At 48.5% G+C, this 102,459-nt stretch overlaps 21 protein-coding genes, 2 long non-coding RNA genes and 1 other non-coding gene across 33 annotated transcripts; 13 read left to right on the top strand and 11 right to left on the bottom strand.

The window, feature by feature from the left end:
• Positions 1-54,013: 54,013 nt before the first annotated feature.
• Positions 54,014-54,086, bottom strand: TRNAV-UAC. Its single transcript has one exon. It is a non-coding gene; the product is annotated as a tRNA-Val (tRNA).
• A 19-nt stretch (positions 54,087-54,105) lies between these two features.
• Positions 54,106-56,728, bottom strand: LOC9633091 (serine carboxypeptidase-like 42). Its single transcript, XM_002967610.2, has 10 exons — positions 55,953-56,728; positions 55,721-55,828; positions 55,573-55,668; positions 55,433-55,525; positions 55,280-55,365; positions 54,938-55,219; positions 54,754-54,887; positions 54,590-54,682; positions 54,392-54,509; positions 54,106-54,322 (listed from the first exon to the last, which is right to left on the bottom strand). Exons 1-10 carry the CDS (start codon positions 56,185-56,187, stop codon positions 54,173-54,175), a joined length of 1,395 nt encoding a protein of 464 aa, XP_002967656.1. The 5' UTR covers positions 56,188-56,728; the 3' UTR covers positions 54,106-54,172.
• On the top strand, positions 55,422-56,025 carry LOC112345653. Its single transcript, XR_002992113.1, has 4 exons — positions 55,422-55,538; positions 55,623-55,712; positions 55,763-55,839; positions 55,916-56,025. It is a non-coding gene; the product is annotated as an uncharacterized LOC112345653 (long non-coding RNA).
• A 108-nt stretch (positions 56,729-56,836) lies between the features above and the next one.
• Positions 56,837-57,047, top strand: LOC112345654. Its single transcript, XR_002992114.1, has 2 exons — positions 56,837-56,921; positions 56,978-57,047. It is a non-coding gene; the product is annotated as an uncharacterized LOC112345654 (long non-coding RNA).
• A 112-nt stretch (positions 57,048-57,159) lies between these two features.
• On the top strand, positions 57,160-58,320 carry LOC112345689. 2 transcript variants are annotated; one of them, XM_024672974.1, is made up of 5 exons: positions 57,160-57,198; positions 57,274-57,533; positions 57,602-57,713; positions 57,964-58,064; positions 58,162-58,320. In XM_024672974.1, the coding sequence occupies exons 2-5, from the start codon at positions 57,447-57,449 to the stop codon at positions 58,219-58,221; spliced, it is 360 nt and encodes a 119-aa protein (XP_024528742.1). In that variant the 5' UTR covers positions 57,160-57,198; positions 57,274-57,446; the 3' UTR covers positions 58,222-58,320. The 2 variants fall into 2 exon arrangements, with proteins under 2 accessions (XP_024528742.1, XP_024528743.1); XM_024672975.1 differs by lacking the exon at positions 57,160-57,198 and having other exon boundaries at positions 57,244-57,533.
• A 50-nt stretch (positions 58,321-58,370) lies between these two features.
• On the bottom strand, positions 58,371-59,220 carry LOC9633090. The gene is made up of 2 exons (XM_002967609.2): positions 59,122-59,220; positions 58,371-59,066 (listed from the first exon to the last, which is right to left on the bottom strand). Exons 1-2 carry the CDS (start codon positions 59,177-59,179, stop codon positions 58,495-58,497), a joined length of 630 nt encoding a protein of 209 aa, XP_002967655.1. The 5' UTR covers positions 59,180-59,220; the 3' UTR covers positions 58,371-58,494.
• A 117-nt stretch (positions 59,221-59,337) lies between these two features.
• On the bottom strand, positions 59,338-60,693 carry LOC112345657. The gene is made up of 5 exons (XM_024672888.1): positions 60,370-60,693; positions 60,019-60,224; positions 59,862-59,960; positions 59,740-59,813; positions 59,338-59,683 (listed from the first exon to the last, which is right to left on the bottom strand). Exons 1-5 carry the CDS (start codon positions 60,665-60,667, stop codon positions 59,467-59,469), a joined length of 894 nt encoding a protein of 297 aa, XP_024528656.1. The 5' UTR covers positions 60,668-60,693; the 3' UTR covers positions 59,338-59,466.
• A 21-nt stretch (positions 60,694-60,714) lies between these two features.
• LOC9630948 (protein SAWADEE HOMEODOMAIN HOMOLOG 2) lies at positions 60,715-62,109 on the bottom strand. Its single transcript, XM_024672889.1, has 9 exons — positions 62,031-62,109; positions 61,886-61,971; positions 61,763-61,808; positions 61,493-61,652; positions 61,389-61,440; positions 61,293-61,341; positions 61,084-61,227; positions 60,909-61,028; positions 60,715-60,846 (listed from the first exon to the last, which is right to left on the bottom strand). Exons 1-9 carry the CDS (start codon positions 62,085-62,087, stop codon positions 60,772-60,774), a joined length of 789 nt encoding a protein of 262 aa, XP_024528657.1. The 5' UTR covers positions 62,088-62,109; the 3' UTR covers positions 60,715-60,771.
• A 105-nt stretch (positions 62,110-62,214) lies between these two features.
• LOC112345656 (mitogen-activated protein kinase kinase kinase kinase 4-like) lies at positions 62,215-64,961 on the top strand. 3 transcript variants are annotated; one of them, XM_024672886.1, is made up of 5 exons: positions 62,215-62,422; positions 62,583-63,884; positions 63,933-64,543; positions 64,605-64,739; positions 64,797-64,954. In XM_024672886.1, exons 2-5 carry the CDS (start codon positions 62,649-62,651, stop codon positions 64,843-64,845), a joined length of 2,031 nt encoding a protein of 676 aa, XP_024528654.1. In that variant the 5' UTR covers positions 62,215-62,422; positions 62,583-62,648; the 3' UTR covers positions 64,846-64,954. The 3 variants fall into 3 exon arrangements, with proteins under 3 accessions (XP_024528654.1, XP_024528652.1, XP_024528653.1); XM_024672884.1 differs by having other exon boundaries at positions 62,217-62,422; positions 64,817-64,961; XM_024672885.1 differs by having other exon boundaries at positions 62,217-62,422; positions 62,580-63,884; positions 64,817-64,961.
• Positions 64,962-69,465, top strand: LOC9633089 (eukaryotic translation initiation factor 5B). Of its 2 annotated transcripts, none has more exons than XM_024672883.1 (11): positions 64,962-67,309; positions 67,365-67,472; positions 67,536-67,636; positions 67,696-67,897; positions 67,953-68,018; positions 68,066-68,125; positions 68,180-68,737; positions 68,794-68,919; positions 68,973-69,083; positions 69,141-69,231; positions 69,303-69,465. In XM_024672883.1, exons 1-10 carry the CDS (start codon positions 65,024-65,026, stop codon positions 69,204-69,206), a joined length of 3,684 nt encoding a protein of 1,227 aa, XP_024528651.1. In that variant the 5' UTR covers positions 64,962-65,023; the 3' UTR covers positions 69,207-69,231; positions 69,303-69,465. The 2 variants fall into 2 exon arrangements, with proteins under 2 accessions (XP_024528651.1, XP_024528650.1); XM_024672882.1 differs by having other exon boundaries at positions 69,279-69,465.
• Positions 69,466-69,760: 295 nt separating this feature from the next.
• Positions 69,761-70,717, bottom strand: LOC9630947 (stellacyanin). The gene is made up of 2 exons (XM_002967607.2): positions 70,362-70,717; positions 69,761-70,231 (listed from the first exon to the last, which is right to left on the bottom strand). Exons 1-2 carry the CDS (start codon positions 70,558-70,560, stop codon positions 69,858-69,860), a joined length of 573 nt encoding a protein of 190 aa, XP_002967653.2. The 5' UTR covers positions 70,561-70,717; the 3' UTR covers positions 69,761-69,857.
• A 320-nt stretch (positions 70,718-71,037) lies between these two features.
• On the top strand, positions 71,038-71,941 carry LOC9630946 (macrophage migration inhibitory factor homolog). The gene is made up of 4 exons (XM_002967871.2): positions 71,038-71,117; positions 71,174-71,468; positions 71,537-71,737; positions 71,844-71,941. The coding sequence occupies exons 2-4, from the start codon at positions 71,358-71,360 to the stop codon at positions 71,877-71,879; spliced, it is 348 nt and encodes a 115-aa protein (XP_002967917.1). The 5' UTR covers positions 71,038-71,117; positions 71,174-71,357; the 3' UTR covers positions 71,880-71,941.
• A 35-nt stretch (positions 71,942-71,976) lies between these two features.
• On the top strand, positions 71,977-73,854 carry LOC9630945 (L-2-hydroxyglutarate dehydrogenase, mitochondrial). Of its 2 annotated transcripts, none has more exons than XM_002967870.2 (5): positions 71,977-72,252; positions 72,317-72,685; positions 72,765-73,007; positions 73,059-73,298; positions 73,348-73,854. In XM_002967870.2, the coding sequence occupies exons 1-5, from the start codon at positions 72,026-72,028 to the stop codon at positions 73,625-73,627; spliced, it is 1,359 nt and encodes a 452-aa protein (XP_002967916.2). In that variant the 5' UTR covers positions 71,977-72,025; the 3' UTR covers positions 73,628-73,854. The 2 variants fall into 2 exon arrangements, with proteins under 2 accessions (XP_002967916.2, XP_024528655.1); XM_024672887.1 differs by having other exon boundaries at positions 72,187-72,252; positions 72,310-72,685.
• An 84-nt stretch (positions 73,855-73,938) lies between these two features.
• On the top strand, positions 73,939-74,771 carry LOC9633088 (blue copper protein). The gene is made up of 2 exons (XM_002967869.2): positions 73,939-74,156; positions 74,219-74,771. Exons 1-2 carry the CDS (start codon positions 73,964-73,966, stop codon positions 74,659-74,661), a joined length of 636 nt encoding a protein of 211 aa, XP_002967915.1. The 5' UTR covers positions 73,939-73,963; the 3' UTR covers positions 74,662-74,771.
• On the bottom strand, positions 74,717-76,000 carry LOC9630944 (vesicle-associated protein 1-2). The gene is made up of 8 exons (XM_002967606.2): positions 75,891-76,000; positions 75,747-75,817; positions 75,507-75,588; positions 75,334-75,449; positions 75,183-75,287; positions 75,099-75,128; positions 74,967-75,044; positions 74,717-74,914 (listed from the first exon to the last, which is right to left on the bottom strand). Exons 1-8 carry the CDS (start codon positions 75,961-75,963, stop codon positions 74,798-74,800), a joined length of 672 nt encoding a protein of 223 aa, XP_002967652.2. The 5' UTR covers positions 75,964-76,000; the 3' UTR covers positions 74,717-74,797.
• Positions 76,001-76,484: 484 nt separating this feature from the next.
• On the top strand, positions 76,485-78,683 carry LOC9633087 (PAN domain-containing protein At5g03700). The gene has a single exon (XM_002967868.2). It carries the CDS (start codon positions 76,485-76,487, stop codon positions 78,681-78,683), a length of 2,199 nt encoding a protein of 732 aa, XP_002967914.1.
• Positions 78,684-78,803: 120 nt separating this feature from the next.
• On the bottom strand, positions 78,804-80,270 carry LOC112345630 (uncharacterized oxidoreductase At4g09670-like). Its single transcript, XM_024672789.1, has 2 exons — positions 79,776-80,270; positions 78,804-79,583 (listed from the first exon to the last, which is right to left on the bottom strand). Exons 1-2 carry the CDS (start codon positions 80,238-80,240, stop codon positions 78,915-78,917), a joined length of 1,134 nt encoding a protein of 377 aa, XP_024528557.1. The 5' UTR covers positions 80,241-80,270; the 3' UTR covers positions 78,804-78,914.
• A 71-nt stretch (positions 80,271-80,341) lies between these two features.
• LOC9630943 (protein FAM91A1) lies at positions 80,342-83,747 on the bottom strand. Of its 2 annotated transcripts, XM_024672787.1 has the most exons (11): positions 83,652-83,747; positions 83,467-83,600; positions 83,297-83,414; positions 83,129-83,225; positions 82,961-83,067; positions 82,776-82,898; positions 82,571-82,724; positions 82,457-82,517; positions 82,057-82,406; positions 80,638-82,003; positions 80,342-80,582 (listed from the first exon to the last, which is right to left on the bottom strand). In XM_024672787.1, the coding sequence occupies exons 2-11, from the start codon at positions 83,592-83,594 to the stop codon at positions 80,357-80,359; spliced, it is 2,730 nt and encodes a 909-aa protein (XP_024528555.1). In that variant the 5' UTR covers positions 83,595-83,600; positions 83,652-83,747; the 3' UTR covers positions 80,342-80,356. The 2 variants fall into 2 exon arrangements, with proteins under 2 accessions (XP_024528555.1, XP_024528556.1); XM_024672788.1 differs by lacking the exons at positions 83,467-83,600; positions 83,652-83,747 and having other exon boundaries at positions 83,311-83,414.
• A 169-nt stretch (positions 83,748-83,916) lies between these two features.
• On the top strand, positions 83,917-84,686 carry LOC112345677. The gene is made up of 2 exons (XM_024672944.1): positions 83,917-84,195; positions 84,281-84,686. Exons 1-2 carry the CDS (start codon positions 84,147-84,149, stop codon positions 84,655-84,657), a joined length of 426 nt encoding a protein of 141 aa, XP_024528712.1. The 5' UTR covers positions 83,917-84,146; the 3' UTR covers positions 84,658-84,686.
• Positions 84,687-87,283: 2,597 nt separating this feature from the next.
• LOC9633086 (probable small nuclear ribonucleoprotein G) lies at positions 87,284-87,901 on the top strand. Its single transcript, XM_002967867.2, has 4 exons — positions 87,284-87,400; positions 87,463-87,485; positions 87,549-87,670; positions 87,734-87,901. The coding sequence occupies exons 1-4, from the start codon at positions 87,366-87,368 to the stop codon at positions 87,797-87,799; spliced, it is 246 nt and encodes an 81-aa protein (XP_002967913.1). The 5' UTR covers positions 87,284-87,365; the 3' UTR covers positions 87,800-87,901.
• On the bottom strand, positions 87,799-89,434 carry LOC9630942 (protein TRIGALACTOSYLDIACYLGLYCEROL 2, chloroplastic). Its single transcript, XM_002967604.2, has 5 exons — positions 88,823-89,434; positions 88,430-88,759; positions 88,243-88,358; positions 88,085-88,175; positions 87,799-88,010 (listed from the first exon to the last, which is right to left on the bottom strand). Exons 1-5 carry the CDS (start codon positions 89,348-89,350, stop codon positions 87,912-87,914), a joined length of 1,164 nt encoding a protein of 387 aa, XP_002967650.1. The 5' UTR covers positions 89,351-89,434; the 3' UTR covers positions 87,799-87,911.
• Positions 89,435-89,478: 44 nt separating this feature from the next.
• On the top strand, positions 89,479-93,533 carry LOC9633085. Of its 4 annotated transcripts, XM_024672518.1 has the most exons (9): positions 89,479-89,787; positions 89,845-90,546; positions 90,627-90,728; positions 90,781-90,920; positions 90,975-91,396; positions 91,464-91,508; positions 91,549-91,597; positions 91,659-92,137; positions 92,220-92,334. In XM_024672518.1, exons 1-5 carry the CDS (start codon positions 89,569-89,571, stop codon positions 91,339-91,341), a joined length of 1,530 nt encoding a protein of 509 aa, XP_024528286.1. In that variant the 5' UTR covers positions 89,479-89,568; the 3' UTR covers positions 91,342-91,396; positions 91,464-91,508; positions 91,549-91,597; positions 91,659-92,137; positions 92,220-92,334. The 4 variants fall into 4 exon arrangements, with proteins under 4 accessions (XP_024528286.1, XP_024528285.1, XP_024528287.1 ...); XM_024672517.1 differs by having other exon boundaries at positions 91,464-91,597; XM_024672519.1 differs by lacking the exons at positions 89,479-89,787; positions 89,845-90,546; positions 90,627-90,728; positions 90,781-90,920; positions 90,975-91,396 and adding exons at positions 92,568-92,783; positions 92,840-93,533 and having other exon boundaries at positions 91,472-91,597; positions 92,220-92,515.
• A 42-nt stretch (positions 93,534-93,575) lies between these two features.
• On the bottom strand, positions 93,576-94,792 carry LOC9630941 (uncharacterized protein At4g22758). Its single transcript, XM_002967603.2, has 3 exons — positions 94,211-94,792; positions 93,922-94,129; positions 93,576-93,850 (listed from the first exon to the last, which is right to left on the bottom strand). Exons 1-3 carry the CDS (start codon positions 94,574-94,576, stop codon positions 93,696-93,698), a joined length of 729 nt encoding a protein of 242 aa, XP_002967649.2. The 5' UTR covers positions 94,577-94,792; the 3' UTR covers positions 93,576-93,695.
• A 551-nt stretch (positions 94,793-95,343) lies between these two features.
• On the top strand, positions 95,344-97,101 carry LOC9633084 (succinate--CoA ligase [ADP-forming] subunit alpha, mitochondrial). Its single transcript, XM_024672521.1, has 7 exons — positions 95,344-95,633; positions 95,723-95,932; positions 96,181-96,351; positions 96,428-96,551; positions 96,611-96,672; positions 96,737-96,818; positions 96,868-97,101. Exons 1-7 carry the CDS (start codon positions 95,436-95,438, stop codon positions 97,002-97,004), a joined length of 984 nt encoding a protein of 327 aa, XP_024528289.1. The 5' UTR covers positions 95,344-95,435; the 3' UTR covers positions 97,005-97,101.
• Positions 97,102-102,459: the final 5,358 nt, after the last annotated feature.

Below are 102,459 nucleotides of genomic sequence, written 5' to 3'. Positions count from 1 at the left end.
ATATTAAATTTTTTTTGGAGTATCTAATATCCAAATGTGAAGATTAGTATGTAAAATAGAGTCAAAGTTTAGTGCTATTTCAATATATCAATTACTCTACCAATTAATATCATATAAAATTTGGGCTTAAACCCAAATCAAATACTCAACAAAGATAGAAGATAAGAGTTAAGAATAGTGTTGGTGGTTTTAATTGTTTAATCATGGCAAATGCATATTTTTTTAATGCTTCTAAATTATCTGGTGATGTTCTTAGATTTTTCAAATCTCTAAAGCCTATGTTTACCTTTAATATTTTATCTATATTTCCATTTTTATGCACATCTTTTAATGTGATTTTCCTTCCTTAATAAGTAAATTTTCTTCATCTTACCAATTAACCATATTTACAGAATATAATTTGACTCCTCACTAGGTAGATTTAAAACATTCTGTAGATATGCTTTAATGGTAGATTTAAACACTTTCCATAAATAGCTTATGGGACTAATATGCCATAATATCAAGGATATCTGACAAACATAGTAAATTATCATACAGCAATATTAAAGGATTAATGCTCAATACATAAAAGTTCTTGTCACTAGCTAATACAAGATACAATAAGATGAGAACTCTTTATTGGGTTAAGAATGTTTAATTAATATCATGTAGGAATTCCATCCTTATGCCCATATAGTTTAAAAACTCCACGAGTATAAAAATGATTGATAAAGTGTTTAGTAATAGCCATTATGGTAGTAACTCAAGAATATCTAAAAATGATTTATTAATTGATAATTTTAGATACCTAAACATTTTCACAACTTTTTAGAAAGTGTAAATAAATGTTTTATTACACAAAATCATACAAAATTCTAAAGATACCACCTCTCTAAAGATTTATCATGTGATATGCCACCACACACTTACTACCTCTTCAAGGGTTTGTGATACGGCTTACTACCTTATACATACTACCGTTCCAAGAATTTGTTATATAGCATACCAACTCAAAAATACCACCTCTCCAAAAGTATGTCACATTGCATTAATAGTGGTTTTGGAGGATTATTAACATAGGATATATTATTTGCCACAATGGTGCTTTAAAGTTCTTTATTTTGGCTCAAAACTATAACTTTAAGGTTAGTTTAAGCATTTAATAGTTGGAATTACAATTAATTCATCATAATTATGTAGTAAATTGTTGCTTATGCCATGGTTTTGGGTTTTATTTTGGTCATGGTTATAGCAACTATATTAGTGATTCCATGGGAGCAATTTTTGTGGTAAATTATAATTACCTATCAAAAATTTTAAATGTTCCACTTGATTTATCATCACCTTCTCATCTTATAGAGGAGAGAATAGTGTAAGGTATGTAAATATATATATATATATATATTTGTGTGTGTGTGTGTGTCTATGCCTGTGTTTGTGCTTGGAATATGGAAAGGGAATACAAAAAATGTGCATATCAATTAGCCCAAAAACCCTAGTTTATATATAGGAGCGAGTGGTTCAGATTGAAACCAATCCAACAGCTACCAAAACCCCACTATGCTAATATTAGTATATGGCATCGTAGCCGTACACTTGGCCCTTACATCATCCCCTCTCGGAATAATGGAAGACCATCAGGGTTATTTTGTAGATGGGCCGGGATCTAAAGGAACGTCAGGAGGAGGCATCGGTAGATCTGTAGGTGGTGTTAATTGCTCCTAATCCCTTTGTATGAAGTGTTTTAACCATTGCACATGCACAATCTCTAGAGGATTGGCTTGTTGGACGTCATGCTGAACTTCATAAGCTTGTGGTCCAACTTGCCACAACACCCGATATAGTCCTTTCCACTACGCAAGGAGCCTCTTAGATAAACCACGTACCGTAAGATGGGGAAAACGGATTAACACCAAATCATCCATTTTGTACTCTGCAGGTGGACGATGATAGGAGTTGTACCACCGTTGTTGTCCCACTTGTACACAGCCTAAGTGTTCGGCAGACTCCACTCGGACAAGTGGAAGGATGCTCGTCAAATATTGATCCCACAACTTAGCATCTGCAGCTCGTGGCAATCGCGAAGGTAAACCCAGCTCCGTTGGTAATATTGTGTAAGGAACCAACTCCCCGAAGTGTCGTAGGCTAAAGGATCCCCAAAAGCATGACTGAAATGACAAAGAGTTTATCGGATGGGATCGAGTCAAAGATCAAGTCCAAGACCGACTCGGAGACTGAATTCGAGATAGAGTCCGGGATTGAGTCCGAGGCCAAATCGGAGACCGAGTTTGAGACTGAGTTTGGGACTGAGTTCGAGACAGAGTCCGAGATCCAAATCGGGTCCGAAACCGAGTCCGAGGTCGAGTCCAAGATCAGGTCCGAGATCAAGTCCAAGATCGAGTCCGAGATTGAGTCCGAAGTCGGATTCGAGATCGAGTCCGAGACCAAGTCCGAGTATTGATACGGGTCAAGGGGTGAAAGCCCAAAGCGTGCGTCTCCCAGGCGGGGGGGGCATCTACAGGGGGTTCCAAAAGTATAGTAGGGATAGTGAGGTCCAAGAACCAGTCTTGAAGGAACTCTCCAGTGGTGCTTCCAAACTGAACTGACTTGAGGTTGAGATTGGGGCTGAGGGCCTTGGGTGGGAGTGAGCATGGACTCGGGTGGTGCCAGAGGGGCCACCTAAGGAAGTGCTCAAGAGCAGCTCCCACTCTCAAAAGGGAAATTGACTGCGGTGCTCCCAACTCATATGGAGTGGTGCCCCACTTGAGTACCTTGTGGCTCATTGGTCCTCGCCACGGTGTTTCACCCCGGCGTCCTGAAGCAAGTGTTGCACCTAAGGCTTGTGATTTAGAGGGTCCCATGATCAAGTTTTGTTGTACCAAGGGGTGTTAGGAATCTGGAGGCTTGGTGTGCTATACTGTTTATGCCTACTTCACCATATAAACTCTTATATGGTCATGATCCAATATTAAGCCATAAATTTTTCCTTTCCAATTTGCCAACTTACCTCGCCTATCTGACCAACACTACCTTGGCTTTTGTTAAGTTCCCACGCCAAGATTCCTGCCTATTGTACCAGCTCCTACTTGGTCCTACTTGGTTTCAACTACTCACTGCACGAGCCAACAGAACTCTACACCCCAGTGACATATGCATGCCAAAGAGACGGCAAATAACCATCCCAATCTGAATGCTGAAAGATCATATACTTCACAATCATCCCCTTGAATGTCCAAACAAGCCATTCCACTAGACTGTCTAATTAAGCTCTATTTCGTTAAAGTGGGAATTGTCATTATCCCACTTGTAAAATAAGGTTTCCAAACCTTTATATAGTATATAAATATAACAAAATTCAACTGCATTGAGGCACATGCCATTTTATTTTAAACAAGGAAATGTCTACTCAATCACTTCTCCTCCCCCTGCCACTGCTTCACCTCTCTCTTCTCCTTGTCATCGTCGTCCAATTTCTTTCCATCCTTTTAATATTGGCTCAGTTGCTCCGAGTCTAGGTGGAGCCCAAGTCCCCATTCAATCTTTACTTTCCCATTATTAATAAAACAACTTCGTAGACTTCCAATAACATGCTGTAACACTTCTAGTATAATGCAAATCCTCTCAAAGAATTGTCTTTTAATATTAATACAATGGCATGGAACCCCATGCCATAATAAGTTACATTTTTAAATAAATACATGCCATCTCAGACTGTTATTTTTTGCCTCCAACGCCTATACAATAATCTTGGAATTTCATCACTCTCCACACTATCAGGATTTAAACCCAATAGTAATGCCATCTCTTCTCTAATACGTCCACGCTCATGTTCAGTGGTCGAAGAACCCATCCGGTTGAGCAGATTATGGAGATGTGGATAGTGCTTGGCTAGACAATATACATGCCATAAATGATGACTGGTGTCTGTCCGATTAAATGGCTTCTGATATACCGTTCCATCTGCCATTTGGTTGATTTCTGCAGCCACCTCCTGGACTAGCCGGTTCTCTATCACCATCGCTCCAAGCCGTTTTGCAAGGTCCCCCAGAACATAGGGTTTCTTCTCCCTAGTTTCCATACTGCAAGAGATGGGGTGCACTGCATATGTGTGCGTGTTCGCTGCAGTTTTAATCGGCGAGTCATCGATGATGAGGATTTCACTTGAGCTAGCAGTCTGGTTCATCACTACAGCCTCTGGCTTGACGAAGATGGGCTTGCTACCCCTCACATGGACCATAGTCAAGCAATCCTCCTGCGTTAGGAGAAAGTCAAATGGTAATATTACTCGCGTCTGATCGTGCATCATCTGTAGTAACGTTAATGCATTGTGGCGCATCATGGATGTCCAAACTCCCAATTGCAAATTGAACCCGGCCCTCTGTTTTAAGTGTTGCACAGTCATTATTAGATCCCGCAGTTTCTCCCGTGTGATTAATGTGAATCTGTCTCTTTTGACCAACTTGCGACCGCAGGCTTTGGAGGGTGCAATGACATTCGAGGACGAGCCACGCTCATGGGAGAAAAGGACACCGTTCAGATCAAAAACGATACAGTACCTTCGCCGTGACTCTGAAATGAAATGTGTCAGCATAAAAAATGGTACAAGTCAATTTTACCATCTACAATATTAGCGAATGTTGCTCCCGATGGTCGTTGAGAGGGTTTTGGTTGAGGAAACGTGAAGGGCGGAAATACTCTCCTCTGCAATGTGGGGTCAATCGCATCCGATGGCGTGTGGGCACATGCCATTTCAGCTGTAGACTCTGGTACAACTGGCTCAACAGTGGCATGGGGTGGTTCCGATGGCGTGTGATCACACGCCATTTCAGCTGGTGCCTCCGTTGGCAAAGTGGACATGACCGAACAGGCAGCAGGGGCGGTGTAGGGAGGTTCCAACGGCGCGTAGTCAGACGATTGGGCACATGTTGAGTCCGTTGGAAATGAGGATACGACCGGCTCGGCGGCTGGGGCGGCCTCATGTGGGTCCAATGGCGCCTGGTCACCGTCAGTTGGATACGTGGACAAGATTGACTCAGTGGTATGGGCAGCATCAAATGGAGCGTGGTCAGCTTGCTTGGCGTTGATATGGATAGTAGCCTCCACCAGCTCTGATGACTCTTGCAGCCAAGTAGAGTCCACTGGCGGATCCATATGCATGTCCAAATATCTCCCTTCGATTGAGATGGTATCCTCCCGTGCTACTAAAAACAAACTCATTAGCACATTGAATCGACTATACTGTATTTACCATCAACTGCTATTGAGGAACTAGGACCGATATCACTTGGGCGCACTGCTGATTCTAAAGGATTGGACATACGTTTCGACCCTTGCTTGGCACTATCCTTCCTCGACACTAAAGGCTAGAGTTTGTATCTTAATTCAACTGAATAATCTCTACTTACCATTTGCTCTACGACCTACATGGACAATGTTAGAAATGGTAAAAGGTTAGGAATGGATGTATTATTATTTACCTGATGGTTTGTCTTGTATGACCTTCCTTCGCTGCTCTTTGGCCACCTCAGGCTGGCCATCGTCGTCATCATCGTTGTCGTCGTTATTGTGATCGTCACCATTGTGAGGACCATCCAAGTCCTCTTCGTCCTCCTCTTCTTCGTCCTCCTCTTCTTTGTCCTCCTCTTCGTCCTTCTGCTCTTCCTGCTCATTATCTTTCTCTGGCTCCTCATCCCCCTCCTGCATTTCTTCCATAGGCTGCTCAGGCTGGATGGCTTGTTCTTCCAGGACCATCTTGGGAAAATCATCTGGCCGAGTCTCCATCTCAAAATACAAGACATCCATAGCCTGTTTTAGTGCGTGACCTAGGACCGTATCCTCACCCGACTGTCTTAACATGGTTTCTGCACGTTCTTGCACCCTTCGAAGACGAGGAGATGAGAAAAACATGGCCCTGACTTGAAAAGCTTCCCTCATCCATTGTACCTCTCCATTGAGATTGGGGAAGGGGAGTCCGCCATAGGAATCTGAGTCATGAGGTGGTGACTGCCTGCTTTCACTCAGCCCTTGATCTACAATGAATGGCATGAGCACACACGCCATAACCGCGAGGCATTACCTATCATCTTTTCGTTGCCCTTCTTCCTTTTCGAATCAAACGCCTCTGATCTCGACGACTGTCCAACGTGCTTTCGCTTTTTATGACCACTGTCAGTTTGAGCTTGGCTGGTGCTTGCCTGTTTTGCCTTTGAAGAAGTTTCTCCTGCAAGGAATGGCATGAGACCACACGCCATTGCAAATATAATTTGTACCTCCTTTTTTCCTATTGCTTGTCTGTTTGTCCTTCTTCGATGCGCCACCAGTGCGCTTTTCAGTCCTCGTGTTTGAATATTCACAACGATCTATAATCAAAATGGCGTGAGGCCTCACGTGACCTTACCTTGTGCAGGTTGTGAGCTCGGCCCAACATGGGTATCTTCAACAGTAGCTGTTAACGCCGTTTCAGCATCTGGGGGTGGCCACACTCCTGCATACAGAGCTTGTGAGATAACATTTAAACTTAAAGTGCGTACTCACCAGGTTCGCAGAGAAGATACTGTTTTTCTTTGGCAACTGTAATTATATGCTCCATTGAAGTCACCTCTTCAATGGAGTTTGTCACCGCAACACACGGGACACCCTTGAGTAGTGCGGCTCGAAAGAATAGTCCGCCGCAGTTGTACTCGACAACGCATTTGCCCTTGGAGTCGGAAGCAAGTGACCCACCCGCTATTGCGTTGAAGACCCAGCTGAGCATTTCCCATGCTGCACCTGGAGCTTTCTTTGGATTCGAAAGCTCCATAGCCGTCTTCAGTTTCTCAGGCACGGGTAAATTGACCTCCCTCAGATCAATTCGATTGGCCTTGTCGAACGAAGCTGGGAAGTCACTCCAGTCCCACTCTGCTGCAGGACCAATAACAAGGGCGAGTGTGAAGATGCGGACATTCGTCGGTATCTTCTTCTTTGCAATTATCCCATGGATCTCCCGCATCTCCTTGCCTTTCAACCGAGCCTTCACCTCGTTCAAGGCCTTCCAGAACTTGTGATAGGATTCGGAGTCGTAGATCATATAGTGGACTGAAGATTCCACCTCCGCAAGTCCCACCATTAAGTCAATGATGGAGCTGACTTCGTCTGCATGAGTGATCTCCTCGTTTGTGAAGTCCATCACACAAAAGATGTTCTTGACCTGCTCATCTCCGCGGGAAACGATGCTCCTCCACCTTTGATCCTCATCCGAATTCAAGTATACCCGGTAAGGTTCTCGATAGGCCTCTGCTGCGGGGTCGAGCTGTTTCTGAAGCCGGCGGTCGACATCAATCTTAATGAAATTTGGATACTGATCCAACTTCTCAGCTTTACTTTTCGTGGCATCCCGCAGCAGATCGATGAACTTGGGGGCCCCCTTCACGTACTCGTCGATGTCTTCATTTGACAACTCCAGCGCTTCCATCATCTCTTGCGTGGTGTCGATGCTCACCCTCTCCACGGCCACTTGCTCGAAGATCCAATCCTTCAATAGCGCACGAGCTCTCAGAGTCGTGCACAAGTCCTCGTATGTCACAATATGGCCGGGAGTCATTTTGGTCTTGTTGAAGACTACCTCACCACGTAGAAGAGCATTAGCCACTGTCAGAAGGTCGTCGTCGTCTAGAGACCGCGAGAAACGCAAGGCGTTGAGCTTCAAATCATTGGGCTTCCGGCCGTCCTCCACACCCATTGAGTTTGGCAACTCCCCGTCATGGTACCTCCTCAGCACATCTACCCATTTGTCAAAAACAACTTTTGTCGCGAGTAGAATGTTATGGATGCTGAGTGTGTCATTGACCCCCAGTGTTTTCGAGAGAAGACTCGAGAATTCCTGCAATGGAAATGGCGTGAGGCCACATGCTATGCCACATACAACGAGGCTTACCTGCCAGGCGCTAGTTGCTAGTGCACGTCCTTGTCCTGGTTTTTGTGGCTTCTTCAGTTGAACCCAGAGCTTCCGTGTTCGTGCCAATGTCTCGTGCAGACCCGATTTCTAGCACGTTTCTTGCTTGACATTCTGCGCGTGGGAGATGTATATGATAGATCGGAGGGGCGAGTTGCCTTTTATCAGGCGGACAACTCTTGTCTTGAAGACTTTCTTCACCTCCTCGCCCACCATAATATCCACAACTATCTCTTGCATCGCCAAGCTAGAATGCTGCCCGGAGACGGCATAGAACCGGATGTTCTGATCGTCCAACACCTTCCTATTGATCAAGTCTGGAAACCTCATCTCGCCCTTCATTTTTTGGTAGTAGGGGATCACGTCTGCGATGTCGGGTGTTACTGGACTTGCCAGCATCTTCTGCTTCAATTTCTCCACCCACTCATCAGATACTAGCCTGTGGTTGTATTTGCTTTGGATGTCGATACGGCTCACGTCGATTGTATATACTTTGTTGGAATAGTAACAAGTACTATTATCCGCGACGATTTTTGCTGCCTCTTCTTGCTCTTTCTGCTCTTTGCGGCTCTTCTTTTTGGTGGGTGTAGTGTTCGAACCCGAGGCAATAGCATCACTGAGTAGCTTCTTTTTTGGAGCAGGAGAGTCAGACGTCGGCTTGAGCTTGACCACCCTTTTCTGCTTCGAGGTAGTTTCCAGATCGACCCCCTTCCCCTTTGCTTCGCGAACTGGAGTCACTCTCAACGGCTCAATGTTGGAATATAGTTTTTGAACATCGCCGTAGGTGAAGTCCGTGGATTCCATGTGATCTTCATAGACCCGCAGCGTCTTTGAAATTGTGGGCCTCCTGGACAACCTCTCCCTAGCTCCCTCTAGGAATTCCTCATAGCCGCTGCCCCCCTCCCGGAAGCCGCTAGGATGTGCAAGGTGGATCTTGAAGGCAGACGCTGTCTCTACCACAAGTGCCAGTCCATATTCTTGCATGGAACTGCATGGAGTGTCTGTCACTTGGATGAGGATCCCCATGCATTCTTTTCTCCCACCATCTGTGTTGTACAGGCTCAGATCCTCGCCTTCCATCCCGAAAGTCCAACTGGTGAGCTCCTCCCCCTTCTCTGCATCCACATTGACAGTGGCTGGAAGAAGAACGCAATTCCTCGCCTGTTCAGAAATGCACAACAACTAGAGCTGACAGATGAAAAGCTAGTAGCTGGAAATAACGTGAGGCCACACGCCATTCACCACTGCATCAGATGTCTTGAGGCTGCATCCTAAGATGGCGTGAGGCTACATGCCATCTGTAACCGGACTGCACTCGAGAGCCCAATCGGTGCATGCCAATGTTGCTACTGAATGGCATGTGGCCTCATGCCATTTTCTACTTGGCCTAAAAGACTTACCATTTGAAGCCGAATGGAGGCGTGACAACCGGACTCGCTGGCGAATGTGCACTGTGTGTGCAGCGGATCGTAGCAGCAAGGCTACTCTGCCACTTACAGTTGGAGAGTGGCGCTGAAATCTCCCGGGACGCCAAGTGGGCTGCGTGTGGGTGGCGGAGTGGGCGGCGGAGTTGGCGGCGAAGTTACAAACTGGGTGTGTCTTGAAGTGGACGCCGATGCACACGAGCGCGATGCGAGCGCGATGCGAGCGCGAGTGTGATGCAAGCGCGAGTGTGATGCAAGCGCGAGTGGACGCCGATGCACACGAGAAACCTGTAGAGAAGTGGGAGCGCGAGTGGGAGCGCGATGCGAGCGCGAGTACGAAGCAAAATGCAAAACCTAACCTCACACGCGCGAAATGTCACGACGGTTGGTAATCCCGCCACGTCATCATTTCTCGGACTTGGGCGCCACCATTAATTTCTGGATCGGCGCGCGCATGCGTGAAATCCAAAAGAAATCCGCAACGTCATCATTCCTCGGACTGCATGCACGCGAAATCCAAAAGAAAGATCATGATTGGGATATCATTTAATACCCTCACTATATTTATACCATGCATGATTGGATATTCCAAAGCATCTTGTATTTCCAAAAATGCCAGATGTTCAGCTAAATAAATTGTCAGAGGATTTGATGTGACGTTCAAGCGTGTGGGCTCATGCAATTTTGATCCCAAAAAATGCACCAAAAAATGCTCGGCGTCATCTGGCGTTATCTCTTGAATGGCGTGGGGCCACATGCCATTTTCAGGAGCACATAGGAGTATATTCCTAGAATATTCTGATACGCGTGAGATTGTTTTGAGTTTCCTGGAGATCCAACCGTTAGATCGCAACTAGATTTTACAGAATGGTATACAATGTCCTTCTTGATGACCCTGCAAAGAAGCATCTCGATCAGACACCATATGAGACCACACGAGCCTTACAATGTTTCAAGGGCATTTGCCATAGATCCGACCGTTATTTTGCTCCAAGATTCTATAGTTTGGTGTGCATTGACCTTTCCATCGACACTGCAAAGGGACATCACAATCAGATGCGGGATCACAAGAAACCAACTTCACTAACTCTAGTTTCACCAAGATCTACGTAAGGAGTTATGAAATGAAAGGACCCTCTCTATTGAAATGTGTTTATGGTCCTAGGGGCATTGTGACATATCAAAGGATTTTGCATCAAGTTCTGTATTTGCATGTTTATCAAGCTATTGAATTGCTAAACCCTAAACCCTAAACCCTAACCCTAAACATGTGGCAAATGTTGCGTGAAGAAAGATGCCCTTTCTGGGCAAATGCTGTAAGAGGCAGATTCCGAGCAGATGTATCTCAGGCCAGCGAAGGGGACAAACGAAAGCTAGCTATAAACATGACGGGATGCAAATAGATTACTAGGCTGGTCCTGCGAAAATCAAAGCCATAATTGAAAACATTGAAAATGCAAAAAGAAAGGTTTATAATATTTTTGAATTTTAAGCAACCAAATGAATGTAAGTAGGGCATGTGTTTGTAAGTTTAAAAATGCCTCAACCACTTAAATTCCCAAGTAAATAAAGCTGTTTCTATTTTTGGTACAGGTAAACTTTATAGCGTGTGGGCTCATGCAATTTTGAACCCAAAAATGCACCAAAAAATGCTCGACTAGCATTATTCTTTGAATGGCGTGTGGCCTTATATTGCCATAAATGGACGTACACACACAGCATAATTATTCCTTTACACGGCGAATAATCTTGGCGCGGATCGCTGACATGGCATGGCAAAGTTCGAATCACTGACATGGCACAGCTGGATTGAGGCAAGGACATGATGTGACAAAGTTCAACCTCCGACAGCAAAGTCTAGAAGCTACTCAGTTTGAAATTTGTCAGAGGAATCATAAGATCTGGTTTGTCAGAGGATTTGATGTGACGTTCAAGCGTGTGTTATTTTTGAATTCTCGAACTCATTCCTAGGTCTATCATTTTTGTGCGCCGTGTTCTTGGTTCCGCTGAGCGCAGTGAGCGCTGCTTGTGTAAGCGGCGTTGTGAGCTGTGGTTTATGCGTCTACAAGCGGTTGCGGCATTGCGAGCGCCATTGCAAGCGGCAGTTTATGCGAGTGGCAGTTTGTGCGAGCGGCGCTACGAGCAGTTGCGGTGTTGCGAGCGGCGCTACGAGTAGTTGCGGTGTTGCGAGCGGCACTGTCTTTGGTGTGGCTACCGCTTCCTCTTGATATTCGGCACTTGTGCTTCCTGGTATGTTCACCATGGAATGGTTTAGGACCACATTTAGAAATGGCATGAGGCCACATGCCATCTTGGGCCCTTGCAATTTCATGGCTAGCGTATTGTCATGTATGTTTTTACTTGCCTGCAGCTGTGTGTATATCAAGATGGCATGAGGCCTCATGCCAATTTTGTGAATGCGAAATTTCACGTGGGTGTCAATAGCATGTTTGAATAATGGCATGTGGCCTCATGCTATTTGGTATGTTATGATTTAGGCCATTCTCCAATCATTTTTTGTATGGTGTTAACTTCTTTTCTGCACTTTCAAAATGGCCTTCAGGGTTGGGGAAAAGGTTTACATTTTGAATGGTGGGAAGAGAGTTGCAAAAGGGACCCTTGTGTCTATGGATTGGAACTTTGTTATACACTGTCAAAGGCTTGGGGAAGGCAATGCTGCTGTATCAGTAGAGACTGTCTTCGATGGGAATGTGGTCGCTATTGAACGAGGAGAGATGGTCGTCGGGATAAATGTTGTTGTTGCCTTGAAAAATCTGCAGAAGAAAGCAGATGTTGGGGACAGCGCAAGTGCGACGCATGTTCCCTCCATGGATCTTAAGAACCGTGCTACATGGATTCAGGCAAAGGTGTTTCTAAACAACCCCGAGGGGGAGGTGGTAGCTGAGGGCTTAGCCACAGTTGTCGATCCAAGAGATGCGGTTGCTAATCAAGAATTGGGCTGGGATGATATTGGAGTTGCGATTTTAGAGGTTGTTGACACAGAAGAAAATAGTCTGACTATTGGAAGCATTGTGCGGTGGAAATTGAGGCATTTAGTGTTTGAGAATGTGAAGGATTCACAATCAACCACCACTACAACTGATGACAGAACATCTCTTCATGGGAAAAGAAAGTACACCTTCCTACAGCGCAGCCAAAGGGATCTGAGCAACGAACCGAAAAGGCAGAAAATGGCGATGGAGGTTCGAATGGTCTCGACAGTTGCTTGTTGCAAGAGGAGGTGCTGTCAACATGCTGATTGGGATGCTATTGAAGAGGAGAGAGCAAGATACAAGACATTGTCCTGGAAGGCAGCTCGCAATTTTGTGTATGAGGCATTACGGTCATCTGTTGATACTTCAGAACATCAGGTGGGGGGCATGGTCTTCCAGAGGGGTTTGGTCTGCATGAAGGCATGGAGAATCATTTATGGAGTCCCTCGAACCACATTCTACAGAATCAAAACTGAGTTCGAGGAACAAAGGGTTCAACAGGCAGTCCATGGGAACGACGGTACGCACAAAACCAGGGGTCATGTTGTATATGGAGAGGCAATCTTCAAGAGGTTTGTCGAGACATGTAGCGAGCAGCAACCACATAAAACCCGCCTCTTGGAAGATGGAACATGAGACACCCAACGAGTTCTCCCTTCCATGTATACCAAGGGGGCCATATTGGAAGATGTGAATCGGGAACTCCAGAGTAATGGCTACAGGAAGCTGAGCCAATTTAGATTTAGTAGATTGTGGAGCAACAGGTTCAGGGATGTGAGTATAGGAAAGTACTCCAGCTTTTCAAAGTGTGACGAGTGCACTGCTATCAAAATGGCTTTGTCGAAGAATTCTTGCAGCGCTCAAGAGCGAGAGACGTTGGTTAGAAGGCGGCTCGACCACAACATCAAGCAGAGAAGCTGCAGGACTGCATATTATCATAACAGGATTCTCTCCATGGAGAGACCTGACTCTTACCTCTGCATCATCCACGACAAAATGGACCAGAAAAAGACGTGCTTACCTCGACTCAATCCTGCCCCCAAGGCAATCTCTTCATCCATGCAGCTGCCTGTGTCTCTGTTTGGCATAATTGCTCATGGGCATGGTGCCCAGAACTATGGGAACTTCTTTGTACCTCTATGGGGTGGCGGGGGTGCAAACATGATGATTGCGTCCTTAGCAAAACACTTAAGGTCTTTGCAAAGTGCGCAGACTGAGCTGAACGGCCAACCCTTGCATAAGGCCCTTGTCGATCGAACCCCATACAGGGTTCAGCTGGAGGAGGAGCAAAGGCTTGCAGTATCGCGTGGGGCCCCATTCCATCCCAGTGAATATGTTGGCCGTCAGATTGTAGGGTTATCACGTGAGGCCTCATGCCATTCCGACGAGGCTGGTCGCCCGGTGAATGCACAGCCTCATCCAAACGAAGCAGAATCTCAAGGAAGTTCTTGCGGCCGATGTGGCCTTCCACCCCATCTTCTGCTCCAAACAGACAATGTTGGCAGTGAGAACAAAAACATGTACGTCTTCGCGTACTTGGCGATGCTTGTTGCCAAAGGCATATTTGAAACGGTTACACTTGGCTTTCTCATGGTTGGGCACACTCATGAAGACGTCGATGCCATGTTCAGTCACCTGGCAGAGTCCCTCCGGCGATCTAATGTCCTCACCCTCCCACAACTCTACGATGAATTCCAAAATTGCATCAAAGGCACTGTTGAAGCTGCACTTGTGACAGAGGTTCCAGACTTTAAGGGGTTTGTAAGAGGCTACATCAGGGACGGATCCGAAACGCTGATTGGCCACTCCAAGCCTCTTCAGTTTCATTTCAGCATGCGTGACGGTGCTCCAGTGATGAGGTACAAGATGAGAGAATGGGACACAGTGTGGCTGCCAGTGGACAGCATTGAACTCTTCAAGAGAGATCCCATAACTGGGGAGCCTATGATTCCTCAGGGTTCCCCACGGCCGATGCACCCGGATGGACTCAAAGACCAGGAAAGTATAGTGGCCGGGATTAGACAGCATATTGCCTTCTGGAAGAGGGGGTTGGTGTTTGGTGGAGAATCCTATTTTAAGAGGTGCAAGCCTTTGCTCGAATACTGGGAGAAGATTATATCTGCTATCCAAAATGGGCCGGTTGTATATGAAGAATTGGAAGAGTCCTTTTGGCCAGAACCCAGAGCACCAGATAGTAGCGGAACAATGTCCTCTGGAAATGTAGTGACAGATAACGATGTTGAGGATCACTATTGTGGGCCAAGGAACAAGAAGCCGGATTCAGCATTCAATCCAGTACAGGTCTGCAAAGGAATGGTCGTGCTTGTCAGACCCAGTAATAAAAAACAAATGATATGGGTGGGGCGCTGCATCACTGATGCAGAGGAGGACGCGGAAACTAACTCCTTCAATGTAACTGTGGAGTGGTTCAAGCCAAGTTCCGGATATACGAAGGATTGCCTAGAAAAGAGATGGGTGCTGAATCCAAGGGATCCCAGCATGAGCATATCGGTGGATAATGTTGTGCATGGTTGGATGCGGAAGCAGAGTGCCACCATCACCTTGCCAGACCATGCAAGAGATGCAGCAAGAGCATTCATAACCCGGGTTCAAGGTGAGATTCATTAATATTCCTTTACTAAGTTTCTAATGTATTTTATTTCAAGGTGAACAATCCGAATCTGAATCAGAGGAGGCGTGATGGCATGTGGCCCTTTGCACTAGTATATCTTAATACCGGTCTGAGAAATAGAATGGCATGTGCCCTCTGTCAGGAATCCCCCAATTCTTGCCACATTCCTGACTCTCGCCGGATTCCTGACCTGCAGACCACATTCCTGACTCTCGAGACACTTCTCTATTCCTGACTCTCGAGACACTTCCCTATTCCTGACTCTCGAGACACTTCCCGATTCCTGAGTCTCGAGCCACATTCCTGATGATGATGTGGCGCCTCCTCGACCTCAGCTGTATTTAGGCTGTCCTCGATCCAAGAGTGGTGGAGCTTCATCAACCTATAGTATATATAGGTTAGCCTTGTTCCATTTCTCCACAATCTGAATCAACACCAGTCTAAGGCCTCTTCTTTGTTTTCACTAGCTTTTTCTCTTTGTCTTTAGCATTTTCTAGTCTTGATCTTGTTGGGGGTCTTGACAGTTTGATTCAGATTGTGTTTTTTGCTTTTCTTTTAACTTGTTTTGATTATTTGATTGCCTTTGTCTTTTCCCCCCTTTCTTTTCTTTCTTCTTGCCAATGGAGTCTCCAAGCCATCCTGATTTCTTTGCCGAAGTCCTTGCAAAAATCCAGTCTGAGAATACCGAGCTGAAGGCGACCCTTCTTCGCATGCAGCAGGAGCTTGCTTCACTTTCGGCTCAAGGATCCAGCAAAGTTCCTGAACCGAAGGTGAGTTTCCCGGCGAAATTTTCAGGCAAGCGTTCGGAGCTTCGTGGATTTTTGAATCAAATGGAGCTGATCTTTGCACTTCAACATCGGCGGTACCCCACTCCCGAGTCTCAAATCGGCGCGATTGGGACGTTGCTCGAGGGTGCAGCTTTGTCATGGTTTTCTCCTCTTCTGGAGAAGAGCATGAAAGGGGTCGTGGTTCCGGAGCTGATGGATCTTCAATTGTTCAAAGAGAAGCTCGAAGCATGTTTTGGCGAGACGGATCGGGTTCGGGCTGCTACCACAAAGATGAGACGTCTCTCTCAGGGGTCTCGTCCTGCCTCAATCTACACTGCAGAGTTCCAACTCCTTGCCTTGGACACTCAGTGGGATGAGCGGGCCCTGATTGACCAATTTCGTTTCGGCCTCAACAACGGTGTCAAGGATTTGTTGCTCACCATGGAGGATCCCAAGGACCTGTCGGACGCCATCAACAAAGCTGTTCGATGTGACAATCGTCTCTTTGAACGTCGTCAGGAAAGTTGCCGCGCCGCTGTTTTTCCGTCCCAGACTCAGGAATCCCAACTTGAGTCTTCGGGGCATAGTCCTGAACCTACTGCTCCGGTCCCGATGGATATTTCTGGTACTCCCCGACTCATTAGAGGGAAGTTGAGTCCTGCTGAGAGGCAACGTCGAATATCTCATAATCTTTGCCTCTACTGTGCTGATCCTAATCACAAAGCAGCTGTGTGTCCCAGGAAGCCTCCTCGATTGCTCGAGTTCACTCTGCCTCAAAGTCCACCACTGTTGCAATCGGGAAACGACCCTGTCCAAACAGAGTAGGAGCTGTCTGTTTGGACTCCCCAAATAAAAATCACTTTTCTTCCTTATCAAGCTCCTCACCACCTTTCATCAAAGCCACCACCAATTCCCGCAACTTCCGCGTCCTATGTCTCCTTTCTTTCACCGGACAATCAGGACTCAAGGCTTTGGCGCTACTGGACTCGGGTGCAACTTCCTGCTTCATGGACACGGACTTTGCTGCCCGACATCACGTTCCTCTTTCTCCTACCATACGGGATCTGAGGGTTGAAGGCATCGGCGGGCATTTTGTGTCTCCATCTTCTAGACTTAGGGAAACGTTGCCCGTTCGAGTACACATCGGGTCCACCGTCACCGATATCGCCTTCAACATCATCAACAGCAAGTCTTCCTCTGTGGTGCTCGGTCTTCCTTGGTTCCAACTACATCAGCCTCAGATTTGTTGGAAGGACTTACAGCTCATCTCTCCCACATCACCATCTCCCACGGCTTCCCCTGGTGTTCATCGAGTCCGAATCAGGAAAAGTTCCCTAAACTCAAGTCGGGGTTCTGTTCCTGACTCTACGCAGTTTTCATCCTCTTCTTTTTTCTCTCTTCCATATTACACTGGACAGTATCCTCGTCTCATCATTCCATTTAGTCGTACTCCTCCTCCTATCTCCACAATCACTATGAAAGAACTCCTTCATGAAGAACCTCTTTTTCTTTTTGCTTTGCATGTTTCTCCTGTCAGTCTTCCTGAGAAGTATCATGATTTTGGGGATGTGTTTGACAAGAAAAAAGCTAGTGTACTGCCTGTTCATCGGCCTTATGATTGTCCCATTGATTTACAGGAAGGAGCGTCACCTCCGTGGGGGCCTATCTACGGGTTATCCCCGTCCGAGCTTAAGGCCCTCAAAGAGTACGTGGATGAGAACCTTGCCTCGGGCTACATTCAGCATTCGCAGTCCCCGGCTGGAGCGCCTGTCTTCTTTGTCAAGAAGAAGGATGGGAGCTTGCGGCTAGTCATCGACTACCGAGGTTTGAACAAGGTGACTGTTCGGAACCGTTATCCACTGCCCCTGATCTCGGACCTGTTGGAACGCCTCGGCGGTGCCCGCTTCTTCACCAAGATCGACCTCCGTGGAGCATACAACCTGATCCGCATCCGGCCTGGTGATGAATGGAAGACTGCGTTCCGAACCCGCTATGGCCACTTCGAGTACACTGTCATGCCATTTGGCTTGACAAATGCTCCAGCGGTTTTCCAACACATGGCGAACGACGTTTTTCGGGAGTTTCTTGATCAGATGGTGATCGTCTACCTCGATGACATCCTCATCTACTCAAAAACTCAGGAGGAGCATGACGAACATGTTCGCAAGGTGCTAGCGAAGCTGCGAGAACACGGCTTATACGCGAAGCTTGAGAAATGTTCCTTTGATCAGCAGTCTGTGGAGTTCCTTGGGTACATTGTCACTCCTGAGGGTATCACGATGGATCCTGCAAAAGTCAAGACTATTCTCGAATGGGAGCCTCCACAATCAATGTCAGACGTTCAAGTTTTCCTTGGCTTCGCCAACTTCTACCGCAAATTCATTGATCACTACTCTGACATTGTCCTTCCTCTCACACATCTCACTCGCAAGGATGTTCCCTTCTCTTGGTCTACTGCTGCCCAGCAGGCTTTCGACACACTCAAGGCGGCCTTCAGTTCTGCTCCTGTCTTGATCCATGCTGATTCCTCACAACCTTTCTTCATCGAGGCTGACGCCTCCGACTTTGCCATTGGTGCTGTGCTATCTCAACTCGGAGCGGATCACGAACTTCATCCGGTCGCTTTCCATTCTCGGAAATTCCAGCCTGCGGAGATCAATTACGAAATCCACGACAAGGAGCTTCTTGCCATCGTGGATTCCTTTGGAGAGTGGCGCCGTTTCTTGGAGGGGGCGAGCCATCAAACAACAGTCTGGACGGATCACAAAAATCTCGAGTACTTTGCCACTTCCCGAGTTTTAAGCCGTCGTCAAGCAAGGTGGGCACAATTCCTGAGTCGGTTTGACTTTGTTATCAAGTACAGACCTGGAAAGTTTCAAGGCCTTCCTGATGCTCTTTCAAGGCGCTCCTATCTCAGTCTCAGGCCTGGTAATCCTGCCTTCGATCAACAGGATCAAGTTATCCTCGGTCCTGATCGGCTTCAAGTTATGGCAATTTCCCTGGCCCCTCAGGACTCCTCCTTGATGGATGCAATCAGAAACGATCTTCAATCCGATGATCTCGCTAGCGACATTTTTCCCCATCTTCAGGCTGGACACCCAGTGACTCCCGACTGCCGGCAATTTGACGAGTTCGAGTTCTTAGATGGCTTATTGTACCGTGGGGAGCAGCTTTACGTTCCTGAAGGTGATGCTCGAAGGTTGATCCTGATGGCGTGCCACGATAGCCCGACTGCTGGTCACTTCGGCATTGCGAAAACCTATGAGCTAGTTGCACGGGACTTTTGGTGGCCTCACATGGACGACTACATCAAAGCTTTTGTTACCTCCTGTGACACTTGTGCCCGGAATAAGGTACCTCGCCACCTTCCTTCAGGTTTGCTTCGTTCCCTTCCGGTCCCTTCAGGTCCTTGGGAATCCATCTCCATGGATTTCTTGAGTGATCTTCCGAGTTCTGGAGGCTTCAACAGCATTTTAGTCGTGGTGGATCGCTTCACAAAGATGGCGCACTTCTTGCCATGTACCAAGGAGTTTTCGGGCGAGGACATGGCAAAACTGGTATTCAGGGAAATTTTCCGACTTCATGGGATTCCTACAGATGTGGTTTCGGATCGGGGGCCTCAGTTCATCTCTCATTTCTGGCAACGGTTTTTGCAGTTGCTTGGAGTGAAGGCCAACCTCTCTTCGGCATATCATCCTCAAACTGATGGGCAGTCCGAGCGAACGATTCAGACATTGGAACAATTCTTGAGGTGCTTCATCAACTATCATCAGGATAACTAGTTCGATATCCTTCCCCTTGCTGAGTTCTCCTATAACAACTCTGTTCACTCCTCTCTTCGAGTTTCCCCCTTCTTTGCGAACTCTGGCCGAAATCCCCGATTCAATCTCTCACTTCCTTCTCCATCTGAATCCTCTCGTTCAAATCCCCGCTCTGAATCATTTCTCTCCAACCTTCAGGAAATCCACAACTCCATCTCCTTCCACCTCCATCGTGCTCAGGAATCTCATAAAACATTTGCCAATGTCCATCGTCAGGATTGTCCCCCTTACAATATCGGGGATAAAGTCTGGCTCCTCAGGCGAAATATCTCCACCACCAGGCCCTGTCCAAAACTCGATTTCAAACGCCTTGGTCCTTTCCCTATCACTGCCATCATTAATCCTGTCAGTTATCGCCTTGCACTTCCCTCCTCATATCAAATTCACCCCGTTTTTCACTCCTCTCTCCTTGAGCCTTATATTCCCAGTCCTATTCCAAATCGGGTCATTCCTCCGCCTCCACCAGTGCAGCTCGAGGATGGGTCTGAGTACGAGGTTCAGGACATCCTTGATTCCAAGATTTCACGATCTAAACTCTACTATTTGGTGGACTGGAAGGGTTACGGACCTGAGGAACGCACTTGGGAACCTGCGGACAACCTGATTCATTCTCCTAACCTTGTTTAGGACTTCCACCGCCGCTATCCTTCTCGTCCCAGTCCTCATTCTTTTTCTCCATCTCCCATCCCTCGCCGCTCATCTCATCCTCCTCTTCGTTCTCGTTCACATCCTCGTTCCACTCGTTCTTGAGGAGGGGGTGCTGTCAGGAATCCCCCAATTCTTGCCACATTCCTGACTCTCGCCGGATTCCTGACCTGCAGACCACATTCCTGACTCTCGAGACACTTCTCTATTCCTGACTCTCGAGACACTTCCCTATTCCTGACTCTCGAGACACTTCCCGATTCCTAAGTCTCGAGCCACATTCCTGATGATGATGTGGCACCTCCTCGACCTCAGCTGTATTTAGGCTGTCCTCGATCCAAGAGTGGTGGAGCTTCATCAACCTATAGTATATATAGGTTAGCCTTGTTCCATTTCTCCACAATCTGAATCAACACCAGTCTAAGGCCTCTTCTTTGTTTTCACTAGCTTTTTCTCTTTGTCTTTAGCATTTTCCAGTCTTGATCTTGTTGGGGGTCTTGACACCCTCAGGCCTTTTACTAAATCACCTTTGAAAGAAATGCAAGCCTCTATGTCGTAAAAAAAAGGTACTAGAGAAATTCCTTAATAATATGAATGTTATTTAGTTTCATGAAAATACACTAAGGGTCAAATGAGTTAAATGACTTCTCCAGACTAGCAATGCCTCTTGCTACACCTTCACAATTAGATTCGTTAGAAAAAGATAACATTGAATAATATCTAAATGTTCTCACCATTAAGTTATATGTCTGGCTAATAGGAATGACGTTTATCATGGAAAGCTCACCACACGCTCAATGAACAAACAAATAGTGTGTGCGCGCATGCCATTGCTCTTCTTTAGCTTCAGATTCGGCTTGTTCACCTTGACAATGAGATTTATTATACAACCAGATGGACTCAGTCTGGACACAAAGTCACCGCGCTAGTCACCATGCCCCAGATATGTCTAGCCCCTGGACAAAAAACATATAATTTCACGTCATTTTCAAATACTTGAAAATTTGTACCTAGTCCCATTTTACTGAATAAATCCCACTTTAACGAAATAGAGCTTAATTGTGGATGATAAGCACTCATGAAAGTGTGGCATATCCCCAACCGAGACGTCAAAACATGAAATGCCTTAGCCATAAATGCGGGACCATTATTCGAAAGAATCCGCTCTGGACAAGAATGTTGAAACACCAATCGATTGAGGAGGAAGTATCCAACAGCAGTTGCAGAAGCGCTAGCAAGAGCACCAACTTCCACCCAACGAGTTAAGTAGTCAAAAGCAATAATGACATACTCATTGCCAGCAGTCGACCATGGAAAAGGTCCCATAAGATCAAATGCCACCAACTCAAATGGACGGGAAACTGAAATTGACTCCAACCTCCTTTTACAACCCGAGGGGGAGTATTATGAGCTTGGCACCAAATGTAGCTATGCACATACCGGATAATATCACGTTGCATCTCCGGCCAATAGAAAGATCTGCGCAACTTCTCGGTTACACAACGATGTCCCATATGCCCACCTAGAACAGGAGAATCATAGTAGGCATGGAGAAACCGCGGAATAAAGATAAAAGGCACCACCAGTCGTAAATGATCATCAGGATCTGTCCCTACAAAATAAAGAAGGCCATCTTTAAGGCGATATTAAGAATATAAATGCCGGAAAGGCAAGTCATCAGTAAGTGATGCAAGATTCTCAAACCCATCTCGAAACCTTTGAATCCACGGCTCAATCTTTTGAGCCTTGCGAACTTCATCAAGAGAAGGTAGATCTTGCTCTGCGCCTTGTGGACACTGAACATTAAGTACAGCAACCGTCGACAGCACAGAATCCTCATCTAAAAAATCTACAAAGGTTAGAACAATAGGCTCATCAGAAACATGAGAAGAGAATGGAGAAGGAAGAGGAGCTCAAGAAAGGGCATCAGCATCAGCCATAGAACTCTCTAGGCGATGAACATCAAAATCATATATCTTAAGCTTCAAAGCCCATCAAGCAGTACGACCAACCAGGTTCTTCTGCTTCAATAATGAAGTAACAGCATGATCACCTTCAAGTAACATTCGAGAACCGTGTAGATATGCATGAAGTTTCTCAAAACCCCAAACTGCTGCTAAACACTCCTTCTCTGTTGTGGAGTAGTTCATTTAGGTTGGTTGTAATGTACGGCTTATATATGCAATGGGATGGCGCTGACCAGGCACACTCGAGCTCTCTTGCATCAACACACCTCCAAGTCCAATGTCAAAAGCATCCACGTATAAAATAAAAGGTCAAGTGTAGTTAGGATATGCCAAAACCGGAGGAGTCGTCAATAGCTCTTTGAGATCCATGAACGCCTACTCACAATCCGGAGACCAGATGAAAAATGACGTTGATAACTTCAGCAACGCTTGCAATGGTGTAGTGTGATCAGAAAGATGATCCATAAAATGACCGAGATACTGCACTTGCCCAAGAAGCACTGCACATCATTCACACACTTCGGAGTAAGGAACTTTAGAATAGCCACAAGTTTGTTAGGATCAACTTGCAAACCCTTATGAGAAATACGGTACCCAAGATAAGTTGTATCCTTAGACCCAAACACGCACTTCAACCGCTTTAGCTTTAAACCAACATCGCGTAGCCAATCTAACACTTTACAAACATCACAAATGTGCTCCTCCCACATCCCCTTCGAGTGGATCAAAACATCATCAATAAAGTCAGCAATCACCTTCGGCATATTGCAAAGAACCTCGTCCATCATCTGTTGAAAAGTTGCTGAAGCATTGTTCAAACCAAACGGCATCACCAAGAACTCGTACAAACCAAATGGTGTACAAAAAGCAATCTTAGGAATATTTTCTTCGGCTATCGGTACTTGCCAGTACCCAAAAGCAAGATCCAGCTTGGTGAACCAACGACTTCACCCAAGACGATCCAAGAGATCAGCAGTGTGAGGAAGAGGGTACACATTTGGGATCGTCACTTCGTTTAACGGATGATAATCAATGCAGAAACGAATACTCCCATCAGGCTTTGTCACAAGATGAGGTTCACATGCCTAAGGACTCTACGACTTCCGAATAACACCCTTCTCCAACATCTCCTTTACGTTTACACGCAAAATCTTGATCTCCTTGGGTGACCGATGACGAACAGGAACCTTGATTGGACGAGCATCCCCGGTTGGAATCAGATGACATGTGGCAATCTTGGCCTCGGATGATAGGTCAAATTCAAAGAGATCAGAATATTCCTTCATGAGCTGGTCAACCGCTACAACACAAAGATTGTTAGAAGCATCGAAAAAGGGAAGAGTAGAACAAGACAGAAACATAGGTAAAAGTAGAGGGACGAAAAAGGCCAGAAGTGAAAGGAATGTATAAAACAGAAGGAAGTATGAGACAAGGGGGAGAAGCTTCAAAGTCACACTTGGCATGATTGCGCTGTAACCAATCTATACCAAGAATGAGGTCAAAAGCTTGACTCGGCACCACCCGCAATGACTGCAACTCATGCTCGAGATCGCCCACATGCACAACCAGGTCCACCTCATCCCGTGCACATACATGTGTACGGCCATTGCCATAAAGAATGAAAACTAGTTTCACCGCATGACGCAAGTGTATACAGCAATGTGTGGCAATAGGTCGAGCAATAGAAGATAAACTGGAACCTGTATCAACCAACACGGAGAGAATAATAGGAGACCTCTTGTTATAAAAACAAGCTTGCAAAGTAAACACTGGATGAACTGGTGCCAAGTGAACCCCTTGATGATACTCCCAAAAGAAAGATGGAGGGGTCATTGACTTATTCGCACAAGGTCCCTCCGTTACTCATGCGACTCCTCATTTCCCGGATGCATCTCGGTGTCCAAACCTTCCACTACAGCAGCACCAACAGGACGTTGCTAACGCCAAGGTCTCCACCCAGCAAATGGAGGTCGCCAATCCGGAAAACGTCGACAACGCCGATAAGTATGACCAACTTTGTCACACGTCCAGCAGTGAACATCACAGCCATGACCACGTCCTCGCCCTTGTCCTTGGACTCGAGCAGCAGCAGCATCAACCTCCATTGGAACAGGACCATCACCTATAGGAAGAGGAGCTGAAAGACATGCAGCGAGAAGTGGAAGAGGCGAGGTCTCATAACGTTGTGCCAAGCGAAGAGCATTGTCAAGGGTGGCGGGAGCTGTAGCGCACGTGGTTTTGACCCTTTATCCTATGGTGATTTACCATAGGATAACACCACGAAGCAGAACCTAAACCCCTCTTTGTGCCATGTGACAGATGCCACGTGTCACATGCCACGTGTCCACAGGAACCCGAGGTTCAGGGCCTTGGGCCACTGAACGAAGGAACGGTGCCAAACTCCCAAGCGTGACGCCAAGGAGTGATGGAACCGGACCACGGAGCAACTCCCGAGCATATTGCCCAAGGAGCGAAAGGACAGGAGCCCGGAGCGACTTGGAACAGTCCTAGAGCAACCAGCATCCCAATGCCAGGACCAGCACGCAAAACGGAGCCAAACGGAGTTTGGCGCTATTTCGGCATACCAGTGGCCTAACGTGAGAGTATGGGTACTCCACCAGCTAGCATGGAATGGAACTTGGGCTTAGACCCAAGCCGGACGCAGAACAAGGACAGGCACGCAAGCGGAAGCTAGACTATGCCTCAGGTTGGTCGGCCATGCCCGACCTACCCACTATCCCTACTATACATTTGGAACCCCCCATAGCCCCCCCCCCTTGAGGAACACACGCTTTGGGCTTTCACCCCAAGCCTCCCTTAGTATCTGGAGTTAGTCTCTGAGACAAGCTCAAAACTTACTAAATATGGAATGTCCCTAGATTGCGAATTTGGACATGGGATGAACACCATTGTGTTCAGGCCGATCTCTACATTCCGTAGATATGCCAAATGAGCAAATCTGGACACTTTCCATAAATAGCATTTGGGACCGAAATGAGACTAACACAAAGGGCATGATAGCGAGGGTGTTTGGCAGACACGGTAAACTATCATCCAGCGATATTGAGGGACCAATCTCAATACGCGAGGGTTCTTGTCACTAGCAAGTGCAAGACAAAACGAGACAGGAACTCCTTACCAGGCTAAGTATTCTTAGCTAATAACACGCAGGAATTCCATCCTTATGCTCGTCCGGTCTAAGTACACTCGAAATGCCTAGTTAACTCCACTAGCACAAGAGGGACTGATAAAGGGTCTAGCAATACCGACCTCCTGCCGTCGTGGCAGTAAGGTAAGAATATCCGAAAGGACTAGCCGACAGGTAACTTTCGATACCTGAAGTCACATTCGCGACACTCTCCCCCCCTTGGGAAGATCGACGTCCTCGTCGATGCACACGCGAGTCTAGAATACCGCCAAGGAAACAACTCCAGAAAAAGTTCACGGTACTCACACTATGTGAGAAATGCACCAACTGAAATGAGTTAGGGGGCAACCTCTTTGTCTAACGCGGATGCGCTACCAGCTCAGACACCTTCCGGCCGTCACCGACAAGGAAATGACCAATGGAGTCAGCCACCCTTGCTGCTCTGGGTGTCACCCAGCTACAAAAGTGTGATATGCCCTGCCCGCAGAGACATAGAGAGAGAAGCCAGAGGCCCCAACCCTCCTGAGCAAAGAAACCAAACCCGTCGATAAGGTTTAGATAGACTACTGTCAACAGGCAGTTTAGAGTTGTTTACACGGTCACGCCCTTTCAACGGAATAAGGAACATCGACAGAGAGGCGGGTTATGTGACCAGTCGACAGTAGCTACCCCATGACTAGAGATTTCAACATGCACACGAAGTGCCGAAGCCAGTCTGCCTATACTGGCCCAAACTCAAAGATCAATAGATGGACAATATCAAAGTCAGAGACAATGATATCTGAGAAGCTTAATTACTAGTGATTATATCTTAGAGTAGAACACAAAAGTATTCTAAGCAAGTTATCATCCAATAAACCAGTAGTATTGTAGATAGGAACCACCAAGATCATCACAATTTGTAAACATAGGAATCACCATCCAACAAAATTCAATAGCAAGTATATCATCAAGTAAACTCAATGAGAAAACTTAACTACTGAAGATTGTAGACAGTATGCTAAACAATTTACAAAAGATAACTCAAAGAACACAAAGCATCATTGACTGACAAGCACAATGCTCGCGAATGTATAACCCAAAGGAAATAACCTCCCAACCTACCAGAACTAACTTGAGCAACAATCAACAGAACAGAATGAATGTGGTAGAACCAACAAACACTTAGTCATGCTAACCATCACACCAGCCAATCTGAATAGATCCCGGTCAATAATACAAAGGAACTCAAGTTACTTGAGCAAGTGTCAGCAATATCCTATCGATATCTCAAACCCAAGAGACCAATCTAGAGCAAACCACAAAGAACATGTGGTATTGCGAAAAGCCAAAAGCCATCAAAGAGAACAACCAACTATCATGAAAAATCGTCAATTATCCCATCATTAGAGAAATGCATAATCATCGTCTAAGAAAGGATCCACCATCCCGAAGAATGACAAATCATTCTATATCAACAATAATCAAGCAAAACCTTTTGACAAGGATAATCAACTATCCTAAATGATATTCAATCATCACCAATGATTGCTAGATGCAAAAGCTAACTTCAACATTGAAGCTAATGAGCCAAAATGCCCTCCCCAACAACTTCTAACAAATGGAACAATGAGCATAAAACTCAAAGAACCAAAGCTCGAAGAAGCCTATAGCCAAGTCTTGCCTAATAATGATCACAAGTTTCATAAAAGCTAACTTCAATGTGAAAGAAGAAATCGTGATGCAACTCACAATATCTTCCTCAACACATCCATAAGCCAAACTTCATAATGCCAAAGCTAATGAAGAGCATATTTGCATCAATCCAAAAGCTAACTATAACGAAGCTATGCTCAACAAGTGATCATCAAACGATCCTCCATGAATCCATCTATAGCAAGACATAACTCACTTCATAACAAGCTCAAAAAGAATCATTAATGATCGCTATATCCCGAACTCAAATCCAGCAAGGACTCAATCTTCTAATATCGATCACTAACTCTTCCTCTCGTAGAGTTAGCATAGTCCATGACTAAATCACTTTTCAAGGAAAAGCTAAAGCTCAACCCTCTATTAAATAATCTCGTCTAGAACACAACTAACTCAACTTGCCACTCAGTTCGTTTGAACGTCAACACAGTTGCTAACTAGCAAATGCACGAATGCCAACAACACAAAGCTATAGCCAAATCATCAACACTATATTCATCAAGACTAATGAAACTTAATATCAATCCTTGGAAGGATATCTCATTTCACTCAGATCTCAATATCAACAATGTCAATGACAAAGCATCACTTCAATGCCATCAACACCAAAACAAAGTTAGCAGAAAGCAAAAATGAATCACCACTCAAAACTCTCTAGCAACCAAGCTAACCAAAGTCAGAGATACTTTACTCAGTATCCAAGACCAATTTCTCAACAATACTCAGTCATAGATAACACTTCCTCAAGGAGTGAATCACCACGTCCAAGACTCAATGAAATCCAACACCACGAACTAAACGCAACCAAATGATATCAACAAAGATAGAGTCGACATGCCAACATGGAAAACCCATGTAAGTCTAACGACACAATCCTCTGCAATACTATCCGGTAAAGCAAGCCCATCACTGCTAAATCATCATCGAGCAAAGCAAGTGTCAACGGTCCTTAATGAAGTCTATAAGTAATCACTAATTGCAAAGCAACTAACAATCACTCCTCAACTTTGCGTTCACAAGACCCAAACACCAACTCTTGTCATCAAGTCACATACTTATCCAACATAACATAATACCCCAGGTATGAGATAAAAGTTCATAGACAAGCACAAAAAAAATGACCACTCAAATCCAACTCAACTGCGATAAGCTCACCAACACACCTAGTCAATAGCTCTGAGTATGCCTTGAAGAGGCTAGCTATGCATGATCAACACTCAGTCGAAACTAAAGTGAAGACCATGAGATGGACTCATATTGGTACACAACCTCCTCATAGACAAAGCTATAGTACGAGTACCAACATCTCAACCTCAAACAACTAAGTTGGACATCACTATCTTCAGCCAAGGCGCAGGGCCACCAAGACCAAGTCAAGATCAGTGAGAGCTCACTACTCTCATAGAGTCTAATGAAATGCAAGGTGCAACCTACCACCAAGCAGAACACTATAGAAGACAGGCACAAGGGTCACCTTTCTTAGAAAAGCGCAACAGCCACTTTTCTACACCAACTCTAGACTCTATCCAACTCAATTGCCTTAGCCCCAAAAGTCAGCATCCCTTTCGGGTTGCATCATACAAACTACCTACCAAAGTCTAAGTTAACCGAAGTCAATTCCAACCCCTTCACTAGGTTGTACTGGCCTTCGAAAACGGAATGGTTTTCGGCAAAGTGATCAACAGATCAGCCATTGGAAAAGCCTAAGAAAATTTGTGGAAAATTTCCATCCTAGAGAAAGAATGACTCTCAGTCCAAGAATACAAACTTTCAAGACTCAACCAACTTCTTTCTACTAACAACTTCACATAGATTCCCCTCAACACAGATTCTTATGATCCATAATATGCTTAAGCATCGAACATCTTTTTGCCCATATTTTCGATATCCAACTCCGACATCTGCAAAATGCAAAATGAACATCCAAGGCTTGATCACGAAGACCACATCTTCGGATATCCATATTGCACTAACACTCTTCTTCAATCACCTTCAAGATCCAATGTGAAGCCAAAACACTAATAAGAAAAATGACATAGAAAAATCAAGGTCCAAGGAAAATTCCTCATCACTTGAAATAACAATGCCACTTCCACTAACATAAGTGCTAGTGATGTCAATGCCCCAACTACACATCTTCTCCATCCAACAATCTACTCCAAGTGCTAATGGATCAACTGACAAGCTATAGCAAATGAATGCTACAACCCTTTCCAACACCTTATGGGCAAACTCAAGGAAATAAGGTACCAACTTAAGCTTAGCATAATGGACCACTATAAAGCTCTATTTCGTTAAAGTGGGAATTGTCATTATCCCACTTGTAAAATAAGGTTTCCAAACCTTTATATAGTATATAAATATAACAAAATTCAACTGCATTGAGGCACATGCCATTTTATTTTAAACAAGGAAATGTCTACTCAATCACTTTTCCTCCCCCTGCCACTGCTTCACCTCTCTCTTCTCCTTGTCATCGTCGTCCAATTTCTTTCCATCCTTTTAATATTGGCTCAGTTGCTCCGAGTCTAGGTGGAGCCCAAGTCCCCATTCAATCTTTACTTTCCCATTATTAATAAAACAACTTCGTAGACTTCCAATAACATGCTGTAACACTTCTAGTATAATGCAAATCCTCTCAAAGAATTGTCTTTTAATATTAATACAATAGCATGGAACCCCATGCCATAATAAGTTACATTTTTAAATAAATACATGCCATCTCAGACTGTTATTTTTTGCCTCCAACGCCTATACAATAATCTTGGAATTTCATCACTCTCCACACTATCAGGATTTAAACCCAATAGTAATGCCATCTCTTCTCTAATACATCCACGCTCATGTTCAGTGGTCGAAGAACCCATCCGGTTGAGCAGATTATGGAGATGCGGATAGTGCTTGGCTAGACAATATACATGCCATAAATGATGACTGGTGTCTGTCCGATCAAATGGCTTCTGATATACCGTTCCATCTGCCATTTGGTTGATTTCTGCAGCCACCTCCTGGACTGGCCGGTTCTCTATCACCATCGCTCCAAGCCGTTTTGCAAGGTCCCCCAGAACATACGGTTTCTTCTCCCTAGTTTCCATACTGCAAGAGATGGGGTGCACTGCATATGTGTGCGTGTTCGCTGCAGTTTTAATCGGCGAGTCATCGATGATGAGGATTTCACTTGAGCTAGCAGTCCGGTTCATCACTACAGCCTCTGGCTTGACGAAGATGGGCTTGCTACCCCTCACATGGACCATAGTCAAGCAATCCTCCTACGTTAGGAGAAAGTCAAATGGTAATATTACTCGCGTCTGATCGTGCATCATCTGTAGCAACGTTAATGCATTGTGGCGCATCATGGATGTCCAAACTCCCAATTGCAAATTGAACCCGGCCCTCTGTTTTAAGTGTTGCATGGTCATTATTAGATCCCGCAGTTTCTCCCGTGTGATTAATGTGAATCTGTCTCTTTTGACCAACTTGCGACCGCAGGCTTTGGAGGGTGCAATGACATTCGAGGACGAGCCACGCTCATGGGAGAAAAGGACACCGTTCAGATCAAAAACGATACAGTACCTTCACCGTGACTCTGAAATGAAATGCGCCAGCATAAAAAATGGTACAAGTCAATTTTACCATCTACAATATTAGCGAATGTTGCTCCCGATGGTCGTTGAGAGGGTTTTGGTTGAGGAAATGTGAAGGGCGGAAATACTCTCCTCTGCAATGTGGGGTCAATTGCATCCGATGGCGTGTGGGCACATGCCATTTCAGCTGTAGACTCTGGTACAACTGGCTCAATAGTGGCATGGGGTGGTTCCGATGGCGTGTGATCACACGCCATTTCAGCTGGTGCCTCCGTTGGCAAAGTGGACATGACCGAACAGGCAGCAGGGGCGGTGTAGGGAGGTTCCAATGGCACGTAGTCAGACGATTGGGCACACGTTGAGTCCGTTGGAAATGAGGATACGACCGGCTCGGCGGCTGGGGCAGCCTCATGTGGGTCCAATGGCGCCTGGTCACCGTCAGTTGGATACGTGGACAAGATTGACTCAGTGGTATGGGCAGCATCAAGTGGAGCGTGGTCAGCTTGCTTGGCGTTGATATGGATAGTAGCCTCCACCAGCTCTGATGACTCTTGTAGCCAAGTAGAGTCCACTGGCGGATCCATATGCATGTCCAAATATCTCCCTTCGATTGAGATGGTATCCTCCCGTGCTACTAAAAACAAACTCATTAGCACATTGAATCGACTATACTGTATTTACCATCAACTGCTATTGAGGAACTAGGACCGATATCACTTGGGCGCACTGCTGATTCTGAAGGATTGGACATACGTTTCGACCCTTGCTTGGCACTATCCTTCCTCGACACTAAAGGCTAGAGTTTGTAAATTCAACTGAATAATCTCTACTTACCATTTGCTCTGCGACCTACATGGACAATGTTAGAAATGGTAAAAGGTTAGGAATGGATGTACTATTATTTACCTGATGGTTTGTCTTGTATGACCTTCCTCTGCTGCTCTTTGGCCACCTTAGGCTGGCCATCGTCGTCATTATCGTCGTCGTCGTTATTGTGATCGTCACCATTGTGAGGACCATCCAAGTCCTCTTCGTCCTCCTCTTCTTCGTCCTCCTCTTCTTTGTCCTCCTCTTCGTCCTTCTGCTCTTCCTGCTCATTATCTTTCTCTGGCTCCTCATCCCCCTCCTGCATTTCTTCCATAGGCTGCTCAGGCTGGATGGCTTGTTCTTCCAGGACCATCTTGGGAAAATCATCTGGCCGAGTCTCCATCTCAAAATACAAGACATCCATAGCCTGTTTTAGTGCGTGACCTAGGACCGTATCCTCACCCGACTGTCTTAACATGGTTTCTGCACGTTCTTGCACCCTTCGAAGACGAGGAGATGAGAAAAACGTGGCCCTGACTTGAAAAGCTTCCCTCATCCATTGTACCTTTCCATTGAGATTGGGGAAGGGGAGTCCGCCATAGGAATCTGAGTCATGAGGTGGTGACTGCCTGCTTTCACTCAGCCCTTGATCTGCAATGAATGGCATGAGCACACACGCCATAACCGCGAGGCATTACCTATCATCTTTTCGTTGCCCTTCTTCCTTTTCGAATCAAACGCCTCTGATCTCGACGACTGTCCAACGTGCTTTCGCTTTTTATGACCACTGTCAGTTTGAGCTTGGCTGGTGCTTGCCTGTTTTGCCTTTGAAGAAGTTTCTCCTGCAAGGAATGGCATGAGACCACACGCCATTGCAAATATAATTTGTACCTCCTTTTTTCCTATTGCTTGTCTGTTTGTCCTTCTTCGATGCGCCACCAGTGCGCTTTTCAGTCCTCGTGTCTGAATATTCACAACGATCCATAATCAAAATGGCGTGAGGCCTCACGTGACCTTACCTTGTGCAGGTTGTGAGCTCGGCCCAACATGGGTATCTTCAACAGTAGCTGTTAACGCCGTTTCAGCATCTGGGGGTGGCCACGCTCCTGCATATAGAGCTTGTGAGATAACATTTAAACTTAAAGTGTGTACTCACCAGGTTCGCAGAGAAGATACTGTTTTTCTTTGGCAACTGTAATTATATGCTCCATTGAATCTTAATGAAATTTGGATACTGATCCAACTTCTCAGCTTTACTTTTCGTGGCATCCCGCAGCAGATCGATGAACTTGGGGGCCCCCTTCACGTACTCGTCGATGTCTTCATTTGACAACTCCAGTGCTTCCATCATCTCTTGCGTGGTGTCGATGCTCACCCTCTCCACGGCCACTTGCTCGAAGATCCAATCCTTCAATAGCGCACGAGCTCTCAGAGTCGTGCACAAGTCCTCGTATGTCACAATATGGCCGGGAGTCATTTTGGTCTTGTTGAAGACTACCTCACCACGTAGAAGAGCATTAGCCACTGTCAGAAGGTCGTCGTCGTCTAGAGACCGCGAGAAACGCAAGGCGTTGAGCTTCAAATCATTGGGCTTCCGGCCGTCCTCCACACCCATTGAGTTTGGCAACTCCCCGTCATGGTACCTCCTCAGCACATCTACCCATTTGTCAAAAACAACTTTTGTCGCGAGTAGAATGTTATGGATGCTGAGTGTGTCATTGACCCCCAGTGTTTTCGAGAGAAGACTCGAGAATTCCTGCAATGGAAATGGCGTGAGACCACATGCTATGCCACATGCAACGAGGCTTACCTGCCAGGCGCTAGTTGCTAGTGCACGTCCTTGTCCTGGTTTTTGTGGCTTCTTCAGTTGAACCCAGAGCTTCCGTGTTCGTGCCAATGTCTCGTGCAGACCCGATTTGTAGTATGTTTCTTGCTTGACATTCTGCGCGTGGGAGATGTATATAATAGATCGGAGGGGCGAGTTGCCTTTTATCAGGCGGACAACTCTTGTCTTGAAGACTTTCTTCACCTCCTCGCCCACCATAATATCCACAACTATCTCTTGCATCGCCAAGCTAGAATGCTGCCCGGAGACGGCATAGAACCGGATGTTCTGATCGTCCAACACCTTCCTATTGATCAAGTCTGGAAACCTCGTCTCGCCCTTCATTGTTCGGTAGTAGGGGATCACGTCTGCGATGTCGGGTGTTACTGGACTTGCCAGCATCTTCTGCTTCAGTTTCTCCACCCACTCATCAGATACTAGCCTGTGGTTGTATTTGCTTTGGATGTCGATACGGCTCACGTCGATTGTATATACTTTGTTGGAATAGTAACAAGTACTATTATCTGCGACGATTTTTGCTGCCTCTTCTTGTGATTTCTGCTCTTTGCGGCTCTTCTTTTTGGTGGGTGTAGTGTTCGAACCCGAGGCAATGGCATCACTGAGTAGCTTCTTTTTTGGAGCAGGAGAGTCAGACGTCGGCTTGAGCTTGACCACCGCTAGGATGTGCAAGGTGGATCTTGAAGGCAGACGCTGTCTCTACCACAAGTGCCAGTCCATATTCTTGCATGGAACTGCATGGAGTGTCTGTCACTTGGATGAGGATCCCCATGCATTCTTTTCTCCCACCATCTGTGTTGTACAGGCTCAGATCCTCGCCTTCCATCCCGAAAGTCCAACTGGTGAGCTCCTCCCCCTTCTCTGCATCCACATTGACAGTGGCTGGAAGAAGAACGCAATTCCTCGCCTATTTAGAAATGCACAACAATTAGAGCTGACAGATGAAAAGCTAGTAGCTGGAAATAACGTGAGGCCACACGCCATTCACCACTGCATCAGATGTCTTGAGGCTGCATCCTAAGATGGCGTGAGGCTACACGCCATCTGTAACCGGACTGCACTCGAAAGCCCAATCGGTGCATACCAATGTTGCTACTGAATGGCATGTGGCCTCATGCCATTTTCTACTTGGCCTAAAAGACTTACCATTTGAAGCTGAATGGAGGCGTGACAACCGGACTCGCTGGCGAATGTGCATTGTGTGTGTAGCGGATCGTAGCAGCAAGGCTACTCTGCCACTTACAGTTGGAGAGTGGCACTGAAATCTCCCGGGACGCCAAGTGGGCTGCGTGTGGGTGGCGGAGTGGGCGGCGGAGTTGGCGGCGAAGTTACAAACTAGGTGTGTCTTGAAGTGGACGCCGATGCACACGAGCGCGATGCGAGCGCGAGTGTGATGCAAGCGTGAGTGGACGCCAATGCACACGAGAAACCTATAGAGAAGTGGGAGCGCGAGTGGGAGCGCGATGCGAGCGCGAGTACGAAGCAAAATGCAAAACCTAACCTTACACGCGCGAAATGTCACGACGGTTGGTAATCCCGCCACGTCATCATTCCTCGGACTTGGGTGCCACCATTAATTTCTGGATCGGCGCGCGCATGCGTGAAATCCAAAAGAAATCCGCAACGTCATCATTCCTCGGACTGCATGCACGTGAAATCCAAAAGAAAGATCATGATTGGGATATCATTTAATACCCTCACTATATTTATACCATGCATGATTGGATATTCCAAAGCATCTTGTATTTCCAAAAATGCCAGATGTTCAGCTAAATAAATTGTCAGAGGATTTGATGTGACGTTCAAGCGTGTGGGCTCATGCAATTTTGATCCCAAAAAATGCACCAAAAAATGCTCGGCGTCATCTAGCATTATCTCTTGAATGGCGTGGGGCCGCATGCCATTTTCAGGAGCACATAAGAGTATATTCCTAGAATATTCTGACACGCGCGAGATTGTTTTGAGTTTCCTGGAGATCCAACCGTTAGATCGCAACTAGATTTTACAGAATGGTATACAATGTCCTTCTTGATGACCCTGCAAAGAAGCATCTCGATCGGACACCACATGAGACCACACGAGCCTTACAATGTTTCAGGGGCATTTGCCATAGATCCGACCGTTATTTTGCTCCAAGATTCTACAGTTTGGTGTGCATTGACCTTTCCATCGACACTGCAAAGGGACATCACAATCAGATGCAAGATCACAAGAAACCAACTTCACTAACTCTGGTTTCACCAAGATCTACGTAAGGAGTTATGAAATGAAAGGACCCTCTCTATTGAAATGTGTTTATGGTCCTAGGGGCATTGTGACATATCAAAGGATTTTGCATCAAGTTCTGTATTTGCATGTTTATCAAGCTATTGAATTGCTAAACCCTAAACCCTAAACCCTAACCCTAAATATGTGGCAAATGCTGCGTGAAGAAAGATGCCCTTTCTGGGCAAATGCTGTAAGAGGCAGATTCTGAGCAGATGTATCTCAGGCCAGCGAAGGGGACAAACGAAAGCTAGCTATAAACATGACGGGATGCAAATAGATTACTAGGCTGGTCCTGCGAAAATCAAAAACCATAATTGAAAACATTGAAAATGCAAAAAGAAAGGTTTATAATATTTTTGAATTTTAAGCAACCAAATGAATGTAAGTAGGGCATGTGTTTGTAAGTTTAAAAATGCCTCAACCACTTAAATTCCCAAGTAAATAAAGCTGTTTCTATTTTTGGTACAGGTAAACTTTATAGTGTGTGGGCTCATGCAATTTTGAACCCAAAAATGCACCAAAAAATGCTCGACTAGCATTATTCTTTGAATGGCGTGTGGCCTTATATTGCCATAAATGGACGTACACACACAACATAATTATTCCTTTACACGGCGAATAATCTTGGCGCGGATCGCTGACATGGCATGGCAAAGTTCGAATCACTGACATGGCACAGCTGGATCGAGGCAAGGACATGATGTGACAAAGTTCAACCTCCGACAGCAAAGTCTAGAAGCTACTCAGTTTGAAATTTGTCAGAGGAATCATAAGATCTGGTTTGTCAGAGGATTTGATGTGACGTTCAAGCGTGTGTTATTTTTGAATTCTCGAACTCATTCCTAGGTCTATCATTTTTGTGCGCCGTGTTCTTGGTTCCGCTGAGCGCAGTGAGCGCTGCTTGTGTAAGCGGCGTTGTGAGCTGTGGTTTATGCGTCTACAAGCGGTTGCGGCATTGCGAGCGCCATTGCGAGCGGCAGTTTATGTGAGTGGCAGTTTGTGCGAGCGGCGCTACGAGCAGTTGCGGTGTTGCGAGCGGCACTACGAGTAGTTGCGGTGTTGCGAGCGGCACTGTCTTTGGTGTGGCTACCGCTTCCTCTTGATATTCGGCACTTGTGCTTCCTGGTATGTTCACCATGGAATGGTTTAGGACCACATTTAGAAATGGCATGAGGCCACATGCCATCTTGGGCCCTTGCAATTTCATGGCTAGCAGGGGCCAAAGATAGCGTGAGGCCTCATGCCATTAGTGGTACCACTAATGGCATGAGGGCTCATGCCAATTTTGTGAATGCAAAATTTCACGTGGGTGTCAATAGCATGTTTGAATAATGGCATGTGGCCTCATGTTATTTGGTATGTTATGATTTAGGCCATTCTCCAATCATTTTTTGTATGATCTTAACTTCTTTTCTGCACTTTCAGAATGGCCTTTAGGGTTGGGGAAAAGGTTTACATTTTGAATGGTGGGAAGAGAGTTGCAAAAGGGACCCTTGTGTCTATGGATCGGAACTTTGTTATACACTGTCAAAGGCTTGGGGAAGGCAATGCTGCTGTATCAGTAGAGACTGTCTTCGATGGGAATGTGGTCGCTATTGAACGAGGAGAGATGGTCGTCGGGGTAAATGTTGTTGTTGCCTTGAAAAATCTGCAGAAGAAAGCAGATGTTGGGGACAGCGCAAGTGCGACGCATGTTCCCTCCGTGGATCTTAAGAACCGTGCTACATGGATTCAGGCAAAGGTGTTTCTAAACAACCCCGAGGGGGAGGTGGTAGCTGAGGGCTTAGCCACCGTTGTCGATCCAAGAGATGTGGTTGCTAATCAAGAATTGGGCTGGGATGATATTGGAGTTGCAATTTTAGAGGTTGTTGACACAGAAGAAAACAGTCTGACTATTGGAAGCATTGTGCGGTGGAAATTGAGGCATTTAGTGTTTGAGAATGTGAAGGATTCACAATCAAACACCACTACAATTGATGACAGAACATCTCTTCATGGGAAAAGAAAGTACACCTTCCTACAGCGCAGCCAAAGGGATCTGAGCAACGAACCGAAAAGGCAGAAAATGGCGATGGAGGTTCGAATGGTCTCGACAGTTGCTTGTTGCAAGAGGAGGTGCTGTCAACATGCTGATTGGGATGCTATTGAAGAGGAGAGAGCAAGATACAAGACATTGCCCTGGAAGGTAACTCGCAATTTTGTGTATGAGGCATTACGGTCATCTGTTGATGCTTCAGAACATCAGGTGGGGGGCATGGTCTTCCAGAGGGGTGAAGGCATGGAGAATCATTTATGGAGTCCCTCGAAGCACATTCTACAGAATCAAAACTGAGTTCGAGGAACAAAGGGTTCAACAGGCAGTCCATGGGAACGACGGTACGCACAAAACCAGGGGTCATGTTGTATATGGAGAGGCAATCTTCAAGAGGTTTGTGTAAGTGACTAAATTTTCCATTCTACTTTAGTCACTTAACCACACCTCTGACCACTTGGAGGAGTCTCATTCACAACCTCCATAAGTCCAATCCAGGACTTGGGACTTGCTAGCCCCGAGAATGGCATCCATGCCACTCAACATTTGCACTTGGTCCAAGTGCTCCACGTGTCCAATCCCATGACCGACACTCAAAGGTACCACCGACATAGCAGCCCGTTACGCTAAGGCCATGCCCAATCAGCTTTGCCACACTGGTAGTCCAATACCACTTGCATCACAGTCTTGGCTCTCCAAGACTAGGCAAACCATCCATGAGTGGTCATCTCAGATCCACTCCTTAGCATCCTTAGGATGCCCACCGACAAGGGGATAGCCTTCCCCAATATCCCTCTGTCAGTCCCCACTAAGTCCCTTTCTGCCCCTGGTCGTGTTTGCCAACACAGCCACTGGATCGAGACCCACAGGCCCGACCATTAAGTCCCACAGTCCTCTGGGACTTCCTCACCACACAACTATGTCCTTGGTCACTACCCCAGAGGACTGCTCCTCTTCCTTTCCACAGTCTGGGTCTTTGGGACAACATTTCGGAACACCGTGGCCTTACGCGAGCCACCTGGGTACTCTCCTCGCCTTCTGCCCTTGGGTGCTCTAGCCATGGGCTTAGAGCGGGTTCCGTTGAGCCACACCAGGTATCCAAGTAGGTAGTGCCACCCACACTTGGACTGGGAGCATCGGCCAGTCGATCTCCCGGGGGAACTAGAGCCGGCTCTTGAACACTTCACCAAGCTACCCCGCTTGTCGGTCCGTGATCACTCTAGTCTTGGACTTCCCAGTGGGCAGCTCATCATCCAACACTGGGTCCGGCCTTTCTGGGCCAAACTGGCCTTTCCTGGCCAAACTGGCCTTTCCTGGCCAAACTGGCCTTTCCTGGCCAAACTGGCTCCACTGCAGTCCTCCCCCTACTATACTTTTGGGGCTCACCAAACCCCCCAGGGTCTGGGAGACGAACGCTTTGGGCTTTCACCCTCTCAGGCTCCGGACTCGGACTCGGACTCGGACTCGGACTCGGACTCGGACTCGGACTCGGATTCGGACTCGGACTCGGGCTCGGGCTCGGTCTCGGCCTCGGCCTCGGTCTCGGTCTCGGTCCCGATCTCGGTCTCTGTTAGGCACCAGGTCAGGATAATAGGATAAGGAAAGGGCCCTACAATCAAGTGATCACCCCTTTAGCCAGTTGGCTTAGGGTGTAAGGGATAGGATCCTAACATTGGTATCGGAGCCCAGTTCGATTCTCGTGGCTGACGAGTGGGGCAGGAATATTCTGAAGGAATATTCAACATGGTGGATCTAGAGGGAGAACCAAGGTTTGGTAGACCCTAAGAGAAGGACCATGGTGACCGGATGGTTGCCTAAGTATGATCGAGGACGATCATTCCCTGACGAGGGGGAGGATTGTTAGGCACTAGGTCAGGATAATAGGATAAGGAAAGGGCCCTACAATCAAGTGATCACCCCTTTAGCCAGTTGGTTTAGGGTGTAAGGGATAGGATCCTAACAGTCTCGGTCTCGGTCCCGGTCTCGGTCCCGGTCTCGGTCTCGACTTCGGACTCCATCTCGGACTCCATCTCGGACTCCATCTCGGACTCCATCTCGGACTCCATCTCGGACTCCAACTCGGGTCCATCTCGGGTCCACCTCGAACTCCAACTCGGACTCCATCTCGGACTCCACCTCGGACTCCATCTCGGACTCCACTTCGGACTCCCACTCAGGTCCATCTCGGACTCCACTTCGGACTCCAACTCGAGTCCATCTCGGACTCCACTTTGGACTCCAAGTCGAGTCCATCTCGGACACTCCCACGTGTCATGTGTTGGTCCTTTTGGGTCCCTTTTTGGAGCCTCGCCTTTTGCTCGCTTCGTGCTCGTTCCTCGAGCACTTCGTTGGGAGTTCCACTCCCGCTCTTGACTTTTCAAGTCGGAGCTTTTGGTCCAAACGTGTTACGCTCGTTTGGCTCTCGCTTCGGCCACTACCATGTGGCGCCCTTCCAGCTCCACTTTGGGGCCTAGGGATTTTGTGTGTCACAGTTTGTCGACACATGTAGCGAGCAGCAACCATATAAAACCCGCCTCTTGGAAGATGGAACACGAGACACCCAACGAGTTCTCCCTTCCATGTATACCAAAGGGGCCATATTGGAAGATGTGAATCGGGAACTCCAGAGTAATGGCTACAGGAAGCTGAGCCAATCTAGATTTAGTAGATTGTGGAGCAACAGGTTCAGGGATGTGAGTATAGGAAAGTACTCCAGCTTTTCAAAGTGTGACGAGTGCACTGCTATCAAAATGGCTTTGTCGAAGAATTCTTGCAGCGCTCAAGAGCGAGAGACGTTGGTTAGAAGGCGGCTCGACCACAACATCAAGCAGAGAAGCTGCAGGACTGCATATTATCATAACAGGATTCTCTCCATGGAGAGACCTGACTCTTACCTCTGCATCATCCACGACAAAATGGACCAGAAAAAGACGTGCTTACCTCGACTCAATCCTGCCCCCAAGGCAATCTCTTCATCCATGCAGCTGCCTGTGTCTTTGTTTGGCATAATCGCTCATGGGCATGGTGCCCAGAACTATGGGAACTTCTTTGTACCTCTATGGGGTGGCGGGGGTGCAAACATGATGATTGCGTCCCTAGCAAAACACTTAAGGTCTCTGCAAAATGCGCAGACTGAGCTGAACGGCCAACCCTTGCATAAGGCCCTTGTCGATCGAACCCCATACAGGGTTCAGCTGGAGGAGGAGCAAAGGCTTGCAGTATCGCGTGGGGCCCCATGCCATCCCAGTGAATATGTTGGCCGTCAGATTGTAGGGTTATCACGTGAGGCCTCATGCCATTCCGACGAGGCTAGTTGCCCGGTGAATGCACAGCCTCATCCAAACGAAGCAGAATCTCAAGGAAGTTCTTGCAGCCAATGTGGCCTTCCACCCCATCTTCTGCTCCAAACAGACAATGCTGGCAGTGAGAACAAAAACATGTACGTCTTCGCGTACTTGGCGATGCTTGTTGCCAAAGGCATATTTGAAACGGTTACACTTGGCTTTCTCATGGTTGGGCACACTCATGAAGACGTCGATGCCATGTTCAGTCACCTGGCAGAGTCCCTCCGACGATCCAATGTCCTCACCCTCCCACAACTCTACAATGAATTCCAAAATTGCATCAAAGGCACTGTTGAAGCTGCACTTGTGACAGAGGTTCCAGACTTTAAGGGGTTTGTAAGAGGCTACATTAGGGACGGATCCGAAACGCTGATTGGCCACTCCAAGCCTCTTCAGTTTCATTTCAGCATGCGTGACGGTGCTCCAGTGATGAGGTACAAGATGAGAGAATGGGACACAGTGTGGCTGCCAGTGGATGGCATTGAACTCTTCAAGAGAGATCCCATAACTGGGGAACCTATGATTCCTCAGGGTTCCCCACGGCCGATGCACCCGGATGGACTCAAAGACCAGGAAAGTATAGTGGCCGGGATTAGACAGCATATTGCCTTCTGGAAGAGGGGGTTGGTGTTTGGTGGAGAATCCTATTTTAAGAGGTGCAAGCCTTTGCTCGAATACTGGGAGAAGATTATATCTGCTATCCAAAATGGGCCGGTTGTATATGAAGAATTGGAAGAGTCCTTTTGGCCAGAACCCAGAGCACCAGATAGTAGCGGAACAATGTCCTCTGGAAATGCAGTGATAGATAACGATGTTGAGGATCACTATTGTGGGCCGAGGAACAAGAAGCCGGATTCAGCATTCAATCTAGTACAGGTCTGCAAAGGAATGGTCGTGCTTGTCAGACCCAGTAATAAAAAACAAATGATATGGGTGGGGTGCTGCATCACTGATGCAGAGGAGGACGCGGAAACTAACTCCTTCAATGTAACTGTGGAGTGGTTCAAGCCAAGTTCCGAATATACGAAGGATTGCCTAGAAAAGAGATGGGTGCTGAATCCAAGGGATCCCAGCATGAGCATATCGGTGGATAATGTTGTGCATGGTTGGATGCGGAAGCAGAGTGCCACCATCACCTTGCCAGACCATGCAAGAGATGCAGCAAGAGCATTCATAACCCGGGTTCAAGGTGAGATTCATTAATATTCCTTTACTAAGTTTCTAATGTATTTTATTTCAAGGTGAACAATCCGAATCTGAATCAGAGGAGGCGTGATGGCATGTGGCCCTTTGCACTAGTATATCTTAATACCGGTCTGAGAAATAGAATGGCATGTGCCCTCAGGCCTTTTACTAAATCACCTTTGAAAGAAATGCAAGCCTCTATGTCGTAAAAAAAAGGTACTAGAGAAATTCCTTAATAATATGAATGTTATTTAGTTTCATGAAAATACACTAAGGGTCAAATGAGTTAAATGACTTCTCCAGACTAGCAATGCCTCTTGCTACACCTTCACAATTAGATTTGTTAGAAAAAGATAACATTGAATAATATCTAAATGTTCTCACCATTAAGTTATATGTCTGGCTAATAGGAATGACGTTCATCTTGGAAAGCTCACCACACGCTCAATGAACAAACAAATAGTGTGTGCGCGCATGCCATCACTCTTCTTTAGCTTCAGATTCGGCTTGTTCACCTTGACAATGAGATTTATTATACAACCAGATGGACTCAGTCTGGACACAAAGTCACCGCGCTAGTCACCATGCCCCAGATATGTCTAGCCCCTGGACAAAAAACATATAATTTCACGTCATTTTCAAATACTTGAAAATTTGTACCTAGTCCCATTTTACTGAATAAATCCCACTTTAACGAAATAGAGCTTTATAAAGAATCCAGTCAAAGCTACTACAATGCTACTACATGCAAGTAGACTAGCTTCTCCATCAACCACTTTGGGGTTGATCATCATTTACCCAAGCAACTTCGTAAACACATTGCTTATTATCACATGAATATGATATAAATCACAATGACTTGATCATCAATCAAGCAACACTATGAGAAATGCCCATGTCACTACTACAAAGGTTTATGTGAATATCAAGTGCTAACTCAATTCGACAAAATGCAACATAAATGCCACACCCTATCAATAGAGATTTACAACACCCAACACCACTAACTTTTGTTCACAACATGGACAAGCTTATGCCACTCTCTTTCCAACCAAACTCAAAACTAATCCAACACCAAGCTACTCAAGGAGCAATAGCAAGGTTCCTCGAAAAAGAATTGAGCATTGCAACCCAAGTCTTCCAATAGCAAGCTTAGACAAAATGGTTTAGCACTTCACCGCTATCCATCCCACAACTCACCATTGTAAGACCACCATCTCCAACATGCATCAAGATAGGGACTCTTGATTGCATGATGTGAACACGAGTAATGAGTTAACACTTCGTTGCAAATCATCTCTCCAAGAAGAGAAAATGATTTACGTGTTTGATCCTTCATCCCTGACAACTCTCTTTTCGGTCTCATCTTTGACTAAACCTTAAGCTTGCTTTCGCACTGCCTTCAGTTCAATCGAAGAAAAGTTTATGAGAGAGCACGGCAATGATTACTTGAACCAATAGACTATTCCCTACAGTCTTAATTGATCCACTTATAATCATGCCTAGGAAGGATCCACTAGTGCCGTGCTAAACAGCTACGGACCAGCCTATTTGCCACTCATAACAAACCTAGGTAGGTTTGCTTTCACCCATGGTACAAGGAATAACTCACGGAACCACTAATAGGCTAACATTAATCCTGCCAACTCAAAGTGCAACCTTGAGTTGCTAATGTGCCTCACTCACGAGCCCAAGCGCAAACTCGTGCTACTGGAACAACTCAAATCCATCTTATGAGCCCAAGAGCAAGCTCACATAATTACGGTACAAGAAGGTAACCAAATCCATACCCAAGGAACGATTGCGAAGTCTTTGCACCCAAACGTGTACCCACTCGGATCATCGTTTTCATCTCTACGTATGTAACAAGACTAGTTGCCCAATCTCATTGAATAGTACTCGCTGAGACTCATCCTCTGATACCAAATGTAGCGCACATGGTTTTGACCCTTTATCCTATGGTGATTTACCATAGGATAACACCACGAAGCGGAACCTAAACCCTCTTTGTGCCACATGTCCATGCCACGTGTTCACAGGAACCCGAGGTTCAGGGCCTTGGGCCACTGAACAAAGGAACGGTGCCAAACTCCCAAGCGTGACGCCAAGGAGTGATGGAACCGGACCACGGAGCAACTCCCGAGCATATTGCCCAAGGAGCGAAGGACAGGAGCCCGGAGCGACTTGGAACAGTCCTAGAGCAACCAGCATCCCAATGCCAGGACTAGCACTCAAAACGGAGCCAAACGGAGTTTGGCGCTATTTCGGCATACCGGTGGCCTAACGTGAGAGTATGGGTATTCCACCAGCTAGCATGGAATGGAACTTGGGCTTAGACCCAAGCCGGACGCAGAACAAGGACAGGCACGCAAGCGGAAGCTAGACTATGCCTCAGGTTGGTCGGCCATGCCCGACCTACCCACTATCCCTACTATACATTTGGAACCCCCCATAGCCCCCCCCCCCCCCTTGAGGAACTGTAAGCGACTAAATTTTCCATTCTACTTTAGTCACTTAACCACACCTCTGACCACTTGGAGGAGTCTCATTTGCAACCTCCATAAGTCCAATCCAGGACTTGGGACTTGCTAGCCCCGAGAATGGCATCCATGCCACTCAACATTTGCACTTGGTCCAAGTGCTCCACGTGTCCGATCCCATGACCGACACTCAAAGGTACCACTGACATAGCAGCCCGTTACGCTAAGGCCATGCCCGATCACCTTTGCCACACTGGTAGTCCAATACCACTTGCATCACCATCTTGGCTCTCCAAGACTAGGCAAACCATCCGTGAGTGGTCATCTCAGATCCACTCCTTAGCATCCTTAGGATGCCCACCGACAAGGGGAATAGCCTTCCCCAATATCCCTCTATCAGTCCCCACTAAGTCCCTTTCTGCCCCTGGCCGTGTTTGCCAACACTGCCACTGGATCGAGACTCACAGGCCCGACCACTAAGTCCCACGGTCCTCTGGGACTTCCTCACCACACGACTGTGTCCTTGGTCACTACCCCAGAGGACTGCTCCTCTTCCTTTCCACAGTCTGGGCCTTTGGGACAACATTTCGGAACACTGTGGCCTTACGCGAGCCACCTGGGTACTCTCCTCGCCTTCTGCCCTTGGGTGCTCTAGCCAGGGGCTTAGAGTGGGTTCCGTTGAGCCACACCAGGTATCCAAGTAGGTAGTGCCACCCACACTTGGACTGGGAGCATCGGCCAGTCGATCTCCCGGGGGAACTAGAGCCGGCTCTTGAACACTTCACCAAGCTACCCCGCTTGTCGGTCTGTGTTCACTCTAGTCTTGGACTTCCCAGTGGACAGCTCATCACCCAACACTGGGTCTGGCCTTCCTGGGCCAAACTGGCCTTTCCTGGCCAAACTAGCTCCACTGCAGTCCTCCCCCTACTATACTTTTGGAGCTCACCAAACCCCCCAGGGTCTGGGAGATGAACGCTTTGGGCTTTCACCCTCTCAGACTCGAACTCGGACTCGGACTCGGACTCGGACTCAGACTCGGACTCGGGCTCGGGCTCGGTCTCGGCCTCGGCCTAGGTCTCGTTCTCGGTCCCGATCTCGGTCTCGGTCTCGGTCCCGGTCTCGGTCTCGACTTCGGACTCCATCTCGGACTCCATCTCGGACTCCATCTCGGACTCCATCTCGGGTCCATCTCGGACTCCATCTTGGGTCCATCTCGGACTCCATTTCGGGTCCATCTCGGACTCCATCTCGGGTCCATCTCGGACTCCATCTCGGACTCCATTTCGGGTCCATCTCAGACTCCATCTCGGACTCCATTTCGGTTCCATCTCGGGTCCACCTCGGACTCCATCTCGGACTCCATCTCGGACTCCATTTCGGGTCCATCTTGTGTCCATCTCGGACTCCGTTTCGGGTCCATCTCGGGTCCACCTCGGACTCCACTTCGGACTCCAACTCGGGTCCATCTCGGACTCCACTTCGGACTCCAACTCGGGTCCATCTCGGACACTTCCACGTGTCATGTGTTGGTCCTTTTGGGTCCCTTTTTGGAGCCTCGCTTTTTGCTCGCTTCGTGCTCGTTCCTCGAGCACTTTGTTGGGAGTTCCACTCCCGCTCTTGACTTTTCAAGTCGGAGCTTTTGGTCCAAACGTGTTACGCTCGTTTGGCTCTCACTTCAGCCACTACCACGTGGCACCCTTTCTGGCTCCACTTTGGGGCCTAGGGATTTTGTGTCTCACAACTCCACCACCCATAGACGAAGTTCGATGTCCTCATCGAACGGTAAACCATTTTGTAAAGTAACCCTCGCATGTGTTACCATTTCCATCCTTGGCACCTAGCCAATATTTGTCAATGGTTTGACATTGAAGGCTCACCATGCCTTTTGCATATGCCTCAATGGTTTGACACCAAAGGCTCACCATGCCTTGCCTATCCTCTAAGGAGGGTAGTCTCTCCAACTTAGAGACTTATTGGACCACATGTAGTGGTTCTCTTCTTTTATTGGTTTAATTCTTGCTAAACCTCTTAGAGACCCTTCTCTAAGTCAATCCCACTACTCCTTCTCGAGTAGTCTCAATTTCCATCTATTGAATGTTTGCACCTTGGAACTTTTACTCTTTTGACTTTTGGAAGTCAATTTCCTAGGTGTCTCCAACACCTTGCATTGCACAAATTGTGCAACTCCACTTCCCTATCCTAGGAAGTTCATTACTTGAGGGCACTATCATCCTCTCTTCTATTTCGTGCCACCTTGGGCACTAAGTTCCATTTATCACACCTTGTGCTAGGGTTGTCCATCGCCCTATCATTTGGCTACCTTACCGCTCCCTCCCTTGGAGCTTCCACTTTTGCCAAATCGGAGCAATTCGGAATCCATTCTTGGAAACACACTTCCTTTCCCGCAATTTGTTAGCGTCCAACACATTAGTGTTCCTCGCCTAACTTTGTCACTTGGATTCCTTCCAAGGGATTCCACGGCCCTATCTTGGCCACTCATCTTTTGCTCCTATCTGTTGATTGTTGCACCAAGCAACATCGAATCTCTACCTCCCTCCTTGAGGTATTCTTTTGATTCCATAGCAAAGGCTCTGCTTTGCCAAGACTAGGGTGTTCACCCCTAGTAAGTCTCTTTTAGCATCTTCTGCTGTGGGCTCTATCCTCGGCCCACTTTTGTGACCCTCTCATGGGTCTCTTTAGAGACTACTTTCCTTGGACACATTATGCCATCGCAATGACATAGCTCATTTCCCTAAGGTGCTTTTCCCACTTGGTCACCTTGACCAAGCCACACTATAATCAATAGTTCAAATCAACACTTTGAACTAGGAATCTTATTCCTTAACCCAAACAAGGACCTTGTCCTTATTTAGCCACAAGATCACCTAGTGATCTCACCTCGGCACCTTAACAGGTTTGCCAATAGGTACTAGGTCTTCCAGACCTTTAACTTGTTAACTACGACCCCGGGGGCATCCCCCACACTTGGCGGTGCGCCCAAGCCAGCCCTTTCGGCCAAGGGTCCATAGCAACTGAGATTAGGTGTCCCCATCTCACTCACCACGTCCTTGGTGCCACTTGCACCAAAGCGTTCAAGTTAAATATGCCGAGCTTTCACACTAAGCAATCTAACCGTGCATCACGACTCCGAGGCATCCCTCGCTTGGCAGTGTGCCCAAACCAGTCTCCCCACTGAGAGTCCATGACCACCGAAATATGAGTGTCCTCATATTCCAAACCATCACCACGCCCTAGTGATTTGGGACTCGAACCCAAGCACTAGGGGGTCGGGACTCGAACCCAACCTTCGTATATGCATCTACGGACGGCATCACACAAGATGCCTGGCATGACTCCCCACGTCGGTGCACCAACTTATTTTTAAAGCACGCTACAGATCATAGCTTAGGAACCTAGTTCCTCCACACTGCCAAGTCCTCTCACTTGACATGTCTGTGATCATGCATGGACTCCTCCACGCTCAGCCCCATGGCCCACCCTTTTTGAAGTTATCACCTTCAACTAGGGTATTTGTTCCCCCGACGTGCCAATCTCGCTTGGCAAGTCCTCCGACCACTGTAACATAGTTCCTGCATAAGCGTGAAAGTCCTTGACCATCGACTTTCGTTCAAAGCCCTCTCTTTGAACACTCGGGAACTACTTCCCTAACCTTGATAGCCTTGCCTCATGGCAAGCTTCAAGACCACGCTTCTGCTGCGCTACTCTGATTTCGCGCGTTCCATGAACCATTTACACTTGGCCTTTCTAGGTACTAAGCTACCTAAAATCGTCTTTGGGAACCTTGAAGGAACTCTGTCCCTCAGCTTGCTAAGGCCTCCCTTTTTGCAAGCCTTCCAAATGCCACCTAGTCTAACATGGACAATTCCATATTTTAGACTCTCCATGGCATCACAGTTGCTAGCGACAACACCCTTGAGCCCCCACTTGATTCTCCACTCCTAGCTGGCATAACCAACCTTGGTTATGCCCTTCGATTCCTATGGTTCAGTTCTATCCCCTTACTTCTTGCTTTTGGCTTCACACCTTTCCTTTGGTCATTCTCCTCCAGACTAGGAGGATAGCGTTGCACTTTCTATCATGCTTTAGCAAGTATTCTTAGGGATGAACCTACCCAATAGCCCAGGGAGTGGTTCCTCAATCCGGGTATGCTCACCTTATAATCCCACACACTGGGATTACATTGTTGCTTATGGGCCTTTACATGCCCATCACTAGCCTTGCCAAAATTCCATTTTTGGATTTGTCCAACTCGGGTAGACAGTCCTCTCCTGTCTCCGCAACCTTGGACATTTGGATAGCACCTTCTATCCATCATTCGCTAGGGACTTAGTCCCTTGGGCTTTATCCATTGCCCTTGCGATATCAAACACCACCTTCTGGTGTTCTAGAGTGTTCGGGTGTCCCAATGATGGCTTTCTTAACAATGAGTATTTCCTTTTATGACATTGACTTACTATATCGCAACACAAGCAACTTATCCCCCGTAAGGGTATATCCGACTTCCCTATGCTATTAAGAAGTCCTCGGTAGCTACCTTCTACCTGTTTAACTAGTTATTTTGCACCCTTGCTTAGTTGCCTCATAGTTGTCAAGTCCTACAACTCATTGCTTGGTGCTTTCACACCTCCATCATTATCTGGGTCACCACACTCCAACTGCATGCTCTGCAGCTTAGGCTATGCCATTCCCATTTCCATTGGGATTCCTTTGGCAAGGGGTTCTCATGAACCCACCAACATAGCCTCAAGGTATCACACCTTGGCACATTTGGTGTCTCCACACCATCGGCTCCACGAGCCTACCTCTATGACACTTTCCATTTGTGTCTAAGTCTTTGCCAAGACCAACACCGCCCTTTCTCATGCCAACCATCTGTTAGCACTGCACCATAGAGGTCACACACAACTTTGTGTCAAAGTTGTTTTCTTCTGGGAACACCTTTCCCATAACTTTAGCATGGCACATTTTGCCATCGATGAGATACCCTCTATTCTCATCCTTGGATCCTATGATCCCCCCCCATCCTTTGTGGGGTATAACACACCTCAGTCCAAATGCTTCCATCAGTACTTTTAGGACCATCCCTGGACTCTACTTGAGTCATCCAACAGTTTTGGACTTGGTTAATCCACAGACCCGTAAGGTCTTACTTGTGAGGCACTAGCTCACTGGAATACACTTCTTGCATTCCTGTCCTACTCAAAAGGACTATTTTCACAAGTGTTACTCCGACACTTGATTTTGTTCTCTGGGGGCAACTTTTGCCCCTTAGGACTACTTGTCCATGCGATGAGAATACCACTCATCTCTAAGTACACCCCCCAACTCCTTGGGTTGTTCCAACATTTATTAAAGGTAGCCCCGGCTACCATTTCAAGGACTTGAGTCCTCTTCCGTATTTGACCTCCCATGGTCATTACCTCTGGTCTCACATTCATGAGCACCAACCTCAACTATATGAGGATAATCTTGTGACTCCTTTATTGTTTTGGAGTCTCTATCTTTCCCGTGATCCCAACTTTAGTTGTTTACCACAACAACCTTAGCCAATTTGCTGAGACAAATGCTCATCCGGATCACATCCTCAACTCAATGAGGAAAACCTTGCATTGTTCCCAAGATCCCAAAGTCATTCCATTATTGGCCCTTTTCTATCCACCACCTCGTCTACAAGTTTACACATGAACTGTAATGGAGAGCCATGTCTTCCCGACTTGCTACTCCTCAAGGATAGGCCCACTCCTTGGACCTTCCAATGCCAACACTAGAGGTGATATACTTGAGCACTAATAAAAGTCGGACTAAGGAACAGCTCCGATACCAAATTGTAAACGACTAAATTTTCCATTCTACTTTAGTCACTTAACCACACCTCTGACCACTTGGAGGAGTCTCATTCGCAACCTCTATAAGTCCAATCCAGGACTTGGGACTTGCTAGCCCCGAGAATGGCATCCATGCCACTCAACATTTGCACTTGGTCCAAGTGCTCCACGTGTCCGATCCCATGACCGACACTCAAAGGTACCACTGACATAGCAGCCCGTTACGCTAAGGCCATGCCCGATCACCTTTGCCACACTGGTAGTCCAATACCACTTGCATCACCATTTTGGCTCTCCAAGACTAGGCAAACCATCCGTGAGTGGTCATCTCAGATCCACTCCTTAGCATCCTTAGGATGCCCACCGACAAGGGGAATAGCCTTCCCCAATATCCCTCTGTCAGTCCCCATTAAGTCCCTTTCTGCCCCTGGCCGTGTTTGCCAACACTGCCACTGGATCGAGACCCACAGGCCCGACCACTAAGTCCCACGGTCCTCTGGGACTTCTTCACCACACGACTGTGTCCTTGGTCACTACCCCAGAGGACTGCTCCTCTTCCTTTCCACAGTCTGGGCCTTTGGGACAACATTTCGGAACACCGTGGCCTTACGCGAGCCACCTGGGTACTCTCCTCACCTTCTGCCCTTGGGTGCTCTAGCCAGGGGCTTAGAGCGGGTTCCGTTGAGCCACACCAGGTATCCAAGTAGGTAGTGCCACCCACACTTGGACTGGGAGCATCGGCCAGTCGATCTCCCGGGGGAACTAGAGCCGGCTCTTGAACACTTCACCAAGCTACCCCGCTTGTCGGTCTGTGTTCACTCTAGTCTTGGACTTCCCAGTGGACAGCTCATCACCCAACACTGGGTCCGGCCTTCCTGGGCCAAACTGGCCTTTCCTGGCCAAACTGGCTCCACTGCAGTCCTCCCCCTACTATACTTTTGGAGCTCACCAAACCCCCCAGGGTCTGGGAGATGAACGCTTTGGGCTTTCACCCTCTCAGACTCGAACTCGGACTCGGACTCGGACTCGGACTTGGACTCGGGCTCGGGCTCGGTCTCGGCCTCGGCCTCAGTCTCGTTCTCGGTCCCGATCTCGGTCTCGGTCTCGGTCCCGGTCTCGGACTCCATCTCGGACTCCATCTCGGACTCCATCTCGGGTCCATCTCGGACTCCATCTCGGGTCCATCTCGGACTCCATTTCGGGTCCATCTCGGACTCCATCTCGGGTCCATCTCGGACTCCATCTCGGACTCCATTTCGGGTCCATCTCGGACTCCATCTCGGACTCCATTTCGGGTCCATCTCGGGTCCACCTCGGACTCCATCTCGGACTCCATCTCGGACTCCATTTCGGGTCCATCTTGTGTCCATCTCGGACTCCATTTCGGGTCCATCTCGGACTCCATCTCGGACCCCGTTTCGGGTCCATCTCGGGTCCACCTCGGACTCCACTTCGGACTCCAACTCAGGTCCATCTCGGACTCCACTTCAGACTCCAACTCGGGTCCATCTCGGACTCCACTTCGGACTCCAACTCGAGTCCATCTCGGACTCCACTTCGGACTCCAACTCGAGTCCATCTCAGACACTTCCACGTGTCATGTGTTGGTCCTTTTGGGTCCCTTTTTGGAGCCTCGCTTTTTGCTCGCTTCGTGCTCGTTCCTCGAGCACTTCGTTGGGAGTTCCACTCCCGCTCTTGACTTTTCAAGTCGGAGCTTTTGGTCCAAACGTGTTACGCTCGTTTGGCTCTCGCTTCAGCCACTACCACGTGGCACCCTTTCTGGCTCCACTTTGGGGCCTAGGGATTTTGTGTCTCACAGGAACACACGCTTTGGGCTTTCACCCCAAGCCTCCCTTAGTATCTGGAGTTAGTCTCTGGGACAAGCTCAAAACTTACTAAATATGGAATGTCCCTAGATTGCGAATTTGGACACGGGACGAACACCATTGTGTTCAGGCCGATCTCTACATTCCGTAAATATGCCAAATGAGAAATCTGGACACTTTCCATAAATAGCATTTGGGACCGAAATGAGAGTAACACAAAGGGCATGATAGCGAGGGTGTTTGGCAAACACGGTAAGCTATCATCCAGCGATATTGAGGGACCAATCTCAATACTCGAGAGTTCTTGTCACTAGCAAGTGCAAGACAAAACGAGACGGGAACTCCTTACCGGGCTAAGTATGCTTAGCTAATAACACGTAGGAATTCCATCCTTATGCTCGTCCGGTCTAAGTATACTCGAAATGCCCAGTTAACTCCACTAGCACAAGAGGGATTGATAAAGGGTCCAGCAATACCGACCTCCTGCCGTCGTGGCAGTAAGGTAAGAATATCCGAAAGGACTAGCTGACAGGTAACTTTCGATACCTGAAGTCACATTCGCGACAGGAGCAAATGCATGCACAAGTCCGACAAGATCTTGACGAAGTGCTGGCCACAACATTCCTAGCTTGATCCGCTCCAACATATTTGGCTCCGCATAAAGCAAAAGACTTCGAAAACGAACGCCAAATTGCATCACCGACTCGGATGGCCCTTGGCGAAGACAATGCATTTGTTGGAAGGCATCATCACAATCATCGGCATGTCTGAAGGCGTGTTTGAAGACATCTGGAAGAACACTCCAATCCCCACGAGTGGCTGCGCCCAAACTATTGTACCATTGCAACATTATCCCTTAGAGACACGTGGGAAATTCATGCAAATGTTGAGCATCATCCCAAGAATGATATGTGGCAATTACCGTGAAGTGATCGAACCAATGGTACACATCATCTCTAGGATTCCCACGAAAGAACTTTAGCTGAACACGAGGATTGGCACCAAAAGCAGGAGGAGTTATACCATATGCCGTAAATGCCACTATCAACTAAGTTTGGTTGTTCAATTGCAAGCACATAGCATCAAACAATTGTACCAACTGCTGCTTTAGAGGTCAAAGGAGGAGATTGCTAATCTGCCATGGAGACGAATGAAAAAGAAAAAGCAAAAAAAGTGAAATGACAAAAAGCTAGAAAGATCTAGACAATGGAAAAAACTAGATCTAAACAAAAATCCTGAAAGAAAAGAACAAAAGAAAGGAAATAGAAAAAGCTAGATCTAAACAATGCAAAAGTTAAATTTAAACCAAAATCCTAAATCCAAGCACTCCTCAGGGACAATCAAAAGTGCCCCTCATCTCCATCAATGTGAGTGCTTGGAATATGAAAAGGGAATATAAAAAATATGCATATTAATTAGCCCAAAAACCCTAGCTTATATACAGGAGCGAATGGTCCAGATTGAAACCAATCCGACGGCTACTAAAATCCCACTATGCTAATATTAGTATATGGCATCGTAGTCGTACACTTAGCCCTCACATATATATATATACAAGTTAAACAAGTACAAAATTGCAAAAATAAAAATTTGCTATGTTAGCTTGGTTTGCTTTGAATTTATCATGCATATATGAATTAATAAGAAGCTAGTTATAGTGTCACTGATATTCTTGTGGAAAGATGCCAAGTTGTTGTTTAGTATATCATTTAGATAAACAAGTACAAAATTGCAAAAATCAAAATAAAATGTGCTGTGTCAGTAATTTATCTATTATCATCTCAAGTAAATAAAAAATGGCCCCAGCGAGGTTCGAACTCGCGGCCTTCTGCGTGTAAAGCAGACGTGATAACCACTACACCATGGGACCAGCTCGCTTAAAATTTGGGTTCTGGTAGGTCTTTTTCTGTATTCTCTTTAGGTACATTTTGGAAAGAATGCGGTGTGTGTGTGATTCTAGGCGCTCTTGATCGGCAGCGCATTTCCCCGGATGAAGGACCGAAAGAGCAGCAAGGCGCGCTCCGGCTGGGCATAGGGAACCATATGGGCCGCTCCTCGTATTGTCGCGTATGTCAAGTTGCCATAGCTTTGAGTCCATCCAGCTACCTGCAAGGGAATTTTTCAGTTTCTGCTCCTCTTTCCTTTTCTTTCATCGATCTCTACGGTTTTGTATACCTGACCACCTTGGTACCATGCCGTGTATGGTTGTGTGGTTTGCATTCCCAGCGATTTTGCCAGGCCTCCAATGAGTGATCTCGTCCCTGTCAAAGGGACTACTGAGTCCTGGTCTCCACTGTCACAAAGGACACGCGGTAAGCTTCAAACTCTTTCGTTTTCTGAATGGGAAGAACTTTTTTAGCTCCACTTACGTACCTGAAGATCCAAACGCGGAGTCCCGCTTTGAGGATGTCTCCAAGAAGAGGTACCATGTTTGTGCTTCCGTCTTGCATTGCGTAGTCCACAGGCCTGTTTCACGGGAAATGGCAAAAGTCTTTTCGTTAAGTTTCGAAACTTTGGTGCGTTGTTCTTTTGATTACCCTGTGCACATACTCCACGAGTATGGAAGTCCAGTTGTGTTCGCGTGGAGTTCTCTTTGCACCTCTGGAAGGTTGAAGTAGACGTCCCTCTCCTTGTCGATGCATATGTCCACTCCATAGCTTTTCTGAGCCATCTGTTTCCACGGTTCTTTCATCGTTTTAGAAGGAACAGAGAGGCTTTTACCTGTTGCTTGAGCCTCACTTCCTGCAAGAAGATTGATGGAAGGCAGACGTCGAGTATGACGTCGTAATTGTTGATGAATCTTCCAACTTCAGTGTTGGACTGGAGGATGCCGTCGTTGCATGCGTTGGAAACGTTGTGGTCCGCGAGCCCGAGCTCATAGTCTTCGAATTTGCAGGAGTTGGAAAGCGCCTGGAATGTTTCGTCCGAGATGAGCCCGTGTGACCAAAAGTACTCGTACATCGCTGATGTATCCACGGCCAAGTTGAGGAGCGGATTGCCAATCTGCTCCAGTCGACTCAACCGTCAAGGTCAGCTCGTACCTATCTAGATTCACTAACTTACGGCCACTCCTTTCAATCTGAAAGCGTAGTTTCCGGGGACTTGGCTGTGCTTGATGATCAACTCGGCCAGCTGAGGAACGTAGTGCCCTGTATCAACCAGGAAACTGAGAGCTCTTGTAAGAACGCTCGTCGGAAATGGGCGAAAGCTTTGGACCTGCGTAGCTCTCGCCGGTGATGTAGAAATCTCTCGTCTGGTACTCGGGAAACTTGTCCATCCAACCGAGAAGAAAATTTAGCGTGTCCACGGCTGCAACCACGAGGTAAGCTTCTGATGTTCTAAGTAGCTCTAGTTACCTGTTATCCTGTCCGTGACTTGCTCATAGTCGGAACTTTTGTTGGAATAGGACCAGCCGACTCCAGCAGGCGCTTCGAGGAAGAGCATATTGGACACTGGATCGAAGAAAGAGGGGTTAAAGCACCGATCGAAAATGCAGGTTTGCACCTTTGTTCCACGCTCGTCGATTTACTAACAGCCCTTGTCCAGAAGCATTGGGATAGAAGGGTCCAAGCTCCGTAAATGCTCCTCCACCAATCGAGGAACAACCAGGACCTGCCGATCGAGTAAGAACCAAGTTAAACTTCTCTCAGTCGAGACTTGAGACAAGACAATGCTGTTTTGCTTTCTTTTTTGTTCCAGAAACGATGCAGAAGAAACTCTAGACAGGCATGGTTACCTCCATTTAGCCAGAGGGTCAAAGGCTGCGAGCTGGCTCTCGTTTCGGCCTCTGCGAAGTAGTAGAACAAGGCACGGCCGGCGTTCTTGTCAACAGTCACGTAACCGGCGTACTGCTTAAACGAAACGTGCGGCTGCCCGGGCAATCTCGACACTAATTCACTCTCGGGTGCGCCTTTCACCTGGACAAGCACAAGCAGCGCTATCACGAGCAGGAGCAGCACAAGGCGGCTCATCACAAAGATCCTTCTCGTGCTCGGCCGCCACTCATTCACTCACTGCTGCTGGTGGCTCTTTCAGGAGAGAGAGAGAGAGAGAGAGAGAGAGAGAGAGAGAGAGCAGAAACTGGGGGAAGAAGAAGCACGAGTTTTAGCAGGGAACAGTGGTGGTGACATGGAGGGGTGGTGCTGGCTTGATCATGCTCGGAATTGCGTGCTGGCTGTCAAGACATGTGATGCAGCGACAGACCCGGAGACGAAGTTGGATCGCCGGGAGGTGAGATGCGAACAAGACGACGATGGCGAAGACGAGGAGAGGACGTTCCATCTTGACATGATATGCGAAGAACGAGGTAGGGAGCAGGATCGAACAAGTCAAGACGAGCAGCAACTTCTGGAAAACAAAATGGAGGGGAATAACAAGGCAGAGGTCAAGGAGGTGCGACTTGCGCACACACACATATATTGTCTTGTCGTCCCGTCCCGACGAGCGAGAGCAGTAATGCAAATATCAGAGCAAAAAGAAGAAAAAGAGTGGGAGCTCCACTGTGGATTGAAAGCGCGGTCCAGGCTGAAAAGACACACTCTCTCTCTCTCTCTAGCTGGTGAGTGAGATCTCAATACATCCTCTCTTTTTTCCTTTGCTGCTCGTAATTGTCATGGTTGTTTTTTTTTTTTTTTGTTTTCCCTTGTGTGCGCGCGTCTAACTTGCGCTTCATTCGAGCTGTGCGACGATCCAATCCATGGACCAGGTAAGCGGGGCTCTGTTTTCTAATCGCATTCTCTTGTTGAGCTTTCTTTTTGTAAGGCATCACGGCACACAGCGCATGGGACGTAATTTAATAGCGCACAGAAGTGCAAGCAGTGGCTCGCGGGATTAAAATATGTGTAGGCGAAGCTGTTACGGGAGCAGCAGACACGCACACAGAGGTTTGCTCAGTTTTATTAAACCAGCGTTGGTACTTAGTTTTTGTTTGCGAGGTAAGCTGTCTTGCTCGTTCGTGAACGCTAACTGGAGAGACGCTTACAGTAAGTAGCTCTGCATCTTTCTTCGATCGATTGCAGCGCAGCACGCAACACCAAACATGATATGTTTCGTCCCAGGGTGGACAAAGCCAAGCGTCCTGGAATCGGAATTCAATAGCACCTGAGGAATTATGGCCTTTGTCACTGGAAGAAGCAGCACTCGTTACCAGGAGGCAAGCCAGCCAGATACAGCGGAGAGCACCGACTGATAAAATCTTTTGGCCTGCACAGTGCACACAACTCAGCTACTTATGGCCACTAAAGTGCTCAACTCAACCCGAAAGAGAAAAAAAGGGGAAAAAGAGACGACGAAAAGAAAACATATCTCCTCGCTCGGGGTGAGTTTTTCATGATATATATATATGCTCTTTTCTTCCTCGTTGTTTATTCGGCCTCTGTCTTGTAGCTCGCCTGCCTGATCCTGCTCGTCGTCTCGTTCGGCTGTCAAATTTGGTTTTCAGATCCGTGGGCCTTCCCTGTTCCTCCAGGAGTGGAAGTACTCCCTCCTCCTTGTCAAGGTATGGCACCTTAGATTTCTGCTATCATTCCAGGCATACAGGTTCTGATATGCCAAATCATCGTACCGCTTTGCCTGGCGTTCTATATTCTCTCCTCCGACCTTTTGGTCTCATAATAAGTGCTTGGAAACAAAGCTTGCATGGGTGACTGCTCCTTGCTGGCTCCTTCTAGAGAGAACAAAAAAGCCTTAGAAAAACAAAAGGAAAAAAGCAATGGCTTCTAACTCTACCTTTGTGTTTGCATTCGCAGGCGGAGATGCTCTGGTTCCCCCCCCCAGTGATTATTCTAAGCGACTCTCCTCGGCTTTCGAGGAGGTGGACGTATTCGCTTGGCATGCGTGTAAGGGGTGGGTGAGTGAGCAATTATCTTTTAACGCTTGCTAGAGCTTTGCGCGAAGGCATGCGTACTTTGGGCTTTTCTAATAAGTGTGCCACATCCATCTTCTAGCAAAATCTATCGCTGCGAAGTGACCCCTTGGGTGATGCAAGCAATGCGAGGGGGGACTAAACTACTTTGGGTTTGCCCGGCTCGCATTGTCAATCGCCCAGGAATATTTGGTTCTCGAGCTTTTGCTCCAAGTCAAAGGTGCGCTGTGCGTTTTATATCTTTTGTTTCGCGTTACTAGAGACCCGTGGTCAGATCGATGCCAGACTCTCTTTCGTTTACTTGGAAGAAGTCCTCTATTTCTTTGCAAAGATGAGAAGATGGCCAGATTACTTCCAAGATGAGACTGTGATCTCAAGTATATGGGGGAACAGTGGAAAAAAGTTGGCGAGCTTGCTAGTCTTGCGAGCTCTGGGGCCAATCCCGCGACGGAGCGCCAGGGAAATGGTGTGGCGTCAAGAAAGGATGCTCGGCCAGGTCGCCGGACAAGCTCTGGTGGTGGCGATGGCGAAGAGCGTGAGGATGATCCTCGTGGTGGGTGTCGAAGTGATGGACGCGCCGGGGATGATGATCGCTCGTGGATCCCGGATAGATCTCAAACTGCTGCTGCGCATAGCTGCCGCTATCCAGATTCAATCGCAGCCCAAATTCGTCCTCGTAAGGAGCGCGAGGCGCCAAAGATTGCTGCCTGGAGCGCTTGAGGCGAGACGAGGATGGAGGAGGCGATGGCGATGACCTCTCGGGGATCTTCTCCTCCTCGGGAGGGAGATCGTGGTCCTGGCCGCTGCTGTTGTTGTCAGCGGCGAGGCAGGCAACGATCTCGTCCTGCCACATTGTCGACAGCAGCGCGACCGTCATGTCGTCGTCCTCGTCCTCCTGCCGCCGCAGCGCCGCCAGCCGGCTATGGAGGAAGGAGCTCGAATCGCTGCCCAGGGGCGCTTGATCGTCCTCGTAAGGAAACAAGAGCTCTGGATCCAAGAAATGTAGGCGCTAAGGCAATCCAAATGTGGGCGAGCGACTCACCTTTGCAGAGCCCCACCGACGCCGATGCCATCACCGCGTACGCCGCCAGGTTCTCCATCGCTCCTCTCCCCTGTTTTTAGGGTTCTTGAGATAGCTAAATCTGTCTAGGGCAAGCTTTACACTTGCCCTTTTATTTAAATAGTGTAGAGATTAATTGAGTATGCATTCGAAGTATGAGTTATACTCCAACCCAATAAGGTTTATAAAAACGTTTTCTAGATTTTACTAATTCGTTTTTATTTTTATGTTTTTTTAAAACCTGACAAAAGATTTGATCGTTGTTTCCCAGCCCAGACTCCTCGGGTGTTACGCACAATTTTACACGAATGGCTTGAGCATCGATGCTTAGCTATCTACAAGGCTTAGCATCTTCTCCGCTAGCGATTTGAGCGACCTCTTTTTCCTCTCTGGATCGGCAAAGGCAGGCTCGAGGTTGGAGTAAACGTCCCAGAGAATGACGCAGCATTCGGTGCCCATGCACTCCTTGAGTTGATCTTGCAGCGCCTCCGTCTTGGGGAGTATGTCTCCCACGAGCAGCAGCAAGAACTCGGCGCATTTCGTCCTGGAACAGCCAAGAAATTGTTGCGTTTTAGGAAGGAGAGGAAGCTTTTGGATCACCTGAGTGCGACGTCGACATGGCGATTCTTTAGCGAGTCGCAGATCTTTGAAACACCTCGGTAGTACTCGAATTCCTGCGACACAAGAGATTGTTTGCGTGCCAATCTTAGAGAAGAACGTACTTTTTGATTGGCAGGAGAATCCAGCAACAGTGCCAAGAGCGCGTCCAGGCAAGCCGTGCGCTCGGGGATCCCAGTCGCTGATAGCAGATCAAGCAGCTCCTGGAACAAGAAAAGGAGCTCTTCTTAACAGGTAAAGTTGGTGTTTTTCATCGCTCACCTTGACGGCCATGTGGTGAGCCGCGGCCGCTTTGCTCGAGTTGTCGACGAGGCAGCATCCCTCAAGAACGCGAAGTGCGAGGACGATCTCCGCAGGGGTGGGAGGATTCGAGACTTCTGCCGCTTCTTCCGAGGAGTTAAACACCGGTGGCGCGCTCGCTGGTGATTTTTGCTGTGCCAATGTGTGCTTGAACAACGCCGGTATCACTACACCAAAGATCACAAAAGAATCTTAGAACCTTCGCTCATGAGAAAGTTGATCCACGCAAGCAAACAACGATTCTAGGAAAGGAAAGAAATTCATAGCATCCACCAACCAGAGCCATCGAATTTACTCCAAACACATTCTCACCTTGGAGTTCTTGATAGCTCTGGCTCTCCCGGAAGAGCTCCACACCCCTCTCGGACGCAGCGGCGAGCACCAGGAATGCGAGCAGACGGCGAAGGCCCTTGACCCTGGCGAAGGAGAAATTGGCCCTCACATCACGCAGCGCCTCGCGCAGCCGCAGCGCAACCTCGCGCCGCTGCCGCTGCGCCACCAGCGATTCCACCAGCTCCGCCACCACATTGCACGCCGATTGCTGCGGCGAGGAGGTGGATGCCGACGCAGCAGCAAACTCCTCGGCCCAGCCTGGGCGACGGAGAAACATCAAAGAACCCTAATCTCGTCATTTGGGAAAAAAGAGGAAAAAGGAGGTAAAACCCAAGAACCCTAATCTCATTGTCATCCGTACAAAAATATTCACACGCTTCTTTAGTGCTGTTTGTTCCTGGGGATTCGTAAATCCGTCTCTGGCCGCCTGCAAATCTTTTTAAGTGGCACAACTTCCTGCGAGAAAAAAAGAAAAGAAAAATACAATGATTGTAAATGAGAGCTTAGATTGATGTTACCTCTGATTGATCGTGATCATAGCGGACCCAAAATCGACACCGGCAGCCTCTTAAGTCGTGCCTCCGTCTCTGGATGTCCAGAACCGTGGCATCGTAGTACAAGGCTTGCTCGTTTCCCTCCTGCTAAGAAACGAAGAAGTTAACAAAGAAAACAAAGTTTTTGCATTTCCTCTACCTGGAAGCATAAGATGAGATCTCCCGGAAGGACAACCATGCACTCCACAACGTCACACGGCATAGAGCGCTGCCGGACTGATGTCTTCACGTCCACCCATTCGTCTTCCTCGGATCCAAACCCAACAAAACGAACACGGACCTCCTGAGAAGTTGGATCAATCAGTACAGACAAAATGTGGAGCAAAAGAGTAAAACTTTCTGCCTTACGTGCTCAGAGGCTTCTATACGATGTGCCAGAAACAATGATACATCATACCTGGAAGAGGTCTTAGTAACGGAGTTTATAAACTCATACATTCTTACCAGGCACCGTCACGAGAAGATTTGGCTTCGAAGTCCATCTCTTTCTCGACTTCTGTGAGATCCCGACGTGTAAGAAGCGGGATGGAAGAGAACTTGAAACAAACCTGGCGGCGGAGCGTACATGTATTGCATGGGACTTGCGGCGTTCGCCAAAGGCGAGGGAGTAAAGCCTCTACCGCTGTCTTGGTGCTGCTGTTGCTGCTGCATTTGGAGGATTTTCTTCGCCTTTTGCGAGTGCCTCCTGTTCTGGAACCAATTCAAGACCTGGAAAAGAAGCACAAATAAGGTGAGGAGAATTATCAGAAGAGGCCAAACTTTCAGGACTATTTGTATACACGAGAAGAGAAACAGGAAAAGCGTCTAGCCGGACGAACCTGTTTCCCTGTTATTGGAAGTTGCCCAGCCCGTTCTGGAGTATTGCTGAGAGAAAAAACGAAAGAAAAGAACGAAGAATTCAGTGAAGGCAAAACGATGTCAAACTTTGAGGAAATACGTACGTGAAAGCCTCCGCGAGGTCGTCACATTCCGGCCTTGGCAACGCTATGTTGTTGTTAGCTTCCAGCGCCCTCTCCATTTGAGCGACCTACAAAGAATTCACACGCCATAGAATGCAGCGCAGGAATCCTTTCCATCGATCCATACCTCCTGTGGAAGAAATCGAAACACCGGCACGCCGGCGGCTTGAGGCGGGCGACCCATCGGTAGCTCCTCCTCGTTTCACTCTTTTTGCCCTAGAAACAGAGGAAAATTACCCCTATTTGATTTTAACGGCCTGATGGCATACACGTGTCAGCCATGGCAGCCGTCCATTTTAACAAGTTTTTTTTTTTCGGCTTTGGGGAGAAATGATGCTTGTTGTCCACGACCAAGACCTAATGAAGGCGCCGCGGCATTGGAGCTTGGCGATGGGCGTTTCCTCCGGCGCGCGCTAGACGAGGGCGAGGATTTGGCCCTCTTGGGGCTGCCATAGGAAATGCCGGTGTCGATTCCAGGGCGCGGTAGCATCAGCAGCAGCAATAGCGCCAGGGATTAGGGTAAGGATTCCATGGGCGCCCTCCAAGATTTGCTACTGTGTTGAACTGCTTGAACCGGCATTGCCTCCCTTGCAAGTTTGCTTCTTTTCTTCTCAATTTCTTTTTGTGCGCCTCTTCTCTTTGCCAGATCGGCTGATTGGTTCTTTGGTTGCTATAGCAGGTTGTAGCTGGAAAAGAAAGATTAGAGCATAGAGAAGGGCTTCAGCAGGTCGCATTGGGCTGAAGAATGTGCATACTGTGCGCTGGAGCAAAGTTTTCGCGACGCATCGTCGCCATGCTACCATGGTTGATCATCCCTTTCGTCATCGTTTGGGCCTTCTCGCAGTTCCTGCCACCCGGCTACCGCTTCGAGATCACGTCCACGAGGCTGGCATGCGTGGGAGTGCTTCTGAGCAGCCTCTTTTGGTACGAGTTCGTCGTCCCCAATCTCTCGCAGTGGCGGGATAGGAGAGCGATCCTTCTCCGCGAGAGGCAGCGTATAGAGGCACAGAAGGCCGCAAGGTGGCGAAAGGAGGCGACCAAGCACTGCCGGAATTGCCACAGTCCTTACCGCGACCAGACTCCACAGGCGAGTGGCAAGTATATGTGCACCAACTGTGGCCACGCCTCGAAGAAGCCCGAGCTACACGTCCCCGGGGATCCTCGGCCCAGGGACTTAAAGTTGATCGACCACTCGACGTGTTGGAGATCGCTCTGGGAGGAGCTGGACAAGCAGAGGTTTTTCCATCTGGTGCATAGGTGGGTGGAGCTGGCAGGGAAGCTTTTGGCCTGGTTGTGGAAGAAGTTTTGCCGGCAGGATGGCTCCAGGGATGGCTCGCAGGGTCGACAGCAGAACGCGAAGGAGATAGACGAGACGGAGGAGAAGAGAGGAAGGGCGAGGAGGAAGGCGGAGGAGAAGCGTCTAGCGAGACTAGAGAGGGAGAAGAAGGAGGAGGAGGAAAGGAGGGACAGGGAGGAGTTTAAGAGACTCGTAGACGAGAGGAGCAAACTTCGTGCTGAGCTACTTGAGGCCGAGAATGCGAGTAAGAGAGAAGCCGCTGCCGAGAGGGAACGCGAGTTGAGGAGGGATAGAGAGGCTGAGAAGAAGAGGCAGGAGAAAACTAAGGCGTCGCCCAAGGAGAAGGAGTTGGCCAGCGACAAGAGTGTTGGTGGTAGTAGTCCTGGTAGTAGTACAGAAGAGGCACGGACTAGGATTGAAAAGGTGGGATATTTTGGCAGGAGGAGGGGTTACAGCTACTGCAGCGACTATAGGAACTCTAGAGCAAGCTCCAGCTCTGGTGGAACCCCTCTCGGAAAGCACCAGAACTTAAGTTCGACAAAGATTAGGACGAACGCGCCAGCGAAGTCGACTAGTGCGGCTCCGCCTAAGGAGGTGGCGCCCCCCGGGACTTCGATGAGCTGGTCCAAAGCCTTGTGTGGAGCAGCCAACACCAAAGTGGAAGCCTGCAGCGCTTCCTCGGAGGTGCTTTCTTATCTTTCTCCAGTGGATGTTGCTAACTTTAACTTACAGGCTTTTCCAAAACCACTGGCAAATGGTGGCTCATTCTTCTCAAAGAGTGCTGCTGCTGCTACAACCACAAGTTCGAAGCCGCAACCTCTATCACCCGAAATAACAGCAGCCCCTCCCTGTCAAGAAGCTAGCGGCTCGACTCCAGTGTCCACCGATCCCATTTACTTCCCAGGTACCGCTCCAGTACTTCCTCCCATCTCTGCTCCACAGCATAACACACTGACTAGCGAACCAGTCGCGTCTTCCACCTCCCTCTTCTCCTCGTTCTTCCCATCGACCACCGTCTTACCACCTCCGACTAGCATCGATGCTACTTATTCAGTCATGTCCCCGACACTGCTCTCGCCAGTCTCACGTTCAGTGTCGAGTGACTTTGCCTGGCCTGGCCCGTTCTCCCAGAAAACCGTGCGAGATCCTTGCATCCAGCTTCCAGAGGATATATGCCTGTCACCCTCGCTCGACACCAGCAGCTGGCTACCGCAGTACGATTACGAGGTGGACAACGTTCCTCCGGAGTTTTTGGATTGCATAACTCGTGATATTATGGTGGATCCGGTGACCACTGCTGACGGGCACTCGTATGATCGATCGACGATCAAAGCATGGCTGAAGTAAGTTCTTTTGTTTCGGGTCGCGAGCTTTAACCAAAGTGGTTTTTTTTTGTTTGAGCAGGGAGCACAAAACTAGTCCGATCACTGGAATCGAGCTGCCTCCAGCTCCTCCTCCAGACAATGTGGATAGAACTCTTCGGCCGAATCACGTCCTCCGTTCCCAGATACTCGACTACAACGAGCGCAAAGCTCGAGAGTAAGTGTTCCTCGAGTTCCAAAGGCTTTGTTTGATCTTCTATAGTTCTTAAAAAAGAGAATTTTTGTTCTTGGCAGAAGGGCTAGTCGAGATGGATGGCCAGTGACGAGCCTCCCGAATCAACAACACCAAATCTCTTGCGGTTTGTTTATTTCTCCGGGCTTACATTCTATGTGGTAAAAACGAAGTTAAAAAAGAAGAAATGAGAGCTTTTGCCCTTTACTCGCTGTCGGCTTTAGTGTTTAGGGCTAGGGTTTAGGAAATTAGGGCATCGCGCACGCGCGATGGGAAAGAAGGGGAAGAAGGTCGCGCCATCGCTGGACGATTATTGGAACGAGGAGTTGAACGGTGATGGTGAGGCTGTTGCTGGATCGACGACGGGAGCCTCGGTTGTGGCAGCTGCCGGCAACGACGAGGATTTGGTAATGGAGATGGATTTGAGCAAGAGCAAGAGAAACAAGAAGAAGGATGATTTAGTAGCTCCCGCATTAGCTTTAGATAGAGATGACGAGGAGGAAGAAGAAGAGAAGCTGGATTTATCAGGCATGAAGAAGAAGAAGCCGAAGAAGAAGAAAGACAAGATTTTGGAGGAGGATGCTCTTGCTCCTTCTCCTGCTTCTACTGCCCCGGACATTCCCTCGCTGGTGGACGAAGAAGAGGAGATGCTAGACTTGACAGCGGCGAAGAAGAAGAAAGCGAAGAAGAAGGACAAGAAGAAGATTCTCGACGACGATTATCCGGAAGTTGCTGCACAAGATTGGGATGTACCTAGTACTGCTCAAGATGATTCTTCGAGAGCTGTCGCTGCTCCAGAGCCTGCTGTTGCTCCTACTGCCCCGGACATTCCCTCGCTGGCGGACGAAGAAGAGGAGATGCTAGACTTGACAGCGGCAAAGAAGAAAAAACCGAAGAAGAAGGACAAGAAGAAGATTCTCGACGACGATTATCCGGAAGTTGCTGCACAAGATTGGGATGTACCTAGTACTGCTCAAGATGAAGCTGTCGCTGCTCCAGAACCTACTGCTACTCCTGATGACGAGGAAGAGATGCTGGACTTGAGTAAGAAAAAGAAGAAGAAGAAGAAACAGGACGACAGTAAGAAAACTTTTGAAGAAGAGCTTGCGGAGGCCGCGGCTGCAGCTGGTATTCCAGATAGTGAAGTACCTGCTGCTGCTGCTCCAGATGAGGAGGAAGACAAGCTAGACTTGACGGGGGCCAAGAAGAAGAAGTCGAAGAAGAAGAAACAGGGGGAGAAGAAGGCCGAGGAGACTGTTGAAGTGGCTGTACCAGATGTTGAAGGAGAGAAGGTGGATGCTGTGGATAATACCAAAGGAGAAGAGACGACGGAAGCCACTGGCAGTAGTAAAAAGAAAAAGAAGAAAGGTCCTTCGGAAACTCAAGAGGCGAAGCCAAAGGTGGTCGACAAGAAGGTCCCGAAGCATATTCGGGAAATGCAAGAGCGACTTGCAAAAATCAAGGAGGAAGAAGAGCGCCGGAAGCGTGAGGAAGAAGAGAGGTTGCGGAAAGAGGAGGAAGAAAGGCTGAGACTCGAGGAGGAAGAGAGGTTAAGAGAAGAAGCGAAGCAGCGAAGAAAGCAACGTGAGAAGGAGAAAATCAAGGAAAAGAAAGCCAAGGGACTTTATCTCACTGGAAAACAGAAGATGGAAGCTCGTCGTCTGGCCATGATAAAGGAGCAGATTTTAGCAAGTAGTCCCGCGCTTGTTGGTGAAGAGCAGTCGCCAACTCCCAGGAAGCCGAAGTACGAGACGAAGAAGAAGAAAGTGGAAGTAGTAAGCTCGGAAGATGTGAAACCGGACGTTGAAGAAAGTGAAGCGGCTGCCGAGGTCCAAAGTGAAACGGCTACTGAGGCGCAAGAGAACGAGCCTGAAGTTGAGAATGAACCTGAAGGAGGGGGCCAGCTGGAAGAAGAAGCAGAAGAAGAGGAAGAAGAAGAAGACGAGGATGATGACTGGGAAGCTAAGAGTTGGGACGACGAATCCAAACTTCCAACCGTGAAGGATGCATTTGCAGACGAGGACGAGGAGGAAGAGGAACAGGTTGTTCCAGAAAAACCCGTGAAGGTTGCTCCGAAGGTTGAGGAAGTACCATCCCCACAGCCACCAAAGCAGCCAGCGATTTCAAGGGAAGCCAGGATGGCGGAAGCTCTCACAAAGCGCAGCGCTGACGATTTGCGATCTCCCATCTGCTGTATCCTCGGACACGTTGATACCGGCAAGACCAAGCTGCTCGACTGCATTCGTAGGACTAACGTCCAAGAAGGAGAAGCGGGTGGAATTACGCAGCAGATTGGAGCTACTTATTTTCCGATGGAAAACATACGGGAGAGAACCAAAGAGTTACCAGAAGCGGCCAACATGCGCGTTCCTGGCCTCCTGGTTATAGATACGCCTGGTCACGAGTCCTTTACAAATTTGCGTTCTCGAGGTTCCGGACTGTGCGATATTGCAATCTTGGTGATCGACATTATGCATGGGCTGGAGCCTCAAACGATCGAGTCCATAAACTTGCTAAGGATGAGAAAGACACCGTTCATTGTTGCTCTAAACAAGGTGCGTACTCCTGTGTTTTGTGTGTACCTTACCTCTTGTTTATGCTCTAGTGCAGGTTGATCGTCTCTACCAATGGAAGCCCCGGAACAATGCTCCGATAAGAACTACTCTGCAAGAGCAGGAGCGCCATACGAAATCAGAATTTGAGACGAGAACCAAGCAGGTGACATGGAAGTGTCATTCCTTAGTAGCAGTTTCCTTATCAAGCGGTATTTGCTTGTTGCAGATAATGGTGCAGCTCCAAGAACAGTCTCTTAACTCTGAGCTCTACTGGAAGAACAAAGACAAGAGAAAGGCCGTCAGCATAATTCCCACAAGCGCGATAAGGCATGCTTGCTGATTTTTCTTTCATTTTTTTCCTCTAGAATTCTCAAGTTTTCGTTTAGTGGCGAGGGCATACCTGATCTCCTGTACTTGCTAGTCCTGCTGACACAAGAGATGATGGAAAAGAAGCTTATGTATGTAAGCGAGGTCGAATGCACGGTGCTGGAAGTTAAGGTTGTAGAAGGACTTGGGACGACTATCGACGTCGTGTTGGTAAACGGCGTGTTGCACGAAGGCGATCAGATCGTGGTCTGCGGGATGCAAGTACGTAGTCGAGTGCTTTCATTTCGGTTAAAAGCTTTACGACGTTCGGTTGCAGGGACCAATTGTGACAACTATCAGGGCGCTGTTAACTCCTCATCCTATGAAAGAGCTCCGCGTGAAGGTTGGTTTAGCTCGACTGAGTAGAGGATCTTATCTTGTTTCTTTCAGGGATCATATCAGCATCACAAAGAGCTTAAAGCAGCCCAAGGAATAAAAATCACGGCGCAGGTTTGTTCTAGTATTTCCTCATTACGACTGTTCTTTTGCTAATGCTTTCCTCAGGGTCTCGAGCACGCGATAGCAGGAACACAACTCTATGTTGTGGGAGAAGACGAGGACGTGGAGACCATCAAAGAGGAGGCGATGAAGGACATGAAGAGCGTTATGGGCCGTATTGACAAGAGCGGGGAGGGAGTTTGCGTTCAGGCCTCGACACTGGGATCCTTGGAAGCCTTGCTCGAGTTCCTCAAAACTCCCGACGTCAACATTCCTGTGAGTGGCATCAGTATCGGTCCGGTTCACAAGAAAGACATCATGCGTGCAAGTGTGATGCTCGAGAGGAAGAAAGAATACGCTACAATACTTGCTTTCGACGTTAAGGTGACACCGGAAGCAAGAGAGCTGGCCGAGGAGCTGGGTGTGAAGATCTTCACGGCGGACATCATCTATCACTTGTTCGACCAGTTCACGGCCTATCTCAAGAACACAAGAGAGGAGAAAAGAAGGGATACAGCGGAGGAAGCCATATTTCCGTGCATCCTCAAGATCTTACCCAACTGTGTCTTCAACAAAAAAGATCCAATCATTGTCGGAGTGGTGGTTCTTGATGGCTTCGCAAAGGTACCTTTCTTTCTCCATCTTATGTGAGATAATCGGTGTGCTTGTCTTTCACGCAGGTTGGAACGCCCATTTGTGTTCCCAGTAAAGACGGCGAGTTTATTGATCTGGGAAGAATCGCGTCGCTGGAAATCAATCACAAGGTGGTCGACGTTGCGAAGAAAGGCGAGGAGGTGGCCATGAAGGCAAGCTCAGGTTTTACTCTCTTTCGTTTGCTCATAGTGTTGTCGTGTCACAGATTATGGGTGACGAGAACCAGAAGATGTTTGGAAGGCATTTTGACTACGACGATTTGCTGGTGAGCCACATCACACGAAGATCAATCGACGTTTTGAAAGAGAACTACCGGGTAGGATTCATGTTCCCAGCGAATCCTTGTTGTGTTTACGGCTATTTTGTGTTGCAGACTGAGCTTTCTAGCGAGGAGTGGAAACTCATAATGAAGCTCAAGGGCATTTTCAGGATCTTGTGACAACGGAGCGAAATGTTTTGGCGAAGTAAGGCTTTGTCTAAGTTTAATTTGGTGGATTCACTTGAAACACAGATCTTGTTGTTGCTTTGTTTGTAGGGCGCGAGCAAGAAATAATATCTCTGAGCGATCAAAAGTCGGGTTTTGTGTTTTCGCGTTGACAAAAACTCTGAAAGAGCGAGGTAACTTAATTTTCGTCTCGTGTTTACGCTATTTTCACATTTTACATGGATGAAATAAACTTAGCTATGATGAAATGGCCGGTGGAAGGCAATCGAGAGTCTAGAATTGCCACCACCGCCACCACGATCAGTGGAACTTAGCGTCATAGCACCACCGCAAGCAACTCCCTCAAAATCACAATCACAAGAAAAGCTTTTGCCGTGATTTTCACACCTTAAAGTCTGGCAGGGCGAGACTTTTTAAAGGCCACCTCCTCGAACTAACACAACAAGATTTTGTTTCACACCAAACACACACAACACTCATTAAAGCCACAGAGATTTTCCATAGATCCCCCCAGTCAATTCGCTTCCACCCTACGCAACGCAACGAGCAAAGAAAAGGATAGAGCTTTAAATTAGAACGGCCGTGGGGGTGGTGGCAGCAAAAGAGAACAAAAAATCCCGCCAAGAACCGGAAATGCGGCGCCCCTCATAACGCCAGCACCGCCGCGACCGCGAGTACGGCCGTGGCCCACGTCCACGGTACGGCGCTGGCGGCGCTCATAGGCCCCTCGGCCGGTCCATTGCCCGGGTTCCGTACGGCGGGGAGGGCGCCCGGTAGCGGCGACGGGGATGGGCCATGGTGGCGCCCGACCCGCGGCTTCCGTACCACCACCAGGAGCTTCTGGCCCTGGCCGCAGTGGCCCGGCACTCCACAAACATAGAAATGCGGGCCCGTGGTGTCCAGATTGATGATGGTGTGCCCGTCCTGGAATGTGGCGATCGGATTGGCGGTGCTGCAAGCGATGAAATCCGCCTTGCTCACCGCCAGCACGTTGTGGAAATCCTTGGAGTAGTTGAACACTGCGAGAGATCAAAGCCCCGGATCGGTCATTGTTCGATCAAAGCAATGGCATAGCGAGAAGAGGGAAGCCGATCGAGCAGAGGAATGAGAGATCGAGAGATTTTGGAGGACGGAGGAGAGGAATCTTACCGAGAGTGTCGCCGAGATGGTATCTGTTGCCGAGCGTCCACTGTGTGTAATTGACATGGCCGAACGAGGGCAAGGTCCAGCCAGCGCTGCCCCCTACCACGAACTGGACCGCCTCCGCGCGATCCTGGGAGGCAAGGAACAGCAGCGCGGATAGAAGCACAACGAGCGCCGAGGAGGAGGAAGAACGCCACGAAGGCATTGTGCGCACTGCCACTTCCCTGCGTCTTACGCACGGCAGCGGATCCAGGCGGTCGATTGATCGATCAATCAGCGCAGCTAGGAAATATCGTGGAGGAGAGAGCGCGCGATCGATCGCCTCCCGGGCGCGGCGGCGTCAAGAAAGTATCCCGCCTTCGTTAGGCCAAGAAGAAGAGAGCTTCTACGGACATGAGAACCGGATTTAAATATAACGTCTATGCGGCCAAGCGGTGGCCGGTTCGAATCCCTTCCCCGGCGCACATTCTTTTCCCCTCTTTTCTTCTCACGTTTTAGCCAACTGCGTCTTTGTTTTGACGCAGGCATCTCCTCTTTAATGTCTCTTTGTTTTCATACCATTATGAATTTTCCACGCGTGGGACAAGCGAATTTTTCTCTAGAGAGATTCGAACCCAATGCATTGCTGACGTGGAAACCGCTAGATTTTAGGGTTTCACAATAGTTTAGGGTTCCATTTGCCTCAGGTGCTGGTTGGACTCATTAATCGAATGGATTGGGTCGCATTTGCTCGCGACGCGCAGTGTGGCATCGCGAGTACAGGTATTGGTACTTTGGTCCCCACGGATATGCCTGGAAAGCTTCCGAATATCTTTCAGCTTTTGGCGGTACAAAGGCGAGAGACTACTACAGTGGCTCCAGGAGCCGAATAAAAAGGCCTCTTCGTGACATTGTGAGATCAAAGGCATTCTTTTCTTCGCATTGCTGCTTGCTAGTTCCTTCTCGAGCTCGAGAAGACCTTTCTTTCTCTGCCTTTGCAACACTCGCGAGGGGAAAGAAATCATGCCGATTCTCACCATTAGCACCAACACAAGCGTGGATAGCAGCACCTCATTCTACATTCTCCAGGAGGCCACAGCCGCGGTGGCCCGAGTTCTTGGCAAGCCCGAGAGTGTAAGCTCTGATCATGGATCGTTGCTCCCAGATTTCCTTGTCTAACTCTTTGTCGCTCAAACTTCTAGAGCATGATGGTGCTTTTGAATGATCGAGTTCCAATCCTCTTTGGGGGCAGCCGAGAAGCGGCGGCGTATGGCGAGCTCGTCTCCATCGGAGCGATCGCACCCGACTCGAATCGCAAAGTCAGCAAAGCTCTTGCTGGGATCCTCGAGTCCAGGCTCTCGGTGCCGCCTTCCAGGTTCTACATCAAGTTCTACGATGTCAAGGTGAGATTTTTATCATCTTTTGTCACTTCTCGAGCTTCTCTTCTGGAAATTCTCGTGATTTTTGGAGCAAACACTCTTTGATCTGGTCGTTTTCTCGATGATCCAGGGAAGCAATGTTGGATATAATGGATCCACATACTAAAGCATGAGACTAGTACTAAACTTGTAGTAGTGATAATCCGGAATAAAACCTTTACCTTGCCGAGCAAATAAATGCGTGCCAACTGGCGTCCCAATTTTGTTTCTTGGTGTTTTCTCGTGGGTCTTCGTGGGAGTGGCGAGGGATCGATGGCGGCAGCTCGGATCTTGCCCAGATCGGCGAGGAATCGCTTCAATCCACGCCAGCCGCGATGGATGAGCGCTCTCTCCGGCAAGGAATCCGATGTCGCGATCGTTGGCGGGGGGATTGTAGGGCTAGCTACAGCGCGAGAGATCGTCTCGCGATTTCCCTGGGCGAGCGTCACAGTGGTGGAGAAGGAGAAGGATCTAGTCCCTCACCAGACGTCGCACAACAGGTGATCGATCAATCGATCGAAATATTTCTCTTTCCTGGGTTTTGATTGAGCTTGCAGTGTACAGTGGAGTGATTCATGCCGGGATCTACTACGAGCCCGGCAGCGCGATGGCGAAGCTGTGCGTAGATGGAGCTCGCCGTATGTACGAGTACTGCGAATCGAACAAGCTGCCGTATGAGAGGGTGGGCAAGCTGATCGTTGCCACTGCCGAGGAGGAGCTCCCCATTCTAAAGAATTTGTACGAGCGAGCTACTGCCAATAAGGTACAAGGCATAGAGTTGCTTGATGGACACCAGGTACAAGAGCTGGAACCCAACGTTCGCTGCCTCCAAGCTCTTCATTCGCCCAACACTGGCATTGTGGACTATGCTGCTGTGGGACGATCGTATGCTCGAGACTTTCTTCACAGTGGGAGGGGTGAAATTCACACCAAGTAAGTCGCCACCATTTCTTTCTTTCTTTCTTTCTTTCTTTTGCCTAGTTTCGTGACACTAGCTCGATCTTGGGCGTAGTTTTGAAGTGAAGAAGATCGATGCCGATGAGAACCGAGGTGTGGAACTTACAAGTCAGAGGAATGAGACTGTGAAGGCAAAGTGGCTCATCACTTGTGCCGGGCTCCATTCTGACTACGTAGCACGCTTGGCCGGTGGTGCGAAGGGACCGACTGTTCTTCCATTTCGTGGGAATTATCATGAGCTAAAGCCCGAGTACCGGAAGCTCGTCAAGCGCAATATCTATCCGGTACCCGATCCGAAGTAAGTATTTTGTGTTTTGTTTCTAGAGAATTGATCTCGAGCAGCGAACAGGTTCCCCATGGTTGGCGTGCATTTGACACCTCGTGTTGATGGACGGGTGCTCATAGGCCCAAACTCGGCTCTAGCACTTTCGAAAGAAGGCTATGCATTTTGGAACTTGAACATCAAGGACGCGCTCACGTTTGCTGCTACCAAGGGCCTGTGGAAGCTTGTTCTTGGCAATCCCAAGATCGTTTTCCAAGAGATCTGGCGAGACGTCAACATTAAAGCATTCGTCGGGGAGGCACAGAGGTATCAGAATCGTCAATAATGAATAGTTCACGAACTGTTGTCGCCGCAGGTACTGCCCGAGTCTGAAAGTAGAACACACGACCAAAGGCTGGGCAGGAGTCCACGCCGTCGCCATCGACGACACAGGGAAAATCATCAGCGACTTTCTGTTCGAGAGCGGCAAAGCTGGTCGAGTTCTCAACGTAAGGAACGCTCCATCGCCGGCTTGCACCTCATCACTGGCAATCGCGACGACCGTCGTGGATCGGGCTGCTAGAGAATTCGACTGGAAGAACGAGGCGGACATTCTGGAACGAGAGCCAGGATCCGCGAGCTCGGCTGGAGGATAGTAACTCCCTCGGCGCTTTGTGCAATAAGAACCAGCCAGCCGCGTTTCACGACAAAAGCCTAGAGACAAATCGACCGAGAGGGAAGAACATGGAAGAAACGGAAAACACTACCGCGCAACATGAAGTATAAAGCTCCTCCAGCTGAAAGCGAGAGTGGACCCGCGAGAAGGACGTGGCCTGTCATACGTGACGTCGGAGCCAATTTAAAAGCGACACTTTCACAACTATCACCGTCGTGGCGAGCAGGAGTAGATTCATCTCTACGGACCAACAGGCAGAGCAAAGCGATCAAGCGGCGAGCAGGGCCACCGGTTTCCAAGTTCCAATCTCCAAGAGATGAGGAACTCGTCGCCGCTGCTGCTGCTGCTTGTGCCACTGTGGATCCAAATCGCGTCCCAGCTCGTGGGAGCTTACACCACCTACATTGTCGGGGGCGACACTGGCTGGACCATCCCAACGGCGAGCAACACCATCGTGAATTACACCGCCTGGGCTTCCAGCTTGACAGCCTCGCTCGGAGATTCACTGGGTAAGCCTCTCTCAAGCTAGCTAGCGAGCACTAAAAGAAAAGTTCTCTTTTCTTCTCGGCAGTGTTTCGATATGATCCCAGCCACACTGTCGTCCAGACCAACAATCTGACGACTTACCAGTCGTGCGACGCCACTGCCGACGACGAGACGCTCAAGATCTGGTCCTCGAGCGGCTCCAGTACCGTGATGCTCACCACCACCGGCACTACGTACTTCTTTTGCTCCGCCGACGATGGCTCCCACTGCCGAGACTCGGGAATGAGATTCGCGATCCAGGTTAGCTTTGGCCAGGGACTGCCAGCCACGCCAAAGGCTGCGCCTTCTCCCCAGGATGGAAGTGACGACGGCGACGACTTAAACTTTCCCAACTTTGATAAGTTTGCTCCGCCACCACCGCCACCATCACCACCGGCGGACTCCTCCGCCACCGCCCCCGCCTCGCTTCGGGGCTTCCAGCTTGCGTGGGTTCTAGCAGCGGCGCTCGTGCTTGGCCGGCTTGCGTGACCTCTCTCTCACACACACTAGAGAACACAGGATGTAGAAACATCTGGGAACGCGGTGAAAAGAATTTGTAGAGTCGATTATATAACACGCAGCCTGCTTTTTGGAGTGCATACCAAGTCCGAAAGAGATACTACTGCTATGTGCCAAGCAGGAATCCAAGCACAATGCCAAGGAGAGCGACCAGGAGGACTACCAGGACGGAGAATCCAGCGTTCTGTGCGGCCGATCGGTTCCTGTTTGCTGTCAAACTTTCCTGAAGAAACAAAGCTACAGTCGCTGCAAGCAACGCAAGTTTCATGTGTTACCAGTTCTTGCTGCAAGCGTTGGCTCAATGCAACAGCGGCGTTTCGTTCTTCCGAAACGGTTGTCAAAGCCGCATTTACCTGCAAATAAAGTGAGCTAGGACAACGAGGAAAATAAGGAATGACAGCTCAAACCTCTTGGATTTTCTCCTTCAGATAACCAGCCTGGAAGAACGGCGGAAGAACGTAAAAAAAAGTGAGAAGCTGATAAACACTTACGTCATGAGAATTCGGCGGAGCTCCATTGCTCGTTTCTTTCGCAGGGAACGCGAATGACACCCTCATCTTGGTCTCGAAGATCTCGTTCCCCAGGTCTTTTGTGAACTGCATCGCCATCAAAGCTGCGAAGAGAAAAATCGCCACGACTTACCATTTCCTGGTTGATGTCACTCGCCAGGAATTCATCCGGAGCAACAACACTTTGGATCAAAAACTTGTCTTTGCTCTGCCCGTCCACCGGTTTTCGATGTTGTGCTCGCATAGTAACTGCAACAAGTTTCTCTTATGGAAAGAGCCAAGATTTTTATACAGGCAGAGGATTACCACTAATTTCAAGAGCGCTCCGTGGTTGGAGCACACCCGTGCTGGGACTTACACAAAAACTCTTGGGAGATGTTGTTTTAACCTGCAACAACAAACAAGAAATCCTCGGTCAAACATTAACTATAACAACAAGCAAGAAATTCTCGATCAAACAAGCACTAACAAGAAACAAGACACTCTCGATCAAACAAAAACTAACAGCAAACAAGAGATTCTAGATCAAACGAAGAAGCTTGATACCTTGAAAGCAACATAATGCTTGGTGTCATTCCCCAGCTTAAGCTTGCACGACAATTGCCGATCCAACTCGACTGTTCATCGCAGCCGCCAAAAAAGAAAGATTCAGATCCAGAACACAAGCGAAATTCCGCTAGATCCACTCACACGGGAACTGCAACTCGCGAGGCTCCACACGAAGAAGCCCCGCACCGTCGGTGGAAGCGCTCTCTACAGCCATGATCCGCAAACCCTAAAGCCAGCTGTCCAACCCCCAAATCCTTCACAAAACCCTAAAAAGTGTCAAATGCCACGTGGTCAGCGGGTTTTACCATTTCCACATATGGCGGGGTTGGTCTTTTAAAATCCAATTGCCACGAGTCAAACGGCGCCCCCGTTTTGTTTTGTTACTGTTTTTCTTTTCGCGATTGGTGCGTTGACATTTGACCCCGTCCCGTCCGGGGCAGCAAAAGTCAACGCCCAAGAAGCAGCCTTTTTTTTTCTTTTCTCGCGCCTGTTGGGTGGCGCATCTCAACATTAATACAGCCGGAAAGAAGGACAAAGAAGCCCGCTATGGAGTTGACACGAAATTGCCAATGGCTGACTTTGGTAGCCCCGAGCGGCCTATGGTTGGGCTCGCCCGTAGGTCACGCACGGATGATGGATCATTGCTGGCTCCTGATGTAATCGCTCGTAAGTTCCCTCGAGATCTTTATTTGTCCTCGTCCTCTCCTCTCGCCGCTAGCGCTTTCAAAGCACAGCATGGAGAGCCTCGCCAAGCTCTGTTATGGCGGCCTCATCTTCTTCCTCCACCTCCATTCCCCCGCCGCGCAGAGCGTCGGCTCGGTCCCCAGAGGATTTCGCTTCAGCCCACCAGCAGGCGCTGGAGATTTCTCGGCCTTCCTCGTCAGCTCCAACAGGGACTTCGCCGCTGGCTTCTCGCGAGATCCAGCAACAGGATACTTCGCGCTCGCCGTCGCTGGGATGAATGCCAATTCGCAGCCGCTCGACACCATCTGGATGGCCAACAGAGACGATCCCTTCCGTGCTACCCCGGAGCTCCTCTTCTCCGGCTCCCTCCTTGTCACCATCCACCAAAACGTCCAGTGGAATTCCTCGTCATCCACCACTAGTCCCTCTTCCTCCTCGAGCGGAGACTTTCTCGAGCTCTTGGATTCCGGGAACTTGAGACTCGTTTCTCGATCGTCGTCGTCTAGTCCTCCAAGCGATGATCAAGCTGGCGTGGTGTGGCAGAGCTTCGATCACCCAACAGACACGCTGCTCCAGGGCCAGAACTTCACCCAGGCCATGCGGCTCGTCTCCTCCATCTCCAACCAAGATCCACGCTCCGGATCCTACTCGCTCCAGCTCCAGGGAGATCGGATACTCCTCCTGGCAGGCTCCGAGCCATACTGGACCGAGGCCGCGCTCAAAGAGCACGACAATGGCACCGGATCCACCATCTACATGCGAATCCAGCCCGAGGGCTACATCGGCCTCTACCAGAGCGAGCAAACTCGCGTCCACTTCGTGCCATTCTCGAGCTTGAACAGGGCGTCCACGAATTTCACCCGGCGAGCTCGCCTGGATCCCGATGGAAACCTCCGCGTCTACTACTGGCAGGGCGGCCGGATGGTGGAAGACTATGCTGCTCTCCGAGATCCCTGTGAGTTCCCGGATTCTTGCGGAAGCTATGGCATCTGCTCTTCCGAGCTCCAAAACAAGAGCTGCAAATGCCCGGTCGGGGTAACTGCAGATGGAAACTCCACCATCGCCTTCCTGCCTGTGGATTCGCGAGACGCCGCGAAAGGATGCCGGAGTGATGCCGCGGATGCCAATTCTTGCATGGAGACTCGGTCCAAGAACTCGTCAGAGGATGATTTCCTGATGATCCAGGGCGTGGACTACTTCGCGATCCGATTTGTCGTCGCGGCATTTGGTGTATCCACAGTGACCCTGGAGGAATGCCGCGCCTTGTGCCTCGGGAATTGCTCGTGCAAGGCCTTCTTCTTCCGGAACGATTCCAGCGTCTGCTTCCACACGGGTTCCATCCGAAGCATGCTGCCCAGCTCCAACCCGCACAACCTGGGATTCATCCGGATCGCCAAGAGAGGCCGATCGCACCATACCTCGAGAGCCCTGCAAATCTCCATCCTCGTGCTGGCTGTGCTCTTGGCCATCGCCGCTTTGATCTTCGCCTGCTATTACCGCCGATCCAGACGAAGGGACGAGAACAAGGGCGAGGTGAATCACCACTCGGACGAGGAGGCCTTCTTGGAGACGATCTCAGGTCTTCCCAAGCGCTTCCCCTTCTCCGAGATCGAATCCGCCAAGAACACCCGGAGAATATCGGTCGTCCAGCTCCAGGGATGCTCGCCGCGGGAATTCCAGGCCGAGCTGGCCGACATCGCTCGCCTGGGAAGCCACTCCAACCTGGTGGCGCTGCTCGGCTACTGCATCCACGGCAAGAAGCGCTACATCATCTACGACGGCAGCACCAGCGGCAGCCGATCGCTAGACGAAATCCTCAAGAACCCTGGATTGGAGCACCCGACCCTGGAATGGAGCGCCAAGAAGGAGATCCTGCTGGGAATCGCGAGAGGCCTCGCCTTCCTCCACGCCAATGGAGGCGTCCACGGCGATCTCGTCCCCGGGAACGTCCTCCTGGACCTGGATCACGGCGGGAGCTCGAGCCCTAGGCTGGCGCGCTATGGCCTGGCCTCCCTCATGCGCCGGCCGCCCCCAAACCCCAGCGATGACGTGCGCGCGTTTGGCGCCATTGTTGCGGCGCTGCTCGACGGCGGCGATGGCGCGCCCGCGGAAGATCAACGGCTGCGCGAGATCTGGAAGTGTTGCGCCCTGCAAGAGGCCGTGCTGAGGCCGTCCATGGCCATGGTGGCCGAGACGCTCTCCTCTATTTTGCCGCCAAAGGCATCGTTTGGAATCCAAAGTTTAAATTAGAGTGGGTTGTGTTAAACTCGGACTAAACCTGCCCTAACCTCGACTAGCAAGGATTAGGGCATAAACGTGGGTTGGAATATGACTTATACTTCGAGACACTGTAAATTTTTGTTGTGATAGTACGGTCCAACTTTTTGTTTAATAATACGAAGGTGATGGTTTTATTTTTTTAATAGCACGTCTAAAGCACGGTAACTGTTATTTTTGAAGGGGTAGTACCGACGCATTGTCCTAGGACAGTGAAATCGTCTTGTATCCCGCAGCGATGGAGTCTCTCACCGCGCACAGCACCGCCTGCGTCTTCTTGGCCTTGTCGTGCCACCCGCGCTCCACCGCGCCGCCACCGCGCTTGATCCCGGACACGATCCTCGCGAACTCGCGCACCATGGCCGCCTCCTGCGGCACCTCGTTGTCCACCACCACGTCCCGCGACTCCAGCCGCCACGTCAGGTCCATGTCCGCGAACCCGGCATTGGACAGCACCCGGTACGCAGCCCGCGCGTCGCTGAAGGGTATGACGAAGTCGTCGCACGCGAGCGCGCCCGTCGTGCCCTGCACCGTGACGTGCATCGTCATGAAGGCGTGGAAGGAGCAGCTAAATGTCGCCACTGTTGTCTCGTCCTCTTCCTGTTCGTCCTGTTCGTCCTGGCGATTCTTTTTTATCCACACCATCCTCGCGGAACAGGCGGTGATCACGCCGCTCCCGTTGATGGTGGCGTTGGGCAAGGCCGTCACGAGATCCGGGAGGCGGTAGTCGAGCGCCCACAAGATGGCGCGGATGCAGTACCAGCCGATATCGCCCAGCGCCCCCAGCTCGTCCAGCCCGGCTTTCACTCGGATGTTGTTCTTGAGGAAGCCCGGGAAGAGGATTTGAGCCGGGAAGCTGAAAGTCGACCGGACCTGTGGAGTTAAAAAAGTAAAGAAAAAAATGAGTTTGGATCACGATGAATCAAAGATGGTGAAAAAAGACAAACAGAAGGAGCCAAATGAACGCTACAGCAAGCTCAAAAGATCTAAAGCACTGTAGCTCAAGAACACCTGGCATGGAAACAAGAAGCGAAACAGAGAGAACTTTCGGAAGGAGAAAAGTACCTCTTTGATGTCCCCGAGAGCCTGCAAATCCTTGTGCATGCGCTCGGTCCGCGGGTGATGCATCCACATAGTCCCGTCCATGAGCTGCAGCCCCTTGCTCTCGCAGGCGTCCACCATCTTGTCCAGATCCTCGTTGTTGAGCGACAGTGGCTTCTCCAGCAGAATGTGCTTCCCCTTGGCAGCCGCTTTGAGCACCCATTCCAAATGGAGCCCCGTCGGCAGAGGAACGTAGACGGCGTCCACGGCGTCGTCGTCCAGGAGTTCATCGTAGCTGCCATAGACTTTAGCCGAAGAGGGGAATCCGTTGGCTTTGGCGAACTCCTGTGCCTTTTCCAGGGACCGGCTGGCAATCGCGTAGAGCTCAACCCCGGCCCCTGCTAGTAGAATTGCTCTGGAAACCTTTCTGGCAATGCTTGCGCATCCCAGGATGCCGAGCTTCACAGCGGGATTGACAACCTCCCCCATAGCTGCTGCTGCTGTCTGGACCCCATAAGTCGAAGATATATATATATATATACGATCGCTGACCCGGTGTTGACCCCCGGAAGAAAAAAATTGACCAGAGAAACGGAGAACTAGACTTATCTGTGCGACGGTGTTGGAGCGCTCGCCCGAGCGACGAGACTCGGAGCAAGGCTGCCTTGCAAGCACGGGGCGATGTCCAGAGGCAGGAGACTGGTGCCGTCGAACACCAAGTTTACGCCCGGAAGAGGGACGTCTCCTACGTCCAGATCGTCGAGAGGGTCTGACTTGCTTGCAGAGGACGGCTCGTTTGGTGAGTGATCGATTGGAGCAAGCGAGAAAGCTCTGCATGACAGAATTTAGTCGTGCCTGAAACAAACGGGCTATAGTTTTACACTACCTCAAGATATCTCCGTCGAAGCTCATCATGCTGGAGTGCCTCCTCCTGCTGCGTGGGTTCTTCCTGGGCGACGGGCTATCAGGCTCCGCAAACGGGTTCCACCGGCTGCTAAAGTTGACAGTAAGCTCTGGCCTCCTGCCCGTCTCAGTCTTTTCTGCCGTATAAGCAAGCTTCGCCACTGGTCCATTTGCCTGGTACTCTCCAATAAAGTCATGAAGCATCTTCTTCAGCTGCTGCATTGCATCCTGGTGCTTCGGAAGCGAAAACAAGTGGAACAGCTCGCAAGAAACGGCACCCTCGCAGACAGCCTTGCACAGCTCGGTGTCGGAAAGAGGCACTCCGAACTCCACAGCCTGAGGGACCCAGCGCACACTGTCTTCGAGGCTTCCCACCCGCAGGAAACGAATGTATCCAACAGTCTTCAAGCTGAGCTCGTCTGCAGACTCCGCATACGACTGGAGTGTCTCGTCGTCGCTGCCGCTAAGGTGACTCTTAAACCTGTCTTCGCTTAGCGGAAGTGGAACGTCCACCGTGACAGGAGACGAGTCCGGCCCTTCTTGAAAAGGCTGCACGAGGACTGCTGAATGCCTCAGCACCGAATTCAAGCCATGCAAGAGAACTGCTCCCGGAATCATGGTCCCCTCCAGGCGGCCACCTATCCCAGCAAAAGTAGACCCGTCCCACGTCCACACTAAAGCCTTGCTGCAGCCTGCCAAAGGTGGTGGAAGCAATCGCAGTCGTAGGCCTCTTAGAAGAACGACAGACACGGGGCCACACTCGAAGACAGTGTACAGAAGCAGCTTCATCCACGGCGTCACGGCAGCTCGAGATGGAGGACCGAAGTGCACTGGACCCGCCGCGTTATACGAGGCAACTAGAGGTGGACAAGCCAGCGGGATCATAGAAACGACGAAGCTGTAGTCTCGCTGGAAGAGACGTTGAAGCGTGGCTGAGGCCAGACTTGCCAGGCTTTCACATCGAAGAACATCCACTCTGTAGTATCTCTTCCCTTTCCCCCGGACAATTCCTGCCAGCCCCGTGTCACTTGACAAGCTAAGCCTGTTGGCGGTCGTCCCTTGCCCGTTGATGAAGGAAAACTCTGACTCAAAGTCTGAAGCGTTCTCTAGCTCTCCATTGACAACCCCAGGACCTGCCTCCTCTAGCTCGTCGTCAGTGTCTGTAGCTGTTCCTCCGGACCTTAGACATTCCAATGCGTAACGAAGGCTTAAAGCATGGTCGACGAAATGCTGAAGCTCCCCCTCAAGCTTTGTACTTTCTAAAGATTTCAAGTCGCTGCAGAATTCAGCAATATTGCTGTCACCGAGCTTACCAGCCTCATATAGAGTCACCGCATGATTTTTCAGCCCTGCACACGTTCAGAAGCCGAGTAAATCGGAGATACACTAGCAAGGAGAATACCTGGTGAAAAAGATCCCATCATGAGGTACGATGTCATGTTTGCGTCTATTAAAAATGCAACTCGAATTCCGGACTTGGAACGGGGTTGGTCTCCTCCACCTCCGTCGTGTGACGGACTCTGACCTCCTGGACTTGTAAAGAAAGAAAGACCTTCGCCCTCGCTTCCAGGTGATCCGGGTTGATTGGAGTCATTCAATAGTGCTGCTGGATCGAGCATTTTAGTCGCCCATCCAAGGCGACAGGCAACCGAAACGGCACCTTCTAGCTGATCCAGATCGACCTGTAATGTGGCTGCCAGTTCGGAAATAGTTGCGTGTTCACTTGAGGCAACGAAAACGGCATACAAAATTCTGTACAACACAAAACTAGACTCAAAACCACAAGAATCCTTATAACTTACTCCTCAATAGGATCCTCGTATGACTGTTCTCGATTGGAGACAAATCCTTCCAAGTTCGATACTGAAGAAAAATCATTCTTAGGACAAGAGGCTGCAAATGAAGAAAACAATAACCTTGAAAACGGTCATCTGGAAGCACCAGAATGTCGAAGTAGACGAGTCCCCTGCGATACAAACTCCGCACGACCTTCGGATCAAACTCGCAGTACAGTTTTATGTCCTCCTTACAAACCTTGTCGATCACGTACAGCTCCTCTGGAGACAATTTCTAAAAACAACAGTAAGCTCTCTAAGAAAACAGCTAATAAAGAAACTATACCCGATACTCCTCCAGAGAAAGATTAACCACGCAAACAGTCCACCATGGTTCTATAGCAATATCCACCGGCACGGTCGGCAGCATATCTTTCACAATAGACTTGTTCATCTTCCACATAAACTTCTGCAAAAGTAGCAACGTGAAATACCTTTCGAAGAAAGTGAGGAACGTAATCACTAAAATACCTTTCCTCTAGACTTATTCATGGTATCTATAAACTCGTTTCTTCCTATCCCGGTCAATCTCAGAGCATCAGCCGCACTAAAATTGGGAATACTATCGTATGGTTTCTCTGATGATCGCAAAAAAAAAAAGGTAAAACCACTGCCACTACGAAAGAAGAAAATCCTTACCGTTTCTCATCACCTCGTAAAGCATATCGCAGTAGTATCGAAATGGAGAAACTCGCATGAGTCGGCATATGTTCTCGGAGAGGTGATACGGGAAAAGCTGTCCAGAGAAAGCAACATTGTGTGAGAAAAGAGTCTCTCAAATGATAACGTGAAGGTTGGAATGCACACCGCAAGGTTCTTACGTAGGTAGCGCATTAGATCGTCGTAGTACTCGCCTTCTCTACAGGCATTCCGAGCGTGGCATTCGCTCCACTTCAATCGCTTCTTGATGCAGTACTCTTTGATCCTGCGAGCCCAAGCTTAAAGCCTAGAACTGGAAAATAGAATCGATCGCTTACTTTCTGTGCCAGTCATCCTTGGAAGCCATGAAGAGCTTGAGACGCTTGGGAAGATTTTCCCATGTCACTTCCTCTTGGATAGCCTTGACTATGAGCTGCTCTTCCACATTCGTGGTGAGACGATTCATTGCGATCTGTGAGGAGAATCACGGTGAAAGCCCCGGCCAAGCATCAAAATATCATACCAGATCCGCGCGAAACGATCCTCGCCGCGATTCGGAAAGATCACGCGCGCGACACCGAGCTAGAGCGCATCAAAACGACGATCCATCCCAACAACTCGCTTGTAGGGTTTGGGGTTGAAAAGAAAACGCGCAGGTTTGACTATTTCGACCCGGAAAATGCCACCCGATTAACGGCCCAGATTTCCTGACAGTGGAATAAAAAAGAATCTTTTGGGTTCAATGATACTTTTGTTAAGTTTTTCCAGGTTTATGGAGTAATACATTCGTTGCGCTTGGCAGGATTCGAGCCCGCGCGTGAATTTCAAATGTCAAGAACGATTGGAAGCAAGAAAGAGTGATCGTTTGCCTCTGGATCCAATCTCTAGGGTTCTTCTATCGATCGCCAGGAGCGGGAATGGCGAACTGGCGCATGATTTTGGAGCTAATGCTGCTGGCGGCGGCTTCCATGGGTATCGTCGCAGCGGCGCTAGCGCGCCTCCCGTTCTATGGCGACGGATGATGCCCGCTGCGATGCTTCCACGTGGGCAAATCGCATTTCGAGACGGTACGATCTACTCTCTAGCTACGGTATGGCATGGCGCTATACCCCTGTTTCCTCCAAGGATCTCTCTGACTGGGAATTGACACAGTCACAGGCAGCACTCTCTCTTTCACGCTTCTCCTCACAGGAAGAACAGTGTGCTTCTTCGATCCATACGCTTTTTCTATCTTACCGTGCTCCCTCGGAGTCCTACCTAGGAGATCGGCGCATTTTCTTCTCTCTCCTGCAAATTGCTCCACTGCCACCACTGTCCTGAATCCTGATGATCTGCCACCGCTGAGCACTGTCACGCAGCCCGTATATCTTTTTGGGTGGCACCGATCCTCCTCCAGGATCGCTTGCTCGTCGTTTCCACCCATCCAGAGTCAAACGACAGCTTTGTCAATCGATGGAGCGATGGATCACTCGATCTGGCTATTGCTTTCTCTGGGTATTTACAGCGAGCGCGGAGCTCTTGCAAATTAATCAAATCCTATCTAAATGAATTGCCAGCACCCTTTTGGAAAGACCCACAAGCACGAGAGAGAAAAGAGAAGACACCGAGAAGGAACAAGCTTTGCGATCGATGGGTGGATCGATCAACACATTCCACTACGGAATGGGACGACGACTGGGAAGCTCCAGGGACTGCTCAGCAAGACGATCCCACACTGGCTCTCCTTGGTGGACAGGCCGATCATGGCCTGGATGTAAGCCCTTCGCAGCTTCTTGAGGAACTCGAGCGGCGAGAGCCAGCTCCATCGCACGCGGCTGCAAATCCGGAGCCTCATCCGCCGCCACCGGCTCCTCCTTCGCGCGTGGTAGCCCGCCGATCCCACCCGGAGAGGCACACGCCATGAATTGCTGCTGGACGATCGAGTGAACATCCTCCTCGTTTTCGACCGCTGGTGCTGCTGCTGTTCTTGAGCTCTTGAAACTTGCTCTCCTTTTTGTTCTTCTTCCTGCTCCTCCTCCTCCTCCTCCTCCTCCTCCTCCTCTTCGATGTAGCTCTGGAACAAATCTACCGGATCGTCGCCCCCGATCTCCTCCTCCTCGTGGATCTCGTCCAGGCGATGGTATGGCAGCCGCGTGAGCTTGATCTTGCTGATGAATCTTCTGCCGCTAGCGAGACCGCTGCTGGCGCTGCTTGGAATGGAAGGCACGTCTGCTGCTGCTGCTTGCGCTGCTGCTCTCCCCATTTTTATAGAAAGATGCGATCCGACTCACAGGAAAGAAGAACAAACGAAGAAAGAAGAAGGGACAGTGTGCGTTAAATGCCTCTTGTCTCTTGGGATTTTTTTTCCCCCTCTTTCCTTTTCTCCTTGTGGGGGGCAAAGAACTGGGGAGCTCTGCTACTGCACCCTTTTGAGACACTGCTCACTGATGCGGTGGACTAAAGTCTCCTGTCTGACTTTGAATTGAATTGGATTCCTGGAGAAGAAAGCACTACCACCATTCACGACACTCACTCAAATCACTCCTCCACTACTGCTGGCTGGGGAGATCTTTGCTTCTTCTTTTCTTCTTTTTTTCTCCTTTGTTTTCTTTCTTCCAAGAAGAAGGACAAACTTGCAATTAAAACCATGCACACACCACCAGCCTTCCCAGTGTCCAAAGAGGCCACAGAGCTTTTGTTGGCTGCCTGGCCCTTGAGCTGGGGCTGGGGCTGGGGATGTTCTTGCTCTACTGCTATTCTACCACTGAGCTCTCTGGCCTCTTTGTTGGCGCTGGACTGTGAGGAAATCTCTGTGAGCGAGAGATTTTTAAAGGCTGTAAAGAGATTTTACAAATCTTCTCTAGACCACCACAAGCTTTGAATGGTCGATCATGAAATGCGCAACAAGGACCACTCACACACAGGGGGCTGTAAAGCAAAATGTTTTGTATGGTGAAAGGAAGTGGGATCTTAAAGAGCAGGGGGAAAAGGTGGGGAGAGTGATTGATCACGATCGACTTTGCTCTAACTTTCTATCACGACAATACAAATACCGGCATGTTTCCTGTGACGAAAGCAAAGTTTGGGGCTCGCAGGAAAGAAAGAGCGGGGGAAAGAAAATGTCGATCCACCAACCAAAGTGGTGTTGTTGTGTGTGATGCCGAGACGATTGGATCGGGAATTCCGGAAGAACACGAACATTTCACTCTCTGTTTTTTTTTCTTTCAGTGGAGGAGATAAAGACGAATGCGAGGGAGAAGAAGCAAGAAGAGTCCTAACATACGACTGGGACTAAACGACGGATCCAATTAGGTCGCCATAGCCACCACGTCCCTTCATTCACTCTTTCTCTCCCCACTCAATCAGTGTGTAGGGAATTGGGGCTTGCTTGTTAGCACGGAGAAAAAGCCGACACAGCGAGATGAGTGACCCGTGGTGGACTGATCATACATACGTTTCTTTCTTGTCAATAGAGAGACCAGTGCGCATAGCCTATATACTAAAATCCCAGAAGGAAGTACAAATCTTTTGGACGGACCCTTCGCCCCTCAAGCTTCGTGATTAACAATGGTAGATTTCACGGTAAAAGGTCGAGATTTCTATAGGCTCTCTGCCCTATGATCCTTCTCCAGGACCACAAGAAGAAAAAGTTGGCGGGAGCTAGAACGGGGCTACGTTGGGTTTTCTGGGTTAGAGGACACAACATGCAAACACAAGCACGAGCCTTGCATGCCACCGCCCCTGCAAACGCTGGCGTGTACAACGGTGGCACGTAAGAACCCTAACCGACTCTTCATTTTTCTAGGTTTTGTGGAGATTTGCAAGATCAAGCTTGCATGGCTCGAGCGAGGGGATTTAGATTCGTATCCCGGCTGTGGGGGAGAGCTTGTGGAGTGAGGCGCCCCAGGCTTATAAAAACAGGCATCGCTTGGACTTCTCCCATGGGACACTCCTAAACAATGGCGCGAGAGAAGGTTCCCGGTCAATGAAATGATGGATGAGCAACCAAGCTTGGTCAGAGAAAATTCACGAAGAATTGTAAGATAGTCAAAGGCCCTTTGGAGCCATTTTGATCACCAAAAACGAGAGCTCTTTCTACAAAAGTGCATTGATCAGAGAGATTCCCATCGAAAGTGAATGCAAGCTAAAAACCCTAAGCCCTAGGGCCGTTTTTGGGTACTCTAACGGCTGGGATACTGCCACGTAGCCAAGATCATTTTTTAGGGTTCCTGGCGAGGGAAGCGAGCGCCAAAGCACCATGAGCAAGTCTGGGCAGCCGCCGGATCTCAAGAAGTAAGTGTAGAAGTTTTCCTCGGGCCACTGCTTGACTGATTTCCTTCTTTCGCCGACGCTAGGTACATGGATTTGAAGCTTATGAGTGAGTATTCTCTTCTTCCGAGTCTTTCGTTATGGTTCTTTTCGTTTCCTTTGTTTCTGACAGTCAAGCTCAACGCAAACCGAGTTGTGGTGGGCGTGCTGCGAGGATTCGATCAGTTCATGAATCTCGTCCTGGACAACACCATGGAGATCAGTGGCAACGAGAGAACGGAGATTGGCATGGTGGTAAGTGGTAGCAAAACTCTTTGCTCGAGCTTTCGTCACACCTTTTTCTTTTTACTCTCCCAGGTGATCAGGGGAAACAGCGTCGCCATGATCGAAGCTCTGGAACCTGTGGCGCCGAGAGCGCAGTAGAGGTTTTTAGCTCTGGAATTTTGTTAAAGCCTCTCGCAAGCAAAGAACCAAGAATTGTTTTCATCTTTGCTGTTGAAAAAAAAAAACCGTAGATTCTTCTTACTTGGGTTTTCTAGTCTGCCACGAGCCGGCTCAGCGATTGAATGAGCTGCTTGAGGTTGTAGCGTGTTCCAGCGTCTCCTGTCAACCCACTGATGTCCTCGCTAATGCTCTGGACAAGATTCCAAAGGCGACAGAGATGAGATCCCTGTACTGTTCTATCGAAATACAGAGCTTTTTCTTTACCTCGATGTGCTTCAAAGTTTTTGTTAATGTGGAGACCGACTGGCGAAGCAGCTCCGTGTTCTCTGGCGTCAAAACTGAGCTGTTGAGCTTTCTACAAGAAAAAACTGGATAAGCTTTAGTGTGGCAGACAGGAGAAAGAGAAAAAACCACTTTGGCACCTTAAATCTTCCCCGGCCTCCGCTGCAACTTTTGTCAGCTTCTCGAATTCTTTAAGAAGCCCGCCATCTCTGATTTCCTTGATCAGAGGTTCCATGTCGCCAGCCATTGATTGAACCTGGGCCAGCATCACTTTGTTAGACAAAAATCCACACTTGGGACTAGGAAAACTGGGAAACAAATGCCTACCTTGGCGAGAAGAGGCTTGGCTTCTTCTACCGCCAGACTCATGCGCTCGCCAACGTCGTAAAGCCTCTTTACTCCTTGTGCGTCTATCTGCTTCGCGAGTTTAGTGCATATCCCGACGAGTTCATCCAGACTGACACCTTGCTCGCCTCGAATGCTTTCCCGGTCGCAAACAATGAGGCCTTCGCCTTTGCAGTCTGGATGAAGGGGACCGACTGTCGGACTGGGAATGGGATGCTGCGGCGTGATATCAATCAGCGTCTCGCTCACCAAGCCCGACTGGTTCACTTCCACGAGCGCGTTGCGGGGGATCACCAGGTTTGCATCGACAATCTAAAGAGAAAAGATAAGAACAAAAGAAAACACCAAGGGAAAAAAACCGAGGAAGAAAAATACCTGGACTTCCACGTCGAGCTTCTCCAAAGTTGGCTTGACACGAATCACAGTCCCGACGTCGACACCGCGAATTCGCACGGGAGTCCCGACAGTGATCCCCCAAGCCTTGGCAAACTCGAATGTGGCAAAGTATTTGCGAGAGCGAGCTCTCAGCTGTGTGCCTTTGACCCAAGCCAGCGTGAGCCCGAGCAGCACGATTCCACCCAGAAGAAACAAGCCGAGCCCGGCCTCCCACAGGCTCTTCTTTCCAAATCCAAAGTTACTCAGAGGATGCGAGATTTGGTTCCACATCGACCGGGGAAAATCCAGCAGCGCCTTGAGGCTGCTCTTGGATTTGCGCTGCGGCGGCGGCGACGGATTCACGGCCCGCGGCTCCGAATTGCTCGCTCTGATAATCCGCCGCTGGAATCTGTGATTGCAGAGGATTGTCAGCGGATCGAAACTGCTCGAGAGCCTGCGGAGAGATCTGGCGATCGGCCGGCATCCTGGAGGCGCGCATGCTATCGAAAGCGCTGTTGGATTCATCATAGCCGCATCTAGAAGAACCCTAGCTGGGGAGGAGAAGAGGAATGCCGCATACCGGAAAATTGGTGCTCATGCTCCATTGGCATTATAAACCCTATTTTCTTTTTTAGGGTTTATGCATGGCAGCGCTGGTTGGATTGCCGCTCCTCCGCTGCGGCGGCGTGGATTTCGATCGCTGGCCGAGTCCGCGGCATCGAAATGCAGCTGCATTTTCGGTAAGAATGCCGGCGCGGAGGATCTGCGCCGCGGCTCCCAAGCACAGGAATTTTGCTAGGAAAAGCGACAATGCCTGGAACCAAGCGCTCCAGAACGAGGCTAAGAAGAGGAATGGAAGCTCTCCTCGTCCTAAACAGAAGACAGAATGGAAGAAGAAGAAACCTGTGTCCAAGGATGTGTCGGGAATGTTTATAATCGATCGAGAGGAAGTTCTTCAAGAAGAAGTAAGTTTCTCCATCCCAACCTCCTTAGAATTCTTGTGACTCTCGTTTTCTTGGCAGGAAATAGTCCCAACACCGGCTTGGAATACGTTTGCTAGCAACAGCCATGGTGTTTGGAGAGGAGTCGGAGCAGTTTTTTCTCCAGACACAGCAGCGGTGGAGCCAGTGGGTCTGGGTGGTAGAAACGAGTATCTCTACGACTGCCGGATCGTCAGTTTCGTGGAGTCTGTTCCCGAGAAGAGAAGCATCGACAGGGAAGTGCTGTGGAATTTGCAGAATCCTTACGCTAGCAAAACACAGGAGAGGGTCCAATCACAAGACGAATTGATTGAGCAAGATTTGGCGATAGAGGAGGCAGGATTAGATTTGGAGACTGATAGTGGTGGCGAAGAAGGTTCTGTAGAAGATGGAGCCTCGGACGAAGACGATGTGGAGAGAGAGGCCGATGGGACTAGTGGTGAAGAAGAGTTGACGGACGGTGATGGAGAATTTGATGATAACGAACAGGAACTTGATGATGACTTTGATGACGATGAGGATGACTTTGATGAAGATGACGAAGAAGAACTAGATTCGGACGATGTTGCAGGGGCCGAAGATCCTGAAGGAAGCTCTTCTGAAACTGAAGGTAGTACGTCTCAGGAAGGAAGTGTCGAACCGTTTACTTTATGTGAACTCAAGGCCAAGCATTCATACGAAGGCATGAAGGATGTGATGGAGAAGGAAACAATCGGCATGGAGCCGGGTCTTGTGTTCTTTGAGGTAAAGCCGGCCTGTTGTTTGTGTCAAGTAACAGTTTCTTTTTTACTCCCTCTGCTCTTTTTTTTTTCTTTTTACATCAGGACGGAGCTTTTTCTCGAGGACCAACACGCCTGCTCAGAGCGAAAGATGACACAACCATTGCAAGAGGCTACTTTTACTCACCAACGCACAAAATAGAGCAGGTGAGTAGGCATTTTCTCTTGGTTCCATGTTTTGAAAGCCGGTGTTTTCAAGTGTCTAGTTCGAGCTGGGCATAAGCGGGTGCGGATATGTCACACGATCTCAGTGAATGACGAAACAGACGAAGTGGAAGTCTTGCGCGTCGCTGCGTACGAGGAAGAATGGCTAGGACCTGTAAATGAGCAAAGCTTCAGGTAAATCAAGTTCGCAGTACATTCCTGGCACTGATGGCTGGTTAACTTGAAAAGGTCATCGAGCAACCCCGAGCTCAAGTTGCTATCACAGCGCTCACGCCTCCAATCAAAAGACTTGGTCGGAACTTGGAAGGTGTTTGAGATAAATTCTTCAGTCGCTCAACAGCAGGATAGCGGAGTATTCACTTGCACAGAGTTCAAGAGGCGCAGGAGGATACCAGCGGCCAGCAGCGAGCAAGAACCGGCCGTGCTGTGGCTGCCAGGCGACATCTACACATACGTCCATTTGACCACAGCAGGCGTCCTGAGAATCGGTGCTGGCTGGAGATTGGAAGAGAAAACGAATCTGGTGATTGAGAGAGACTACGATCCAGACGGCGAGCTACTCGGAGCCCGGGCTCAGACCGAAATACTGCTCTAAGTCAACGATAGGGGGACACGGTTCTACTGTCCATGTCAACAACATAAGACTAAACGTGAGGCTCCTCTTTTCTTTTCCTTCGGTGTCTCGTAGCTGACTTACCTCTGCGATTGTGATTGCAGAACAATAGGAGAATTTTCGAAAGGACGCACTGCCCAGCTGTTAAAGTGAGTTTCTTTAACCTGGGAAAGGAGGACAGCCCTAAAGTAGTGCTGCTGCCGGCTACTTCCATCAGGAGTTGGGCGTTCTGGGCAAGGTGAAAAATTTCTAGTGCAAAACGCTGTATGGCAGATAGCATTTTGATTTGTAACTTGCAGATAGTATTTGACATCGGACATAGCTGGATCGGAGTAGTTTGGAGACAGTTTTCGGGTCCATGCTCTTCCCGGGTCCATGATTCTGATCTCCGACAGGTTGGGTAAAATGGGCGTCGGCCAGAAGACTGTGCTGGCTGTGAAAAGCGTTTCTGCGGGATCAGAGGCCTGGAGCGAGGATAAGTTTCTTCCGGGAGACGTGATCGAGCAGCTCAGAACCGGAAGCCAGGTGGTTGCTGCTGTAAAATCTCCTTTTTCGGGAGGGAAGACTGGCTTTGGTCGAGAGCTCCGGAAACTTGCTTCTGCAAAAGAAAGGATCTATGTGAGAATTTCTCGGCAAGGGAGGAGGCTAGAAATCACTGCGTCTGTGGTTGCTGAGGAGTCTGTGCTTCGAAAGCATTATGCACTGGCAGATTATGAAGATAAGAGCTACACGGCCACCTTTATGGATGCTACTGAAGAGGAATGCGCTCTTATTCAGGGTAAGGCCTTGCGTTTTTAGCAGTTGCGTCGAATTTTCAACTCACCAGTTTTTGTTTTTGTTTTTTTTTTTTCGATTTTTAGACCAGACGCAGAAGGTTTTAGAAGGCAGAGGCAAGTCCAGAACTTCCAACACACAGATGAGAGGCTGCGTTATTTCGTACGCGTGGCAACAAAAGATGCAGCATTTTCTTCCTCCTCCAAATTCGTCGATTGTTTTCTCACTGCTCGTTATGCCGTTTAAGCAAGCTCAACTGGGAGCAGGTTACAACGATGTCGACGACACTTCAGCAAGAGCAATGGCGTGGCTGTCGGCTTCACAAAAGGTAGGAGTACCTATCATTTTTGTGAACATCCAAACAGAACCAATTCTCAGACAGGTAACTGCCTTTAGTAGCAAGTTAAATTTTCTTAACAAAATTCTGTTTGCAGGGCTCGAGTGCCAGAGGATTTGGCGTGGCTGGTCAAGAAGAGGCATCGAGTGTTGCAAACTCGGGAAGCTATACTGTTCACGATGAGGCTGGAAGCGATATAGGGGTGCTGAGAGGAGTTCGTCTGTGGTTCGCTCCTGCTGCATCAGAGTTGGCATTGAATCTTGTTCCACATGAAAGCGAAAGACTAGGTGTCGGCATCAGTCACACCGAGGAGGTATGCTGGATTTATTTGTTTTTACTGCTCTTTGTTTATACGTCTAGAACTTCCAGGGCTTTCTCTACGTATCATCGGTCGAATTTGGAACTGCAGCCGACCGTGCTGGACTAAAGCAACTGCATGATTCCGGGCGTGCAGCCGGAAAGCTACTAGTGATTTCCCGGATTACTGGAAGAAAAGTCGCCCCCTGGATGGTGCAGTCCTCCGGCGCCATTCGCTGTTTCGACACGCTACTGATCAGCGAGATCCTCTCCTTGCACAAGCAGTCACTGGAGCCGATCCAGATGTTTGTCATGCTGTGGAACGGCGTCGCCCTCCTGCCGCGTGGAGCCGACGGCGTCGAGTCGGCACTCTCGTCCAGCGATTTCAGCAGCGACAGCCTGCGAGTTTCCAGGACAAGGACGAGCTCGAGCTCGTCAAGGGTGGTGAAGTGGCAGGACAGCGGCGACTCGGGCAATCACTGTTCCGTCCGTTACGAAAACGAGGATTTCTCCTTCAGCTTGTAGACGGGTGGTAGGGGCAGTGGAGAAGACAAGGACATAAGAGACAGGGACAGAGATAGAGATGGATTGGTGGACGGTGCAGTGGGAAGATGATCGACCGACAAGTTTGACCGCAGTGGTGGTCACAGGTACATGCAAGAATTTGATTCCTGGCAGCTTCTGGAAAGCAGGCGTGGGACCGTTTTCGGTCTGGGATCATGCGAAGACACGAGAATTTAAAAAAAGGCTCGGCACGATCAGATGATCAGATGGGATTTATCACCACGCACGACGTTGGAGACTTATATACACAAGAAATGGTTTCGTGTGGATTAGATGGAACACAATGGGCGGAGATGGCTTACGCTATAGACCAACCATTCACGGCAAATATCTTCTTCTGGCTTTGCCTTGCGTTGCGGTTGAGCTAAACCAACGACTTGATGCCAGTGACGTAACTCCACCAGGATTTGGAGGTGGAAGAAGTCTTGGACTCTTCGCCGCAGCTGTTCTTGAGGGTAACAGGGCACAGGACGAAGTTCCGGGTTCCCATGTTGGCGATCCGATCGTCTGGCTTGAGTGCTGACAAAACCAAGCGGCAGGAAACGTTTGGTGAGACTGACACTTCCACGAGCAGAAGAGATGGGACGAACCTTGGGAACTGAACTGAGAATCATACAGCTCGAACTCCCGCGTGCTACGACCGAGAGCTGGAACACGGCCTTCGTGTGCGTACTTGAGAAGCGCCATCTTCATCACCTCCTTGACGGTGGCGTCGCTGGTGACAACCATCCTCAGAGGGCCCGTGCTGCCGAGAACAGTCACAGTTACAAGGGTCTTCTTGGTATCAATCGGCATCCCCTGGAAGGAGAAGAAGGAGAAGCTTTGAGCGACGAAGAACCGGAAGAAAGAATGGAAGAAGAACCAGAAGAAGAAAGGTACCTGGAACTGATTGAAGAGCTGAACGAGTGCGAGATATGGAGTATCCTTGGTGCCGTCCTGCCGCTGCTGCTGCTGCTGCTGGGATGCGTCATGGATCGACGCAGCGGACTGGGTCCGAGTGGCGACCTTGTCCATGAAAGCTTGGCCTTGGGCGGAGTCCCACGAGTAGGAGGAGCCGTAAGGCGGATGCACAGGATGGTGTGGCCGTGGAGGTGGCAGCTTGGAAGATCTGGGAGTATGCGAGGAGCCATCCTTGTGTGGTGGGCTCTTCTTCCTCTTGCTCGGACAGCGCGAGGTGGATTGCGAGCGTGAGGAAGACGGCGACATGGACGACTTGGGTAACTTACGGGGCATAAGCTGCTCCATTCTTGGCCGCCGCCGCCGCCGCCGCCGCGAGCAAGAGGGTCACTGCTCGAGGGAGTGGAGAGTGCAGCGACGAGCAGAGTCCTGGGAGACTGGCCGCTGGTGTGATCATCAGCCCGAGAGCTTGGGGATTGGATCCTGGCATAAAGTGGGAGCTGGGAATGCGTGCTCTCACGCAACAAGACACGGAAGGAATCGAGCGAGTAGCGAAGAAGACGAGGAGACCCAAACCCGAGAGACCCTTTATCCTATGCGACTGGATGAGATCGAGCAAGCGCCAGTGGCCATAGCCAAGTTGCTGATTGCTTGCTCGAGGAAGGAGGAGGAGAAAGAGCCCTCTACGAGAATGGTTTGTGAGAAAGGGGAAAGAAGAATTATAAATGCGACTGCCACGTGTACCGCCGCCTGCGTTGCCGCGTGGACACGTTCTGTGACGTGGATGCCCTCGTGGACAAAAACACTTGTTAGCGCCATTGGAAGCCACACACACGGTAACACGCTAATCGCTAGAGACCAAATGGAGAACGATCCAGCGAGTGAGGGTTTTGGCAGTGTGTCGCTCGATCACAAATGGGCCAGGGGAAAGAATCTTAGCAGGGACTGTTTGTTGCCTTGTTCCGATTAAATCGTGTATCACACCAACATTGTCCTCTGTGGCGTGTCGGATCGATTGATTGGCCACTCATCCTACAAGGACGACGCAGTTTGGGCACTAGCGCGTGTAGGATTGAAGGACTCGCAAGACTCTCCAGGACCCGAAGTAGAAGACGACGCTTTTAGGGTTCTTGGCGATAAATTAGGGATTTGGAATATTCTCTAGGAAATATGCTTTGAGAGGAGGAGCCACAGGGAGGGCGGGGCGATGAGATCGGCGGCGAGGAGGATCGCGGCATTCGTGGAGCGCAGCAACAGCGCTGGATCGCAGCGCCGGGGTTTCGGGAGCTCGGCGTCCACGCCCGCCGTGTTCGTGGACAAGAACACGCGCGTCCTCTGCCAGGGCATCACGGGCAAGAATGGGACCTTCCACACCGAGCAGGCGATCGAGTACGGCACCAAAATGGTAAGCCTTTTCGGGATTTCTAGGTCAAAGAGGGAAGATCTGGGATTGGAATTGGGATCGATGGATTCGTGTGTGCTTTGGTGGTCCAGGTCGGGGGCGTCACTCCCAAAAAGGGAGGCACAGAGCACCTAGGGCTCCCGGTGTTTAACTCGGTGCACGAGGCCAAGGCCGAGACCAAGGCCAATGCGACCGTCATCTACGTTCCGCCCAAGTTCGCAGCTGCCGCGATCATGGAGGCCGTGGAAGCCGAGCTCGATCTGGTGGTTTGCATCACGGAAGGCATCCCACAGCACGACATGGTACGAGAGTTTTTTTTTCCTTCTTCTTCTTTAGAGTTGTGCTGTTCTACTTGGAATCTTTTGTTTCCTGGAGTCGTGACTGACTAGTAGTTTTGCTTCTAGAGCTTGGTTTGTGTGCTATGATTGACTTAAAGCTCTAAGTTTTGTTCTCTGGGACTTCTAAGTTTCTTCTCTACAGCTTGGAGTGCTCTACATATGACTTTGAAAGTTTATCTTTTCTAATTTCTGAGTATACTTTGTTTTGACAGGTTAAGGTGAAGTCTGCCATGAAATCCCAGAGCAAGACGCGCTTGATCGGACCAAACTGCCCTGGGATCATCAAGCCTGGAGAGTGTAAGATCGGAATCATGCCGGGATACATCCACAAGCCGGGTCGCATTGGCATTGTTTCTCGGTCCGGTACACTGACTTACGAAGCGGTACTGAAACATTTTCTCGTTTTATCAGAGTTAGCTTATGTGACATCCTTTGCTTTTCTCTTTTCTTCTTTTGCAGGTTTTTCAAACGACTGCTGTTGGTCTGGGCCAGTCGACCTGCGTTGGGATCGGAGGCGATCCATTCAACGGAACGAATTTCGTGGACTGTTTGGAGCGTTTTGTCCAGGACTCACAAACGGAAGGTATTACGCTCTCTTATTTACGCTGCGAGTGTCGGTTCAAGTCCTTTCCGCTTTGCCAGGCATTATTTTGATTGGAGAGATCGGTGGAACCGCGGAAGAGGATGCTGCGCAATTTATCAAGGTGAAACTCGATCTCTTAATTTGTATAACGCCTTGGACATAACTTGAGGAGGAAACTCTTGCAGGAGAGTGGGACGGAAAAGCCTGTAGTGTCCTTCATTGCAGGATTGACAGCCCCGCCTGGGCGTCGAATGGGTCACGCTGGAGGTAAGCTTGAAATCTCAAGCATAAAAGATAAATGGTGTGTTCCTTGCAGCTATAATCTCGGGAGGCAAAGGCACGGCCCAGGACAAAATCAAAACACTGAAAGCTGCGGGAGTCACGGTTGTAGAATCACCAGCCAAGATTGGTGAAGCGATGCACCAGGAATTTAAGAAGCGAAACATGCTTTGACAATGTCGATCGATCGAGAGAGAGAGAGACGAGAAATAACACACTATTTTTTGTTCTCCATTTTGATAGAGTCATTAAATACACTGTTTTAGATCAATGGTGGACGCTCTCCACACGGATTGGAGAGAAGTAACCATTCCCCGTGATATGGGACAGGATCTCTTGGATTGTGTTGTTTGTCTTCTTCACGCAGTTTTGGGCATGGATTTCCTTGGACATCTCCCGGATCATTCTCGCTCTCATCCCATCAAACTTGTACTTGAATAGCGTGCAAAAGTTTCCGCCTTCTTTGATTTGAACCCCATACCAGACCTTATCTCCCGTGCATCTTCTAGAGTTACACAGGTCCTCAAGTCGCCTCATCATGTGGCATCTCGTCCCGCCAATCACCACTAAGAGCTGGGCATTCCTCTTGTCATGATCATCGTGATCTCTTCTCTCCTGGATGCAGTAGAGCTCCTGGGTGAGGAGCCTGTAAAGCTCTTGAGCTCCAGCGCAGTGGAGGTAGTCCGGTGTCAATAGCTTGGATGTCGGTCGCGGCCAGAAGTCATGGAAATCTTGATGCCAAGTGATATCTAACCCATCAATGTTACATGCTACCTGATTTTTCTTCGCCACTACTTCCTGGAGGCGCTTTCTCTTTGGGGCCCTGGCCGCTTGTCCCTCCTCCTCTCGCTGCCTCTTCGTGTTCTTTCCCTTCTTGATCGCGTCGCTGTTACCTTTGGCGCTCTCCATCGGAGCTTTGGCCTTCTTGTCCACGCTCTCCATCGCTGATAATCCTTTTCGTCAAACCTAAAGGGTCTATTTATATGGAACAAGAAAAGGCAATTCACGGAACCCACAGTTTAAGCCTTTTCAAGAAATTATGTGATGGCAAAACTCACCAAGAAGGTGGCCTTGAAAAAAGAAAGATGCGACATGACCTTCTAATTTGTCGGCCATCAATCTCTATTACCTGGATCATCAGGAAATTTGCAAATTCACAGATGAAAATGATATGGAAAGCTAGAAAATACCAGTGTGAGCTCTCCCATTGTTCCCGTTGTCCACACCTATAGCATTGGAAGAATGTTCCATCTAGATGATACCTCGTCTGCTGTGTGAAATTCCGTTAATGAAGATGTTATGGTCAGCAGTAATCTGGCGGGGTGTCAAAACACGTCCCTTTTTCACCATGAACTGTCAAACAGAAGAAACGATATAAATCTAGATTCACAAATCGGTTTGCCATCTTAACTATTTTTGTAGCATTTTTCTGTGCGATCTCTTTGCCCATCTTTGCCTTGGTCTCCATCTTTGCCACTTTGGCAGCCCTTGGAGTCTGCTATGCTGAAAGACAAATCATTGAAAAGGACATCATAGAGAAAACAGCTGTGCTTAAGTTTCTGAAGTATCTTGTTTATGAGATTGTTATGGTGAATCTTCAAATCTATGCATTTTTTATATGCATTTTTTACAACAAGGGACACAATATAAGTTAAAAAACTAAAAATGTCATAAATGTAATTGTGGGTATTGAAAGTTAATTATATATAAATCCTTTTAGATATTCTTCTTTTACTATCACTATGACTAGAGATTAGTTTAACCCTTTATTAGTTTTTGCCCAAACTAGTTTGAAATTAATCTTCACGTGCACTTGGTTAAAAGAGCATAAAAACAAAATTCTTAAATGCTATTAGTCAAGCATATTTAATTTAGTTAGAGAAACTCATATATTCACTTACACTTGCTAGTGGTAGGAATTTTTGCGATATTAAGTGTGATCTCTCAATACTCACTAAGTGATAATTGTCAAGCACTCTCACTATCATTCCTCTATATGTTAATTTAGTTAGGTCTTATTGGCTATTTATGGGAAAAATCTAGATTTGCTAGTTAGGTGGAATATAGAGATTAAACATAGTAAAGTTGTTCTCATGTCTATATTTGCAATTTAACATTATTTCATATTTAATAAGTTTTCATGATTGACTTAGAAGCCTAAAATATGTACGGGTTCTAAATATATAGTAGAGATAATAGGTTAGCCGACCAACTTGAAGCGTAGTTTGGCTCTTGCTTATATGTCTATCCTATATATATATCATCACAATAAGCCACCAATATATCAAAATAACACTAAATTTTGTTTAACTTTATTTTGTTTTGGCATTAGGATGTTGGATACTTTAGAACTATTCTGATGTCACTCTATATTTTTATCTTTCATTCTTTGGGTTGAACACTTAGGAGTCATTTCAATTCTTTTATTCATTAGTTGTATGTTTAATGGTTTGGCTTCATTTTTTTTTTCAATAACCCTAAACTTGGGTTCTGCTTTATGGTTATCTTATAGTAAATCACTATAGGATAAAATGTGAAAACCATATACACTACAAAAATTTAACAACTTTACTTACATTTAGAAAGTTTCTATAGGTTGGAGTAATGATTAATGAATGCTTCTATTATTATTATAAACCATTCATCAACAACTAGAAAAATCTCTTGTCATTCATATTATTTTTTATTCTCCATTTTGATACCTTCTATTATGTTGGTTTCAATTATAGGATTGTTATGTTCTTACAATCAATAATAAACACTCTTGGAATATCAAGTCGCTATATCAACTAACCCAGCTTTGGATACTACATCCTTAAGTGACACCCCTTCAACTTGCTTTAATCCCAATGGATATCTTGCTAGAGTTTATATTGATACTGACATTAGGTAGGCAAGAATAATTTCTATAAAAATTACAAATTTTCTATTTAAAAAATTTATCCTTTTTTCAATTGATTATAAAATGGTATTATATAAAATAATAATATAATATATTCTCATTAGAAAAATAATTTTTTTAATTATCCATGAAAAACATTTATAAAGTTCAAAGTAATCACTTTTTTGAGAAGGGTCATTGCCAATTATACTCAATTTGTTTACCAGTTGTTTATTTGCCTGGAACACCTGATCGTACCAAATTGATTAATACCTTCCACAGCAAATAAGATTTCTGTGAGACACAAAATCCCTAGGCCCCAAAGTGGAGCCGGAAAGGGTGCCACATGGTAGTGGCCGAAGCGAAAGCCAAACGAGTGTAACACATTTAGACTAAAAGCTCCAACTTCGAAGGTCGAGAGCGGGAGTGGAACTCCCAACAAAATGCTCGAGGAGCGAGCACGAGACAACCAATAAGCAAGGCTCCAGAAAAGGACCCAAAAAGGACCAACACATGACACGTGGAAATGTCCAAGATGGATCCGAGATAGACCCAAGACGGAGTCTGAAATGGAGTTCGAGATGGAGTTTGAGATGGACTAAGATGGAGTCCAAGATGGACCCGAGATGGAGTCTGAAATGGAGTCTGAGATGGACTCGAGACGGAGTCTGGGATGGAGTCCGAGATGGACCCGAGTTCGAGTCCGAATACTAATATAGGCAGTTGGGTGAAAGCCCAAAGTGATCGTCCCCAGGGGGCGGGGGCGGGGGTGGGGGCTGCAGGGGGTTCCAAAAGTATAGTAGGGAGAGTGTGGGGGTTAGAGCCCAATGGAGCCAGTTTGGCTAGGAAAGGCCAGTTTGGCATAGGAAAGGCTAGTTTGGCCCAAGAAGGCCATACCCAGTGTTGGGTGATGAACTGACCACTGGGAAGTCCAAGACTAGAGTGAATATGGACCGACAAGTGGGGTAGCTTGGTGTAGTGTTCAAGAGCCGACTCTAGTTCCCCCACGAGATCGATTGGTCGATGCTCCCAGTCCAAGTGTGGGTGGCACTACCTACTTGGATACCTGGCGTGGCTCAACGGAACCTTGCTCTAGGCCCATGGCTAGAGCACCCAAAGGCGGAAGGCGGGGAGAGTACCCATGAGGCCCGCATAGGGCTACGGTATTCCGAAATGTTGTCCCAAAGGCCCAGACTGTGGAAAGGAAGAGGAGTAATCCTCTGGTGTAGTGCCCAAGGATACAGTCAGGTGGTGAGGAAGTCCCAGAGGACCGTGGGACTTAGTGGTCGGGTCTGTGGGCCTCGATCTAGTGACAATGTTGGCAAACATGGCTATGGGCAGAAAGGGGCTTGGTGGGGACTGGAAAAAGGATATTGGGGAAGGCTAATCCCCATGTTTGTGGGCCTCCTAAGGATGCTAAAGAGTGGATCTAGAATGATCACTCATGGATGGATGGCCATGTCCTTGAGAGATGGGACTGTGATGTAGGTGGTGTTAGACACCCAGTGTGACTAAGGTGGAGGGGCATGGCCTTAGCGTAACAAACTAATATGTCGATGGTACCTTGGGGTGTCGGTCATGGGACCGGACAAGTGGAGCACTTGGACCTAGTGCAAAGGTTGAGTGGCGGGGATGCTGTTCTCGGGGCTAGCAAGCCCAAGCCCGAAATAGGACTTATAGAGGTTGTGATTTAGACTCCTCCAAGTGGTCGGAGGTGTGGTTAAGTGACTAAAGTAGAATGGAAAAATTTAGTTGCTCACAATTTGGTATCAGAGCTGTTCCTTAGTCCGACTTTTATTGGTGCTGAAGTATATCACCACTAATATTAGCATCGGAAGGTCCTAGGAGTGGGCTTATGCTTGAGGAGTAGCAAGTCGGGAAGACATGGCTCTCCATTACAGTTCATGTGTGAACTTGTAGGCAAGGTGGTGGATAGAAAAGGGCCAATGATGGAACGACTTTGGGATCTTGGGAACAGTATAAGGGTTTCCTCAAAGAGTTGAGGATGTGATACAGATAAGCGTTTGACGCAGCAAACAGGCTAATGTAGTTGGGGTAAACAACTATAGTTAGGATCACGGGAAAGATGCAGACTCCAAAACAATAAAGGAGTCATAAGATTACCCTCATATAGTTGAGGCTAGTGCTCATAACTTTGAGACCGGAATTGAAGACCATGGGAGGTCAAATACGGAAGAGGACACAAGTCCTCGAAATGGTAGCTGGGGCTACCTTTAATAAATGCTAGAACAACCCAAGGAGTTGGGGGTGTACTCAGAGGATGAATTGGTATTCTCATCACATGGATAAGTGGTCTTAAGGGGCAAAAGGTTGCCCCAAGAGAACAAAACAAGTGTCGGAGTAACACTTGCAAAGATGGTCCTTGCGAGTAGGACCTGAATACAAGAAGTTGTATTCCAGTGAGTTAGCACCTCAAAAGTAGGACATCACGGGTCGTCGGATGATAAAGTCCAAAAAGCTAGATGACTCAAATAAGAGTTAAGGAATAATCCTAAGGGATTGGTTGAAACATTTGGACTGAGGTGTATGGAGCCCTATGAGGTATGGGGAGGATCATAAGATCCAAGTATGAGAACAGTAGGTATCTCATTGATGGCAGAATGTGCTATACTAAAGTTGTGGGAAAAATGTTCCCAGAAGAAAGCAACTTTGGCCCAGAGTTGGGTGCAAACACTATGGTGTGGTGCTAACGAATAGTTAGTATGAGGAACAACTATATTGGTCTTG

Source organism: Selaginella moellendorffii, unplaced genomic scaffold, assembly GCF_000143415.4.
Source record: "Selaginella moellendorffii unplaced genomic scaffold, v1.0 SELMOscaffold_9, whole genome shotgun sequence".
Taxonomy (NCBI): domain Eukaryota; kingdom Viridiplantae; phylum Streptophyta; class Lycopodiopsida; order Selaginellales; family Selaginellaceae; genus Selaginella; species Selaginella moellendorffii.
Note: the sequence above shows the minus strand (reverse complement) of the source record. Positions and strands in the feature narration are given on the sequence as shown.

What these genes read in the sequence shown, in the direction of transcription:
- LOC112345657 (XM_024672888.1), bottom strand. Translation starts at nt 60,667, where the DNA reads ATGTTTCTCCGTCGCCCAGGCTGGGCCGAGGAGTTTGCTGCTGCGTCG. An exon ending in CTCACCACATGGCCGTCAAG is followed by an intron (nt 59,961 to 60,018) that starts GTGAGCGATGAA and finishes TTCTTGTTCCAG; the next exon opens with GAGCTGCTTGATCTGCTATC. An exon ending in ATTCTCCTGCCAATCAAAAA is followed by an intron (nt 59,814 to 59,861) that starts GTACGTTCTTCT and finishes CTTGTGTCGCAG; the next exon opens with GAATTCGAGTACTACCGAGG.
- LOC9630948 (XM_024672889.1), bottom strand. Translation starts at nt 62,087, where the DNA reads ATGGGTCGCCCGCCTCAAGCCGCCGGCGTGCCGGTGTTTCGATTTCTT. An exon ending in TCTTCTCGTGACGGTGCCTG is followed by an intron (nt 61,342 to 61,388) that starts GTAAGAATGTAT and finishes GACCTCTTCCAG; the next exon opens with GTATGATGTATCATTGTTTC. An exon ending in GTATAGAAGCCTCTGAGCAC is followed by an intron (nt 61,228 to 61,292) that starts GTAAGGCAGAAA and finishes CCAACTTCTCAG; the next exon opens with GAGGTCCGTGTTCGTTTTGT.
- LOC112345689 (XM_024672974.1), top strand. Translation starts at nt 57,447, where the DNA reads ATGGCCACTAAAGTGCTCAACTCAACCCGAAAGAGAAAAAAAGGGGAA. An exon ending in AACATATCTCCTCGCTCGGG is followed by an intron (nt 57,534 to 57,601) that starts GTGAGTTTTTCA and finishes TCTGTCTTGTAG; the next exon opens with CTCGCCTGCCTGATCCTGCT. An exon ending in ACTCCCTCCTCCTTGTCAAG is followed by an intron (nt 57,714 to 57,963) that starts GTATGGCACCTT and finishes TTGCATTCGCAG; the next exon opens with GCGGAGATGCTCTGGTTCCC.
- LOC112345677 (XM_024672944.1), top strand. Translation starts at nt 84,147, where the DNA reads ATGATGCCCGCTGCGATGCTTCCACGTGGGCAAATCGCATTTCGAGAC. An exon ending in GCAAATCGCATTTCGAGACG is followed by an intron (nt 84,196 to 84,280) that starts GTACGATCTACT and finishes GAATTGACACAG; the next exon opens with TCACAGGCAGCACTCTCTCT.
- LOC9633090 (XM_002967609.2), bottom strand. Translation starts at nt 59,179, where the DNA reads ATGGAGAACCTGGCGGCGTACGCGGTGATGGCATCGGCGTCGGTGGGG. An exon ending in GTCGGTGGGGCTCTGCAAAG is followed by an intron (nt 59,067 to 59,121) that starts GTGAGTCGCTCG and finishes TCTTGGATCCAG; the next exon opens with AGCTCTTGTTTCCTTACGAG.
- LOC9630945 (XM_002967870.2), top strand. Translation starts at nt 72,026, where the DNA reads ATGGCGGCAGCTCGGATCTTGCCCAGATCGGCGAGGAATCGCTTCAAT. An exon ending in CACCAGACGTCGCACAACAG is followed by an intron (nt 72,253 to 72,316) that starts GTGATCGATCAA and finishes TGCAGTGTACAG; the next exon opens with TGGAGTGATTCATGCCGGGA. An exon ending in AGGGGTGAAATTCACACCAA is followed by an intron (nt 72,686 to 72,764) that starts GTAAGTCGCCAC and finishes TCTTGGGCGTAG; the next exon opens with TTTTGAAGTGAAGAAGATCG.
- LOC9633084 (XM_024672521.1), top strand. Translation starts at nt 95,436, where the DNA reads ATGAGATCGGCGGCGAGGAGGATCGCGGCATTCGTGGAGCGCAGCAAC. An exon ending in ATGCTGCGCAATTTATCAAG is followed by an intron (nt 96,673 to 96,736) that starts GTGAAACTCGAT and finishes AAACTCTTGCAG; the next exon opens with GAGAGTGGGACGGAAAAGCC. An exon ending in TCGAATGGGTCACGCTGGAG is followed by an intron (nt 96,819 to 96,867) that starts GTAAGCTTGAAA and finishes TGTTCCTTGCAG; the next exon opens with CTATAATCTCGGGAGGCAAA.
- LOC9630946 (XM_002967871.2), top strand. Translation starts at nt 71,358, where the DNA reads ATGCCGATTCTCACCATTAGCACCAACACAAGCGTGGATAGCAGCACC. An exon ending in TTCTTGGCAAGCCCGAGAGT is followed by an intron (nt 71,469 to 71,536) that starts GTAAGCTCTGAT and finishes TCAAACTTCTAG; the next exon opens with AGCATGATGGTGCTTTTGAA. An exon ending in TCAAGTTCTACGATGTCAAG is followed by an intron (nt 71,738 to 71,843) that starts GTGAGATTTTTA and finishes TCGATGATCCAG; the next exon opens with GGAAGCAATGTTGGATATAA.
- LOC112345656 (XM_024672884.1), top strand. Translation starts at nt 62,649, where the DNA reads ATGTGCATACTGTGCGCTGGAGCAAAGTTTTCGCGACGCATCGTCGCC. An exon ending in CCTGCAGCGCTTCCTCGGAG is followed by an intron (nt 63,885 to 63,932) that starts GTGCTTTCTTAT and finishes TTTAACTTACAG; the next exon opens with GCTTTTCCAAAACCACTGGC. An exon ending in AACGAGCGCAAAGCTCGAGA is followed by an intron (nt 64,740 to 64,816) that starts GTAAGTGTTCCT and finishes TGTTCTTGGCAG; the next exon opens with AAGGGCTAGTCGAGATGGAT.
- LOC9633087 (XM_002967868.2), top strand. Translation starts at nt 76,485, where the DNA reads ATGGAGAGCCTCGCCAAGCTCTGTTATGGCGGCCTCATCTTCTTCCTC.
- LOC9633089 (XM_024672883.1), top strand. Translation starts at nt 65,024, where the DNA reads ATGGGAAAGAAGGGGAAGAAGGTCGCGCCATCGCTGGACGATTATTGG. An exon ending in TCGTGGTCTGCGGGATGCAA is followed by an intron (nt 67,898 to 67,952) that starts GTACGTAGTCGA and finishes GTTCGGTTGCAG; the next exon opens with GGACCAATTGTGACAACTAT. An exon ending in GCGAGGAGGTGGCCATGAAG is followed by an intron (nt 68,920 to 68,972) that starts GCAAGCTCAGGT and finishes GTCGTGTCACAG; the next exon opens with ATTATGGGTGACGAGAACCA.
- LOC9630947 (XM_002967607.2), bottom strand. Translation starts at nt 70,560, where the DNA reads ATGCCTTCGTGGCGTTCTTCCTCCTCCTCGGCGCTCGTTGTGCTTCTA. An exon ending in CCATCTCGGCGACACTCTCG is followed by an intron (nt 70,232 to 70,361) that starts GTAAGATTCCTC and finishes GATCTCTCGCAG; the next exon opens with TGTTCAACTACTCCAAGGAT.
- LOC9633088 (XM_002967869.2), top strand. Translation starts at nt 73,964, where the DNA reads ATGAGGAACTCGTCGCCGCTGCTGCTGCTGCTTGTGCCACTGTGGATC. An exon ending in CTCGCTCGGAGATTCACTGG is followed by an intron (nt 74,157 to 74,218) that starts GTAAGCCTCTCT and finishes TCTTCTCGGCAG; the next exon opens with TGTTTCGATATGATCCCAGC.
- LOC9630941 (XM_002967603.2), bottom strand. Translation starts at nt 94,576, where the DNA reads ATGGAGCAGCTTATGCCCCGTAAGTTACCCAAGTCGTCCATGTCGCCG. An exon ending in AGCTCTTCAATCAGTTCCAG is followed by an intron (nt 94,130 to 94,210) that starts GTACCTTTCTTC and finishes TTCTCCTTCCAG; the next exon opens with GGGATGCCGATTGATACCAA. An exon ending in TTCTCAGTTCAGTTCCCAAG is followed by an intron (nt 93,851 to 93,921) that starts GTTCGTCCCATC and finishes TGGTTTTGTCAG; the next exon opens with CACTCAAGCCAGACGATCGG.
- LOC112345630 (XM_024672789.1), bottom strand. Translation starts at nt 80,240, where the DNA reads ATGGGGGAGGTTGTCAATCCCGCTGTGAAGCTCGGCATCCTGGGATGC. An exon ending in CTCTCGGGGACATCAAAGAG is followed by an intron (nt 79,584 to 79,775) that starts GTACTTTTCTCC and finishes TTAACTCCACAG; the next exon opens with GTCCGGTCGACTTTCAGCTT.
- LOC9633091 (XM_002967610.2), bottom strand. Translation starts at nt 56,187, where the DNA reads ATGAGCCGCCTTGTGCTGCTCCTGCTCGTGATAGCGCTGCTTGTGCTT. An exon ending in CACCGGCGAGAGCTACGCAG is followed by an intron (nt 55,366 to 55,432) that starts GTCCAAAGCTTT and finishes TGGTTGATACAG; the next exon opens with GGCACTACGTTCCTCAGCTG. An exon ending in CTCCGCGTTTGGATCTTCAG is followed by an intron (nt 54,510 to 54,589) that starts GTACGTAAGTGG and finishes CCTTTGTGACAG; the next exon opens with TGGAGACCAGGACTCAGTAG.
- LOC9633086 (XM_002967867.2), top strand. Translation starts at nt 87,366, where the DNA reads ATGAGCAAGTCTGGGCAGCCGCCGGATCTCAAGAA. An exon ending in CATGGATTTGAAGCTTATGA is followed by an intron (nt 87,486 to 87,548) that starts GTGAGTATTCTC and finishes TGTTTCTGACAG; the next exon opens with TCAAGCTCAACGCAAACCGA. An exon ending in GAACGGAGATTGGCATGGTG is followed by an intron (nt 87,671 to 87,733) that starts GTAAGTGGTAGC and finishes TTACTCTCCCAG; the next exon opens with GTGATCAGGGGAAACAGCGT.
- LOC9630942 (XM_002967604.2), bottom strand. Translation starts at nt 89,350, where the DNA reads ATGATGAATCCAACAGCGCTTTCGATAGCATGCGCGCCTCCAGGATGC. An exon ending in AGCTCGACGTGGAAGTCCAG is followed by an intron (nt 88,760 to 88,822) that starts GTATTTTTCTTC and finishes TTTTCTCTTTAG; the next exon opens with ATTGTCGATGCAAACCTGGT. An exon ending in CCAAGCCTCTTCTCGCCAAG is followed by an intron (nt 88,359 to 88,429) that starts GTAGGCATTTGT and finishes ATGCTGGCCCAG; the next exon opens with GTTCAATCAATGGCTGGCGA.
- LOC9633085 (XM_024672518.1), top strand. Translation starts at nt 89,569, where the DNA reads ATGCCGGCGCGGAGGATCTGCGCCGCGGCTCCCAAGCACAGGAATTTT. An exon ending in CAACGCACAAAATAGAGCAG is followed by an intron (nt 90,729 to 90,780) that starts GTGAGTAGGCAT and finishes GGTGTTTTCAAG; the next exon opens with TGTCTAGTTCGAGCTGGGCA. An exon ending in GTAAATGAGCAAAGCTTCAG is followed by an intron (nt 90,921 to 90,974) that starts GTAAATCAAGTT and finishes TAACTTGAAAAG; the next exon opens with GTCATCGAGCAACCCCGAGC.
- LOC9630943 (XM_024672787.1), bottom strand. Translation starts at nt 83,594, where the DNA reads ATGAATCGTCTCACCACGAATGTGGAAGAGCAGCTCATAGTCAAGGCT. An exon ending in TTTCTCTGGAGGAGTATCGG is followed by an intron (nt 82,725 to 82,775) that starts GTATAGTTTCTT and finishes TGTTGTTTTTAG; the next exon opens with AAATTGTCTCCAGAGGAGCT. An exon ending in TACGAGGATCCTATTGAGGA is followed by an intron (nt 82,407 to 82,456) that starts GTAAGTTATAAG and finishes TGTGTTGTACAG; the next exon opens with AATTTTGTATGCCGTTTTCG.
- LOC9630944 (XM_002967606.2), bottom strand. Translation starts at nt 75,963, where the DNA reads ATGGCTGTAGAGAGCGCTTCCACCGACGGTGCGGGGCTTCTTCGTGTG. An exon ending in AGCATTATGTTGCTTTCAAG is followed by an intron (nt 75,589 to 75,746) that starts GTATCAAGCTTC and finishes TTGTTGTTGCAG; the next exon opens with GTTAAAACAACATCTCCCAA. An exon ending in AACGCTTGCAGCAAGAACTG is followed by an intron (nt 74,915 to 74,966) that starts GTAACACATGAA and finishes TTGTTTCTTCAG; the next exon opens with GAAAGTTTGACAGCAAACAG.